Below are 124,488 nucleotides of genomic sequence, written 5' to 3'. Positions count from 1 at the left end.
TGCTATGATGTGTCAATATCTCTAGCATGTTCTCAGTGCTGAGGGCTGTGCACTATGTTAAAGGCAGATGTAATTGTCTACTCATCTGAAGTAGTATATATGATTTCTTCATATCATTTGTTCCAACTACAAAAATTTTATGGGTGCACTGTTCACTTCTAGAGTTAAAAAGACACCATGAGATATTACTCAACAGTATGCGTTACAATCTTTCGACATGAATTCAGGAGTATTATATGTTGTGCTGTGCATAGTTACTTTGTACGTACAAAGTATTTATATGAATACACAAAATCTGATTCCTCCATCGCCTGTTGTTTGTAAGTCATGAAGCAAATAAATAATTTCAGCCTGCACTGATTGCTTGCTGTATACTTCATATTCAAATGTTTTCTAAAAATCTGCGACCAGAATGATCTACCTTAGTTTTGCTCCTACTGCTGACATTGATATAGCAATTTCTGTAGAAAGATGTGCAGCATGAGCAAAATACGGATGCAAAATAAATAGCTGATTTTGAATCAATTTTTCGAAAGCTGCAATACCATTTATACTTTGCACAATAAGTGCAATGTAAAGGCAATGAAGGTAACTGTAGACTTGTATTTCGTCATTTGACGGGTAGAAACAATTTCTGGTACCCTATCTGAGCTGATGCAGCAACCTAACCCATACTTCACAGAAACATGGAAAGTTTCTTCACAAGTGACTGATTCACACAGGCTGGGGAATAGGACTAGCATATTTAATGAAATCATTCTGAAACATAATTAATCAGCATTCTAAAGATGAATGGATAGTGGTAACATGGCCAGTGGCTCACAAGTGGTTGTGTTATACTCCTGTCACACTGGAAATTTTATTGTCATTCGAATCGAATGGCATTAGCATTGAATGACATTATTCGGTTGTTACGCAGCGATATTTAATGCCATTAGAATCGAATTACTTCTGCAATCAAATGAATCTGAAAAAAATCAGTCAGCTTTGCACTCGTGGTGAATGACTAAAATGACATTGAGCATTCATAATTTCAGAAACAGTGATGTAAAGAGGTAATTAATTTTGTGTTATTTAAAGCATCTGCTATTTTACTAAAGGAAAGCTGCATGGCAGGCTTTCACAAAATGTTTTTTACTCTCCACCTCAGTGGCGTCTGGCGGCTGTCGCTTTACTAGTCAGTTATACTGCAAGCAGTCGGGCGCCTGTATGGATCTATTTGACAGTCTCGCTTCTTCCTCTGATTGCTTTGTTCGCAATGCAAAGCACACATCAACTAACTGCTTCGGCTACTGCAACCGAGCGTCGTCCAGCACTGCCATGTCAGTCGTATTGTTTGTCTTCAATTTATTGGCTATGGCTACTAAGCTGGTCAAGCCTTGTTTTTGCTTGTAGTGGCTAGAAATTCTGGAATTGGAAGTTTTATATGCGTGTTATTCTGGTGAAGTGACACGCCATATATATGTTAAAATAAATTGACTTTCTACATAGACATTCTACATATACCTTGCCCTTGTTCTCTCACCAATTTTTTTTGCAATGATTGCCATTGATATCATGACCGAATGACATCAATTTTTGTTGTGTACCACCACCACAGGTCGAATGGCATTTATTGCACTGAATGTAATTTGCATCCTATGACATTAAAATGTCCAGTGTGACAGGTATTAGATATGGTATAGCAGCTTACACTTTAAAGGAGTTTCGGTAGGTTAGCATGTTCCATAAGCTAGGGTGAATCGATAAGTACTGGCCTACCTGTCACACGTGTAAAGCTGATGTTATTAAAGCTTAGCCTTAATTTTCTATGTTTAGTTAGATTAGGGCAGTTTGTCTTGGCGTTAGCTTATAGAGATTTCATTCAGCATAGCACATATAACTTTGGTAACGTGAGACACTAGGTTACACTATTCATCATCTCTGGTTACAGTGACGTGATTATGCGTGTGCTGCTTAAATATGTTGGCAGTTTATTTATGTCATGGCCAGACAATGTCAGCTGACGGCAATTTTTCTTGGTTCATTGGTTCTGCAACTGTGCTTAAAGACCACCTCGACCTATATAAGTAGCCAGCTCCAAAGGGCCCGGCGTTATAAAAGTGGCCAGCCTGTCCCTGAGGCACGACGTTAATTAATTTAGTCACAACTCGAGATCCGCGATACAAGTTGACTCGTATATAGGCGGGCAGCACAGCGATCGTGAGTCGCGGTGGTTTGCGTGGCTTGCGTATGTGTTTGCTCATCGCTGCCAACCATGTCAAGACATTTAGTAAAGCAATGTCAAACCAAGACAGCCAGTGGCATTTTCATCAGACATGACAAAATTGTAGAGACGTTATTGACCTGACGAATATAGGTTCTAAGCCTAGTGGCTCCCAGCGATATCAGCGGCTGCAAGGGGAGCCTAAATAGACGGCACTCCGCTGCGGCGACACTCGCGTTGATAACATCGGGTCGACATAACATCGACACTCGCGTTTAGTAAGATCGTTTTGTGTAAAACGAAGGAGTGCTGAGCATAGACGTTTGTTTGCAGCTTCTTGGCTGCGAGTATTCTGGTCGTGTTTGCAGGGGCTTGTTCCTATATACCACACGAATCGCCGCGGAAACCACTCCGACGCGTTGCAAGGCGGATCGCGCGCAAAGCAGGTGTTTCCCGAACGCGAGGGAGAGCGCCGCCGCTCAAGCATAGAGGCTCAAGTCTGTTGCTTCCAGAGCCTTCCAGTGTGAAACCAGCACGTTTTTTGACACTGGATCGCACATGGGGACGCTGGCGCTCGCTAGGACTGACGGGACACCAGTGAGAACGCTGGGTCCCACTGCCATGACTCTCGGGCGCATTGGTTTGTGCTGTACAGGCGCTGGTTCTCGCTGCAGTTCGCTGGTTCGCACTGGAAACTGCGCTGGGTGTGTTTGTGCCGCGCTGGTTCCAGTGCGCGAGGACGATCGCTGCTGAATATTAAATGCTTTATACAATTTCATCGCTTGATACTAGTCTCTTGTCCTAAATAACGTTATATCTTGGGGTCATAACACTCTATTTCGTGTCGCAGCTTGGCGCAAAGGTGCGTAAGCTGCCCTGCTTATACATGCACATTTGACACTGAAGATCACTCTCGTTTATTGCATTTTCCCTTTTGACTGGGCGGATAGCTAGATTCTTGAACGAAATCACGCAGACGCAGAGGACGCCGCGTTTTTTAGTAGTTTGCGCGTAACATATGACTGGGATTTGTCGCCGTTGTCGCAGTGTTGTGGAGTGGACATGAAATCCAGAAGTTGTTCAGACGCGCTCGAACGGGCCCCGAGTTCGAAGCCTACCGCTGATTGATATTATCGCACCGATGACGAAGTTGAGGCGATTCGCGCGCTTCCACTTTCCCTATTGTACTATAAGAAGGTTCTGGGGCTCAAACACACGCATTTTAGCTTTCGCCAGCTACCCGCGCCGAGATCGGTCCCCACCGAAGCTCAGGCGTATCCGCCGAGTCCGTCTGCACGCTATCGGCGCGTCTGGGCTCAGGAACCAACAAGTCTAAACAAGGATACATCACTCCATATTTCAACTTTCGCATCGGTGTTCTTAAGTAAACAGTTTTTTTCTTTCGTGTCTCCGGTGCCAGTACAAGAAGTGATGCGCGCCGATGTGACGCGTCATAAACACAAGCATACGTGCTGTCGCCGAAGGCTGCCATCACTAGCCTGCGCTTCTCTGACGAAGATATATGACTAAACGGACGTGTCAATTGAATCGCATCACTGAACTTAGAAAAATTGGAGGACGCTTAAGCTTCGCCTTCAAGAGTGGGACGCGACAGCGTTCCCGTCGACCCGCCAAGGGGTATAAGACAATGCGCTACGGCACAGCAATCACTTACGATGCGCCCCGCATCGGACTTAGCGCCCACCTATCACGCGGTGAACGTCGAGCAACGCAGCGTTCGGCGCGACAACGAAACGTGCGCCTGAGCGAACGAAACGAACCAAAGAACTCGGTGTCTCGGAGGGAAAACGATCTACGCCAGCCAAACGTCGTGATCGGCACGGGCAGAGAGATAGATAGTAATCTAAACCGGAAGCACGGCGAAGCGTCGTCAAGGGAGAGGGAGTCCCGCGACGCGCCTGGCAGCAGTCCCAATGCGCGCGCGGCGCGCCTCCTGTCGGGGCAGCGCCGTACATTGAGAGGAGGGGGTCTTCTGTGTTTGCCGCAAGATGGCTCTGCGTGTGCGGAAAGCGCAAAAGAAATTCAGCGGAAACGCACTTCGCAACTCGTGTAATTGTGACTTCTGTACGTTACATGTTCATAATTACCGATATACACCGCAGTATAACTTTCCACGGCTGGTTTCGAAGGCAACACCGCATTCACTAGAGGCGCGTTTGCACCGCTTGGAAGCATCGAACTCGTGGCTGAGTGGTAGCGTCTCTGTCTCACACTCCGGAGACCCGGGTTCGATTCCCACCGGGCCAATCTTGGAAGTTGCTTTTTATTTATGAAGAGCCTGCCGTGATTTATCGCTCACGGTCAACGCCGCCGACGCCGACACCCGACGCCGACGACACCGGCTTTTCTGCGACACGAGCTCCTTAACGCTATCGCGTTAAAACGTTGCATATCCCATGCCTGAAGAACAAGAAACGGCTATCGAAATCAGTAGTAACAGCCCATACAACTTCCCGGGTCGGCGGTTAATTTAGGACTTTTTTCGTAGTTAAAGTACCTATCGCAAGTGAAAATCGATGGTGTGACACTTCCAAGCATACTACTGAATAAGAACCGCAACTTTATTTCTCTGGTACAGGCGTGAGTTTTAGTTGCTGGACGATAACGCATTTACTATCTGTACGAGATGTCCCTCAGTATAACTAAAATCTAGTAAATTAAGGGGGTGAGGTTACCTCAAGCCGCGTCTGTGCGGCTTTTTTCCCTCATCCACCTCCATTTACCACTCCTCTGTACATGTGTGTGTGTAAATGGAAATCAATAAATCAAATCCAAATCCAAATCCAAATTATTCATAACTTCGCACCTGCTGACATGGCGTAGTGGTAAATTACCGCGCTTGGGGATCTGAAGGTCAATGGATCGATTCCCGGTCCGCCTTTTTTTTTTTCACTAGTACGTTTTTTATTGCTCTTTATAGAATAAAAATATATACACGTTTCCGGGAACCGCGTATTTAACGCGCTAGAGCTCTTTTTCGCACCAGTACGCCGTGTCTGACTACCGCCCCAGCATGCAGCGCGCGACACGGGCCCATAATCTGGCGTTGTTTTGGGTACTGGGTTTTGCAATAAGATTGCCAGGGAAGCGGCAGCGACGGCTGCAGACGACGCAACGAGGAGGCAGCGTGATACATTTCGTCGTCTGTTTCGATTAGTAATCGTCGCTGTGACGGAGAAGTCGCACTTTCTGCTGCAATTTGCTCAGGTTTGTGAACTGCTACCGACAGTTGTATACCACGAATCGTTTTGCGTTCAATGTACAAACGGCGCGATCTCGTTGATTGAGCGGCTGTACACAGCCAAAACATGACTTGCACAGGCGCACGACATCTTGTCGCATTGGCGTTTTCTGGGACACCGAAAATATTATCGCGGATTTTCAAGCGTACAACCCAGGGAAGACGTCCAGCGCGTTTGAGCAGCGAGTGCAAATAACCTTGACACGTTCACACAAAACACTAATCGGTCGTTGCAGCTACTCGGTGCACTGATGATAAGTTCTCTCGGCAAATGATCACATGAAATAACCAGCGAAGGCACTGGAGCTTCACAAGCTTCAAACGCACGCGCGCTGACACACGCACGCACGTCGCTATTAACTCCGTGGGGAGTTTTCAACCACATGACCTGAAACTCCGTGCGGAGTATAATCGTGTCATGTCGTTTTTATACTCCGTTTCTAACCTATCGGAGTATAATGAAGACATATGCCGTCTTCACTCCGCAATGACGGAGTAAATGCTTGGGGCATGGGAGTTATTGGGGCTGATAAGCCGATAAAACTCCCATCTCGGCTAATTTTTGCTTACAGTGTAGACCCACGCGCGTTCGAGCGCATCATGCAGCGGCCCCGGTTGTCTGTATGCTGGACGGCGGTACGGGCGGTGGAGGATTTGCACGTGCCTACGTGCACGTTCTGCGCCTCCTACGGGCACGGTCGACGACGTGCCCGCACAAGGAGGACGCCTCGAAGGCAGTCTGTATGAAGTGTTGCGGCAACCACCTGGCCGTGACGTGCCGCGTGCAGATGGGGCAGCCGGAGGTCTGCTGTAACGAGTGTAAAAAGGCCGGCCGCGAGGCGTCCCACCCCGCGGGATTCCCCGAGTGCCCCATCCGCATGGAGCGGGTGGCTCGCCTCAGGGCCCGCACCAACTACGGCCCCCCGCGATAGAGCGGCGCGGGCGGCCGCGTGAGGGGGGGAGCCGCGGCCCTGGGGTAGCGGAGGGGGCCGCCGGCGCGATACACATATGTCAGCTGACGCTCGATCACGTCCGCCGCGCGACGGCGCTGCTGACGGACCACATGGCGCGCGAGGGCTGCGTGCTCGCGGCCGTCATGGATCCATACACGCAGCGGGGCCAGCTCCCGAAGCTTCCGCCGCACTACCAGTCGTACGCGGCGGCCGACGGCCCGCTGTGTGCGATCGTCGTGCGCCGGCCGCCTTTCGACGTGTTCCCGACGCACGTGTCGCGGCTGGTGGTTGCGGTGGAGTGCTCGTCGCGCGATTTCGCGATTACGGTCGTGGCCGCGTACGCTCCGCCCCACAGGACGATGGATGACGTATTCGAACATCTTGCGCACGCCCTTGACCGGTGTCGTACGCCCGACATTTTGGTCATGGGCGACTTCAACGCGCACAGCGTCCTGTGGGGCCCTCGCGAGGGAGACGACAGGGGCACTCGGCTCATCCAGTTCGCGGCGGCTGCGGGCCTCGTGGTCATCAACGACGCGTCCTCGCCCCCGACGTACGTTACAAAATACGTCGATAGCTGGATCGATGTGACCCTCGCGTCGCCGACGCTCGTGCGACGCGGCTGCACGTGGCGTGTCTCCGACCAGGAGACGCTATCGGAACACCGCCGCCTAGATATCGCCGTCCGCACAGGCGCGAGCGCGACTGGCAGGCGCCTCACCACCTACGGCAGGCGACTGTGGTTGGAGGCTGTCCGCAACTCGCGGTGGTTCGCGAGCGCGGCGGGCGCGGACATCGCCTCGCCGGCCGCCCTGGACGCGGTTCTCGCGACCTTTTATAATGTCATCGATCGCGAGCGCGTCAAGCAACTACGGCCGTCGCGCGAGAGGAGGGGGGCGGGCGGTAAGTCGTGGTGGACGCCCGAGCTGGACGGCCGACGCAAGGTGGTCAACGCGATGCGGCGCCGTTTTCAGCGGTGTCGCTGCGATCAGCTGCGGGCCCTCTTTCGCATGGACTACAGCCGGGCACTGGCGAGGTACCGCCGCGAGGTGGCGCGCGCGAAGGAGGAGGCGGACAGGGAGGTCTGCGACCGGTGCAGCCGGCGGTCGCTGTTTCAGGCCCCCTTCCGCCTGGCTTTCGGGGCCGCCCGGTCGCATGTCATGCTGCCTCCGCTGACGAGGCAGGATGGCGGCCGGACGGCGAGCGTCCTCGAGTCGGCGTCACTTTTGCTCAGCCATCTTTTCGAGCGCGACAGGCCCGAGACGGACGCGCCCGCGCACGCCGAGATTCGCGCGGCGGTTGGCCGGCCGTACGCCACGGTCGAGAGGGAGCGGCCGTTCTCGCTGGGCGAAATTCAGGCGGTACTCAGCAGAATGCCGCGCGGCTCCGCGCCGGGTCCGGATGGCCTCACGACCGAGGTCGTCTGCGATTTATTCGCCGCGCACCCGCGCTTCACGTGTATGATTATGAACGCGGCGCTGAGGTTGGGGTACTTCCCCAGGACATGGCGGAAAGGCAGATTGGTCTTCATCCAAAAGCCCGGCAAGCCGGTGGATTCGCCGAGCACGTACCGGCCAATCTGCATGACCTCCATCCTGGGGAAGGTGCTCGAGCGGCTCTTGCAGGGCAGGCTCTACTACTTCGCCTCGTCGCGCGGCCACGCGCATCCGCACCAGTACGGATTCACCCACGGACGATGCGCGGTAATGGCGCTGCACGCGTTGTGCGCGTACATCCGGCGCCACAAAGCCGAGGGCACGCCCGTGGTGCTGATATCGCTGGACTTCCGGGGCGCCTTCGACAGTGTGTGGCACCCCCTCGTCACCAAATACTTCAGGGACCGTGGCTGTCCGGCCAACCTGGTCGGTCTGCTCGGGTCGTTTCTGGAGGGCCGCACCGTCGAGTACACGTCGCACGCCGGTTCGGTCTGGGCCGAGACGTCGATCGGCAGTCCGCAGGGGTCGCCCATCTCCCCGCTCCTGTGGAACGTGGTCGTGGATGGGCTGCTTCGGTTGCCGATGCCGCCCGGGGTGCGGGTGCAGGCTTACGCCGATGACACCATCGTACTCGTACCGGGGAAGAACAGGGCGCGTGTCATGGAGGCCGCGGCGGAGGCGATGCGTCGCATCGAGCGGTGGACGGTCGACTGCAAGCTCGCGCTTAACGGCGATAAAACCTTCTGTGTCCTCTTCTCCTTCGGGAAGGGCGGCATGGAAAAGAGCCACCCGACCATCCGCTTGCAGGGCAGTACGAGGGGGCTGCCGTTTCGCACGTCCGTGAGGCTCCTGGGCGTGGTGGTGGACAGGCGCCTGTGCTTTTTCGAACACGCCGAGCACCTGCAGCGGAAGGCGGAGACACTCGCCATCAAGTCTCTGTCCTTCATGCGCATGCATACCGCCGTGGACTCCGCCCACGGTACTGTACAGCTTCGGTTCGGCCGCTCACCGCAGGCCGAACCCGAAGCGGCCAGCCAGGCAGGCACTTGCACGAGCGCTCGTGCAAGTGCCTGCCTGGCTGGCCGCTTCGGGCTCCGTTTTTTCGGCAATAACGTGAGTACTTTACGTCCTCCGGCTTATTCGCTTATCGTCGGCTGTTTCGGAACTCCCAGGGACCCCAGTAGACGCGCGGGAGGGGGATTAAACCGTCCATTTGCCTTTATTTTTCACCCGCATTTCCCGGCCGTAGGCGGGGAAGCCAATATGGCTGCCCCCAGGCGGGTATGAGCCCATGTCGCGGCTGAAGCAGACGCGCGGGGGATCGCCCCAGGGTAACAGGCCACCGAGTGTCGGTAGCTCGCCGGGCTCAGGTACGAGTATCTTCTCGCAAGACGGCGATGAGTTGATAAATATGGTCGGGCAGGGTGTTGCAGTACTAAGGGGCGCGCCGGCAGGCGTCGACTTAGGAAACGAACCCACTACCGGGGCTCCGATTCCAGCTAATTTAACAGCAAACCCGATCAACCCGGCTACAGATTTTCGGTTCACAGAGAAGTGGGACGAGATCGCCTCGCGTCAGCGGCGCGTTGAAGAAATGCTTTTCGACGACAAGACCAAAATTACTAATTTGGTTCGGGCTCAGATCATTACAGAGTTAAATGCAATTGTCAAGAACTGTGCAGATTTCCAGGCGGCGGCGGCACAAAGAGATGGCGAAATGCAGGAGCTTCGGCGGCAGCTCGCCCAGGCCAGGCAGGATGCCATGGAATCCCGGATTCAGGCGGCCGTTGCGTGTATGTCGGGGCCCGGCCGCTCGTACGCCGCAGCGGTGGCCAGCTAGCCGAGTCGATTGCCCGGCCACGTCGGCGTGGGCGCCTGGGCCTGGGCATGCCTCGGGGGCGTCTGATGGTCACGGGACTACGTCAAGCATGGCGACCTCACGGCAATGGGTGCAGGGACACGTGGCATTTTTGACTCCGGTAAGTCCCACCAATTCTCCAGCTAAGGATGTCATGCGACTGCTCAAGGCAAATATAGACCCTCGTGGTGCGGGACTAGGTGAATTACGGTCATCTAGGTGAGTTACGGTCATCGGTAAAGAGACTACTACTCTTGCCCGTTTACAAACGGCGGTTAATGGGAGCCCGATCACGCGTACGGCTATGACCATGCGTATCCCGGAGAAACGTAAGCCACATGTGAAGCTCACCGGTGTCGACCCTGAGGTTTCCCCCACGAACCTCATTGAAGCTATTAACGTCCGGAATCCCGGGTTTGATTTGGATACTGTCGCGAGCAAAGTTTTAGTCTCGTTTCAGGAACGTGGCGGTAATATGACACACATCATTGAGGTCAACCCGTCGGATTTTCGGAAAATCATGCAAAAAGACCGCATCTGTGTCGGGTGGACCGCAGCGCGTGCAATTGAAGATCTTTATGTCTCGTTGTGCACGTTCTGCGCGTCGTATGGGCACACGCGCCGCTTCTGCCCTGTCAAAGACGACACGTCTAGGGCGACATGTACAAAGTGTGCCTGTAATCACCTAGCAGAAACTTGTACTGTGCGCATGGGGGATGCGGCGGTGGCCTGTGCGGCGTGTAGGGCGACGGGAAGGGACTCGGCAGGGCACCCAACAGGTGATATTCGTTGCCCGACACGGGCTGAGCGGTTCCCCCGGTTGCAAGCCCGTACTGACTATGGTAATTAGGTCGAGTGGGGCCCGCAGCGTTCCCCTCTTGGGGTTGGGGCGCTGCGGGCCCTCGCAACAGGAATCGGGTCCAGTGGTGGGGTGTGCGCAGACGGCGCGGTCGCATGCGGCGGGGCGTCGCTTAGTGGGTGCGGAGGTGTGTGAGTGCACGTTATTGGTAGGGGCGTCTGAATTTACTACCCATAATGTCAACCTTCCCACTTCCGTACGACTTTTCAATGCTCACGAGCCATAACCTGAAATTCATTCAGGCTAATTTGGACCATGCAAAGGCGGCGACGTTGGTGCTGGTCCGCGCCATGCAGACGCAAGGCAACACATTTGTCGTCGTCTGCGATCCCTACATGAGAGCGGGTGCGATTCCGGGCATTCCGGAACAATACCATCGCTTTGCTTCGCCCGACAGTCCCCGTGTAGTTATTTTCGGGGACGGATCGGGTTTTGACTGTTTTCCCGTCCTGACCAGCAGCAACGTCGTTGCGGTGAAATTGTCAACGCCCCATATCACATTTCTCCTGCTCGGACTATACGCGCCGCCGCATGTGGACATAGCCCCATTCCTGGATACCGTGTCTGATTGTCTAACACGCACCCAGGAAGACAACGTCATAATAGCAGGTGACTTTAACGCTAAACATGTTGTTAACTGGGGTCGTGGCGGCTGTGATGGCCGGGGTGCAGCGGTGATACAGCTGATCTGCGCTCATGATCTGCATATCTTTAACGATCCCGAGTCGGCCGCTACGTACGAAAACCATTATACAGAGAGCTGGATAGACATCACCCTGGCCAGTGCAAATCTGGCCAACAGAGGGTACATGTGGCGGGTGTCGGAGGAGGAGACACTTTCAGAGCACCGCCACATCGTATTCTCGTTCGAGGGAACGCCGCTCCTGCTCAGAAAAAAGCTCACGTTCGCGGGCCGCTTACGCCTCACCCGCTGGCTAGTCAACGAGCCCTGGTTCGCGACAGTACAACAGCTACCGGTGCATACTGGCCAGGCCCTAGACCATATCATCCAGAAGTTCTACCTACTGTACAACCGCCATTACGAGCGTAACTTGCAGGTGCCGAAACGGGGGCCCCACAAAGCGAATGCTTGGTGGTCGCCGGAATTAACTGTCGAACGCAACCGTGTTCGCGCATTGCGCAGACGTTACCAAAAGACTCGCGACCCGTCCCTCCGCAATGCCTTCCGTTTGGTGTTCGTGCGTGCGCGCGTTTCATACAGGAAATTAATTGAGGTAGCCAAATCTCAGGCACTCAAAAACTTCTGTACAGAAAGTTCGCGGAAAAGCATGTTCGGCGTAGCGTTCAAGTCGGCATTCGAAAAACTCCGCCACCCCATCGTGTTGCCGCCCCTACGCTCGCCGGAGGGTACCTTGACCACAGACGGCCTGGATTCCGCGGCGTTACTGCTCCGAACGCAGGTTGCCCGTGATGATTCGGCACACGACACTGCTCTGCACAGGGTCTTACGCGCGCTTGCGGGTGCCCCGGCTGTCGCAAGAAGGGATGACAAACTGTTCACCCTGTCTGAGGTAGAATATGCAATGCACATTGGTCGGACCGGATCGGCCCCGGGCCTTGACGGCATTACCCTTCCCATTCTCAAATTACTTTTTAACTATCACCCGGGCTTCTTTCTCTTTATTTTCAATTCGGCATTAAACTTGGGGCACTTTCCAGAGCAGTGGAAGAAGGGCAGGGTGGTTTTCATCCCTAAACCCGGGCGCCCTCCGGATTCTCCGGGCTCCTACAGGCTTATTGTCATGAATTCCTTATTTGGCAAAATTCTTGAAAGATTATTAAATTCCCGCTTTTATTACTTTCTTCACTCCTCTCATCTTATCCACGCAAATCAATTCGGTTTTACTCATGGAAGGAGTGCCGTCATGGCCTTGTACGAACTGCGCCGCCGACTCCAAGTCTTGAAACAGTCAAAAACGCCGGCTATCCTGATCACCATTGATTTTAAATGTGCCTTTGACTCCGTCTGGCACCCGCAGGTACTTGCATACATGCAGCGCAACGGTTGCCCTCGTAATTTATTTAACTTACTCCGATCCTTCTTAACTGATCGCACGATTGTGTACCGTTCTCATTCGGGAGAAGTATCTGCAACACCTACGTTGGGGAGTCCCCAGGGGTCCCCCATCAGCCCGCTTTTGTGGAATGTCGTGGTCCGCGGGCTCCTGGAGTTGGATCTCCCCGGGGATGCGTTTGCTCAGGCGTACGCTGACGACACCGCCATCGTCGTACCTGGCGTGAACCGAGTAGAGATTGAGCGAAAGGCGGCCCGGATTTTGGACCGCGTGCACGCTTGGTCTCAAGAGGTCCGGGTCGCGATTAATGTGGACAAATCCTTTTTTGTGGCGTTCCCTCACGGCACAGCTTCGGTTGCGGGACAAGGGCTCAAGGTGTGTAGGAGTGGGGACCGCCTCCGAAAGAAAGACAGCTTGAAAATTCTTGGGGTAGTATTCGATTCCCGATTAGGTTTCCAACCGCACGCGGACTACGTCAGGCAAAAATTGGAGCGCACCACTCACAAAATTTTAGCTTATCTTCGCCTTCATTATTCCCTTCGACCGGGGACTCTCCAGAAGCTGTACCGTCAGGTCATTTTACCCATCATCACGTATGCTGCTCCGGTCTGGTGGTCGGACTGCCCCGATAGCCAGCTTCGGGACAAGGTGGAATCATTACACCGGGTTCCGCTGCTTGCTCTCACGTGAGCGTATCGTACTACGCGAACGGCGGCACTGCAGATCCTTGCCCGGGCGCCACCATTAACACTCGAATTGGACAGAACCCTGGCCGAGTTTCGATTATTTACTTTACGACAGCCGATGTGTTTCGGACCTTTGTATTTTCACCCGGAGAACATCCCATACGCCTATGATCGGTGGACCGATCACCCAGCCGATCATTTCAGGTTTCCGTTTAGCCGGCTCACTCCCCACCAAGCCTTCAGCAAGTCCCTCAGCCCTGCATTACACGTCTACACGGATGGCTCCTTTACACAGATCTCTGCAGGCGCCGCGTATGTAGTGATGCGCCCTCCCCACCGCGTTCTTCACATAGGCAAATTTAGCATACGGGGAGAGAGCAGTGCTTACTGCGCAGAGGCGGTTGCATTGCACGAGGCATTTCACTATTTACTGTTCGTGCCGACGTCGTTTACCGCAGTCAACGTATATTCGGATCGTCTCTCCCTTTTGTCGGCCATTTCTGCCTTCACTTCCACTGACATGCGGGTCGTGCAGCTTAAGCGTGCCCTCCGAAGTCTTTCAGCTCGCTTCTCCATTGCTCTGCATCATGTGCCTGGGCACCGCAACGTTTTGGGGAACGAGCTGGCAGATGACGCTGCCGCTAGTGCTGCACGTTACGGCCTCCCGCGCGTACTGCGCGCCTCCATCCGAGCCATTAAAACCCAATTCTACGCTCAGATGCACCATGAGTGGGGCCTCAGGTGGCGGTCCGCCCATGGCGATACAGCTCTCATGCAATGGGTGCCCTGCGTCGTGCAGATCCCTGCGTTCTTCCCGCCTTCCCGCTCTTTAGTTCACATTCTAACGGACCACGGCCGCTTCCCCTATTATTTGCACCGGTTTGGCCTTGCGCGCACCGCGCTCTGTCCGTGTGGCATGCTGGCCGAAACGTTTCAGCACTATCTAACTGATTGTACGTTGACGAGGGAGTTGGCGGGCCACCTGGACGTTGCCTCACGCGAGACCATTCGGGTTGCGGATTACCGGCTCCTGCTTCAAAGCGCCCGAAATCGCGCCATTCTTACCCGAATCGAACGCTTGGTGAATTCGACGGTGCCTGACAGCCCGCGGGACGTGCCTCCTGTCGATGCATGGTGACCGCGTTGCGCACAATGGCGTTGCCATAAGCTCTCTGTTACGGCAAACCTTGTTGCAGCGCTGGGCGTTCCAGCGACTGGGACAGCCGCTTGCTGCGGAGTGGCCGGTGTGGGGCGCTGTGGCTGGCCCCTTATATCCAGCGACTTGGACCCCGGCACTCTTTATTCTCCGGACCCTTTCTGATGGTATTACCTATGCAGCGTCGGTTGGGGGTTCGTGGCTGACCCCACGCCCATGCACTTAGCTCCTATACGGAGCTTCACCGAAAGGTCATCTCGCTCAATGTACGAGAACGACCGGCATTGGAGCCGTGGCTGGCTCATCATGTCCAGCTACTAGGACCCGGCGTTCTTGGTTTGGTTTGCGATTGACGCTTCTCGTCCATACTGTGGCTACCGGGTATTGCCCAGCAGGCGCATGCTCGCCCTTCTCATCCACTGCTTTCACTGACGTTCTTGCCTGCCCTGGTTTGTACGGCCGTTGGCGCCGCTTCCGCGGGCACTGGCTGCATACGGTGGATATTCACGCCTCCCGGATTTGACGCATCAGAGGCTCTGCCTCCGTGGGGTTGTCCGGGCACCATGCACTTTCCAGGCTCTCCTACTAACTTGTGTCCTGCTCTCCATGTTGCGGCCTGGACCCGGATGGTCTCCGTGATCTGGTGGTGTCCTTTGGTTCTTACGCCGTGCTCTGGGCTCTGTTTCCTCGCGTCCCGCTGTCGCGGTTTTCGCGGTTTTGGCGGTGGCCCCACTGCCAGCGCGGGCGGTGCGGACAAGGGTGCGCGCAGGGATTCCCAACCGGTTACCCCTTCCGTGTACGCCCTTTTCACACTCCGTTCCTTTATTTCTTTTTCTTTTCCTTTTCTGTTTTTTTTTGTCCTGCTCCCCCTATTCCTCACTTTAGCAGCGGCTGCACTTAGGCGCTGGCGCAGGCCTCTGCACGACGCCTTCGTGTTTGTTCCCTGCTACTTATCGTTCCCTTCTTTCTCATGTACCTCCCATGTCATCTCCTGGTACAGGTACGTTGATGTCTCGGATGGAGGCTTCAGTAGCCTTCAGCGCTTGCATATTGGGTTTTGGTGACGGTGGCTGCCCGGGGGCTTGTGCTGCCCGGGCAAGCCATGTCACCTCTTTTAATCACTCTTCCCTAAGCGACTGCTCATTGGGTTTTGGTGACGGTGGCTGCCCGGGGACTTCTGCCCGGGCAGTCCCTGTCACCATTTCTAATCAATGATTTTAAGTCTTTCAGGTTTTCACGTCCCGGCTCTGGTGCTCCCCGGCTGACCTTAGGAACTTGACCGGGGTCTTCATCATCCCTGCGATCTTCACTTTTATCTGGGCACACAGCATGCCGATCATCATCATTACCTCTCTCTGGCGACATCAATAAACACTCTACGCGAGGCCCTTGTGCTCTCGCTGACCTCGCCTTGGGATACTAGCAGTTACCGTGCCCTCCCTTTCTTTTTCCAATTGGCTTTTTATCCAAATTTCCGCTTTGGGCTTTTGCCCCTCTTCATTTATTTTTGATTGGTTTAAGCCTGTTATTGCGTTAGTTGGAACGGGCTTTTCCCTCTTTTCTTTTATTTTCTTTTATTTCATTTGAGGGAGCAGACTTCGAAACGGGGCGGTACACCCGCCACATGATAATTCGATAGCGCCAGGGCAAGCTCTGCCCAACAAAGAAGGCGGAAACTTCATTCCTGGATATTTTTCTTGTTTAAAGGGGCAGAGGTAACCGCGAGGACGGGTTCCAAAAAGGATTTTTGTCTGGCGTTTTATTAGAGTGCGTGACCGGACTGAGGTGTGGAAAGTGCTGCCGTGTCCTGTTCGCCGTATATGGCTAACTAGAGACCAACAGAGGTGAAGTTTACTGGGGCGGCACTTGCACGCGCGCTCGTGCAAGTGCCTGCCTGGCTGGCCGCTTCGGGCTCCGTTTTTTCGGCAATAACGTGAGTACTTTTCGTCCTCCGGCTTATTCGCTTATCGTCGGCTGTTTCGGAACTCCCAGGGACCCCAGTAGACGCGCGGGAGGGGGATTAAACCGTCCATTTGCCTTTATTTTCCGTCCGCATTTCCCGGCCGTAGGCGGGGAAGCCAATATGGCTGCGCCCAGGCGGGTATGAGCCCATGTCGCGGCTGAAGCAGACGCGCGGGGGATCGCCCCAGCGTAACAGGCCACAGAGTGTCGGTAGCTCACCGGGATCGGGTACGAGTATCTTTTCGCAAGATGGCGATGAGCTGATTAATATGGCCGGGCAGGGAGTCGCAGTACCGAGGGGCGCGCCGGCAGGCGTCGACTTAGGAAATGACCACACTACCGGGGCTCCACTTTCTGCTAATTTACCGGCAAACCCGATCAACCCGGCTGCGGATTTCAGGTTCACAGAGAAGTGGGATGAGATTGCCTCGCGTCAGCGGCGCGTTGAAGAAATGCTTTTCGACGACAAGACCAAAATTACTAATTTGGTTCGGGCTCAGATCATTACAGAGTTAAATGCAATTGTCAAGAACTGTGCAGATTTCCAGGCGGCGGCGGCACAAAGAGATGGCGAAATGCAGGAGCTTCGGCGGCAGCTCGCCCAGGCCAGGCAGGATGCCATGGAATCCCGGATTCAGGCGGCCGTTGCGTGTATGTCGGGGCCCGGCCGCTCGTACGCCGCAGCGGTGGCCAGCTAGCCGAGTCGATTGCCCGGCCACGTCGGCGTGGGCGCCTGGGCCTGGGCATGCCTCGGGGGCGTCTGATGGTCACGGGACTACGTCAAGCATGGCGACCTCACGGCAATGGGTGCAGGGACACGTGGCATTTTTGACTCCGGTAAGTCCCACCAATTCTCCAGCTAAGGATGTCATGCGACTGCTCAAGGCAAATATAGACCCTCGTGGTGCGGGACTAGGTGAAATACGGTCATCTAGGTGAGTTACGGTCATCGGTAAAGAGACTACTACTCTTGCCCGTTTACAAACGGCGGTTAATGGGAGCCCGATCACGCGTACGGCTATGACCATGCGTATCCCGGAGAAACGAAAACCACATGTTAAGCTCACTGGCGTCGACCCTGAGGTATCCGCCACGAACCTCATTGAAGCTATTAACGCCCGGAATCCCGCGTTCGCTTTGGACACCGCCGCAAGCAAAGTTTTAGTATCGTTTCAAGAGCGTGGCGGTAATATGCCACACATCGTTGAGGTAAACCCGGCAGATTTTCGGAAACTCATGCAAATAGACAGAATTTGTGTCGGGTGGACCGCAGCGCATGCAGTTGAAGATCTTTGTCTCGTTGTGTACGTTCTGTGCGTCGTATGGGCACACGCGCCGCTTTTGCCCCGTCAAAGACGTGACGTCTAGGGTGACGTGTACGAAATGTGCCTGTAAATGTACCTGGCAGAAAATTGTACTGTGCGCATGGGGGATGCGGCGGTGGCCTGTGCGGCGTGCACGGCGGCGGGAAGGGACTCTGCGGGACCCCCCTGGCGATATTCGTTGCCCGACACGGGCTGAGCGGGTCGCAAGATTGCAAGCCCGTACTGACTATGGCACTTAAGTGGAGTGGGGCCCGCAGCGTTCCCCTCTTGGGGTTGGGGCGCTGCGGACCCTCTGCACAGGAGTCGGGTCCAGTGGTGGGGTGCGCGCAGACGGCGCGGTCGCATGCGGCGGGGCGTCGATTAGTGAGTGCAGGGGCGCGTGGGAGCACGCCATTGGTAGGGGAATTGGAATTGTTACCCATACTGTCAACAATCACATTTCAGTACGACTTTTAAATGATCACAAGCAATAATGTCAAATTCATACAGGCTAATTTGGACCATGCAAAGGCGGTGACGATGGTGCTGGTCCGAGCCATGCAGACGCAAGGCATCCCATTTGCCGTCGTTTGTGATCCCAACATCAGGGCGGGTGCGATTCCGGGTATTCCGGAGCATTACCATCGCTTTGCCTCGCCCGACAGTCCCCGTGTAGTTATTTTCGGGGACGGGTCGGGTTTCGACTGTTTTCCCGTCTTCACCAGCACCAACGTCGTTGCGGTGAAATTGTCAACGCCCCATATCACATTTCTCCTGCTCGGACTGTACGCGCCACCGCATGTGGACATAGCCCCATTCCTGGATACCGTGTCTGATTGTCTAACACGCACCCAGGAAGACAACGTCATAATAGCAGGTGACTTTAACGCTAAACATGTTGTTAACTGGGGTCGTGGCGGCTGTGATGGCCGGGGTGCCGCGGTGATACAGCTGATCTGCGCTCATGATCTGCATATCTTTAACGATCCCGAGTCGGCCGCTACGTACGAAAACCATTATACAGAGAGCTGGATAGACATCACCCTGGCCAGTGCAAATCTGGCCAACAGAGGGTACATGTGGCGGGTGTCGGAGGAGGAGACACTTTCAGAGCACCGCCACATCGTATTCTCGTTCGAGGGAACGCCGCTCTTGCTCAGGAAAAAAGTTCACGTTCGCGGGCCGCTTACGTCTCACCCGTTGGCTTGTCAACGAGCCCTGGTTCGCGACGGTGCAGCAGCTGACGGTGCATACTGGCCAGGCCCTCGACCGTATCGATACATCCAGAAGTTCTACCTATTGTACGACCCCATTACGAGAGAAACTTGCAGGTGCCGAAACGGGGGCCACCCAAGGCGAACGATCGGTGGTCGCCGGAATTAACTGTCGAACGCAACCGTGTTCGCGCATTGCGCAGACGTTATCAAAAGACTCGAGACCCGTCCCTCCGCAATGCATTCCGATTAGCTTTCGTCCGTGCGCGAGTCTCCTACAGAAGATTAATTGAGGTAGCCAAATCTCAGGCACTCAAGAACTTCTGTACAGAAAGTTCGCGAAAAAACATGTTCGGCGTAGCGTTCAAGTCGGCATTTGAAAAACTCCGCCACCCCATCGTGTTGCCGCCCCTACGCTCGCCGGCGGGTACCATGACCGAAGACGGCCTGGATTCCGCAGCGTTACTGCTCCGAACGCAGGTTGCCCGTGATGATTCGGCGCACGACACTGCTCTGCACAGGGAATTACGCGCAATCGCAGGTGCCCCGGCTGTCGCAAGAAGGGATGACAAACTGTTCACCCTGTCTGAGGTAGAATATGCCCTGCACATTGGTCGGACCGGTTCGGCCCCGGGCCTTGGCGGCATTACCCTTCCCATTCTCAAATTTCTTTTTCACTATCACCCGGATTTCTTTCTATTTATTTTCAATTCGCCATTAAAGTTGGCGCATTTTCCGGAGCAGTGGAAGAAGGGCAGGGTGGTTTTTATCCCTAAACCCGGACGCCCTCCGGATTCTCCGGGCTCCTACAGGCTTATTGTAATGAATTCATTATTCGGCAAAATTCTTGAAAGATTATTAAATTCCCGCTTTTATTGCTTTCTTCACTCCTCTCACCTCATCCACGCAAATCAATTCGGTTTTACTCATGGAAGGAGTGCCGTCATGGCCCTGTACGAATTGCGCCGCCGACTCCAAGTCCTGAAACAGTCGAAAACGCCGGCTATTCTGATCGCCATTGATTTTAAATGTGACTTCGATTCCATCTGGCACCCGCACGTACTCTTACATGCAGCGCAACGGTTGCCCTCGTAACTTATTTAATTTACTCCGATCCTTTTTAACTGATCGCACCATTGTGTACCGTTCCCATTCGGGAGAAGTGTCTGCAACACCTACATTGGGGAGTCCCCAGGGTTCCCCCATCAGTCCGCTTTTGTGGAATGTGGTGGTCCGAGGGCTCCTGGAGTTGGATCTCCCAGGGGACGCGTTCGCTCAAGCGTACGCTGACGATACCGTCATCGTTAAACGAGCTGACATTGAAAGAAAGGGGGCCCGGATTTTGGACCGCGTGCACGCTTGGTCTCAAGAAGTCAGGGTCGCCATTAATGTGGACAAATCCTTTTTTGTGGCGTTCCCTCACGGCACAGCTTCGGTCGCGGGGCAGGGGCTCAAAGTGTGTATGTGTGGGGGACGCCTCGGTAAAACGGACAGCTTGAAAATTCTTGGGGTAGTATTTGATTCGAGATTAGGTTTTCAACCGCACGCGGATTACGTCAGGCAAAAATTGGAACGAACCACTCACAAAATTTTAGCTTATCTTCGCCTGCATTACTTCCTTCGACCGGGTACTCTCCAGAAGCTGTATCGCCAGGTAATTCTGCCAATCATCACGTATGCTGCACCGGTCTGGTGGTCGGATTGCCCGGGACAAGGTGGAATCATTACAACGGGTTCCGCTGCTTGCTATCACGTTAGCGTATCGCATAACGTGAACAGCGGCGCTGCAAATCCTTGCCCGGGCGCCGCCTTTAACACTAGTATTGGACAGAACACTTGCCGAGTTTAGATTATTTACATTACGACAGCCTATGTGTTTCGGACCTCTGTATTTTCATCCGGAGAACATCGCATACGGCTATGATCGGTGGACCGATCACCCGGCCGATCGATTCAGGTATCCGTTTAGCCGGCTCACACCCCGCGAAGCCTTCAGTAAGTCCCTTATCCCTGCATTGCACGTCTACACGGATGGCTCCTTTACGCAGTTCTATGCGGGAGCCGCGTATGTAGTGATGAGCCCTCACCAACGCGTTCTTCACATAGGGAAATTTAGCATACGCGGAGCGAGCAGTGCGTACTGCGCAGAAGCGGTTGCATTACAAGAGGCATTCGACTACTTAATGTTTATGCCGACATCATTTACCGCAGTCAATGTATACTCCGATTGCCTCTCTCTTTTGTCGGCCATTTCTGCCTTTACTTCTGCTGACATGCGGGTTGTGCAGCTTAAGCGTGCCCTCCGGAGTCTTTCAGCTCGCTTTTCCATTGCTCTGCATCATGTGCCAGGGCACCGTAACATTCTGGGAAACGAGCTGGCAGATGACGCTGCCGGTAGTGCTGCACGTTATGGCCTCCCACGCGTACTGCGCACCTCCATCCCAGCTATTAAAACCCAATTCTACGCTCAGATGCAACGTGAGTGGGGCCTCAGGTGGCGGTCTGCCCATGGCGATACAGCTCTAATTCACTGGGTGCCCAGCGTCGTGCAGATCCCTGCGTTCTTCCCGCCTTCCCGCTCTTTAGTTCATATTCTAACGGAACACGGCCGCTTCCCCTACTATATATTTGCACAGGTTTGGCCTTGCACGCACCGCGCTGTCCGTGTGGCGTGCTTGCCGAAACATTTCATCATTACCTCACTGATTGTACGTTGACGAGGGAGCTGGCGGGCCACCTGGACGTTGCCTCACGCGAGACCATTCGGGTTGCGGATTACCCGCTGCTGCTTCAAAGCGCCCGCAATCGCGCCATCCTTACCGGCATCGAACGCTTGGTGAGCGCGGCGGTGCCGGACTGCCCGCGGGATGTGCCTCCTGTGGATGCATGGTGAATGCATTTGGCACAGTTTCGTGGCTATGCCCTCTCTGTCCTTGCGACCACTGTTGCACCGCTGGGCGTTCCAGCGACTGGGACAGCCGATTGCTGCGGAGTGGCCGGTGTGGGCGCCGTGGCTGGCCCCCTTATATCCAGCAACTTGGACCCCGGCACTCCCTGATTCGGTGCTTATTCTCCTCCCCTTTCTGATGGTACTACCTATCCAGCGTCGGTTGGGGGTTCGTGGCTGACCCCGCGCCCATGCATTCAGCTCCTATACGGAGCCTAACCGAATGGTCACTTCGCTAAACGTACGAGAACGTCCAGCATTGGAGCCGTGGCTGGCTCAACATGTCTAGCTACTAGGACCCCGGCGTTCTCTGTTTGGCTTTTGCGATTGACGCTTATCGTACATACTGTGGCTGCCGGGTAGTGCTCAGCAAGCTAATGCTCGCACTTTCGCTCCACTGCATTCACAGACCTTCTTGCCTACCTTGGCTTGTGCGGCCATTTGGCGGCGCTTTCGCGGGCACCGGCTGCATGCTGTGCATACTCCCGCCTCTAGGATTCGGCGCATCGGAGGCTCTGCCTCGGTGCTGTCGTCCGGGCGCCGAGCACTTTCCAGACACTACTACTCACTTGTGTCCTGCGCTCAATGTCGCGGCCTGAACCCGCATGGTCTCGGTGACTGGGCAGTGTCCATTGGTTCCTTTATTACGCCGTGTTCCGAGTTCTGTTTCCTGGCGTCCCGCTGTCGCGGTTTTGGCGGTGGCACTCCTGCCAGCGCGGTGCAGACATGGGTGCGCGCAGGGAGTGCTTACAAACCTTGCTAACCCTTCTGTGCACGTCCTTTTCACACTTCGCTCCTTTTATTTCTTTTCCTCTTCTTTTATTTCTTTTGTCCTGCTCCCCCTATTCCTCACTTTAGCAGCGGCTGTACTTTGGAGCTGGCGCAAGCATCTGCACGCCGCTTTGGCGCTTGTTCCCTGCTACTTATACTTTTACTTCTTTCTAATGTACCATACATGTACATCTCCTTGTACAGGTACGTAAATGTCTCGGACGGAGGCTTAATGTTCTTTGGGTTTTGGTGACGATGGCAGCCCGGTGACTAGTGTTGACCGGGCAGTTACCGTCACCACTTCTAATCAGTGTTATCAAGTCTCTTTTCAGCTTTTCACGTACCGGCTCTCGTGCTCCCCGGCTGATCAAGGAACTTGGTCGGGGTTTTCATCATCCCTGTCATGTTCACTTTTTACCGTCAGGGGCACTCAGCTTGCCGATCATCATCATTATCTTTCTCAGGAGCAATCGAAAACGCTCTACGCGGCGCCCTTGTGCCCTCGCTGACCTCGCCTTGGGATATTAGCTGTTACCGTGCCCAACCTTTCTTTTTCCAATTGGCTTTTCTATTCAAATTTCCGCTTTGGGCTATTGGCCCCACTTCATTTATTTTTGATTGGTTTAAGCCTGTTATTGCATTAGTAGGAACGGGCTTTTCCCTCCTTTCATTTATTTTCTTTTATTTCATTTGAGGGAGCAGACTTCGAAAAGGGGCGGTACTACCGCCACATGATAATTGAATAGCGCCAGCGCAAGCTCAGGCCAACAAACACAGCAGAAACTTCAGTGCTGGATATTTTTCTTGTTTGCAGTGGCAGAGGTAAACGCGAGGACGTGTTTCAAAAAGAATTCTCGTATGGTGTTTTGTTACAGTGTGTGACCGGACTAAGGCTTCTAAAGCATTGCCACGTCTAGTTCACCGTATGTGGCTCACTAGAGGGCAACAGAAATAAAGTTTACTGGGGTTGTGAACTTTGCTTTGCACTTGTAAACACTTGCACGAGCGCTCGTGCAAGTGCTTGGTTGGCCGGCTGCATCGGGCTCCTGCAATTATTCTCAAAAACCATGTATTTCTGATTTGACTTCTATAAATTTTAGCTGGGGTTGCTTTTAAACGCGTAGGGAACACATTCGAAGGAAAAACCGGGCTTAAAGGGGTTTAATTGGCATTTTTACGCGATTTCTTTGCTGCCAGCCGTTGGGCCCAAGATGGCCTGGGCTCATACCCGCTGAACCCCGGCTATGCCCAATACGCGCAAGGGAAAGAACGCGTCGCCGTCCCGCTCCCCCCCGCTGCCTCCGGCCACCGCGGAGTCGCCCCGCTCGCGGGCATCCGACTGTTCGGAGGACGGCGACCCGGTGGTCGCGCGTTTTTGTGACCTCCTCGACCAGCTTCCGGTCGCGGAGGAGGTGAGCCGGCCCCCGGCTGGCGGTGGCGAGGAAGAGGAGGTTCTCTCCTGCGTTTCGGAGGGCACGGCCGTGGCGGCGGTGCTTCCCGGAGACCCCGAGAGCCGCGCGGAGCGCCGGTGGCGGGAGATCGAGGAAGAGGCCCTCGCCTTCTGCTCCGCCTGATGCTCGGCCTGAGTTCCTGATGGCCAGGGTCTTCGAGCTGGCCGCCCTTTGTTCCAGTCTGAGGGCGGAGGCGGCCACGGAACGCGGCGCGGTTTTGGCCCTGCAGGGCCAGCTCGTGGAGACGCGCCGGGAGGTGGCCGTGGTGCAGCGACGGGCGGGCGTCGCGGAGTGCAGGCTGGAGGGCCTTATCGGTGCTGCGACTGGTCCTGCGGGTGCCGGCCTGCCTGGCGCCGGGGGTGCTGCGGCGGTTGGCGCCGCGGCGTCTAGTGCCGGGCGCCTGTTGTCCGCTGGCGCTGGGGGCGCGTGCGCTTCGAGCGCTGCGCCGATGGCGCCCGGCGCAGCGAGTTACGCCGCCGCGCTGCGGTCGCGCGGCCTCCTCGATGCCGGCGCGGCGCCTGGTGCGCCCGGGGGCGCCGGGGCGGCGCCCGCGCAGCCCCTGCACGACCACGTCTGCTTTCTAACACGGACGGCCGAGACGACCACGCCTGCGGGGGATGTCGTCCGCCTTCTCAAGACGAACATCGACCCGGCGACCAAGGGGATCAGGGAGGTGTCGCTACGACACACCCGGTACGGCGTATTTTTGAGCCCCTCGTAAAACAAAAATAATCTAAATAAAAATGAGGGAAAGCCGCACCACCAAGGTATAGCAGCTTTAAGCCAATCAAAATTAAATGAAGAGGGGTAGAAACCCAAAATGTAATTTGAAGTAAAGCCAATTTTTAAGAAAAAAAAACGAGGTAAACCAACAGAGAATGTTGATGCATACTAGGAGGGGATAGGACGGCGGAGGACTTGTCTGCATCGGCGTGCGACGGGTGAGGTCTCGGTGCGTCCAATTTTTTATTGAGTAGGAGGAAAAAGGGGGAAAAGGAACTAGGACGTCTTAAGAGAGCATGGCCCAAGGAGGCCAGCAGGTCCATCAGGATTCCGAAAAGCGGTGCAGAGTTCCGGTAGACCAGACTGCACCGGCCTGGAGGAGTATTGGCATAACCGGATGGTTCCGGTAGGGGTGACTTGACATCAGGCAGCAGTGGGGTTACAGAATCCACTGGACTGCAGGTCAACAGAAGATCTGCAAGAAAGCTGAAAATGATGTCAGGCAGGTTGAGAAGGTGTATCTAGGGCACAGAGAAGGATGGGAAGAGAAGCTAAACTGCCAAAAGAAGAAAGCAGCCATTCCGTCCATAGTGTCCCCGGAGACAAGCTCCACCTTGGTTGGCATAACCAAGGACACTATAAGACGAAAGGCGAAGGGCAAGGTGGGAGGGATATAAAGTGGAGACAGGGAAAGAGGAGAGGGAAAGGAAACCGATTAAGGAAAAGGTATGATTGTAGAAAGAATTAGGAGGACTCCGGGAAAGTGAACGATGAAATGATTCGATATAGACGAATAAGAAGTGCGCGCTTTCTTTGATCTGTAAGAAAGGAGAGGTAACGATCAGGGGTAATGGTAGAGGGGAGATTCTCTTTAAGGGGATTAGCAATGTGAGATGTAAGGGGACAGTCATTGAAGTAGTGAAGCAAGTCTGCAAGGATTACCACAGGCACAGTTACTGTGGGATAAAAGGTGAAAGCGGAAATAATAGAAAGGGAAGCGGCCATGAGCGGAGGTGAGGTGGACAATGGGTCTTTTCGGTGGAAAGAAAGAGGGAATGCGATTGACGTTTTTTATCCATTGAAAGAGTGCGGTGTCGCTATTCTCTCGCGTCCAGTGAGCATTCCACTGGGCGAAGGAATAGGTACGCATCCTTGATTTGATAGAGGAGGGAGCGACAAGGAGGGTTCGAGAAACACCATGGGAAGCGGCGGAGTTGGCGAGGAAGTCTGCCATCTCGTTTCCCTCGATGCCCTGGTGTGCCGGTACATGGAAAAGAGATACCCGTCGCCGGTTAGAGATGAACTGAAGGAGCTGCTTGATTTGCCAGACAGAGGGATTTGTTGTCGTGAAAGTATTCAATGTAGTGAGCATGGACGAGCAATCGGTGTAGATGTGTAGAGGGATGAAATGGGGCAAAATCTGTATATAGGCTAATGCCTCCAGTAAAGCAGCTGTTTCGGTAGCATAAGATGAAGTGGCACCAAAAAGTTTAAATTTTCCAACTTTGGTGATGCGGCCTGTTGGACTATAAAGTACGAAAGCAGCGCCTGCGGACTGGGAAGTGTAGGAGCCGTCGGTATACAGATGATAGGCCGGCATAGTGGTTACAAAGGATACATCTTGAAGTCGAACGCGGTAATGGGTAAAACGAGATTTCATGCTTGGATGAAAATCCCAAGGGTTCATGGGGTAGTTAACAAGCGCCGGATGGTAGGAGTCAGGACCATAAAATGTGAGCGCTTTGAGTGCAAATAAAGAGAAGTAGGCGTTTAGACGGCCTAATTCAATATGGAGTGGTGGTGTGTTAGCCAGAACCTGAAGCGACGAGGTACGCGTCGTGCGGAAGGCACCGGTGATTGGAAGCAGAAGGGTACGTTGGATTGAGGATATTTTGATTTTAGACTGTGAAGTAGGAAACGTTGGCCACCAGACGGGAGAAGCATATGTGATGGACGGAAGTAAAACCTGATTATAGAGGAGACGGAGAGCGGAAGGGGCCATCGAATAATGCATGCGAACGAACAGGAGAAGACGGGAAGAGAGAAGGCCTGCTGTTGTACGGAGATTCGTTAAATGAGCGTTAAAGTTGAGGTGGGTGTCAAAGATGACCCCAAGAATTTTAATGTTCGACTGAAATTTGAGGGGAAAGCCATTAAGACGAACTATGGGAAGACGGGTGCGGGAAGAGGAAGCAGAGTGGCTATTGGGGAAGTATAAACAGGAAGATTTGTCGGTACTAATGGTGAGTTTCGTACGCTCTGCCCAGGTCGAGATAAGATTAAGAGTAAGAGCTACCTTGGATTCTAAAGCGCGACGACTGTCTGCAGAGAGCACTATGACAGTGTCATCTGCATAGGCCTGCGCAAGCACGTCCGGTGGAAAGGGGAGGTCAAGCAATCCGTAAATGACAATGTTCCACAGCAGTGGACTGAGTGGTGACCCTTGAGGGCTGCCCAAAGTAGGCGTAGCAGACACCTGACCAGTCTGCGAACGGAAAATGATCTGTCGGTTTTCTAAGAAAGATTGTAGAAGGTGGTACAGATTGGAAGGGCAGTTGTGCGAGCGTAAAAAATTAAGGACGACAGGGTGCCAAACGCTATCGAAAGCGCCTTTAAAGTCTAAGCAGATAAGAATTGCGTGTTGTTTCCGGTCTTTGTAGGTGTTTAGAGTTTGTCTGAGACGGTACAAAGCGGTGGTCGCACTCTTCCCATGTGTAAAACCGTATTGACGCGGATGAAGTAAATGATTGGAATGGAGAAAAAAGTAGGGCCGGGAATTTAGGAGACGTTCGAGAATTTTACTAAACAAAGAATTTATAACAATAGGGCGGTAGGATGAAGGAGAGTCGAGTGGGCGGTTGGGTTTAGCAATAAAGATAACACGTCCTTTGCGCCAATGAGTAGGGAAGTAGGAGTGATTGAGACAATGATTAAAAATGAAGAGGAAAAAGGACGGGTGATAGTAAAAAAAATTACCGACGATTACGTTACTTCCTAATGCGAAATTTGAGCGCAGCAAATAAGCTGTTTCACCTTTTCGATAGATTGAGGCAAAGAAATCGAGCAACACATGTATGCGCTATCACAGAATTTTTTTTTTATTTTTCACACGTATTCCTTTAACAAAGACTCCATTAACAGTTCTTGACAGTCATGAAGGAAGCTTTGTGGTCGGAGAAATAGACTGATATATGTTCGACTTGGTACACCAATGCTTGATTCTCAAAGACGAGATCTATACAAGTGCCTCGCGAGGTTGTCACAGCCGTGGGACGCGTTACGAGCGAGAGGAACGGGATGTTCTCCCGCATAAGTGTTAGGAAATTGCTGTTTGTCTTTATGTCAACATTAAAGTCCCCCACTACTAACATCGGTGTGGATTGATGGACGGTTAATGCGAGTTGCAGGAAGTGCACGACGTCTTTCGTGAGTGCGGTAGCGGACTCACGAAAGCGGTATCAGTCGGTCGCTGCTAGCGCTGGGGGGATGAAAGGGGGGCGGAGCTGGTTATGAGGCCGACGACAACGCGAAACCCAGGAACGGACGCCAAAGAGCCATTTGAGTAGCCAGCCCTCCTCCACAGTCTCTCCTCCTCCCTTCCATCATCCTCCCTCGCCCGGAGAGCCGACAGCGCGCATGCGCGGCGGCGGAGCAGCGGCGCATGCGCGGCGGCGGAGCGCGGCGGCGGAGGCGAGCTGGTTACGAGGCCGACGCCGACGACGACGACGCCGACGACGACGCGAAACCCAGGAACGGACGCCAAAGAGCTGCGCTCTAAAAATCGTCTTGAGCATGGGAAGAGTCAGTCCGTCTAGACCTGGGGCGGCATTGGTGTCGCCTGAATTGATAGCATGTTCTATTTCTGGAATAGTGAAAGGGAGATCAGTAGTTTTGGATGAATAAGGCGTTGCAGTTATTTGACGCAGGCGCACGTGGTCGTCATTATCTGTGGAGGGAGAGTCGTGGGTCACATGAGCATTAAGGAGAAAGCGAGCCGAATCAAGCACGCTGCATGTGGGACGACCATCGGGTAAAAGAAGGGAGGGGAGTTGGTTGGTACGGGAAAGTTTGTCGAAGCAGATGCGCAAAGGAAGGCCGAAGAGATTGCGTTTGGAAAGGTCGGAACAGATAGATTTGGAGGCTGCAGATTTGGCCTGGTCGATGTGCATTTTGTATTCGGCATGGGCATCGTAGTACTGAGCCTTAAACGACTGTCGAAGGAGTGGGTCAGTGGTGCGCTGGAAGCGCCGACGGAAGGCACGGATCCGTTTGCGTTCAATAGTGAGGTCGGGAGTCCACCACGAATTAGTCGGAGAGGGGCGCGGCTTTATCCAGCGAGAATGGAGATGACGAAGCTTGTCGAAGAGAATGTAAAACTTCGTCAAAACCATATCGACTGCGTTCGGTGATGGTAAAGTTGTCTGTTGGACCAACGAAAACCAAGGAGAGGTGACGAGTGACTGTAAAAGGTGAGAGGTAGTCGATTTAGTTAATCGTTTATGGCGGGGTCTGGTATAGCCAAAAAAGGAAAATGGATATATTTGTGGTCGGATAACGTTTCGGATTCGTCAACGAACCAGCTGTAGCCACATGCGGCGAGAGGAACTGATGCAAAGGAAAGATCGATCCAACTCCCAGCAAGGTGGGATTGAAAGGTAGGCGGCGAGCGAGGGTCATTTAATGCTTTTAAGTTGTTGGCAGCAGCAAATTGTGTGAGCTGCGCTCCCCTGATATCGCATTCCACAGGGCCCCACAGTAAATGCTTCGCATTAAAATCACCCGCCATCACCAGAAAAGGTTGAGTAAGAGAGGACAGGTGAGCTTGTAGGGCATCCAAAAGTGGTTCCAGGGGTTCGTGAGGGGGAGCGTAAACGGCGAAGATGACGAAAGAAACTGAAGGGGCAACGCAGGAGACTATGACATATAGAGGGTCGGAATGGACTAGGAAGAGATCATAGGTATGTTTAGGAGCTAAAAGAGCAAGACGGAGACTGATTGGTGAAGCGAAAGTGATGTGCGTGTGAGGTAGGTGCGGAAGAGAGTTGCCTCGTGTATAAGGTTCGGAAATGATGATAAAATCAATGTGGTGTTGCTGGATAAAGTCCGACAATGAATGAATGAATAGAATTTATTGATTGGAAAGACAGAGAGGTCGACCTGAGCTAGTGCGCTCTAGTCTGCTACTCTGCACTGGGGAAGAGGGAAGGGGAGTGAAAGTATTGGGATGGATGATGATGATAAGAGAAGTGGTGAGTGCTTATGTATACATGAGACAGTTGCCTCGCTAGAGCCGCTCGTCGAGCTTGGTGTCCTGCAGGAACTTCAACAATACTTTTGTTGCACGCACTGAAATTGCAGTGTCGGGCCATGGGCCGAGGATAGCTTCCTCCGACCGTAGTTGTCTGCCAACGCTGGCTAGGAAACTGTCTAACGTCCTTCTCCAGCATATATGCTGGGCAGTCGCACAGTACGTGTTGCAGAGTTTCGGGCATCTGGCAGTGTACACAATCGGGGTTGTTCGATTGGCCGATGAGGTGTGCGTAGCGACGGGTGAAAGCAACGCCGAGCCGAATCCTGTGTAGCAATGATGTTTTGCAGCCACAAGACGACTGCACTTCCAGTGATTAGGCACAGTTGCTGTGTCCCATGTAGAGTTGTAGAGCGCCAGGAGAATTTCTCGAGCTTCTACTCCAAGATGACAAATCGCGGAGTATGTAATTCCGTCTGGTCCTGGACAAGTTGACCGGCGGGAAGAAGATAACGCAGCGTCGAGCTCGTGCATAGTAAAAGGTGCGTCCAGACGGTGATCACTAGATGACGGGAAAGTCAGTCGTGAATGGGTTGGTATATCGTTCGAAGAGCTCACGAGTAATTTGCAGAAGTCATCGGCGACCTCAACTTTACGCCGGCCTTGCCGTATGGCCACAGCGCCGAACGGATGAAGCTGTTGTGGAGGCGAGCGAAGGCTTCGTACAATTTTCCAAATTCTAGAGAGAGGTTTTCTCGGATCCAGAGAGCCGCAGAATGATCTCCAGCGTTGTTTGTCAAGCTTGTCAAGGTGTCGCAGGACATGACGTTGAGCCCGGCGTGATGCAGTGACGTCTAATGGTGATTTGGTCCTTCTGTATTTCCGTTCTGCTCGACGCTGTATCGCGCGAAGTCACTCGTACTGGTCATCAATAGATGATCTCGGTGAGGGTGCGCTGAGGTGTTTTGTTGTGTCACGTAAAGTTGCCGTGATGACATCTTCAATATTGGATGGTGCTTGGATGGCTTGACATGCATTGGTCACTAATTGTCGAAATGTTGGCCAATCGATAGAACGCACAGTGTGAGGAGCTGGGGGACGTAACCATTTCAGCTGAACATATGTTGGTAGATGGTCACTTCCATGGGTGTCGAGATCAGTACACCATCGTGTAGCACACAGCAGGCTTTTTGAAACAAACGCAATTTCAAGACAACTGCTGTAGTTAGAGCCCCGAAGGTATGTTGGCGAGCCATCATTGATCACCATCAAGCCTTGACTAAGCATGAAGTCAGCCAAGTCTCTACCGCGGGCGTTCGTCGAAGCAGAGCCCCACATCGGATGGTGGGCATTAAAGTCACCGATGACTATGTGGGGACCCGGACAAGCTTTCAGTATGGACAGCAAATATGAACAGTCTATGCTCGATGTTGGGGGTATATACCCGCCAATTACTGAGAGTGTGCGCCGCTTGTACTTCAGCGTTATGCAAACGTACTCGTTGGAAGCATGTGCAGGAATGTCTTTACGAAGGCACGTTAAATTCCGACGAACAAAAGTGAGCACTTTGCTTGAATTGTGATCATTCTTTGACCACAGTGGCACATATCCAGATACACGTAGTGAAGACGTCATGTTTGGTTCACATATTACAGCCACGGGAAACTGGTATTTAAACATCCATTGGCGAAAGTCTGCGAGGCGGCCTCGTAGGCCTCTGGCATTCCACTGCATTATTGCAGATCTTCGTAATTGGTTTTCAAAAGATAGCGCCATGATGCCTTATTGTAGAGCCGCGAGGAGCGGTTCCAAAGCATCTAGAACATGTAGCGCGGTCTTAGCAACCGGCGTCTGTAGTCCGCAGAGAAGTGAACGCATCGTAGTTATCAGGTGTTTCAGCATACTTCGTACATTTTCATTTTCTGTCTTATCATTCTCAACCACCTTTGCAGACACATCACCCGACGCGTTTAAGCCTGTTTGTTTGGGTGGGAGCGACGGCCAGTCAATGTCAGAGTCGGTCGGCGGAGGCGTCGTTTTATGCAGCGCATGTGTTCCACGTGCTGCGGCCGAAGAAGGTACGTCAGGCCCGCATCTTGATCGCAGAAGCAAACTTGGCAAGCGAGGAGCTTGCCATGCGGCCGATGGTCCATCTGTACGGGAAGCACTCTTGTCTTGCTGTCGTCTGTGTCGCGATCGACGTCTGCGGCGGCGTATCGATGTAGCAGCCTGTCTGTGAGTGGAGTTGTCCCGCACCATCTTTCGAAGCACTGACATTTCGTCCTTGATTTTCTGGCAGGCTTTTGATGTCGCTTCATGTGGACCGGCGCAATTGGGACATTTTAGGGTAGTAGCATCGCAGCTATCATTTTGATGGGCCCCTCCACACCGTTGGCATGTTACGCCGCCCTTACAAGCTGCGCTTACGTGTCCTATTTTGAAACACTTCCGACACTGCACCAATTTTGGCACGTAAGGGCGCACACGGTGTCTTATGTATCCTACTTTTACGTAGTCAGGTAATGTTTCAGAGTCAAATACTATTTTAATACAATGGGATTGACCGAAGCGGTGAATCTGCACTATCGGTGCGGTGGAATTCAAAAGCTTCTGGAGGTCAGTGTCTGCGATTTCTTCGTCCACATAAGAGATAACGCCAGTCGAGGTTCCTTTTCCATACGCAAAGAAGGAGCGCACTGGGATGTTTCCTAGTAGTGTGGCAGCCTTTAACGTATCCAGGATTGACTTGTTCACGTCCACCGAAAGGATGTTCCTCCGAGCGTTAATTCTGATCTCGCTGACTTGGCCGGGCGCAATTCGCTCAAAGTACTCCGTTAAGCTTTGCCTGTTCAAAGTATTCAGATCGTCGGTAGCTGTGGTAGGGACGTAAGCAACAGTGAATGATTGCTTACCACTGTCCTGCTTGGGCAACGATTCACTGTCTGTTGATGTCCTCCTGAGTTTTCTCTTCAAACGGCGACCCACGGCAAGTGTGAAATCGTTGTCCGATTCCATTTCTTCAACCGTTGAGCTATCGGAAGATTCAAGGGCTACTGCGGAAGGGCCAGTGCGGTCCCTTGTCTTCGATGCAGCCAGTGGTGGACGACCAGGGTCAAACGCTTGGTTGGGATTCTTATCCCCCATCCTGGAGGATGACGTTGTGCCCTTTGCACAGTCTCTGATGTTGAAAAACGTCCGAGACACAGGAAAATGAAGAGACCACAGCTATAGGCGTTCTTCTTCCGAGGCACTTCTTCTTCCTCCCTGAAAGTCCGACAACAACAATGTGGGTTGTCGGGAATGTGCCAGATTAGCCTGTAAAAATTTAATGGGTATGGAATGGGCCATGGTTGAGTATAGAAAAGAAAGGGGAAGAGAACGTTAAGATGAGTATAGTATCGCGGGAGACAGAAATAAAGAAAGGCAGAATGCGCGAAGTTAAGGGGAGGCAGAAGGTAACAGAGAAGAGGAGAAGAGTGAGGAAAGAGAGATAGAAGATAGGAAGGAAGAAAAGAGAGAAGCAGACCACTAGAACGAAGCGAGGGACAAGGGGAGCAACCAGACGGGAACAAGGATTGAGGAGAATAGAGGGGCGCATGCACCCGCACTCTAGAGAAAGGGGCTGCACAGCGGCAAACTGACATAAGCGTCAAGTCCAGAAGCCTAGGTATAGAAAGGATACCAGTGTATCTGATGGCAGGGAGTATAAATGGCCAGAGCCATCGCGCAGCCCCCAGGGGACAGGAGTAGGTGGTGCATGCTATGTTATCCATAGTCTGTGCGCATGCGCATACGCGCTATGCGTTCTAGCATCACTGGGCAAGTCGCATCTCTCGTGGGATGCGACGACGGCCTAGCTACCCGCCGGCACTCGGCGCACGATACCGCAGCGTCCCCCATACGCACCGAGCACGTTTCTGCTAAATGCGCCTCAGCACATTTCCTGCACACCATCCGCGAAGGGTCCGACTTATGGGGACAGGCGCGTTTGGAGTGTCCGTACGTTGAGCAGTAAGTGCAGGTAGGGACATGTAGGTCTTCTCGCACCGTCACCGAAGTCCAGCCTATGATCAAACGGTCGAGGGCAGTAAGGGAGCGGAAGGACGCTGCATCGACGGCAAGGACATGGGTGAAGTTTCCGGAGCGTTCCCGGAAAGAGACTCGTATTTTACAGGTATCAGGATCGAGTTGGGTTGATGGGTTGCGTGCATTGATAGCAGCAAGGAGGGCATGAGCTGGTACGTCGGGATCAACACCTGATATCCGAATATGGGGTTGTCGTTTTTGGGCAACCTTTATGGAAACCGCGGTACGCGTTATCGGGTTCCTTTCAATTGCAGCCTTGAGATGGTCGAAAGAGTGACGCTCGTTAGTGAAGATTTTGATGCCGTGTCGTGTACGGCGCATCGAGACGTCACCGATTCCCTCCGTTATTGGCTCTATGTTGGCCTTGAGAAGGGCTACGACATCGCGCGCCGGCGAGGCTGAAGGAACGACAGGGGTGAGGAACAGGATAAATTCGTGCTCTCGTTTGATTGCATCGCGCCGTGGAGGAAGTATCGGCAGGTCCGGGACCGTTGGTTGAACATCTGCAGGGGTCCTGATTGGGAGCGGCCGGGTCGTGGAGGAGGAGGAGGAAGAACTTTATTAAAAACACCAGTCAATGAACGTCAGAAGAGAAATGCTTCTCCCCCTTCGCCCCTAGCCGTCGGCCGGAATGCCTTGAGACGCAGCAGCAGCAAGGGCTTGACCGATGATGTCCCGCTGGACGTTGGGGTCTGGGCTGCGGAGCAAAGCCTCCCAGGATTCTAGAGTTCGCGAGTTATCATGTTTAGCCGGACATGTCCACACCATGTGAACCAGATTTGCTGCCTCATCACAGAACCTGCACTTTGACCTGTACACTCCTGGATGCCACTTGCTGTAGAGTACGGGGTTTGGAAAAACCCCCGTCTGCAATTTCCTCCACATAACCTCATCTTTCTTACTGAGCGTTCTGTCCGCTCCCTGGTAGATTTAGCGATTTAGTCTGTAGTATGATATGATTTCATGGTATGCGCGCATATCCTCTCTTCTGATTATAGTTTCGGTGGTTTGGGGGCTTCCGGGGGTCGACCGGTAAGTGAGACCTCGGGCGACCGAATGAGCCTCCTCGTTCCCTCTAAGTCCCTGGTGAGCTGGTGCCCAAACGAGCGTGAAGCAGCCTGCATACCAAGGTGCGCCGCAGCCGCGTATGTCCTGGGCTGACAAGGAGGACGCGGTGGAGCCGCCATCGTATCGCCAGCAAGGCGCTGTTGCAGCTGGTCCCGCAACTCTTCAACGCGACCCGCCTGATGGGCAGTAATCGCTCGAACGTCAGCGCATTCCTGTAAAATCTCGGCAAGCCAGGATACGATTTGCGAGGGTTGAGCATTTGGCACTTTGGAGGAGGCGTGGAAGATCAAGTCTGTGATTAGTTTTTGCTTCTCTACTATGCGGTGAATGGAGGCGGTAATGCGTTGCTCGGGATCCAGGGGAACAGTGGGAACCGAGGTGCCACAAACGGAAGCCGGGGAGCTGGGAGCAGCAACAACAGATGGTAAATACCCGGTAGCGGGGCCGCCCCTTGCGGGCGGATCGCGTTCCCCCCCTGGCAACTCGGCCTCGCGAAGTACCGCGTCCCCTTCACCCGGTACGGCGTCACGGTTTTCTCAAACATCAAACAGTCCATCGTTAACTTACATAAGGCTATAAAGGACAACGCTGTTGTAGAGGGCGCTACGCGCCATGCGTTCTATATATGCGGTTGTGGAACAAAGGTGCATTCATTCGTTCGGTCAAGGGGCTCCGAGTCACTTGTGTAGACGCGGCTAGCGTCTGTCAGCACCCCACGTCGTACATGGTGTCAGAAGTGGTCGCCGTTCGCTCTCCTTAATGGCGAAACCGGACGCTGCTGTGTTTGCCGGGGTACCTGGACTCCAACAGCCATCGAACTTCGACTTCGCCGACCCAAGTGCATGGCCATCTGGATTGAGCAGTTCGAGGACTATGACTACGCTACAGGATTGCACCATGCTACCGACGAGGTTCGGGTACGAACGCTTCTTTATTGCATGGGTGTTCAAGGTCGACGCGTGATGGCGTCTTTCAACTTTTCGGCCGAAGAAGTTCAGTCAGTCGTACAGCGTTGTTAAAAGCAAGTTCACCTCGTATTTCGTGCATCCGCTAAACGAAGTTCACGAGAGTTATCGTTTTCACAAGCGGACGCAGCAAGACGAGAGGGTCGATGCCTTTTATTCCGCGTTGCGAAACATGGTAAAAAGATGCAACTACGGCTCAGCGTCCACTGAGGACAGGCTCGTTCGAGACCGATTTATTGTTGGTCTGCTGGACACACGGAGCAAGAAATATTTAGGAGTGGAAACTCCGCTGTTTGTGGCGACCAGAAAAAGTCACAAGCCCGCGCATATATTTTCATGCTGGCGGCACCTGGCGACATGGGAAGAAATTACCGCCGTTTCGGTTGCCAGGACAACCGGTCGAGCGTGTTGCTCCCGTTCGGCCGCGCGCGCCTGACTCACCGTGGCCTGACTTTTACTGAGGGCACTCTCGCGCGCTTCTTTACCGCTTGTAGCCCGAAGAGCAACTGCTGCTACGCTTCAGCCATTTGAGCACAGTAAAAAAATGTTAGTATTGCGGCGCTCGAACCGACACCGACAAAATCTGTTGTTGTTGGACTTAAGGGCGTACAAATACAACGTTACGGCGTGCCCGCTGAAGCAAACACCCGTGTCGTCTGCTTGTCGTCTGCTTTGAGCGGGCGCCGCCGGAGCGAGCGCCGGAGCTGCCGAGCCGCCTGCCTGGCGGTGCTTTTTTTTTTCCCCCCGCTGCGGCTTCTACGACGCGCCGCATGGTGCCGCCACTGCATAGGGTAGCGTCGGCGCATGCAACAATTTTTATCTGGTCGCCCGCGCTCGCTCGCGCTGACGGGAGTTTCACCTCCTATATGTCTTACTCCGTGGCTGGACAGCAGGTTATAGGAGCAACTCTGCCGTACTTCTGACTTGACGCTCGATAAAACGCTTCTGCATGCACGGCTCCAAGAAGATGCTGAATGAGAAAAACGCGAACGAGAAAGCCATTTATCTGGGCCAGTCGCCATTGATGTAGCGAAACACAGGCCAACGAGAAGGCCGTCGCGTAATCAAGCGTCGGCAGCAAGAGAAACGCTCCTCGCCGGCGCGCACAGATCGTGTCACTTCTGCGGACGAGATGAGCATCACCGGAAATTTTGTCCAGCCAACAAAGCTGTTTGCAAGTTTTGCAAAAAGAAAGGACACTTCGAAGCAGTTTGCTTAGCCAAACAGCGTACGCAAAGCCGACAGTCACATGCCATCGAGATGCATGCTGTCAAGAGCAGTCATGAGGCAAAGGCTAAGTTTGTTTGGGTCCACGTGAATGGAGTCCCACTCAAATTCAAGGTCGACTCAGGAGAAGAAGTTACCGTCGTTCCAAGCACTTTTTGAGGAGTACCGTCGCGACTCGAAAAACCGGAGGGTCTTCTCACCGGTCCAGGAAATTGCCCTTTGAAAGTAACAGGCCAATTCACAGCTACGTTGGATCGGAAGAGCCGCACCTGTGTGCAGTCAGTGTACGTCATGCCTTCACAGTCTACACCTCTACTATGCTACCCTGCTATCCTCGCATTGGGAGTCGTGAAGTTCATCGACGCCGCACAGCGACCTGAAAAGCAAGCTTGCTCTGCAAGCGACGCAACGCCTGGCCAAGACATCTTCGAAGGGCTTGGTACTGTAGGGGAGGAGTACACTATTCGACTCAAGCCAAATGCCAGGCCATTTGCTCTCAGAGCACCTCGCAGAATTCCCATTCCTCTGTGCAACCAGGTAAAGGAGGAGCTGGACCAGATGGAAAAACAAGGTCTCATCAGGCGCATTACGGAGCCGACGCCATGGTGTGCCGGTCTGGTCGCAGTACGGAAGGCATCAGGAGGGATCCGAATATGTGTGGACTTAACAAAGCTCAACAAAGAAGTTCTCCGTGAAAAGCATGTGCTTTCAACGGTCGAATGGGTACTCGGGCAACTGGGCGACGCCAAAGTGTTCTCGAAGCTCGACGCGACAGCAGGATTTCACCAAGTACGATGGTCCCGAGAATTTCAAGAGTATACCACATTCATCACACCATTTGGACGCTACTGCTACTGTCGTCTACCTTTTGGCTTGACTTCAGCACCGGAATATTTTCAGAGAGAAATGGCTCGAATTCTGGAGGGGCAACCGAACGTCGTCAACATGATAGATGCCATTCTGGTTTTTGGCAAAGATCGAGAAGAGCACGACAAGCGATTTGTGGAGGTGCTTGCACGTTTGAAGACAGTCGGAGTTAAACTCAACAAGTCAAAATGCTGCTTCGGTCAAGACAAAGTAGATTTTCTGGGTGTGGTGATCGACGCCAACGGTATCTCGCCAAGTCCCAGCAAACTCGAGGCACTGCGCAACTTGGAGCCACCTAAGGACGTCGCCGGGGTTAGGCGATTCCTCGGCATGGCTAATCATATTGGTCGCTTCCTGCCCAACCTTTCGCAAGCAACCGCCCCTATTCGCGCTTTGCTAGGTGAGAAAAATGCATGGCAATGGGGACCGCTTCAAGAGACCGCTTTTAATCAGGTAAAAGCGATGCTCACCTCGGACCTGTGCGTCGCTAAGTATCATCCCTGTCGTAATAACATTGTCTCATGCGACGCGAGCTCATTTGGATTGGGCACGGTTCTTCTGCAAGAACAACCATCAGGTGAACGACGCGCGGTAGCGTTCGCATCCAGGTCGCTTACTGAAGTGGAGAAGCGCTACAGCCAAACAGAGAAAGAAGCGCTGGCGGTAGCATGGGCAGTGTACCGCTTTGACCAATATGTGCGTGGCCCAAACTTCACGGTAGAAACCGATCACCAGCCGCTGGCAACACTACTTGGAAACGCTGACTTGGACACGATGCCCCCCCCCCCGTATTCAACGGTTCCGCATCCAACTTATGCGTTACCAGTTTAGCGTGGTCTACGTTCCAGGCAAACAGCTAGCCACTGCGGATACTCTTTCAAGAGCTCCGGATGAGAAGCCGTCGATCAGTGCGGTGGATGTGGTAGAGGAGTTTGTTGAATTTCAAGTTGCTACTGTCACAGACACGAAGCTGGTTACTGTAGATGAGGTTCGCAGGCACCAAGAACTGGACTGCACTCTAAGCCGAAAACGGGGAAAAGGGGACTAACGGCAGCCGTTGGAACTTTCGATCAACGGTTAATCCACCGTGCGTGCCGTGTGAAGAGGCGAAGTGTCGTGCGCAAATTTGAGGGACTAAATGTTCGTCCTTGCAAGGTAACGGTCGACGGTGGGGATCAACGGCACAATTTAGTCCTCTGACTCCCTCTCCTCCCTGCCTGGACGGGGTGGCAGCGGGTCATAAAACACTGTTGCTCTGCTGTCATCCCGCCCACACGAAGGTCAACAGGCTTTCGCCATTGGCTAACATTTTGGCGGGATTCGGGCCCTGCTTGCGGGCACTCCGGGTAAGCGCGCGCAAGTCGGGTCCCGGGGAGATCACATCGGGTCGTCTGAAGGTGCGTACGTGTTCCTTCTCTGCCGGCGGCGCCCCCTTTGTCCGCCGCCGGCCGATGGTTACTTCGGCTCGTCGGGCTCCCGACATCGGCGGGCGCGCCCGCACTCTTCCGTCGTCTCGATGTCCTGAGGCAGCGTCTGCCGATCGTGGCCCCGTCTGTTCGTCTCTCGTTTCTTTCTATTTCCCTTTTCTCTGCTGTGGGGTGCGCGATGGCAGGCGCTGACCGAAGGATAGGCAACTTCTTACTGCTGGGGTTCTTTTTTCTTTGTTCCTCGTTTCTTTTTTCTCTCTCTGTCGCGGTGCGCCGTTAGTGGCCACCGGCGACCATTCGGCCATGTTTTGTGTAACTAGCTTCAGATTCGGACGGGACGTTAAAATTGATGTTTGTATTGACTACCAGTTTAATAAATGTACTTTCTGGCTTCTCGAGAGCTTTCCCTACCCTTATGAAAATATGAGATGAGTTTCACATGAAAGTCTGACGAGTTTTGACATCACAGCCATTAGACTTTCTGATGAGTTTCTTTGGAATTTTCTGATGTATTCCTGTCATTCTATAACATATTGGCCACCGTCTTTCTGTAGAACTCTTGACGAGTGCTTTTCTTGTGAGCATGAAATGTCTTCCTAATGTGCGCTCCAAAGCAGTTTTCTTGCGACTTTCTCACGTCTTCCTTGCGAATCTCTAATGAGCTTATACATTAGACTGCCGGTGCTCGTATTACTCCTATAACAAAATTGGCCACCACGTGTGGTAACATTTTCTCATGTGTCCCAATGGCAGTCAGACCTTATTTAAATATGTTACCTTTGCGTGACTATCTTTGGTGCTATATATATGCAGCCTGTATGCATGTATGTCCAGTGAAGATGCAGCACTTCTGACATGTACATGGGCCCTACATATGCTGCATGTTAGACATTACTCAACGAAAGAAATTTAACAAAAACATTTATTGGGCATATCAACGCTTCCTTAAATGCAGAAGGAGGTTAAATGAAAGGAAAACACAGTATTAGCCTGGTTACGGATGTGATATCTCCCTTTCATTTAATCTCGCTACTTATCACTGAGGAGAGGCTGTTCTTGAGGTGGAGTGTTGTCATCTTGAAGTAAGTGCATGTGTACCCTGCATGGTAGAAAGGACAGATAATTAACAAAACTTGGCAATCAACCACAGAAATACACGCTGTATCACTTGCTGCAGAACGGTCTGGAGACGTTATAGCTAGTTCTGCGAAAAATTTATGTGCTGTCGGTTCACACAAAGTTGAGGAACCACTGTGTGGCCTTTGGGTGCAGCAGTAACTACAGTAAGCAGAAATTGCTCTTGGCTGAACAAATGTGCAACATGGATCAGCTGTGGCGTGTGTACATGTCGTGAACTACTTCAGCTATATCGGTTTCCACTTGACAAAGGACAGCAGTGTCTGTGGATTGCTAGCGTGAATGAGAAATTCTCACTAATTACTTGGCATGGAAATGAGCGTAGGAGTGTTTGTGTATGGGCAACCCAATGCATCCCAGAGACATCCAAGTGCCAGTCGTTATAGAATATTTGCATCAGCTACGGGCACAGTTCTCATACATTCCAAGCCTACTATGTCATGCATGTGTGGGCCTCCTGAATGATGGCATATATCCCATTCAAGAAATACACCACACCATGTCTGGGGTTTTTTATCATTTACACCCGAGCACTGCTTTCAGAGGGAGGGCACAAGTTGAAAAACAAATGCGTAGAAGCATGACAAACAAGCTTGCATAAAAATAATTTAATAAATAAGCATGGTGGTTGCTATGCCACGTCATTAGAGAGTATTCCTCTTTGTCATGCAATCATAATGAGCGTCGACTGACACACGTCCCATTTTTGGCTGTGGTATTCTTCACTGATTTTGTTGTATCAGTCGGTTGCCATAGGCGAACGAAACAGATAAACAAGCTAAATCCAGTGCACAGCTTGTCGGGTCAATGCATGGTCAAATAAGACGAGCACACTGGTCCTTTGAGTGAATTATGGTGCTCTCCTAGGCGCATGCTGAGGCACCGGCTAGTCAGCGTGCCCGATGTACATTGGACCAAATATGCACGTGATCAAAAGAGTAGCCTACATTAACCCTGAAAGATACGAGACAAATTTTGGGTATTTTTAACTAAGCAAGCCTCCAATGCCTGGGTGCCTTTGTCAATTCACTTGTGGACTGCAATGCACGTATATTTTCAGCAAAAATAAATTAGGCAGCATATGCACAACAGTCATGTTGTATGGTCTCCCTTCCCTTGCTGCGCAAATTTTGTCCTGAAAAGTTACAAGTTCAAGTTCAAGTTTATTCATCAATGATGTCAGATTTACAAGAATTGTATGCAAAATGAGCATTACACAGGGAGTCCCAAAGTTACAAACTGTCAGGGGGACTCCCATACATGAAAAAATAAAAAAGACAATACAGATCAAACATTGGTTACGGTGGCATTACAGACTAAATAAGAAACAGCGCGAAAAAAGAAGAACTCAAAACTGTAAGGCAAAAAATTGCGAAGAAGACTTCTGTAGTGAACAAGCAATGCAAATGTAAAATACAATAAAAATATGAGTAATAAACGTGTAGTACAATAGCTAAGTCAATTATGATTACACTCACAAAGGCAGTGGTTAGGATGAAGAGAGTTGCTGCATAAAGTATTTCTTAACCTGATTCTTGAATATGTGCTCTGTGGGGGATGATTTTATGGTATGTGGAATAGAATTCCATAGTTTTATTCCCGAAAATGTGGTAGTGAACTTACCATAGTTTGTGCGCACTTTAGGCAAAAGACGATTATCGAGTTCAGAGAACCGAGTAGTGTTAGTATTTACAAAAGTTTCAGTAACAAAGCCATCTATGTGTGCAATATTACGAAATAACTTATAGATCACGATTGTTAACTTTAACTGAAAGAGCTGATGAAGAGGATGAATGTTTAAACTGCAATAAAGTGGCGTTGCATTCGATAGGAAATGGCTGAAAGTCATGAGGCGAATCGCCTGATTCTGCATGCGTTGAAGTTGGCTGAGGTGAGCGAGGTATGTGTTTCCCCAGGCTGATATGCAGTAAGATAAATGGCTGTGAATGTGTGCATGATAAAGGGAATGGATAATGTGTGGCTGAAAGTACGAGCGGGTTTTGATTATGGCGCGTATTCCAAACGATATCTTACGGACAAGTGACTGCGCATGAAGATTGAATTTCAGATGCCTGTCTAAAACTACGCCAAGAAACTTAGTGCTAACAGATATTGGTATTAAGTTGTTTTCAAGACGCACCGATATAGAGTTCGAAATTAGTGTCGGGGAGGAATGAAAAACCATAAAAACCGTTTTTAGAGGATTGATGCACAACATGTTCTTTTGACACCAGGAAGTTATGTTATGCAGATCAACGTTAACATTTTGCTGTAGCTCCTCGACATCGTTAGCACAAGTAAAAATAGTGGTGTCGTCTGCATATAATATACAGTCTGTAGTGGTTAGAACATTAGGTAGGTCGTTGATAAATAGCAGAAACAGCAGCGGGCCAAGGATCGAGCCCTGAGGAACGCCTTGATATATGTTCTTAGCAGATGAGAGTTTGCCGTCAATCTGAACAACTTGAGTACGATTAGTTAGGTAGCTAGAAATAAGCTGAAGTGCTGGGCCAGTTATGCCGTAAGATTCAAGTTTATGTATTAGAATTTTGTGATTAATGGTGTCAAAGGCTTTTGTTAAATCTATGAATACACTTCCAACCAGCAGGCCTTGGTCGATTGCCTTCTTGACTTTGTCGGCAAAGGTTAGAAGCGCAAGCTCAGTTGAGCAACCCTGCCGAAAGCCATACTGTTTAGGTGATAGTAGATTAAATTTTGCTAGGTAGGATGATAAACGTGTATGAACTAGTCGTTCAATGATTTTACTGAAAAATGAAAGAATACAAATAGGCCTGTAGTTATTCAGAAGTTCACGATTGCCTTTTTTGTGAACAGGTGTTATTTTACCAACTTTCAGAGAACTGGGAAATATGCCTGCTTTAAACATTTTGTTAACAATATCGGCTATGATAGGAGACAGTTCATTAGAAACTAACTTGATACGTGATGGGTCAACAGAGTCTAGGCCAGGTCCAGTAGACCTAAGCGAAGATATAACATGAAGAACTTCCTTTGCATTCGTAGGTCGCAAGTAAAAAGAATGAAGATGACGAGGCAATGTTGGTAATGGGGGATCTGTTTGAGAATCGCAAGTACTGCTAAAATACTCGCTGAAGGCATTCGCGATATCAGCTGGGTGGCAGTATGTATGTGTCTCAGTTTTTATTTTTGTTACATGCTCACGGCATTTATTATTTAAGAATTCGTTAATGACCTGCCAGTTGCGCCTCGTATTATTGGCATTATTCAAAATCTTGTTCTGAAAGTAATCTCGTTTAGCACATTTAAGTGCTGCTGCAAGCGTGTTAGAATATTTTTTGAAACGAGATTTAAGTTCACAGTTAAATGGTTGACAAATTACGTTTTTGTGGAGCCGATTTTTCTTCAATATACATCGAAGTAGCGCTTTCGTGACCCAAGGTTTTCGAGGGGAACTGAAGAAACGAGTTAGGATAGATATAGTAGTGCATTCATGAATGCAGCGTGTAACTTCAGCCAAGAACAACTGATAAGCCTCTTCCGCGGAAGATTCACAGAGTACTGCGGTCCAGTCATTTGACTGTATCATAGAAATAAATTTTTGAGAGTCGAAATGTACTTTCTCTTTCTTTTCAGTCGCTTTAGAATTTTCTCCAGCTAAACTCAAAAATACAGGGTAGTGGTCGGTTATGCTGTGCTCGATGACTACTGCCGTATGATCTGTAGTAAAGTTGGTTAGTATGTGATCAATTAACGTATTAGATCCTGTCATGTCACATCTAGTTGGAGAAGTGATTAGAGAAGCAAGGCCATAGCTAAGAAAAGACGCAAGATAATCAGAACATGATGGACTATTAGGGTCGATAATGTTTATGTTGATGTCTCCGCAGATAATGACATTTTTGTTTTCGTTCGCAACAGTGTGCAACAATTTTTCAAACTGCAGACAAAACTCAGAGTATGACGATGATGGTGAACGATAAATGCACGCTAACACTGTGTTCCGGCCATCAATTGAAAAAACACTCTGATCAAATTCTAACCATATAGATTCGCAGATCAGATTACAAAAGGCAAGATCATTGCGGCGTTTGTATGGCAATGATGATTTAATAAATATGGCAGATCCGCCGCCACGTGGCGTAGCACGATAGCAGTAATCTGCATTGTACTCTGGTAGCGCATATAAATTTCTATCGTCCGGTGACAACCATGTCTCAGATAGACAGATAAAAGAGAAGTTGTGATTAATTATGGAAAGAAATGCTATGAGGCTATCATAGTTTTTTCGTAGACTACGAATATTGAAATGTATTAGCGATAACTTGGAAGTTTCATCACTGAAATGTTTTTTAAGATCCTGACAAGAAAACATTCTTGAGAAGGTTTAAGATATGCAGCCGCAAACACTAGTAAGCTAGGTGAAAACAGTAAGATCACCCGCACTAGAGATCCGGTACACACGGCTGTCATCTGTCTTTCGCGCCTTGATTACGCAGTGGTCTGTCCAGAGGTGTTTCCAGCCTCTTGCCTTTTTCAACTCAAGAGCTTGTGCAAACAGCCGCTTTCTTTCTTGCGTAAGATGTTCATTTACGTATAAAGGCTTCTGATCCTTTTGTGGAAACCCAAGGTTCACAGTGGTCAAGCGAGCCTTGCGTGCCTTTTTCACGAACTCAGTTTTTTTTCTCGGGAGCAAAAGCGTGCAATAATATTTGTTTCCTTTTTAGCTGGTACACGATGTGCAGTATCGACATCCTCAGGAGCGATTTTGCATCCTATAGCATCACCCATAGACTGAACAACCGCAAGACAGCTTTCACCTTTAGTTGCAGGGACACCTTTTATTTCTACGTTATTTAGTTGGGAGTACTGTTCCAGTTCAGAAACCCTGCGCGCCAAGTCGACATTTTCATCTTTCAAAGCCCTGTTTTCAACAGCAAGATCTATATTCTGCTTCTTAACCGTCTCGAAAAGTTCATTAAACATGTTCAGGCTATCACGCATCACAGCAACCTCAGCCCGTAAAGCGTCCATTTCTTTTGACAACTCAGCATTGGTCGGCATTGTGTAAACAGCACGAAATTTGGCAGCAGCGGCAGCAGTATGCACAGAAAAAAATATGGTTGGAAAGCAAAGGAAAAAAAAGACCAACCTGTGGCAAAAGTAGAAGTAGATTAGGGACTTGCTCGCGACCGCAACCGCCGCTGCCAAAAGTGAGCGACAGCGTCAGCGATGCCTGCTTATATGTGGGAGCTTGGCCGGTAGAGGGCAGACGCAGCAGACCAGTCACTATCGTGACGAGGTGGTCAGCTGGGCACCGCACGTGTAGAGGTGATAGCCTTTCCTTGCTTCGGCTCGTGGATTGTTCCGCATATGCTGTGGCAAAAGTAGAAGTAGATTAGCAACTTGCTCGCGACCGCAACCGCCGCTGCCAAAAGTGTGAGTGTGTTTACTGTTTACATGAACTGATTGAATTGAAAATTGAATCGAGAAATGCAAGGAGGCAAGCGAGGCTTGCTTGGTTAAAGATAGCACCAAATTTGTCCAGTGCGTATCAGAGGCACTGTGCTGTATTCCTTTCACATGTGGTCAAATGTACATAGCGCAGACTGGCTGGTGCCTAAATATGTACCTGTGAGATCACCATATTTCATTCAAAAGACCAGTATGCTCGTCGGACTTGGCCACACATATCTGCAATGGGGCTTCAGGCCAGATTAGGATTGTTTATCTCTTTTCACCCATGGCTGAAAATTGGCAAGAGAAATCAGTCAGGCGCACCACATAAATAACAATAAGTGTGAGCCAGCCCCCACTATCAATGCATGAAGAAAGGCATCCTTTGTAGATTACAAGGGATAGAAATTAGTCTGTGCCTATTTACTTCTTTTTATGCAGACACCGTTTACCATGATTTTATGCCTTTGAATTATACCTTCTGCCATCCCTCTCAAATTAACTGGTGCACAACATAAGTGCACATCCAGTGCTATTTTTGTTAGTCCTTCCAACAACTTAAACCGTCAGTTGTTAGCCAAGGTCATGTTGCATAGTCTCCCTTCTCTCACTGCGTAAATTTTGTCCTGAAATGTTACATGAACTGATTGGTAAATTCAAATGGACACTACAAGTTTCGCCGAGTGGACACAGCTGGTTCTCAGAAATGCACAAAAACAGTGATGGGTATCTGTTGGCATCCTGTAGTGTGTGCAAACTAGCTGTGACATTGCTGCAGTAAACACACTCACAACTGCTACAATGCCTACCAGCATGAATAAGGGCAGCTTGCAAAGAAAAGAATACGAAGAAAGTGAGAGAAAAAATAGAAAGCTTACCAGAAAACACCTCACTACTTAAGTAACTGCAGCACAATGAATACTGGCCTTCCTATTTCATTTCAAGAAATTCTAGTTCATCAAATGTGTATTTGCCAGTGATTGTTATTCTGAGAACAAGACAGACATGATTGTAAATATCAATGTTAAACAATGGTAGGCACACTGCGTGCTTAGACCTGTGACATATATGGCACACTACACTTCGAATTCTTACATGGACAAAAACAGCACATGTGTGTATCATAAGCAGAAAGGAAAACAGGGAAATATGGGCTACAGCATAAGAAACAGTTCCAAACAAATAAAACCAAGATAAAAAGAAACATACTGTGTAATAGGCAAAAATAAAATGGACTTGCAGCCAAGCAATTGATGCGAGAAAAATACTAAACGTCAGGACATGCGACGTGTAGTTTTAACAGAACAAGATAATCTGTGCATAATATCTACAAACACAAATAAGCAGCAAGTGGAATGATGTTGCAGAAATATTTAGCCTATTTAGCAAGATGAATTAAGTAATATGTCGATACACTTATCCACTAATGACACCGAGATCCTACTTTTGTGAACACATACACTTAAAGCATACCTGACATATCCATCCAGATTACACGCCGTGTTGCTGCAGCCATGGCCACGGGTTATGTGGACACTGTTGTGGGTCACGGCTTCACCACTACAAAGAGAATTCTGTGTTAACTTATAGCTGTGGCACAGTAAGACTATCACATAGTGAACACATGCAAGGAGCATGTAAAAACAGTCATGAAAACAATGCCTGCACTGGTGCAGGGTGGCAACAGAGCACAAAGTCAAAGTTACTGATGAATGTCACGATAACAGGGACCCCTTCAACAAGGCAAAATTTCACACGCAGGAGCAGCAGCGCATTACATGAATGTTTGTTTACATAACGATTCTAGAGTTTCTTTCATAACTTTAAGTAACTATCCCTTGTAATGTTTACTTACGTCGAAGTTATGGCAACACTCCTTCAAAACAAACTTGTACTAGTAGCACGCTGTGATTGCTTACATTTTTTTCCCCAATACTGCTCGTAAATCGAAAACCTTGTAAGCAGAGAGTCTCTACAACGTCGAATCATTTATAAGCGAGGAAACGTCATAGCAGTAAGAATCGGTCAAGAGGTAGATGAGTCGTTATCATGCGACTTCAGCAGAAAAACGGGAGCTCACGCACAAGCGCGCATGATGAACACGATTATTTCTGAACGTAATCTTTCTCATCAGAAGAAAACGCTTATCAAGATTTTCAATTCTGCATTATGGCAATTAATTCGCGCAACTAAACTCTGACACCCAGCAAGCATCGGCATAGGTTTCACTGTTGTCGTGGGAGTTCTCTTTCCTACGTTCGCAAGGCACCCTATGCCCACACGAGAAGCACGCACAACACGTGTGTAGTTAGCAAGCACGGTTACTCACCTTTTGAACGGCCCGACGCGGTCGAAAAGCGCCCTCCAAGTTGCCAGTGCTTCGATGCTACTCCCAGCAGACATACCGCTGCATAGTGGACGAGCAGTGGCACGCTAACAACACGCATTATTTCTTCGCGACGTCCACCCAACTTTCCACGACAACCAGAGACAAAGGGAACGCACTCCACAGCATGAACATCATTGGTCCACATTTCGCTGGCGCGCCACGCACACGGCGAGTTTGCAGCGAGACACAAGCTGTCTGTGGCGCTTATGCGCACGCGAACTAAGTCACATTTGGTTACAGCAAACACAAAAACACACGATCTAACAAGCACATCGTTGCAGCTCGCACACCCGACCGACTCGAAAACAGAGCGACAGACTGATTGGATTGGATTGGATAGGAAACGGGACGGTAGGTGGCGCCACGAACAGGTCGGTTGGGGCCAGCCAATGTCTCGGCTAGCGTCATCTGAGGATTTGTGCGGCTGCCTAATTGCGCATAGCTGTTGCAAGACAAAGAGAACCAAAGATAAGTCTATATTGTAAGCTATAGCTTGGCATAGAAAGAAATTCTATAACGCATTTTCAATTTGAATCGCTTCGGCTATCTGCAGCCAGCAAAAGCATGGCCTTCGAGATCTGAAAATGTTAACCCTATAGAAAGCCGTTGCGGTGACGTTATTCGAACGATTTTCGCTTCGGTTACCTCTCATAAAACCCGTGAATTACGCATTTCGCTGCTCCCGGTGCTACCTGCGCCGTCACTTCAATTTAAATAACTTCCTGCTGTCGTTAACATCTACTATATGGCCTCAGACATCGTTGACGTGATCTCCGAGGGACACATGTGTGCAGTGTGCGATGTTTTAGTGCCAGTTGCAACAGTGTCAGTCGGAAAGCGTCAAATCTGCTCGTGTGGCGCAGCTTACGCCCCTGTCGTCCGTATCTTGCTTTCGTGTTGGCGTGTTTAACGTGCGCGGGTTGCACTCCTGTCGCTCGTGCCTTCTGTGTTGATCGTGCTACCCACGAAGATTCCTCGAAAAACCCACATGTCTCGGCAGCGTGCATTTGTCCTATGTGGTATATGCCAGAAGTGTGCGCTGGCGTACGGTGTGCGTGCAACCAAGTACTACAGTGCGTTCCAGCAAATAGACGCTGCCGCTTACGCGCAGTTTCTTTTTCTTTTCTTTTTTTCCCCGTCGTGGTTGCTCAGTGGCTATGGTGGTGTTGGGCTGCTGAGCTCGAGGTCGCGGGATCGAATCCCGTCTTCGGCGGCCGCATTTCAATGGGGGCGAAATGCGAAAACACCCGTGTACTTAGATTTAGGTGCACGTTAAGAACCCCAGGTGGTCGAAATTTCCGGAGTCCTCCACTACGGCGTGCCTCATAATCAGAAAGTGGTTTTGGCACGTAAAACCCCATAATTTTTTACGCGCAGTTTTCCATGTCATGATCATGTCAATCTGCAGAATTGTCGGTTTGCCACTTAAAGACTAGTAACACATCCGAGTAATCAAACTGCCCAGAACAAGGCATACGCTATAGTTTGGCACTGTTTACCAAATGTGATAACAGGGTAACACAATCTTACAGTGCTCTTTAAAAAGGAAAGAAAATGACGTCGTTGTTTTGTGCCTAGCCCTGATATATTGGAAGCGTTTCCAGAGTACTCGGCGCTCACGCTGTGTTATATCGTTTTCTTCATTTTTGTCTCTTAGACTGCCCCCAACGATGAATCAAAACCACTCCCAGCAAAGGCCAAGGGTCCGAGTGTCTTAATTAACTGTATCCTAATTAACGGTACCTTACTTAACATCGTCTTCATTAACACCAATGGTCATGAGTTCGACTCCCACCAATAGTCATGGGTTCGAGTGCTTTCATCAACTATATCTTAATTAGCTGTACATTAATTAGCATCGCCTTCATTAACGACAACGTTCGTGGGCACAACTCCTACACAAGATCATGGGTACGAGTGTTTTCATTAACAATATATTAATTAAATATGCCTTAATTAACATAAACTTTACCAACTAAGGCCGTGGGATCGAGTGCTTTAAGTGACTATATTAATTAACAGTACCTTAATTAACATCGCCTTCATTAACAACAAAGGTCGTGGGTTCGATTCCCACCCAAGGTACTGGGTGCGAGTGACTTGACTGTTAGATCTTAATTAACAGTGCATTAATTAGCACCATCATCATTAACAAAAGTCGTGGGTTCGAGTGCCTCAAATAACTGTATCTTAACTGTGCTCAATTAACACCGCCTTCATTAACACCGAAGATCGTGGGTTCGAGTGTCTTAATTGACTATATATTAATTAACACTACCTCAATTAATATCGCCTTCATTAACAACAATGTTCGTGGGTTCGATTCCCGCACAAGGTAATGAGTTCGAGTGACTTGATTCCTAGGTCGTAATTAACTGCGCCTTAATTGGCATCGTCATCATTAACAAAGGTCGTGGGTTCGAGTGCCTCAAATAACTGTATCTTAACTACGCCTTAATTAACAGCGCCTTCATTAACACCAAAGGTCGTGGGTACGAGTGTCTTAATTAACGACATAATAATCAGGTGCACATTAATTAACATATTAATTAACATGCTTCGACTTCCACTAAGGGTGGTACGTGCGTTCGAGTGCATTAATTAACTATATCTTCAATAACTGTCTTAACGGTATCTTAATGAACACCAAAGGTCGTGGGTTCGTAGCCTTAATTACCGCCAAAGGTAGTGGGTTTAACTCCCATGAAAGGTTGAGAGTTTGTAACCTCTTTGTACATCGAGTGCTCAGGCCGACAATGCCGGATTTTCCGGCTCATGAGCCATTTAATGCTATCGCATTACAAAGAATTTTTAACGACTTGGCATCGTACACATTCATACGTGATGTACTTTGACATTAGCAATAACACAAAAAAGCTGTATACTCCTCTCATCAGAAATCTTAAGGTGCATTGTCATTTGAGTCTCTGATGTACTTGTGATGCCAAAAAACATTAGACGATGCATTTCTTATGCATGTCTGATGTCACCTTAGGAACACATCACGTCCTCTACAGAAAGTCATGGTTCATTTTCATAAGGGTAGGGTCTCCCTTGCTGCGCGCGCGGTCTCGCCTTCCCCCTTAAGCTGGGGCCGGCGGGGCGCGTACGCGCACAGCTCCGTGGGCCGCGCCTGCTCCGGCCCACGGAGCGGGCCGGAGCAGGCGCGGACGCGGTGCCCTGCACGCATGGCGCCTCGGAGTGCTCGAACCCGCGGTGGTCGTCCGGCGTGCGCGGAATCGGAGCGTGCGCGCCGTGAGCGTAGCGAGGAGACCACAAATTCTTCTTTTGTTCTTTCTGGAGGTGACGACATAATAGGTTTTGTGACCGCATGCGGCAATGAAAGTGACAAAAAAGAAAAGAAGAAAAAAGAACATTGTGCTTTGAAGGCGTCTGGGAGCTTGTCTGTGGTTTTGTCGACAGCGTCTCTTTCATGTGCGCCGCGGTGCTTTGGTGGTATATGGTGGCCGAGTCAATGGTAAATAGCAACAGAATAGGCAGAGGGCCAACTCTAAAGTTTTTGTGGATGGCCCACACGGTCAAAACTTACACACTTATGGCTTGATGCACGGAATTGCTAATTCTGGGGCTTTTGCTACAATGACCTTTCATATTAACGAACAATTTATTGTAGTCCCCTGAAGTTTACTATATTAAGATTTCACTGTAGGATCATTTTCAGTATACCTGAATGGCACTTTGGTTTGCCACCTAGCACCCTGCTGCTGAAGTGACACTCAACGAAGTAAATTAAATTCACTCAATGTGCCCTAAGTTTGCGCGTCTGACCAGGATATTAAAGAGACACTAATCCCCGAATGCAGAGATCTAACTGGGATCGGGCTTGGACTTGACGAAGTCGGCCCGAAGCAAGAGGCGGACTTCAAAACGCCCAAGTCGGCTTTCGCGTTTCATAGACGTTCATGCTGACTTGCTTCGTCAAGTCAAGACTGTGCTTCAATACAAAATCAGGTTGCTCGTCTGTGTTCGAGGTTAACAATCAATTTATTAGCGTAAGGCACGTTGTACAGCAAAAAAGTATGTATCTTTCCAAATTTCCACCAGGGCATAAGTGCTGAAGTATAGTTTGCGTAAACTTATTCCATCTGGCTACGTCCGCCGCTGCGATGGGCAGTGCTGCTTCCGGAACGCGCGCGTTCCCGGCGGATTTAGGTGGTCTTCAAGTTTCGGTATTTTGGCGCGCTTTTTGAGTTGCAGGTTTCACCATCTTTTCAAGTCGCCGCTACACTTTTAGGCGACAGTGTATTTGAGTGCAAATCAATTTTATCGTCACATTTATTTTGGTTTTAGTTTATCTTTAACTCAGAGGTCTTGTTGCATGTTTGTTGCCGTAGAGAAGCGAACGAAATGGTTGGTTCGTATGGTGGTCTTTAAACGGCTTTTGTTCTCGATTTCCGCAAGGCGTTCATGCGCCGTCTGGGCCGGCAGACGAGGCATACGGTCGGTTTCTGAGGGAGCTCGCGCGTCCCTTTTCGCCTACAGGCATTCGAGGAGGAAGGCGACGGCCCGTGTTCTGCTCGGGCTACGTGACCCTTTGAAGAAAAAGCCAACCTATTCGAACGCACTAGGCCGGAGTCACAAACAAGAAAAAGACTGCAACATGTGCTGCGAACGAAGAGTACCGAGCGCCGTTGAGTCCCCTGCCCGGACCAATATGGGTGACAACACCCGATAAAAAACATAATAAATAAATAAAATGACACGTGCAAACGATTTGTCTGCTTCGCATAGAGGGTTTGTCGAGAACAACGAGGGGGAGAGTTTGGCACAGTCGTAGACATCGCAAATTGGCAGTGCGTGTCGTCTGCTAGGAAAGTGTGTCTGTTAAGCGCGGGATACATGGAGCGTTCTTTCACGGCGAACATCGCGCGGCGGAAATAGACGCGGCGGGACGACGCCGGCGGTTCGCTGGCTCCGCTTACATGCAGCGACAAACGGGCGGACGCCGCCGCGCGCCCGCCGCATTGTTGACAGACTTTACGAATGTGTTTCTGGATAACAAAAAAGAATAAGCAGAATTTCTATTGTATTATTTATTGTTACTGGCTAAACTTCGAAAAAAAGTTTCATAGAGGCGCTTACGAACGATTTCTACACATTTCATTTAGCTGCAAGCATTTTAGCGGGCTGGCTTTGCGCCGTCTGGCGGGTCTGGCTACGTTGAGTGAGCGGGCACCTGCGATCACCGCGGAGTGCAGGCGTTGCAGAAGCTTTTGTGGATCTCCAACAGCGACGTTTACTTTGCGTAAAAATAAATTGTGGTTATTGATGTTTACTTCAGTGTCAGCTCCTGTTTTAAAGCCTCCTCCAAGAACTAGCGTTTTGTGCTACATTTGGCGTGAAATGGGCGGCTCTCGTTCCGAGCGTGATCCGAGCGTGATCCTAAAGTAACTTGGTAAAAAAAAAATTAGAATAGTTACTAATCTAAACGCGCGGTGTAAGCAGCGCCTGAAGCTGCTGCACCCAAACACGCGTCCTGGCGCCCAAAACATTCTGTGTGTGCACGCACACATCGATCACGCACTGGTTTTGAAAACTATATACTGAGATAAAGGGGAATGAAAAAGAAATAAAACAACAACAGGAAAGCAGGAGGAATGAGTTTGATGGGGCATCAAGGGCGCAAGAATTATATAACTATCCTACAATTAGGGCGACAATAAGTTGGCGCGACGAATATATAAATCAACGCGGTCGTGTACCGAAAGCACAACGGGTGGTATCATCGGGTGATCACTTGCGCATATAAATTTGTTTTCATCAGTACCAACCTTATGAACTTACCTCCCGGATCGGTTCCGATATCGGCGATGATCTCTGCCCATGCCACAGCTTTCTTTCGCTGATCCTTGTAGTCCTGGCGACCACAATCCCAAATTATGCCACGCATTTGCACTGCTGTAATGAGCTTATCATTGTATTCTAGTCTCGCTGCTTTCGATGACTTTGCCATGGTTACAGTGCTGTCCCTAGATCACTTGGATATTGTGCAGCCTCCGCGCACCTCTTGTATCCGCGACAACCGTATACCGAGTGGGCGCTTTCTCTTCGTACCGACGCTTGGCTTGTCTGGAACACCCACTTTCTCTGTAAACTATTCTCACGCCTTTCGGCATTTCACGTGGAAACAGAATCCTTCGGTATCTTCCCATGTGCGCTCCTTGGACGCTCCCCGGTGCCGTGCGTCACCATATGTCTCTCATTAGTTTCGTCTGCCGCTCACCTCAGGGCATACAGTTTGCCATGTACCCTTCTGGATTTCATTAGGCTTTTAGCGTAGCATGCTGCAGTTTCAGTTGTCCCTTTGTATGCTATCTTTGCTAGCGTCGCCTTTTATATACGTACGCCGACAACAGCATGTGCAGGCTGTGACGCGGAAGTCAGCAATTTATAAACGTTACTTTATTTAGTGTACGCATTTTTTTTTTAAATTTGCTTTCGTACGTTTAATTTCTTTTCTCGTTCTTGCTACCGGCCATTTCTGGCGATGTACGTGCCTCAGTCGAAAAACGATGCGGTGCCATCAACAATCTTCCCCGATGTTCCAGAGTATGAGTGGAAGCCTACTACTTGGAAAAGAAAAGAGCGCAATCTGTGTGATCAAGCACCACCAAGAGTTGCGAAAAGACGAAATATTGTTCAGATTAGCCAGTGATAGCTCATAGCACCCACGCGGCGGTTATAGTGACGCTGGGGTCACCAGTAAATTCAAAGAGTTTAATACCCCATCACCCCCGACGAAAGTTAACTTCTTAAAACGAGGAAATGTTATTGAGTACATCGGCACCAATTCTTTTTTTTAGACTTCCATGGTGTACTTATTGGAGTCCGCCGAGATTACTGCAATTTGACGTTGTAAATATGGGCAAGGTTTACCTTTGCTGTCACTTATTTTCCTGCATTTCGAGTAATAATCAACACTTACGCAGAATAAAGGTTTTAAGCAGGATATTTCACAGTAATTGCAATTTTTGAAAGAGTTGGGAAGAAAACTGTACCGCATATATAATTATCTCTTTCGTGAGCACGTCACTTAAGTTCCTAGACGAAAAATATGTATACACAAATTTGTACTCTTCATTTAATGCTCTGAATCATTCAATATTCGGCTGTAACGATCGATGGTGTCCTTCTCACGCGCAGAGAGACCAAAAGTGCGCGTCCAAACAAGCGCAAACGCCCACATTCCGTCGCTCCAGCGCGGCCGCGCGACGGACGGTCCCACGGAGGCACCAGCTAAAAAGGAAAAACAGACAAAAACGTTCGGCGGCTACCGGAAGTCGGTGGGAGATCGATCGTCGCGACGCCTGGCGAACATGAGAGGCACCCCGCCACTTCCGCCGGCGTCGATCGCCGGGCGTCGGTTTTTCCGATCGGTCCGGATAGCCGGCGTGCGTCAAATTTTAACGCGATAGCGTTAAGGAGCTCGTGTCGCAGAAAAGCCGGTGTCGTCGGCGTCGGGTGTCGGCGGCGTTGACCGTGAGCGATAAATCACGGCAGGCGCTTTTTGGACGCCGAGGGGCGAGCGTTCGACGCCGGGCGTTTTTCGCCGCCTGGACGCCGGTTTTTCGCTCCATGTATCCCAGGCTTTAGGAAAACAAGTTGTGGGGCTCGCGCGACGGCCGCGCGCCGCATTTGGTACGAAATTGCTGTTCTGTCAACACGCTTTGACGCTGAAATGTCGCACTCACGTACGGTCTCCTCCCAAGAGAATGCACCGCAACGCGAGACGGCAGCTCGTTTTAAAGAAGACAAAAAGAGCCTGCCGACGACACTCCTGAATCCTGAACGACTACAAGCATATTGTGGAATGCAAGAAAACTGATGTCGCGTCGTTGACCAAGAAGAATCAGAAATGGAAAGAAACAGCAAAACATTAGAATGTCAACCACGGGATTACGCGGCGCGATCACCAGCAACTGAAAGAATGCTGGACCAACCTGAAGCAAAAGCGGAAAGAGGAAGCTGCGGAAGAAAAGGGAAAGCGCCACAAAACTGGTAAGCGAACATGTTCTGCATGGCTGACTTATTTGGGCTACTTTTTATTATGTGTAGTCACAGAAGATGAGAAAATACGCTCGCAATCAATCTTTCCGCGACTGCGGGAAGCGCACCAGCATCGGGCGCGGGTGCTTCGCGATGAGCAGAGTCACCTTTCCAACTGCGCGGCACACTGTTGACTGAGGAATGCGGACCGGACCTCCGGTGACTGTTTGAAACGTGCCAGCGCCGTAAAAAATCACAGCCATCAGCAACTGCAGCATGGGAGGCACACAGTCGGTCCTCTGTTGTCCCCGCTTACCCGGATAGGCAACATAGCGAGAAGTCGCACGGCGTTCTTCGTGAATCTGTAGCGACCGAGGAATTGTTCGTTGTCGTACAGCTCCATCGGATTCCCTCGGTCATGTAGGGTGGGTCGCGGAATTTTCGGCAAGGCCTGCGCCTCTTAAAATGCCGTATCCGTGGCGTAGCAAGCAAACTCGAAAGCAGCTAACCTCCGCGCGACGTCCATTCGGGAAGCTGCCACGTTGGAATAGCACACGAAGTCAGCTTCAAGCTTGCCGGGAGCAGACTTGAGCGGACTTCGACGCAGCCAAGTCATTCGCAAGTCGTCCGCAAGATCACGCACGATTTACGACGCACGGCGAAGCTGTCTTGAGACTGCCAGAAGTCAAGTTCGAGCCAAGTTAGATCTCTTCATTCGGGGGTTATTGTAGAGTGCTTCTAACTTATATTTGACTGTGACTGCTCCTGACTTAATTTTATTTTCATGATTTTACTCTGGCTATGACACGTTTCATCTGCTGTATACTTTGGAGTTGTTTTATTTTGTTTGAACTGCTGCATATCTTCAGTCAAATTTTTTTTATCTTCTGTATACATACGTCATTTGGCATTTGTATGCTAGTATTCCTTTTTTTGTTTTGTTAATTGCGGCTCAAGATGATGGTGGCAATATGTAATTAAAAATAAACATGGGTTACTTGAGTTCGATCATTGTTTTTGCTTGAAAAGCTATGGCAACCTGGAATCATTGGAAAAGTGATTTCGGTCCATGACTGAAAAGTATGATTTATTCCAAACACTATATTCAATCCGAAACACATTGTTTCGGATTGAATGTTAATCGTTCCTGTTGGAACCGTTAGCCTCTAGAAGAACACTAAGGTGGTATAACCATTACCTTTATGGTGGGCAGCATTTAATCTTGGGGGAACAACTGTTGGTTTAGTGGAAGTACTTAACATGAAGAACATTTCTCCAGAGAAGGGCGAACAAATAGTCTCTGGGCTAACTTAACCAGCCCAACCATTGGTCCTCCCTGGCTTAAAAGTTGCTCGTAAAGTTAGTCCCTGTGGACTAACCGAAACAGACTAATCGTTGAACCTCTAGGGACTAATTGGGAGGGACTAAAAGTTGTTCCTGCAGTTACTCTCTGTGGACTAACCTAAAGGGACTAACCGTTTATCCTCTAGGGACTAACTGGGATGGACTAAAAGTTGCTCCTGCAGTTACTCCCTGTGGACTAACCTGAACAGACTAACCGTTGGTCCTCTAGGGACTAACTGGGAAGGACTAAAAGTTGCTCCTGCAGTTACTCCTGTAGACTAACTTTAACAGACTAACCGTTGAACCTCTAGGGACTAACTGGGAGGGACAAAAAGTTGCCCTCACTTTTAGTCTGCAGTAGTTGCTCCCCCAGTTAGGCCACCGCATTTGCTCCCGCAGTTAGTCCAAAATTGGTTCAAAATCTGTGGCAGGTCATTTAGTCCCCCAAGAGACTTACAGCCATACCCGTTTTAGTCCTTTTTGGCTTAGAGTGTGGGAATGCAACCAGCTCATCAAATACTGCACTCAAGGCTGGCCTCGTCGGGACAGGCTTCCGGAGCACCTCAAGAAGTACTGGAGCCATCGAGGTGATCTCTCCTTGTGCAACGGCATCCTGCTAAAAGGTAATCGGTTTGTCATCCCAGGTTTGCTGCAAAAGGATACACTCGAACTTATCTATGAAGGCCACCAGGGAATTGACCGATGCCCACTAAGGGCGAAGGATTCTGTGTGATGGTATGGACTTTCGCAGCAAATACGTGATAGAGTCACTCGCTGCAGACAGTGTGCAGTCACAAGAGCGCAAAGAAGAGAGCCTTTGGTCGTAACGAAGACTCCAGAGCAACCGTGGCAAGAAGTAGGAAAGGACTTGTTTAGTTACAAGGGACACAACTATCTACTAGTAGTTGATTATCGTTCCCGATACCCTGAAGTCATCTACATGCGAAGCATGAACTCTGAGGCGGTCATCAATGCAGTCAAAAGCATTTTTGCTCGTTTTGGCATTCCCGCCGTAGTATGAAGTGATAATGGACCGCAATTCGCTTCACGAGCCTTTGCAGCTTTTGCGACGTACTACGGCTTCGAACACATCACCTCAAGTCCAAACTACCCGCAGTCAAATGGGGAAGTGGAAAGGATGGTGCGTACGATCAAAGAGTTGTTTGCGAAAGCCGACAATCCCTTTTTGGCTCTTCTGTCGTACAGAGACACTGCGGGCGTCACAGGGTTCAGCCCAGCGCAGCTACTGTTGGGTCGCAGATTGCGAACCAGGCTTCCCAAGACAGTAGACCGCCTGGAACCGAAGTGGCCTGCGCCAGACGATGTGAAGTGCCAAGACCAAGAGGTGAGAGGGCGGCAGAAGAAAGACTTCGATCGCCGTCATGCTGCGACCGTACTTCCTCCGCTGCAACTGGGTGATACAGTGTGGGTTCGAGATATCAAGGATACGGCGTCTGTTCTCAGCCCAGCCTCCAAGCCCCGCTCGTACGTCGTCGAAACACCCAACGCGGTGCTTGTGCGTAATAGGATACATCTAGTGCCCTATTCAGACACAACGATGAGCCAGCTCAACGAGCCAACTCGGAGCGAAAACCGTGAGGAGCACGAAGAGCAGACCACGGCAACAGACGCCACGGCAACAGCAATACCGCAAGTTTCCAAAGATTGTGGAGTGAGAGTCACCAGGTTTGGTCGTCGTGTGAAGACGCCGAGAAGACTTGACTTGTGAAATGTTTGGTGTTTGTGAGGATATCTCGGGGTAGACATGTAAAGGGCGCTACGCGCCATGCGTTCTATATATGTGGTTGTGGAATAAAGGTGCATTCATTCGTTCGGTCAAGGGGCTCCGAGTCACTTGTGTAGACGCGGCTAGCGTCTGTCAGCTCCCCACGTCGTACAGCTATCACTAGGGCCGCCTTAATTGTCAGTGTCGCGGAAAAATATAATCCGCATGTTCGTTTCTCGGGAGTCGACCCTGACGTCGCGCCGCAGGATTTCATCGCGCGGCTAAATGACCGCAACCCGGGCCTCAATCTCGACCCCGACAAATGTAGGGTGCGGGTGACTTTTAAGGAGAGGTCCGGGACCAACGCTTACATTGCGGAGGTCGACCCGCCGGCTTTCCGCGACATCATAAACCATCAGCGCCTTTCCGTGGTATGGACCATGGTGCGGGCCCACGAGGACCTCCACGTCCCCACGTGTACCTTCTGCGCTACGTATGGACACGGCCGCACCACGTGCCCGGTTCGCGCCGACGCTGCGAAAGCGGTGTGTATGCGATGCGCGGGGAATCACCTGGGCAGCGTATGCCAGGTGCGCATGGGAGAGGAGGCGGTACGCTGCGCAGAATTCGATCGCGCTGGCATGCCATCTGCCCACCCTGCGGGATTCCCGCAATGCCCCATCCTGATGGAACGGGTGGCGCGGCTGCGAGTGCGCACGAACTATGGCGTGCAGTAGCGCTGCGGCAGCGAGGGATGGGGGGCGGCGCGCGAATGTGTGCGCGGGGTGGCGCGGCGGCGGCGAGCGGGCGACCCGATGGGGGGACCGTCCGTCGGGACGCGGCGCGCGCGGAGACAGGAGTGCGCATCGGGTTCCTACAAGTAAACCTCGACCATGCCAGGCTGGCCTCGCAACACTTGGGCGACCGCATGTCGGAGACGGGCGTCCCACTGGCGGCCGTATCCGATCCATACAGGCCCGGAGGCAAGCTGCCACGTATGCCACCGGAGTTTAACCTGCATGCCATCGACCGGGACCCGGCGGTAGTGGTCGTTACGCGAGGGCCGCCGTACGACGTCTCTCCGCTGTTGATATCTAAACTGGTGGTCGCCGTGTTTTGTGAGGCACGCGACTTTCAGTTCACGTTCGTTTCCGCGTACGCGCCGCCCCACCGGTCGATGGACGACACCTTTCGCGGCGTTAAGGAGGACATCGCGAAGTCCCGCACGCCTAACATCGTCGTTGCGGGTGACTTTACGCGGAGCACCCGGCATGGGGTCCCTGTGCGGGGGATGAGCGCGGCGCCCGCCTTATAGAGTTCGCCGCTGCGAACCGCCTCGTCGTTCTAAATGACCCCCAATCGCCACCAACGTATGAGACGCGGTACGCGGCCAGCTGGATCGACGTCACACTGGTGGCGCCGGCCCTGGTCGCGGCCGGGTTCGATTGGAATTTTCGTGAAGACCTCACGTTCTCCGAACACAAGAACATCGCGGTCCACATCGGCGCGTTTCGCGAGCGACGTTCCCGCCGCCTGACCCGCTACGCGCGGGAGGACCTGTTGGACGCCCTCGCACGCGAGTAGTGGTTCGCGCGAGTTCTGGGCGCCAACCTACAATCGCCGGACGCCCTTGAGGAGGTTCTAGCTGGTTTCCTGCGGCTCTTTGACCGGCACTACCGGGCAAACCTCCGCCCCGTCAAGGGCCCGGGGAAGCCTTGGTGGACCCTGGCGCTGGCGCAGGAAAGACGCGGCGTGAATGCGTTGCGGCACCGGTACCAGCGCTGCACGGCAGAGGAGCTGCGGGCGCAATTCCGCGCGAACTGCAGTAGGACCCTCGCGGGTTTTCGCTGTCGCATTCGCGTGGCCAAGGCCTCGCACGTCCGCACGTGGTACGCCAGTTGCACGAGGCGGTCCATCTTTCCCACCGCGTACCGAGAGGCGTTCGGCAGGGTGCGACCACGGCTGTGTTTGCCGCCTCTCGAACTGCCCGACGGTACCCGCACGACCACACATCTGGAGTCGGCGGCCCTCCTGCTGAAGACGCAGATAGCGATCGACGACCCCTCCTCCGACGGGCCCCGCCACGCAGAGATCAGGGTGCTGGCGGCGTCGCCCTATCGTACGCGTGCCAGCGACGCGCCTTTTACGGCCGCGGAAATGCGGAGCGTCCTTCGGAAAACGATGGACGCATTAGCACCCGGGCCGGACAGGATCACGCCCTATGTTTTCAAGGGGCTCGCACGTTCGCATGGCGCATTCCTTCTGAAGGTCTTCAATGCGGCGCTCGCGCTGGGTTACTTCCCCTGTTGCTGGCGTACGGGGCGGATAACTTTTATCCCGAAACCGCAGCGTGCGCCCGAGTTGCCCACCTCGTACAGGCCAATCTGCGTTGCATCGGCGCTGGGCAAGGTGCTCGAACGCCTCTTGAACGGCCGGCTTTACTATTTCTTGAAGAGCGGCGGACACTTGCACGAGCGCCAATATACGGTTTTACTCACGGCAGGAGCACCGTGATGGCCCTATACGCTTTGAAGACTCGTCTGCTGGAACTCAAGGCGGCCAAGGCACCGGCCATCCTCATGTCGCTTGACTTCCGCGGCGCTTTTGACAGCGTGTGGCACCCCCTGGTCCTTAAATTCTTTAGGGACCGGGGGCTACCGAGCAACCTGTACCATCTGCTTCGCTCGTTTCTTGAGGACCGGCGAGTGGTGTTCGCCTCCCACGCCGGCACGGTCGAGGCCAGCCCGTCGCTGGGCAATCCTCAAGGTTCGCCGCTGTCTCCGCTGTTGTGGAACATTATCGTTCATGAGCTCCTTGAGCTTCCTATGCCCGCCGGGGTGACCGCGCAGGCGTACGCCGATGCATCGTCATCTCGGCTAAGTCGCGCGACGAGCTCGGCGCGGCGGGCTCTGAGGCTCTTCGGCGGGTGGTGGCATAGGCTGAAGGCCCGAAGCTTATTTTAAACATGGGCAAGTCCTACTGCGTCCTGTTTTCCCACGGGCACGGCCGTATGGAGCGCGTCCACCCAACCATCCGCCTGGGCACTTCCGGCAGGGGCTTGAAATTCGTGGAGGCCCTCAAGGTCCTGGGCGTGATCTTTGACAGGCGCCTCTACTTCTTTCAACACGCCGACAGCCTTAAGGAGAAGGCCGAACATCTGGCCTGCCATGCGCTGACGTTCGTGCAGATACAGGTACCCTTGCGGCCGGCGGTGTTAACACACCTCCACCATCAGGTGATGCTGCCGGCCCTCACGTACGCGTCCGCGGCGGTGTGGTGGTCGGCCAAGCCCGACTGCAGACTCAGCGCCAGCGTGACAACCATGCAGCGCACGGTCCTGCTGTCGCTGCCGGGCGCGTATCGGACGACGCGCACGGCGTCCCTTCAGGTTTTAATTCGGGTGCCGCCACTGTCGCTCGAGCTGGACAGGACCGCGACGGAGTTTGGGCTCTTCGCCCTACGCGAGGCGGTCGAGTTCGGCGACCTCGCGTTCTCCCCGCATGACGTCCTCTACCCCGCCGACCCTTGGGCGGTACACCCAGCCGAGATGCGCGCGTTTTCGTTTGCGCAACTGTCGGCGGCGGCGGCGCGCAGCAGATCGCGTGCCGCGGGCCTTCATGTTTACACCGACGGTTCCTATACACTCTAAGCCGAAAACGGGGAAAAGGGGACTAACGGCAGCCGTTGGAACTTTCGATCAACGGTTAATCCACCGTGCGTGCCGTGTGAAGAGGCGAAGTGTCGTGCGCAAATTTGAGGGACTAAATGTTCGTCCTTGCAAGGTAACGGTCGACGGTGGGGATCAACGGCACAATTTAGTCCTCTGACTCCCTCTCCTCCCTGCCTGGACGGGGTGGCAGCGGGTCATAAAACACTGTTGCTCTGCTGTCATCCCGCCCACACGAAGGTCAACAGGCTTTCGCCATTGGCTAACATTTTGGCGGGATTCGGGCCCTGCTTGCGGGCACTCCGGGTAAGCGCGCGCAAGTCGGGTCCCGGGGAGATCACATCGGGTCGTCTGAAGGTGCGTACGTGTTCCTTCTCTGCCGGCGGCGCCCCCTTTGTCCGCCGCCGGCCGATGGTTACTTCGGCTCGTCGGGCTCCCGACATCGGCGGGCGCGCCCGCACTCTTCCGTCGTCTCGATGTCCTGAGGCAGCGTCTGCCGATCGTGGCCCCGTCTGTTCGTCTCTCGTTTCTTTCTATTTCCCTTTTCTCTGCTGTGGGGTGCGCGATGGCAGGCGCTGACCGAAGGATAGGCAACTTCTTACTGCTGGGGTTCTTTTTTCTTTGTTCCTCGTTTCTTTTTTCTCTCTCTGTCGCGGTGCGCCGTTAGTGGCCACCGGCGACCATTCGGCCATGTTTTGTGTAACTAGCTTCAGATTCGGACGGGACGTTAAAATTGATGTTTGTATTGACTACCAGTTTAATAAATGTACTTTCTGGCTTCTCGAGAGCTTTGCCTAGGGTCTCCCTTGCAGCGCGCGCGGTCTCGCCTTTCCCCTAAGCTGTGGCTGGCGGGGCGCGTACGCGCGCAGCTGCGCGTCGGCACACGGAGCGGGCCGGATCAGGCGCGGACGCGGTGCCCTGCACGCATGGCGCCTCGGAGTGCTCGAACCCGCGGTGGTCGTCCGGCGCGCGCGGAATCGGAGCGTGCGCGCCGTGAGCGTAGCCAGGAGACCACAAATTTTTCTTTTGTTCTTTCTGGAGGTGACCACATAATAGATTTTGTGACCGCATGCGGCATTGAAAGTGACGAAAAAGAAAAGAAGAAAAAAGAACATTGTGCTTTGGAGGCGTCTGGGAGCTTGTCTGTGGTTTTGTCGACAGCGTCTCTTTCATGTGCGCCGCGGTGCTTTGGTGGTACATGGTGGCCGAGTCAATGGAAAATAGCTACAGAATAGGCAGAGGGCCAACTCTAAAGTTTTTGTGGATGGCCCACACAGTCAAAACTTACACACAGTGAAGACAAACAGAAGCAGCGAGTGTCGTCTTTTTCTGTTTGTCTTCACTGTGTCCGTGTCAGTGCGCTGCTTCACCAGCAAGGTATGATGATCACTCACCAACTAGCCCAACTTTCCACTTTACTGAACTTTATTTCCATTAAAACGGCCCCTTTTATGTTCGAACAACGCAGCGAGTGTCGTCTTTTTCTGTTTGTCTTCACTGTGTCCGTGTCAGTGCGCTGCTTCACCAGCAAGGTATGATGTGCTGAACTATAGTTTGCGTAAACTTATTCTATCTGGCTACGTCCGCCGCTGCGATGGGCAGTGTTGCTTGCGGAAAGCGCGCGTTCCCGACGGATTTAAGTGGTCTTCAAGTTTCGGTGTTTTGGCACGCTTTTTGAGTTGCAGGTTTCAGCATCTTTTCAAGTCCCCGCTACACTTTTAGGCGACAGTGTATTTGAGTGCAAATCAATTTCATCGTCACATTTATTTTGGTTTTAGTTTATCTTTAACTCAGAGGTCTTCTTGCATGTTTGTTGCCGTAGAGAAGCAAACGAAATGGTTGGTTCGTATGGTGGTCTTTAAACGGCTTTTGTTCTCGATTGCCGCAAGGCGTTCATGCGCCGTCTGGGCCGGCAACCGGATACAAGAGGCCGAGACGAGGCATACGGTCGGTTTCTGAGGGAGCTCGCGGGTCCCTTTCCGCCTATAGACATTCGAGGAGGAAGGCGACGGCCCGTGTTCTGCTCGGGCTACGTGACCCTTTGAAGAAAAAGCCAACCTATTCGAACGCACTAGGCCGGAGTCACAAACACGAAAAAAACTGCAACATGTGCTGCGGATGAAGAGTACCGAGCGCCGTTGAGCCCCTGCTCGGACCCATATGGGTGACAACACCCGATAAAAACAAAATACATAAATAAAATGACACGTGCAAACGATTTGTCTGCTTCGCATGGAGGGTTTGTCGAGAACAACGAGAGGGAGAGTGCGGCACAGTCGTAGACATCGCAAATTGGCAGTGCGTGTCGTCTGCTAGGAAAGTGTCGTCTGTTAGGGAAACAAGTTGTGGGGCTCGCGCGACGGCCGCGCGCCGCATTTGGTACGAGATTGCTGTTCTGTCAACAGGCTTTGACGCTGAAATGTCGCACTCACGTACGGTCTCCTCCCAAGAGAATGCACCGCAACGCAAGACGGCAGCCCGTTTTAAAGAAGACGAAAAGAGCCTGCCGACGACACTACTGAGCGACTACAAGCATTTTGTGGAATGCAAGAAAACTGATGTCGCGTCGTTGACCAAGAAGAATCAGACATGGAAAGAAATAGCAAAACATTAGGATGCCAACCACGGGATTACGCGGCGCGATCACCTGCAACTGAAAAAATGCTGGACCAACCTGAAGCAAAAGCGGAAAGAGGAAGCTGCGGAAGAAAAGGGAAAGCGCCACAAAACTGGTAAGCGCACATGTTCTGCATGACTGACTTATTTGGGCTACTTTTTGTTATGTGTAGTCACAGGAGATGAGAAAATACGCTCACAATCAATCTTTCCGCGACTGCGGGATGCGCACCAGCATCGGGCGCGGGTGCTTCGCGATGAGCAGAGTCACCTTTCCAACTGCGCGGCACACTGTTGACTGAGGAATGCGGACCGCACCTCCGGTGACTGTTTGAAACGTGCCAGTGCCGTAAAACATCACAGCCATCAGCAACTGCAGCATGGGAAGCACACAGTCGGTCCTCTGCTGTCCCCGCTTACCCGGATAGGCAACATAGCGAGAAGTCGCACGGCGTTCTTTGTGAATCTGTAGCGACCGAGGAATTGTTCGTCGTCGTACAGCTCCATCGGATTCCCTCGGTCACGTAGGGTAGGTCGCGGAATTTTCGGCAAGGGCTGCGCCTCTGAAAATGCTGTATCCATGGCGTGGCAAGCAAACTCGAAAGCAGCTAACCTCCGCGCGACGTCCGTTCGGGAGGCTGCCATGTTGGAATAACACACGAAGTCAGTTTCAAGCTAGCCCGGGAGCAGACTTCAAACTTGAGCGGACTTCGACGCAGCTATGTCGTTCGCAAGTCATCCGCAAGATCAAGCACGATTTACGACGCGCGGCGAAGCTGTCTTGAGAGTGCCAGAAGTCAAGTTCGAGCCAAGTTAGCTCTGTGCAGTCGGGGGTTATTGTAGAGTGCTTCTAACTTATATTTGACTCTGACTGCTCCTGACTTAATTTTATTTTCATATTTTTACTCTGGCTATGACACGTTTCATCTGCTGTATACTTTGGAGTTGTTTTATTTTGTTTGAACTGCTGCATATTTTCAGTCATTGTTTTTATCCTCTGTATTTATATGTCATTACTGTATACCAAGGACTTGGCATTTGTATGCTAGTATTCCTTTTTTTTGTTAATTGTGGCTCAAGATGATGGTGGCAATATGTAATTAAAAATAAACACGGGTTACTTGAGTTATATCATTGCTTTTGCTTGAAAAGCTATAGCAACCTGGAATCACTGGAAAAGTGATTTCGGTGCTTGACTTAAAAGTATGATTTATTCCAAACACTACATTCAATCCGAAACTCATTGTTTCGGATTGAATGTTAATCATTCCCGTTAGAACCGTTAGCCTCTAGAAGAACATTAAGGTGGTATAACCATTACCGTTATGGTGGGCAACATTTAATCTTGAGGGAACAACTGTTGGTTTAGTGGAAGTACTTGAAAGGAAGAACATTTCTCCAGAGAAGGGTGAACAGATAGTCTCTGGGCTTACTTAACCAGCCCAACTGATGGTCCTCCCGTGCTAAAATGTTGCTCGTAAAGTTAGTCCCTGTGGACTAACCTAAACTGACTAATCGTTGAACCTCTAGGGACTAATTGGGAGGGACTAAAAGTTGTTCCTGCAGTTACTCTCTGTGGACTAACCTAAGGGGACTAACCGTTTATCCTCTAGGGACTAACTGGGATGGACTAAAAGTTGCTTCTGCAGTTATCCCCTGTGGACTAACCTGAACAGACTAACCGTTGTTCCTCTAGGGACTAACTGGGAAGGACTAAAAGTTGCTCCTGCAATTGCTCCCTGTAGACTAACTTTAACAGACTAACCGTTGATCCTCTAGCGACTAACTGGGAGGGACTAAATGTTGCCCTCACTTTTAGTCTGCAGTAGTTGCTCCCCCAGTTAGGCCGCCGCATTTGCTCCCGCAGTTAGTCCAAAATTGGTTCAAAATCTGTGGCAGGTCATTTAGTCCCCCAAGAGACTAACAGTCATACCCGTTTTAGTCCTTTTTGGCTTAGAGTACGCCGCATTCATCGGGCGCCGCTTTCGTCGTCCTCGGCCCGAGGGAGAGGATCGGAGCGGTGGGCCGTTTTCGTGTGCGCGCCGCTACGAGCGCGTACTGAGCGGAGGTCATCGCCTTCGCGGAGGCCGTGTCTTACTTAGGCGGCCGCGGGCAGGCGGGCGTGGTGTCTCTGTATACCGACTACCTCTCGCTGCTGCAAGTGCTCGCGACGCCTGGCTCTGCCGACTCCCGGATTGTTCGCATTCAGACGGCGCTCGGGGGGGTTGCCCACTTGTCCGAGGTGCGTCTATATCACGTACCTGGGCATTGCGGCGTTTTCGGCAACGAGCTCGCCGACTTCCTCGCGTCGCGGGCCGCTAGGTATACGGGCTCGACCGCAAAGCGCCCCTACCTTTACGGTCGGTTCGCGCTGCGTTCCGGGCGGTCCAGCGAGAGTGGTGGGCGCGCTCGTGGCGCGAGGACCACGCGGACACGGCCCTGTTTCGGTCGGTGCCGCGCCTCGAGGAGGCGCCGTACTTTTTTCCCCCTCCGCGGGCTTTGGTCACCATGCTCACGGGGCACGGCCACTTCCCTTTCTACTTCCACCGCTTCGGCCTCGCTCGGAACTCTGTGCCCTTGTGGCACAGCGTACACATCGTTCGAACACTTCTTGGGCGACTGCAGCCTTACGAGACCGTTAGCCGCCTCTCTCGAGCCGCAGGGCGCATTGACCAGACGAGACCTGCCCGCGGTTTTGCGCCCCAATCGCAATAGGGCTATATTCATTAAAATTGTACGGGTCATCAGTGACAACCTGCCCGATTACGTTCGGTGACGTTTTCGCATCGACACGTTCGCTTATGACCCGAGTTTGCGCGCCGGCCGTGGCCGGGCGGGCCCGTGCGTGGGCACGCACGGAGCCCGCTAGGCGCGAATGGTCCGCGGGGCCATCGGGATCCGCGACGGGACTCCCGCTGCGACTGCCATCCAGCAGCAACATCATGCGACCCTTGCGGAAGGGTGCTGGCGGCCCTGACACCGGCGAATACCCGCCGCGCCCACCCTACGGTTGGGGGTTCGATCCCCCTGACGGCACTGTCCTTAATTTGAACACATCTTATATATATATATATATATATATATATATATATATATATATATATATATATATATATATATATGTACAAGTACACAAACACACGTCGGATTGCGGAGGCTGTTGTCCTGTCGACCGGAGACGGCGGGGCTTCGCGCCCCTGGCGACACGGCCTCACGCAACCGACCGGCTGTGCGACCTTTGGTCCAGTGTCCGAGAAAGCTGTGCCGCTTTCGTCATTGAACCCTGGCCCGATGCCGCAATCTTCCAGGACGGGCGCGCCCCGCAGTCGACGGTTTCATCACGGCACACCCGCTGGGAAGCCGCCGTCCACAGCAGCCACGCCTTCTTAAGCGCCGAGCGTCGCCCTTCGACCTCTCCCCGACCGAGGCGGGCGCGCCCTCACCGGCCCCACCATCTTTCCGGAGGACGCAGCTACGAATGCTTTCACCAACCGGACGTCATGCCACGCATGTGTGAGGGTCGACCCTCGCCCGACACGCCGTGTACTCCGCGGCTGCACCGCCCTGCACTCGCCGCCACAACACCTGTGTAGTGCTCGGCCCGGTTCTGCACTACCGCCGGGTTCGGCCCCGCCATTCCATTCCGGAGGATGCCGCCAAGACCGCTGCCAACGGCCGTCATTCGAGCGCTCACGAGACACGCACTGCCGTACGCGCGCGTGCAAGTGTCTGGCTGGCCGGCAAAATCGGGCTCCTGAGATTTTCTCCAAAACCAAGGTATTTCGCATTTGGTTTTTCCAAATTTTAGCTGGACTTGTTTTTAAACACGTAGGGAACGCATTCGACGCAAAAGCGGGGCAAAAAGGGGCTTATTTCGCGATTATTCGTCATCTCCTTGCTACCGGCTGTCAGGTTCAAAATGGCCTGGGCTCATACCCTCTGAGCCCCGGCCATGCCCCACATGCGCAAGGGCAAGAACGCGTCGCCGTCCCGCTCGCCCCCGCGGCCCTCGGCCGCCGGGGAGTCGCCCCGCTCGCGGTGCTCCGAGTTTTCCGAGGACGGCGACGCGCTTGTCGCGCGATTCTGTGCCCTCGTGGATCAGCTCCCCGTCACCGAGGAGGAGAACCGGCCCCCAGCCGGCGATGGCGGCGAGGACGACGCCCAATCCTCCGTTTCGGAGGGCACGGCCGTGGCCGCGGCGCTACCGGCGGGCCTTGCGGGCGGTGCCGAGCGGCGCTGCCAGGAGATCCAGGCTCAGGTGCTCGCCTTCTGCTCGGCGCCTGCGAATAAGGTGTCTGTGGACGCTCGAGTCTTCGTAATGAACAAGATATTCGAGCTGGTCGCCCTATGCTCCAGCCTAATGACGGAGGCGGCCGCGGAGCGCGGCGCGGTTGCGGCCCTGCAGGGCCAGCTCGCTGAGGTGCGCCGGGAGGTGGCCGCGGTGCAGCGGCTGGCGGGCGTCGCGGAGTGCAGGCTGAAGGGCCTTGTCGGGGCCGTGACTGAACCTGCGAGTACCGGCCTTCCTGGCGCCGGGGGTGCTGCGGGTTGGCGCCGCGGCGTCGGGAGCCGGGCGCTTGTCGTCTGTTGGCGCCGCGGGCGCGTGCGCTTCGGGCGCTGCGCCGATGGCGCCCGGCGCGGCGAGTTACGCCGCCGCCCTGCGGTCGGGTGGCCTCCTCGATGCCAAAGCGGCGCCGGGTGCGCCCGGAGGCGCCGCCCGGGGCCCGCGCAACCCCTGCAGGACCACGTCTGTTTCCTTACACCGACGGCCCAGACGACCGCGCCAGCGAGGGATGTCGTCCGTCTACTCAAGGCAAACATCGATCCTGCGGCCAAGGGAATCAAGGACGTGTCACTACGACACACCCGGTACGGCGTTACGGTTTTTTCAAACATTAAACAGTCTATCGACAATCTACACAAGGCCATACAGGACAATGCCGTCAATAGAACCGCGCTAATCGTCAGGGTTGCGGAAAAACGTAATCCGCACGTGCGTTTTTCGGGAGTAGACCCTGACGTCGCGCCTCAGGATTTTATTACGAGGCTCAACGACCGCAACCCGGGCCTTAACCTCGACCCCGACAAATGTAGGGTGCGCGTGACTTTCAAGGAAAGGTCGGGCACCAACGCCTACATTGCGGAGGTTGACCCGCCGGCTTTCCGCGCTCTCATAAGTCGTCAACGCCTTTCCGTGGGCTGGACTATGGTGCGTGCCCACGAGGAACTGCACGTCCCCACGTGCACCTTTTGTGCCACGTATGGTCACGGCCGCACCACGTGTCCGGTTCGCGCCGACGCTGCGAAAGCAGTATGCATGCGTTGCGCGGTAAATCACCTGGGCGGCACATGCAAGGTGCGCATGGGAGACGAGGCGGTGCGCTGCGCAGAGTGCGACCGGGCCGGTTTATCGTCTGCCCACCCTGCAGGATTCCCGCAGTGCCCCATCCTGATGGAGAGGGTGGCGCGGCTGCGAGCGCGCACAAACTATGGCGGGCAGTAGCGCGACGAGCGCTGCGGGAAGGGGGGGCGGAGCGCGAATGGGGGAGCGGGGTGGCGCGGCGGCAGCGGGCGAGCGACCCGGCGGGGCGAACGCCCGTCGGGACGCGGCGCGCGCGGACGCGGCGGTCAGCATCGCGTTCATCCAATTAAATCTCGATCATGCCAGACTGGCCTCGCAACACTTGGGCGACCGCATGTCGGAGACGGGCGTCTCGCTGGCGGCCGTATCCGACCCGTACAGGCCCGGAGGCAAGCTACCACGTATGCCGCCGGAGTTCAACGTGTACGCCATCGACCGGGATCCGGCAGCAGTGGTGGTTACGCGTGGGCCACCATACGACGTCTCCCCCCTGTTACTCTCCAAACTGGTCGTCGCCGTGTACTGTGAGGCACGCAATTTTCAGTTCGTGTTTGTCTCTGCGTACGCGCCGCCCCACCGACCGATGGACGAAACCTTTCGCGGCATCGAAGAGTCTATCGCGAAGGCCCGCACGCCTAACATCGTCGTCGCGGGAGACTTCAACGCGAAGCACCCGGCGTGGGGTCCCTGTGCGGGGGATGCACGCGGCGCCCGCCTTATAGAGTTTGCCGGGGCAAACCGCCTCGTCGTCCTTAACGATCCCCAGTCGCCACCAACGTACGAGACGCGCTACGCGGCCAGCTGGCTCGATGTCACGCTGGCGGCGCCGGCCCTCGTCGCGGCTGGGTTCGATTGGTCCGTTCGCGAGGACATCACGTTCTCAGAACATAATAACGTTGCGGTTCGCACCGGCGCTCTTCGCGACAACCGTCCTCGCCGTCTCACCCGCTATGCCCTTATGAAAATGGATTTAGAGTTCCTTTAGAACTCCTAATGAGTTCCTATGGAGTCAAAAGGGACTCTATAGGAACTCGCGATCTATAGAGTCGTCTGCATAGAATCTCTATAAGAAGTCTATAGAAACCTTTCTATAGAAACAAGTCATTTCACACACAATAGATGTTCTATAGAGAGTGTATTGACGTCCTATGTACTGAATTCTATAAAGTAATTTTTATAGAATGTCTTTAAAACTTCTAACGCGACCTGTCTATAGAATGGCTCTCCATGCGTTCTCTATAAATGTTCTATAGAGATTGTATTGATATCATATGTACTAAATTCTATATAATAATGTCTATAGAAAGTGTTTAACACTTCTAATGTGGCTTGTCTATAGACTGACTCTCCATTCACGCTCTATAAGCAGTCTATAGAGGGTTTATTGTCATCATATGTACAATATTCTATAAAATAATGTCTATAGAAAGTTTTTAACACTTCTAATGCGACTTGTCTATAGACTGACTCTCCATTCACCCTCCATAAATGTTCTATAGAGGTCGTGTTGACATTTTATGTACCAAATTCTATAGAAAAATTTTATAGAACGTTCTCGGAAACGTTCTATAGAGGTCGTATTAACATCTTATGTGCCAAATCCTACAGAAAAATGTTAATAGAACCTTTTCAGAACTTCTAATGCGGCCTGTCTATAGAATGGCTCTACATCCTCCATAAAAGTTCTATAGAGGTCGTATTGACATCTTATGTACCAAATTCTATAGAAAAATTTATAGAACGTTTTCAGAACTTCTAATGGGGCCTGTCTCTAGACTGGCTCTCCATTCCCGTTCTAAAAGTGTGCCATCATATGGCATACGTACCGAGTTCTGTAAAGGAACGTTTATAGGAAATTAAACAAGCTAAAGTGCGGCCTGCCTAAGGACGGCTCTATATTTTCACTCTATAAACAGTACCCGGTGCATCGCCGGATTATGGGTCCAGTGCCGCGCGCTGGATGCATGGGGCGCTGGGCAAGCGCGGCGTACTGGGAGGCGCTGGTTACTGGTGCGAAAAACAGCTCTAGCGCGTTAAATACGTGATGCCTGGACACCGTATGTATTTTTTTTAATACAGAAAGCAACAGATAGCGTTTTAGTACGATATAAATCGAAAAAATGAACATGTAAAAACAGAAGTGCTCTGACCAGGATTCGATCGTCGTACCTGCAGATCCCCAGCCCGGATCATTACCGCTACGCCACGCCAGCATAGGGACATGGGCGGATAATTTAGCTTATCAAAATCGAGAAGCAGTTTTAGTTTTACAGAGAGAAGTCTTGCACAGACGTGGTAGATGCGCTATCGGCCAGCCACTAAAACTCACGCCTGTACCACAAAGAAAAATTTGCTCTCCATATTCAATAGTGTGCTCGGAAGTGCCATAACATTGACTACGATTGGTATTTTAGCTTCGAAAAAAAGTGCTAAATGAACCACCGACCCGGGACGCTGCATGAATGGGCTGTTACTGCCGATTTCGCTAGCCGTTTCTTGTTCTTCACGCGAGGGGTATGCAATGTTTTCTTAGTTCAGTGATGCCTTTCAGTCTACACGTCTGTCTAGCCATATATATTCGTCAGAGAAACGCAGGCTAGTGCTGGGAGCCTTCGGCGACAGCACATATACCTGCGTTTATGATGCGTCACATCGGCGCTCCTCACTTCTTGTGCTGGCACTGTAGACATGAAAAAATTGTTTATTTAAAAGCACCGATGCGAAATCTGAAATATAAAGTAATTTATCCTTTTTAGACTTCTTGATTCTTGAGGTTAGACGCGCCGATAGCGTGCAGACGGACTCGGCGGATACGCTATGCCTAAGCTTCGATGGGGACTGATCTCGGCGCGGGTAGCTGGCGAAAGCTAAAATGTGTATATTTGAGCCTCAGAACTCTTTTTAGTACAATAGGGAAAGTGGAAGCGCACGAATCGCCTCAGCCTTGTTATCGGTGCGATAATATCAAGCAGCGGTAGGCTTCGAACTCGGGGTCCGTTCGAGCGCGTCTGAACGACTTCTGGATTTCATGTCCACTCCACAACACTGCGACAATGGCGATAACTCCCAGTCATACGTTACGTGCGAACTACTAAAAAAGCGGCGTCCTCCGTCTTTGCGTGGTTTCGTTAAAGAATTTAGCTGTCCGCCCTGTCACAAGGCAAAATGCAAAAAACGAAAGTGATTTTCAGTGTCACATGTGCAGGAATAAACAAGGCAGCTCACGCACCTTTATTCCATGCTGCGACGCGAAATAGTTCTATGACCCTAAGATATAGCGTTATTTAGGACAAGAGACTAGTATCAAGCCATGAAATTGTATAAAGCATTTAATATTCAGCAGCGCTCGTCCTTGCGTGCTGGAGCCAGCGCGGCACAAACACAACCAGCGCCGTTTCCAATGCGAGCGTCTCTTCCAGTGTGACCCAGCTCTTATCCAGCGTTCTCACTGGTCTCGAGTGAGTCCCAGCGAGCGCCAGCGTACCCAGGGCGATCCAGTGCTTAAAAAAAAGAAAGAAAAAGAAAAAAGAAAAACGCGCTGGTTTCACACTGGAAGGCACTGGAAGACGCTGGTTCTTGCAATCGGCATTTCAGAGGTTTTTTACTATCAAGTAAGAGCATCGTTAAAAAGACACTCATTGACCAAGGCAAACATCACACTAATCGAAATTAGGAAAACCAAAGAAATATAACGGAAGCGCGCATTGTGGTTTATATCGCATATGCAGGTAAATCACAAAGATGTATACCAAGAAACACTAAGCAAAACTGCGCCTTAGCAATCGCGTCATATCTATTTGCTGGCATGCAGTGACTGCAGCACTTGGGGCGGAAACAGATCAAACGCCGCCGCACATTTCTGGCACATACCACTCAAATGCGACAAATGCACGCTGCAGAAACTGTTTTTTTTTTCAAGGAATCTTGAACAGTCACAGACCACATGAGCGCGATCCGCGCATGATAAGCGCATCGCCACGAAAGCAAGATAGGGAACACATAAGCGTAACCTGTACCTCACGGGTAAAATTAAACATCATCGTATATACGTTGCTGTGCGACGGACACAAGCGCACGGAAACATCACACACTGCACACGTGTACCTACGAGGTTGTGTCGACAATTTCTGGGCTACATTTAAACGACAGCAGGAAGTTACTTCAATGAGAAACGAAGTGAGGGCGCAGGTAGTGCAGGTAACGGCTGCGCATAAAGTCAGTTAGGGCTTTAAGGCCAGTGACCGAGGTTGAAATCGTTAAAATCACACCGCAGCGATAGCTTACACAGGGTAAATTGTCGAAATCTTGAAGGCCATGCTTTTTGCTGACTACATGTGGCATAAGCGATTCAAAAGCAAGAATACTGCATGTAATTTATTTCTGCCCTAAACTATAGCACACAATATGAGCATGTCAATGTTTCTTCTTATCTAGCAACATATGTATGTAGTTCGGCTCAAAGGCCGGCTCAAAACGGCACAAAACCTGCTGAAGTGCGTATTATTGTAGGAATCACGGAGGCCACAGCAGCCGCACTATTATACAGACGGCGCTGGGGGCGCCGGTATTTTCGTATTCAACGCGACAGGTAGAATACGAAGCTACGGCGTGTTGTTGTCGCTCCGTCTTCAACGGTTGTCGTGCGAGCTGCGTCGATGTGTTTGTTTGATCGTGTGTTATTAGGTTTGCTGTAATGAAATGAGACGTAGTTCGCGAGCACGAAAGTGCCAGAAGATGGCTTGAGTCTCGCTGTAAGCACGCCGTATGCGTGGCGCGCCAGCTAAATGTGGACCAACGATGGTAGTTCTGAACTTAGTGTCACACATTACTTCCCCCCTCTTCTTTGGCTTCTGGATTGGATTGGCGCGGCTCGCTACGTGCTTGCGCGCGCTTTTCCGAGCGCAGATTGGTGTGCGCCTGGTTTCTGCACTAGGCCGTTATGCGATCGCTTTTTCGAGCGCAGATTGATGTGAGCCTGGTTTCTGCACTAGGCTTTTGCACGATCGCCTGCTTTTTGCACTGGGCTTTCAAAAGGCGAAGTGAGCGTCGCAATTACTGCAGGCGGCAAGTGATTTGGCTCACGTACTGCGTGAGCAAAAACATAGGCACGTGGCTCATGAAGGAGATGACCGGCGACTTGCTTAATCTGTCGGAACATGTCATCGCCGACTGGAGGAACTACGCTCGTGAGGTCGTGCGGGACGAGCTGCTGGCGCGACCCCCACTCGGTGGCCCCGGGAGGATTGTGCAAATTGATGAATGCCTCCTTCGCGGCAAGCGAAAATACAATCGAGGCCGCCTGATGACGGGCGACAAGGTTCCGCCGAGCCGCCAAAATTACGGCGGCATTGCAGATCGTGGACCATGGGTATTCGGCATGATCTGCGTGACCACCGGGGAGCTCCGACTATTCAAGGTCGACCGACGAGACGCGGCGACGCTAGGCCCCATTATTGCAGCCAACGTTGAACCGGGAACCACCATCCACAGTGATGAATCGGCCGCATACAACTGCATCCCGAACTTGGTGGGGGCTAACGGAGCAAGACTGAATTTGCAATGGGAGGCTGTTAACCACAGCATGAACTTTGTAGACCCAATCACGGGCGCTCACACCCAGAAAATCGAAAGCTACTGGCAGAAGGTGAAGCGCTACCTCGACTCCGCCGGCTACAGGGTGACTCTACAGCTTCTCGAGTCGCACCTGATATGGCTATGGTGGGCATCGATTAATGGGCACATGCGCTGCAAGGACTCGTTTCTGCGTTTATTAGAAGCGATCGCACGGCGCTACCCAGTGTGACATAGTAATGGAAAATAAAGCGCACTTTTCTGACCCTTTGCTTTTGTATGAATGTTTCCCGGCATTGCTGCGCGCTTCCATACACGGTAGGCCCGCGGCGCTGCACTTCCGCAGTAAGCGTCGCTCACTTCGCCTTTTGTAAGCCCAGTGCAAAAAGCAGGCGATCGTGCAAAAGCCTAGTGCAGAAACAAGGCTCACATCAATCTGCGCTCAAAAAAGCGATCGCATAACAGCCTAGTGCAGAAACCAGGCGCACACCAATCTGCGCTCGGAAAAGCTTGCGCAAGTACGTAGCGAGCCGCGCCAATCCAATCCAGAAGCCAAAGAAAAGGGGGGAAGTAATGTGTGACACTAAGTTCAGAACTACCCCAACGATTTTCAAGCCGTGGAGTGTGTTCCCTTTGTCTCCGCTTGTGTTCGTGGAAAGTTTGGTGGACGGCGCAGAGAAGTAATGCGTATTATTAGCGCGCCTCAGCTCGCCCACTACCCAGTGGCTTGTTTGCTGCAAGTAACATCGCAGACGCATCACTGGAAACTTGGAGAGTGCCTTTCGACCTCGTCGTACTGTTGAAAAGGTAAGCAATCGTGCTCGCCAACTACACGTGCGTTCATCCGTGTTGTGTGTGCTTCCCGTGTGTGTATAGAGTGCCTTGCGAACGCAGTAAGTGGAACACCCACGACAACAGTGAACCCTGTGCTGATACGTGCTACGCGCTGGTTGTAAGAATTGTGTACGCAACTCTATTGCCACAGTGCGGAATTGATAATCCTGATAAGCGTTTGCTTCCCCTGAGAAAAGTTTCGGAAATCGTGTTCGCCTTGTGCAGTTGTGCGTGAGCTCCCGCTTGTCTGCTAAAGTTGCATAGTAACGACCCGTCTACCTCTTCATCGATTCTTTCTTCAATGATGTTTCCTCACTTATAAATGCTTCGACGTTGTGCACAATCTCTGCTTACGAGGTTTTTGGCTAACGAACAGTTCTAAGAAAAAAATGTAAGCCAATCACAGCTTGCTACTAGTACAGCTTTATTTCCAAGGCAAGATGTGTTGACATAACTGACTTAACTAAGCATGGCAGGGGAACGTTGCCTATACTAAGTAATGGAAAAAAAAACATTAAGTTTAGATTGTAATCTGCTGCTGCGGTGCGTCCAAAACTTTATTTGATGTAGAGGTCCGCATTGTCATGACATTCGATGATTTCGAGCATTTGCTCTCTTTCCACATTAGTGCAGACATTGTTTTCGTGACTCTTTTAGGTGCTGATTGCATGTTTTCACGATATCACAGCTTTATTGTGCCACTGCTATAAGCTAACATAGAATTGATTTTGTAGTGGGGAGGCCGTGACCCACAACATAAACTACAAGATCGAGGAGCCCCAAGAAATGCAGACCCTGTGGATATATGGCTGCAGCAGCATGGCGTGTGATCTGGATCGTCATGACAGGTGTGTATGAAATGTACGTGTTCCAAAAAGGGGGCTCGGTGTCATTCATGGTGAAGTTTGTCGACACATTACTTAATGCAGCATACTAAAGAGACTAAATATTTATGCAACCTTATTGAACTTGCTACTTATTAGTGTGCATAGCCATTATGCCCACATGATTGTGTTCTGTATAAAACTATACCCAACCATTCCTGATGTTTAGTATTTCTTTTGCGTAAGTTGCTTACCTGCAAGTTACATATACTTTTTGCTTTGTACATAGTGTATTTATGACTTTTTATTGGGGTTTTATTCTTTGAAAACTATTTCCTATGCTGTACCCCTATTTGCATATTTTTTTTCTGTTTGTGCTAGAATCTCGTGCAGTTTTCTGTGCATGTAGGAATTCGAAGGGTAGTGGACTAAATATGTCACAGGTCTAAGCACGTAGCGTGCACATCTTTGTTTATCATTGATATCTTTATAGTTACTTCTCTGTTCCCATAGTAACAGCCACTGCAAAATACACATTTGGTGAGCTTTAATTTCTTGAAAATTAATATGAAGGTCAGTAATTACTAAGCTGCATTTACTTCTGTAGTACATAGGCACAGATTGATATGGATACCTTGTGACCTACACAGGATGCCTTTTTTGTTTGTTGCATTAAATATGGGGGCTCACCCACATCTCTTACTATATATGTGGTATGCCTCATCGATTTCACTTGTCAGTTTTTACGGTGGATGAAAACAGATGAACGATTGTAATCCAACATGAAGCCCCGTTGTGGAAATGTACGGCCAAGTTGAATGACCATACTGGACTTTTAAATGAAATATGGTGATCTCTTATACACATGAGAAGATACCGGCCAGTTTGCCGTATGTACGCTTGACCACATGTGAAAGGGATACAGTGCACTCACTGCCTGTGACACACGACAAATTTGGTGGTATCTTTCACCGAGCAAGCCTCCCTTGCCTGCTTGCCTTTCTCAATTCTCTTGCACACTGCTGTGCATATGGCACCCTGACAAGAAAGGCTTGCTTAGATACCACTAAATTTGTCTTGTCTGTCAGGGGTAGTGTAGTCTATTCTTGTGATAATGTATATATTTGGTCAAATGTACATGCAACAGATTGGCCGGTGCCTCAACACGTACCTAAGACAGCACCATAATTCACTCCCCGGATCAGTATGTTCGTCCCACTTGACCATGCACCGACGGAACTGGGGCTGCGCACCAGATTTAGACTGTTCATCTATTTTGTTCAGCTGCGGCAACCAATTGACCAACAACATCGCTGAGGAATGCCACATAAAAAGACTGGGTCACAATCTGTTTAGTGAATTGTCCGCAACCTTCGTAGTAACAAATTTGTTTGTTGCAAGTAGGTTTAGGCACGTTATTTCTTGTTAAATTTTCTGCTTGACCTATAGAGCAGTTATGCAATCAGTTTTCAAAGTTACTTGATTAGTATAATTTTTGTTTTCTGTTTTTCACATGCCAGGTTGCAAGGACCCTTTTTAATTAAAACTGAATTAACATTTCAATTGCAATTGGGCAGTCTTATCATTGCGTTTAGGATACATATCAGTGTACATACCCGTACTAGATTAGAAACTAATTGTTTCAATAACTCAAAAAGCACGAATATACTGTGTCCATTGTATCTGACAGTGACACCGCGACTGTGTTCCAAATACCACAAATTGGCAGTTATCCATCATAGTTTGCGAAAACAACTTAAAACATTATTGTTCCCCATACAATGCATACTTAGATGCCCAAGCTCCATGTGAGAAATTTATTATTCGCATATTAAGCATAGTACATACCAACTATGGCTAATAGCGGATGGAATATTAATTTTGTCTACCGCTCAGCAATAGAAGCCAGTAGGTCATTCCCTTCTCAAAAAAAAATTTTTCTATGCATAGTGTGACATCTGTATAGGACTCTTAGCTCATGGGTGTTCCTGCTTGCTTATGTTATAAATGGGAATGTGTTGTCATTGCAAGATGAGATTAATGTGTGACTAGGCTGTTGTCGTTCGGAGATGCTTTTTGTCATCAGCAATGATATTCTACTGCCAGGCACATTGGCCCAGTGCTGATGTCACCGAATCTTGGGAAAGTAAAAATATTCTCAAAAGTGATTCTCAAAAGAACTGCCACTGTTTGGCAGAGTGGTGGGGAGGTGGGGCGTTCTGCCACCTTTCTGTTATAATTTTTTTCTGAAATACTGAAATGAAACTTAGCATAATGCTACAACTATGCAGATATTTGTGGCATGTTTGTGCCTGCTAATACATTATGACTGAATGTTCATTACACCTTTTGAAAATTAATTTCAATTTTATTTTCCAGGCTCCACCGTCGCTGTTACTAGACGGACCAAATGAGGCCAAAAACTAGCCTTTCCTCGCTCCATTCCTGGGAAGTGAAATAGCAGGTGGTCATGTAAGAATGAACTTGCAACCATGTGGGCAGTAGCCAAAGCTCCCTACAGTTCATGCTGGTGGTGGAATGATAAGACAAACCGCAATATTTATTTGTTTACTTATTCACTTAATATTTATTTATTCATATCTCATGAATACTGTGCAGTTTTTTTAGCAAGGAGTTAGGTAAAATAAAGAAATATTGTTGCATCAAAGTAAACGTTATTTGAAAAAGAATAATTCACGTAGCACTAATTCATGGAAACTGTAAATTTTGAAGAAACAGAGCAGTAAGGTTAACAAATCTTATATAACAAAAAATGAGATCACATTTCTGTTGGACCTAATACCATAATTTAATCTGTCAAATTAGAGATACCATATGCTGCTCTAATATACAATCACTAATTTATGAGTAGATGCGCGAAACTCTCAAACGTTGCAACAATTTCATGCAAGCTGTAAATTCATATATACAGTTTGTTGACTTTAGACATAGCAGATGGAGTCTGCAGAACTATGATATCTCTTTCTGGCACAGAGACGGGGATTAGTAAGCTTCGTGGTGTTATTTTTCTTAAACCTGCCAAATAGTTCTTCCTGCAACAGGTAGAATTCTCAAATGCCGCAAACTTAATTCAAATTAGGGCTGTGGTTGTCTCAAAAGTATTTCTGTATTTTGGATGTATTTGAGTAGGAAAATTTACAGAATTAACGAACTTGTGCTAGCTCTTTTTTTTATTTACAGTTGCAAACTAAGTCCTTTTCCTTCAAGTTTTGCTATTTTCAGCAAATTTTAATAAAAATTGATGGTGTTAATGTAACAACTATAATTTAAACATTTTTAAATGTATCAAACCTCATCAAATTTGGTTGCATAGTTGCCGAGAAAAACGATTTTACTGTTCATGTGCATTACATAGGAGCTCCTGAGCTAGATCTCTTTTTTAGTCATTGCGTGTGTCGGTCTGGTTTGTATTTCTCACCCTAATTAGAATATTGGCTCTGATCTCAAAATTGTTTCCCTTACAACGAAATACAAGCTTTTAAACTTTTTACGATATATGCTGTACTGCTCTATGATAACCCCTGTTTGCCACATTTTTGCAGGGCCTACCAGTGCTAATTTTACACGTAAACATAGACTAAAATGCTGTGTGGTTTCGGTATATGGTGTACTTATCTGTGAAAGCCATTATTTGCCACATTTTTGCAGCGACTGCCAGTGTTATTTTTGCTCAGACTAAAATGCTGTGTCGTTTCGTCAGGCTGACACAACATTGCAGTGCACATTCATATCGGTCTATTTTCAGGCTTTAGTATCCAAACATTTAATGTGCACTGCTGGAACAGGCACTCCTTTTGCAGTTTTAATGGTATGGTTTCTTGTCCTAGTCAAGCCTGTTATTGCGAGGTGTCAACTGTAATCAAGTCTGCCACTGATTCTTTTACCTCATGTTTCGTGTGTTTGCACCACCAGCTTGACCTGAGAAGCATGTTGGCAGCTACAGTTTGTGTGTTGCAAGTTCTAGTCTGAAGTGTGTATGTCACATATATGAAGCATGTATCTAGTCTGAAGTGCAATAAACATTTCAAACTGAATACTTTGTGGTTGTAGCACCAATTATTTTGCCACTGCATTTACTGTAGTCCTTATTGCCTACAGTAGAACTTTGGTAAATTGCAAGTACTTTACACACATCGGCCTAGCTTTTATAGGCATTTGCTTGTAGGGACTCGAAAGCAACTGCATAGAAATATTCTATAGAATTTTTGTCTTTAGCATCTCTAAAGCAACGCGATAGAAATATTCTATAGAAATTTGCCTTTAGCATCTCTAAAGCAACTCGATAGAAATATTCTATAGAAATTTGCCTTTAGCATCTCTAAAGAAACTCGATAGAAATATTCTATAGAAATTTGTCTTTAGCATCTCTAAAGAAACTCGATAGAAATATTCTATAGAAATTTGTCTTTAGCATCTCTAAAGGAACTCGATAGAAATATTCTATAGAAATCTGTCTTTAGCATCTCTAAAGGAACTCGATAGAAATATTCTATAGAAATTTGTCTTTAGCATCTCTAAAGCAACTCGATAGAAATGTTCTATAGAAATGTGTCTTTAGAGTTCCTATAAGAATGCGGTGGCCAAATAACTTTTGAAACTCTATAGGAAAATTCTATAGGCAATCAAAATAAACACAATAGAGTTTTATAGAGAAAGTTCAAAAGACTTTCTAAAAAAACACATTAAAAATTTTTGTAAGGGTGCGCGGGAGGAATTGTTGACCGCCCTCGCAAGCGAGCCGTGGTTCGCACGGGTTTCGGGGGCTACGCTACAATCACCGGGCGCCCTCGACGAGATACTTGCGGGGTTCCAACGGCTCTTTGACCGGTATTACCGGGCAAACCTCCGCCCTGTCAAGGGCCCGGGGAGGCCTTGGTGGACCCCGGCGCTGGCGCGGGAAAGACGCGCCGTGAAGGCGTTGCGGCGCAGATACCAGCGCTGCGCGGCGGACGACTTGCGGGCGCAATTCCGCACGGCGTACAACAAGGCCCTCGCAGTTTTTCGCTGCCACGTTCGCGCGGCCAAGACCTCGCACCTCCGCGGGTGGTATACTAGTTGTACGCGGCGCTCCATCTTTTCCGCCGCGTATCGGGAAGCGTTCGGCAGGGTGCGCCCGCGACAGTGTTTGCCGCCGCTCGAGCTGCCCGACGGTACCCGCACGACTACGCACCTCGAGTCGGCGGCCCTCCTACTGAGGACGCACGTGGCGGTCGATGATCCCTCCTCCGACGGGCCCCGCCACGCAGAAATCAGGGCGCTAGCGGCATCGCCCTTTTGTACGCGGGTAAGCGACACGCCTTTTACGGCAGCCGAATTGCAGTGTGTCCTTCGCAAAACGATGGACGCATCAGCACCCGGGCCGCATAGAATCACGCCCTATATCATCAAGGGGCTCGCGCGGTCGCATGGCGCTTTTCTGCTCGGGCTCTGCAACGCGACGTTTGCGTTGGGATACTTCCCCCGTTGCTGGCGTACGGGGAGAATCATCTTCCTCCCGAAACCGCAGCGCGCGCCCGAATTACCCACCTCATACAGGCCGATCTGTGTTACGTCGGCACTGGGCAAGGTGCTTGAGCGCCTCTTGAACGGCCGGTTATACTATTTTTTGAAGAGCGGCGGACACCTGCACGAACAACAATACGGGTTTACCCACGGCAGGAGCGCTGTCATGGCCTTATATGCATTAAAGACCCGCCTGCTTGCACTCAAGGAGGCCAAGACACCGGCCATCCTAATGTCGCTGGATTTTCGCGGCGCTTTCGACAGTGTGTGGCACCCCCTCTTCCTTAAATTCTTTAGGTACCGGGGGCTACCGACGAACTTATACCATCTCCTTCGCTCTTTCCTCGAGGACCGCCGTGTGGAGTTCACCTCCCACGCGGGCGCGGTCCAGGCCAGGCCGTCGCTGGGCAGCCCTCAGGGTTCACCACTGTCTCCACTTTTGTGGAACGTCATCGTCCATGGGCTCCTCGAGCTTCCCATGCCCGCCGGAGTGACCGCACAGGCGTACGCCGACGACACAATTCTCGTCATTTCGGCTAAGAGGCGTGACGGGCTCGGCGCGGCGGGCTCGGAGGCTCTTCGGCGAGTGGTGGCATGGGCTGAGAGCGTCAAGGTCTCCCTAAACATGGATAAGTGTTACTGTGTCCTGTTTTCTCATGGGCATGGCGCTATGGAACGCGTCCACCCTACCATCCGCCTGGGCACCTCGGGCAGGGGCCTGAAATTCGCGGAGGCCCTCAAGGTCTTAGGCGTGACTTTTGACAGGCGCCTCCACTTTTTTCAACACGCTGACAGCCTCAAGGAGAAGGCCCAACATCTGGCCTGACGGGCGCTGACGTTCCTGCAGATGCAGGGTACCCTGCAGCCGGTGGCGTTAACCCGCCTTTACCATCAGGTGATGCTGCCGGCCCTCACGTACGCGTCTGTAGTGTGGTGGTCCGCCAAGCCTGACTGCAGACTCAGCGCCCGCGTTACTACCTGCAGCGCACGATCCTACTGGCATTGTCGGGCGCGTATCGGACGACGCGCACGGCCTCCCTTCAGGTTTTAATGAAGGTGCCGCCTCTGGCGCTGGAACTGGACAGGACCGCGGCGGAATTTAAGCTCTTCGCCCTGCGCGAGGCGGTCGAGTTCGGTGACCTCGCTTTCTCCCCGCGCGACATTCTCTACCCCGCCGACCCTTGGGGCATACACCCGGCCGCGATGCGCCCGTTTTTCTTTGCACAACTGTCGGCGCCAGAGGCGCGCAGGAGGTCGCGTGCAGCGGGCCTTCATGTTTTCACGGACGGCTCCTACACGCCGCGCTCTTCGGGCGCCGCCTTCGTCGTCCTCGGCCCGCAGGAGCGGCTCGGGGCGGTGGGCCGTTTTCGGGTGTGCGCCGCCACAAGCGCCTATTGCGCCGAGGTGATCGCCTTCGGTGAGGCTTTGCATTACTTGTGCTGCCACCGGCCGACGGGCGTGGTATCTCTCTATACCGACTGCCTTTCTCTGCTGGAAGCGGTTGCGACGCCCGGCTCTGCCGACCCCCGGATTGTCCGCATTCAGACTGCGCTCGGGGAGGTTGCCGGCCTGTCAGAGGTGCGCCTGTATCACGTGCCCGGGCATTGCGGGGTTTTCGGGAACGAACTCGCTGGCTTCCTAGCGTCGCGCGCCGCTAGGTACGGGCTAGATCGAAGAGCGCCCATACCTTTTCGATCGGTTCGCAATGCGTTCAGGGCGGTCCAGCGGGAGCGATGGTCACGGTTGTGGCGCGAAAACCACGCGGACACGGCGCTCTTTCGCTGGGTGCCGCGCCTCGAGGACACGCCGTCCTTTTTTCCCTCTCCGCGGGCTTTGGTTACCCTATTAACAGGGCACGGCCGTTTCCCGTTTTATTTCTACCGTTTTGGCCTCGCACAAGACTCTCTGTGCCCATGCGGCACAGAGTGTTCGTCCGTCGACCATTACTTGGGGGAATGCAGCCTTACCAGACCGTTGGCCGCCTCTCTCGAACCGCAGAGCTCTTTGACGCGCCTACACCTGCCTGTGCTCTTGCGCTCCAGCCGTAACAGAGCGCTCTTGATTCAAATCGTCCGGATTGTTAGCGAACACCTGCCCGACGACGTCCGATGACTTCCTCACACTGCCATGATCATTTATGAGCGCCGTTGACCGCTTACCGTTTGCGCGCCGGCCGTGGCCGGGTGAGCTCGAGCGGTGCCCCCAGGGAAGCATCCGGCGCCCGGCTGGTGACCTCTGTGTCGGCGTGCGTGGGACCCGTCGGGGTCAAATGGTCCGCAGGGCCATGGGGATCTGTGTCGAGGTCACGCCCGCGACCCCCATCTGTCCATCACGCCCCCCACCGTCGCGCGGCCCCGCGGCGAGCCCCGCCACCCGCTCATACCCGTTGTATCCACCTCAGGGCTGGGGGTTCGATTCCCGCTCGCGGCATTGTCCTGATCATATGGTTTATTTTTCGTTTTCTTTATTTATTTAATTTTTAATCTTTTTTGTATACACGTACACAGACACATCTCGGTTTGCGGCGGCCGCTGTCGTCCTGTCGACCGGAGACGGCGGGGCTTCGCGCCCCTGGCGACACGACCTCGCGCAACCGACCAGCAGTGCGACCTTTCGGTCGGTGTCTGAAAGAACCGTAACGCTGTGCCTTTTCGTCCTTCACCTTTGGCCTATACCGCTTTCTTCGAGGACGGACGCGCCCCGTCACCGCAGGTTACGAGTCCCCGCTGGAGTCCGCCGTTACAGGGCAACTCGCCTTATTATGCGGCGCTCAACACCCTCCGTCCTCTTCACGACCGCGGCACGGGCGCCCTCATCGGCCACACCATCATCCCGGCGGCCTGCCTCCTTGCATGCTTGGAGCCTGGCGTCGTGACCCGCATGTCGGACGTTCGCCTTCCGCTTGGCGCGCCGTGCGTCGCGCGGCGGCTTCACCATACCCTCGCCTGACAGAGTGACGGCCCGGTTTTCCACCACCTCCGGGATCGGCCCCGCCTCTCCGTTTCGGAGGACGTCCCGTGGATTACTTCTCGCTCGTCTTCCGTGGCATCCGGGAGAGCCGCTTGGTCATCGGATGCCGTGCCGAGTACACCGTGGCAACCGCGATGCGGACTGGCCACGGCACAGCAACACCGTGTCCGCTTTGTGTTTTATATACTTTCCTGTACAGTTTTCACTCGCTTTTCTTTTCCTATTTCTTTTCCTTTTCCTTTTATCTCTTGTCCCTCGTCTACACCATGACTCTGTTACTTGTGTTCACGATGGACAGTTGCTCCATTTCTTGCCACTCCTTTTTCTTTCTTCTTGCCCTTTTGCTTTGCTTTCCTGTTGCTTGTTTTTTCTTTGTTTTCTGCTTTCCTGTTTTTTTTTCATCCTTTTCATGGCCACCACCATGCCCTCACGTCTCCGCCTCATTCCTTCATTAAACCATAGCCCTGTACGAGGGTTCCTGCCCTCTCTGAGACACCTTGGGACACATGTGCGTTACCCGCGGCCACACTTTTATTTTTTCCAATCGGCTTTTCTTCACCAAAACATGCGCTTTGGGTATTACTTAAAAACCCCTTTTCATTTATTTTTGATTGGCTTTAAACCTGGTATACTCTTCTACAGGTACAGGTTTTCCCCACCCTTTATTTTTGCTTTGCTTTTAGGAATGACGGGGAATGAAGTCGGCCGGGGCGGTATACCCTTTATTTGCACCACTTGCACGAGCGCGCGTGCAAGTGGTTGGCTGGCCGGCGGAATCGGGCTCCTGGTTTTTTTCTCCAAAAATAAGGTATTTCCGATTGGTCATGGCTATATTTTAGCAGGGGTTGCTTTTTAACAACTAGGGACCTCATTCGCTACGAAAACCGGGCGGTCAAAGGTTTCTTTCTCGAATTCTAAGCGTTTTCTTGTTCGGCCAGCCATCGGGCACAAGATGGCCATGGCTCATACCTTTTGAGCCTGGCCATGCCCACGACGCGCAGAGGCAAGAACGCGTCGCCGTCCCACTCCCCCCCGCGGGCCTCAGCTGCCGGGGAGTCGCCCCGCTCGCGGGATCCGGTTCTTTCGGAGGACGGCGACGCGGCTCTCGCGCGTTTCTGTGCGCTCGTCGATCAGTTGCCGCCCGAGGACGAAGACCAACCCCGGGCCGCCGGTACAGACAAGGACGAGGCGATGTCCACGGCTTCCGAGAAGTCCGCTGTCACGGCAGTGGCGGCGGCGCTTCCAGAGGACGACGACGCGACCAAGGCGATGGACCGGATGTATGTGATCGAGCGAGAGGCCCTCGAGTGGATCAACCGGCCGTCCAACCGGGTCTCGGTGGAGTCAAGGTGCTTCTTAACAACCAAGATCTTGCAGGCGACCGCAGCCTGTGCGGGGGCGCGGAACGAGGCGGCCAAGGAGGGAGGTAGGGCCCGCGAATTGCGGGAACAACTCGCCGAGGCGCGGCGGGAGGCGGCCGAGCTGCATGGGCGACTGGCGGCCATCGAGGCCCGGCTGGCGATGGCGATTTCGATGGCCGGCCCGGGGCCTGCTGGTTGCGGCCCTGCCGCGTCTGCGGGTGCAGTTCCCGCGCCCTCGGGCGCCGGCGGCTCGGTGGGGGCGCCCGCCGGACGAATGGACTACGCGTCCGCTCTGCGGGCGGGCCTCGCGCCCTCGGACGGCGCGGCCCGCGGCGGACCCGCTGGCGCTGCGACGACGGGCGCCGGGACCCTCGGCGTGCGGCACAAGTGCGTCGCTTTCTTGACACCGATGTCGCAGACCGAGACGCCGGCGCGGGACGTGCTCCGCCTGTTAAAGAACAACATAGACCCCAAAGCCAAGAACATCAGAGACGTGACGTTCCGTCAAACCATGTACGGTTTGACCGCATTCACTAACAACGGCCAGTCTTTAACTAATCTAGGGGTAGCGATAAACAGCAATCCGGTCACGCAAAGATCAATCATAATGCGATTTGGTGAACCACGTAATCCTTGCATTAAATTTACCGGAGTGGATCCCGACATCGGCCCGGACGACTTCATGCGCGAGCTGAACGAGCGCAACGAGGGCCTTGACCTCGAGCTCGATAGTTGTAAGGTCCGAGTCACGTTTCGAGAGAGGGCGGGTACGCGGACTTACGTGGCGGAAATGGACCCGGACTGGTTCACGAAAGTCATGACGCGACCGCGGTTGACAGTAGGATGGACGGCGGTGCGCGCCCGCGAAGACCTGCACGTGCCCATGTGTACGTATTGCGCGACGTATGGGCACGGGCGCACGACGTGCCCTCACAAAGCGGACGCGACCAAAGCGCGATGCACGAAGTGCGGCTGCAACCACCTAGCCGCCACTTGCAAAGTAAAAATGGGCGATGCCGAGGTGCGATGCTCAGAATGTGACAGGGCGGGCCTCAGCGGCGAGCCCCATCCGACAGGATTTCCAGATTGCCCCGTGCTTGTGGGACGGGTGGCGCGCCTAAGAGCGCGCACCAATTACGGCGAATCGGCGTAGTCGGAGCGCCGCGCGGCGGGGGTTCCGGGATGGGGGACGCGTCGGGGTTATGGCGAGCGTTGCAGGGGCGCCGGCTCGCTCGCTGACGCTGCCGAGCGAGAGAAGTCAGGACGCGCCAAACGCGCTGACGGATAGACATTCGCTAGTTTGAACTGCTCGCGCCAAGGAACACGCCCCCCCCCCCCCCCCCGCGAATCGTCGCGCGGCTGATTGGCCCTGCCACAATGTAAATGATATCGAGGCGAGCCGCTCGCGCTGGCGGGCACACATCCGCCAATCTGAACTAATCGAGCACTGGGGAATGCCCCCAACGTCTGATCGGGAGGCCGACTGGCTCCACCGTTCAGGGGATGACGTCGGGACGTGCCACACGCATTGGAGGGCGCGCATTCGTCGGTGTCCACTAGTCGAGCTCGGGTAAACACCCCCTGCCTCTCGTCGCGCGGCCGATTCGCTCCGCCGCTGAGGGTCCAACATCGGGGCGCATCACGAACATCGGCGGGCGCCCGTTCGTTGGTCAGAACCACTTGAGCTGTGAGAACGCCCCCCGCGTCTTGCCGCGCGGCCGTTTGGCTCCGCCACAGCGTGCCCGAGGTGGGGGCATGTGGCGCGCCGTAATTGGCCTCACCCGCAATGGGAGTGATGTAGAGGTGCGCCGGGCGCAATGCCGGCTTCCTGATTGCTCGTCCGCATCGTGCGGCCAGTCAACAGCAATGACAGAGAGGACACATTTGCGCTTGTCGGGTTATTCCATTGGGCGCCCGACGCAAGGAGGGGCGCGATGCTCGTAGGTTTCGGCAGAGCAACACAACCGAGCCGCGAACGAGTGCGACGGAGCGCGTCGGACGCGGATGCGTGTTGGTGAATGCGGTTAACCCGTTCAGAAGACGCCGATAGCCAGGTGTGCGCGTGTACAAGAGAGCCGCCACAACGTGGCGAAGAACGGCGACAGACTTTCGAAGAAACAGACGCCCCAATGGTGTGACTCGCCGCACTTTGTGCCTGGACGACAAGACACCGCGAGGACGCTATATAAGTGCAGTGTAAATAGTGTTCATATCTATATCGCTATATTCCATCGCATTTAACTTCCTTTAATTTCACGTGTTTGATTTTTCGATTTTTCTATCTTTAATAACCTTTTGTTTTTCCTTCTATCAAATTGCACAGTGATTTCATTTACCATGCCTTCCGGATGAGGTATTATGAGAAGCTCCGTAGCAGAGGACAGCGGCCCTTTTCCTTCATTGATGTAAGCAACCCACTGCCTGTTGTACCATCCGGAGGATTTAGGGTGCAATGATATGATGGACGCCTGAGCGAGCGACCCGATGGCCGTGACAGACACACACATTCCGTGTGATATTCATTTTTAACAGGTTTTCCCTGCACTCTATCAGTAGTACTTTTCTCGTTGAACTGCGATAACCATGTATGCGTGTCTTGATGAGTGCGGTGCCTTCGGGAAGGGTGGCAAAAACGTTTTGCTTCACAGCAGATCCGCGCGCCCGAGCCGGACAGTAGATCAAGTCCCACCAGTGCACAGACTCAAGGCACCGTCCACGAACTCGGGAGACGCGATCTGTTTAAGTGTTCCTTCCTTCGGGAGACGCGATCTGTTTAAGTGTTCCTCTTGCGCCGGGAGGCGCCGCCGAAGCCCTCGGAGCTGAGACAGGACGTGACGTCATCAGTGGATACGCATCGGAAGATCAACTCCAGTGAGCAAAGACGCCGGGGGCGTCCCTGACGCCAGACGCCAGGTCCTCTTACATGCGCGACGCCGGGACGCGTCCCCTGGAGTGTGTGGCGCCCCGGCCGAGCGGCGGACCAGATTCGTCGATTCGGCAGGGCGGACGTGACGTCCGGAAGGCCCCGGTCTGCGCGAGGACGTACCTGGCGATTCCAGTCCACACCTCGCGTCGGGTGAAACGCCGGGAAACGCCCCCGAAGTCCATGGCGGCCCCCGCCGAACGCCGTACCGGACACTCCTGTAGGTGCGAGGAACCGCCGCACGGACGAAAAAACAGCGACGCCGGGGGTGTACCCGGCACCCAGCATCGAAAGTGCCGCTTGACGCGCGCCCTCTTGGGGGCGCGTGGGCGTGCCCGACAGAGACCGGAGGCAATCACCAGCCTAGACGAACATTTGTACCATCGTCACTTTCACTCGTCCACATTTCTTTCTCTTTTAATTTCGTTTGTTTTCTATCACTTTACTTTTTCTCCCCTTTCACATCATTTATGGCAAGCCCATGCCACCTCGTCTCGGCCTCATTACTCACGATCATTAAATGCCCGGCGCGGGGGCTTCTGCCCTCGCTGAGCCACCTCGGGACACACACGCGTTACCGTTAGCCCACAATTTTATTTTTCCAATTGGCTTTTCTCCACAAAAACATGCGCTTTGGGTATTAATTCAAAACCCATTTTCATTTATTTTTAATTGGCTTTAAACCTGGTATGCATTTCTGCAGGGACAGGTTCTCCCCAACCTTTATTTTTGCCTTTGATTTCAGGAATGATGGGGAAGTAGTCGGCCGGGGCGGTACACCCGCCACATGATAACTCGATAGCGCCAGGGCAAGCGCTGCCCAACAAATAAGGCGAAACTTCAGTCCTGGATATTTTTCTTTTTTGAAGGGGCAGAGGTAAACGCGAGGATGGGTTCCAAAAAGAATTCTTGTATGGCGTTTTATTACAGTGTGTGACCGGACTAAGGCATCAAAAGCATTGCCACGTCTAATTCACTGTATGTGGCTCACTAGAGCCCAACAGAAATAAAGTTTACTGGGGTGGTACACCCGCCACATGATAATTCGATTTTAGCTGGACTTGTTTTTAAACACGTAGGGAACGCATTCGGCGTCGCCCGGGGGCCCGCGCAACCCCTGCACGACCACGTCTGTTTCCTTACACCGACGGCCCAGACGACCACGCCAGCGAGGGATGTCGTCCGTCTACTCAAGGCAAACATCGATCCTGCGGCCAAGGGAATCAAGGACGTGTCACTACGACACACCCGGTACGGCGTTACGGTTTTTTCAGACATAAAACAGTCTATCGACAATCTACACAAGGCCATACAGGACAATGCCGTCACTAGAGCCGCGCTAATCGTCAGGGTTGCGGAAAAACGTAATCCGCACGTGCGTTTTTCGGGAGTAGACCCTGACGTCGCGCCTCAGGGTTTTATTGCGAGGCTCAACGACCGCCACCCGGGCCTTAACCTCGACCCCGACAAATGTAGGGTGCGCTTGACTTTCAAGGAAAGGTCGGGCACCAACGCCTACATTGCGGAGGTTGACCCGCCGGTTTTCCGCGCTCTGATAAGTCGACAACGCCTTTCCGTGGGCTGGACTATGGTGCGTGCCCACGAGGACCTTCACGTCACCACGTGCACCTTTTGTGCCACGTATGGTCACGGCCGCACCACGTGTCCAGTTCGCGCCGACGCTGCGAAAGCAGTATGCATGCGTTGCGCAGGAAATCACCTGGGCGACACATGCACGGTGCGCATGAGAGACGAGGCGGTGCGCTGCGCCGAGTGCGACCGGGCCGGTTTATCGTCTGCCCGCCCTGCAGGATTCCCGCAGTGCCCCATCCTGATGGAGAGGGTGGCGCGGCTGCGCGCGCGCACTAACTATGGCGACCCGTAGCGCGACGAGCGCTGCGGGAAGGGGGGGCGGAGCGCGCGTGGGGGAGAGCGGTAGCGCGGCGGCAGTGGGCGGGCGGCCCGGCGGGGCTAGCGCCCGTCGGGCCGCGACGAGTGCGGACACGGCGGTGAGCGTCGCGTTCCTTCAGTTAAACCTCGATCATGCCAGACTGGCCTCACACCACTTGGTCGATTGCATGTCGGAGACGGGCGTCTCGCTGGTGGCCGTATCCGACCCGTACAGGCCCGGAGGCAAGCTACAACGTATGCCGCCGGAGTTCAACGTGTACGCCATCGACCGGGATCCGGCGGCAGTGGCGGTTACGCGAGGGCCGCCATACGACGTCTCCCCCCTTTTCCTTTCCAAACTGGTCGTCGCCGTGTACTGTGAGGCACGCGATTTTCAATTCGTGTTTATCTCTGCATACGCGCCGCCACACCGACCGATGGACGAAACCTTTCGCGGCATCAAAGACGCTATCGCGAAGGCCCGCACGCCTCACATCGTCGTCGCGGAAGACTTCAACGCGAAGCACCCGGCGTGGGGCCCCTGTGCGGGGGATGAACGCGGCGCCCGCCTTATAGAGTTTGCCGGGGCGAACCGCCTCGTCGTCCTTAACGATCCCCAGTCGCCGCCAACCTACGAGACGCGCTACGCGGCCAGCTGGCTCGATGTCACGCTGGCGGCGCCGGCCCTCGTCGCGGCTGGGTTCGATTGGACCGTTCGCGAGGACATCACGTTCTCAGAACACAAAAACGTCGCGGTTCGTATCGGCGCTTTTCGCGACGGCCGTCCTCGCCGTCTCACCCGCTATGCGCGGAAGGAATTGTTGACCGCCCTCGGAAGCGAGCCGTGGTTCGCGCGGGTTTCGGGGGCTACCCTGCATTCACCGGGCGCCCTCGACGAGATACTTGCGGGGTTCCAACGGCTCGTTGACCGGTATTACCGGGCAAACCTCCGCCCTCTCAAGGGCCCGGGGAGGCCTTGGTGGACCCCGGCGCTGGCGCGGGAGAGACGCGCCGTGTACGCGTTGCGGCGCAGATACCAGCGCTGCGCGGCGGACGAAGTGCGGGCGCAATTCCGCACGGCGTACAACAAGGCCCTCGCAGTTTTTCGCTGCCACGTTCGCGCGGCCAAGACCTCGCACCTCCGCGGGTGGTATACTAGTTGTACGCGGCGCTCCATCTTTTCCGCCGCGTATCGGGAAGCGTTCGGCAGGGTGCGCCCGCGACAGTGTTTGCCGCCGCTCGAGCTGCCCGACGGTACCCGCACGACTACGCACCTAGAGTCGGCGGCCCTCCTACTGAGGACGCACGTGGCGGTCGATGATCCCTCCTCCGACGGGCCCCGCCACGCAGAAATCAGGGCGCTAGCGGCATCGCCCTTTTGTACGCGGGTAAGCGACGCGCCTTTTACGGCAGCCGAATTGCAGTGTGTCCTTCGCAAAACGATGGACGCATCAGCACCCGGGCCGCATAGAATCACGCCCTATATCATCAAGGGGCTCGCGCGGTCGCATGGCGCTTTTCTGCTCGGGCTCTGCAACGCGACGTTTGCGTTGGGATACTTCCCCCGTTGCTGGCGTACGGGGAGAATCATCTTCCTCCCGAAACCGCAGCGCGCGCCCGAATTGCCCACCTCATACAGGCCGATCTGTGTTACGTCGGCACTGGGCAAGGTGCTTGAGCACCTCTTCAATGGCCGGTTATACTATTTCTTGAAGAGCGGAGGACATCTGCACGAACAACAATGCGGGTTTACCCACGGTACACTGTAAAAAAAATTTCTTCAGTTTACGGTCAAAGTTTCAGGTAAAACGTTGCCGGACACTTTTCCGTTAAATGAAAAACGGTGTTTCCGTAGAACGGACAGGCCGTAAAAATTATTTCCGTTAAATGGAAAATGGTGTTTCCGTAGAACGGACAGGCCGTAAAAATGTTTCCGTTAAATGGAAAACGGTGTTTCCGTAGAACGGACAGGCCGTAAAAATTATTTCCGTTAAATGGAAAACGGTGAGCTCCGTAGTTGTGATCACAGAATTGACCGTATTTTGCAAATAAGAAAAACGGTGAGTTCCGTAAAACGGAAATGCTGTAAATTGAGCCCCGTACTTGTGATTATAGTATATGACCGTACTTTGGTAATGAAGAAACGGGGACTTGAACGCTCGTGTTCTCGAGCCAAATTGTTTCGTTCATTGAAATAAGTTATTTTCGGCAATGAACCTCCCAAGTCGTACATTACAACGTGGATAACTTGCAACATCATTTAAGATATAGCTGGAAATGGGGCAGAAATCATAGCACACAGGAAATACACCACACAGAATGTGCTGTGTTTGCATGTTTCCTCCTAGTGTCACTGTTTTCTACACCGCTTATTCTTCGTGTCAGTGTTGTCATGTTGCACTTGGGTTCTACACCCAACATGTACACAGCATACATACAGATTTGTGTTCGAGAAACAACAAGCCACTTGAATCTGAAAAAACCTGTGTTTATTCTGCTTTACTGAAAAAAGCAGGGTGTGAGACCAGACTAGTTGGTATTCTATGCTGAAGTGACCAGCGCAAGAGTGAACGCGGGACACTAAAAAGGTGACAAGAACAGGTGCGAACTTCCAATTGGTGTTTATTACGAAAAGGCATGTATATATACTCTTGTGCACTTGATCATAATCAGTTACAAGAGCGCACTAAGGCCGCCCCACGGCCTAAGGCGGCCTCCCACATACAGACCCCAGGTATGCAAATTCTTTAATGTCAACGCTAGGGATAATTTGCTAACACAGTTGCCTTATGCGTTATCTGCCCCCTCAATGATGGGCCTAGTGCTTTCTTGTGCGTTGCTTGCTATTATTTCTGTTTTTTCAGAGGGCATGACATTTGCATTGGGAGTTGTGGATTCCAAGGAAACCCTCTCTCCCTTTTGTACTTTTGTATTATGTTCCTGCAGTCTCATATTCAGGCACCTTCCCGTTTGTCCCACGTAACGCTGCCCACAGAAAAGAGGTGTGCTATTCACTGCTCCCCCTGAGCATTTCGACGAAACCTTTTCTGTGAGCAATGTTGCATGAAATTGATTGTCTGCTGACAGGGCTGGTTTTGGCACATAACTGAGATAACTTGTTCGGTGCGATAAAAACGACCGAAACTCCCGCCCTTTCGCCTATTTTCTTTAGTTAATGCAAGATAACGTGAATGTATGGGATGACTGCTAGATTCCTGCGAACAGTATCACATAGGTGTAACTAAAGAAAATAGGCCAAAGGACTGCAGTCTTGGTCATTTCTTCCACGCCCCGCAAGCTATCTAAGTTATGTGCCAAAACCAGCCCTGTCAGCAGACAATCAAAATCATGCAACATTGTGCAGAGAAAGGGTTTCATCAAATGCTCAAGAGGAATAGTGTATACCATACCTCTTTCCTGTGGGCAGCGTTATGTGGTACAAATGGGAAGTTCCCTAAACTTGAGACTACAGGAACGTAATCAGAAAGTACAAAAAGGGAAAGAAGGTTTCCTTGGAATCCATTGCTCCCAATGCAAATGTCATCGACTGTTTAAAAAAAACAGAAATAATAGCAAGCAGTGTGAAAGAAAACACTAGACTCATCATTGAGGCAGCGGCTATTGCAGAATGCAACTGCGTTAGCAAGCCATCCCTATAGCACTGAGTGGTAAAGAATTCGAATATCTGGGGTCTGTATGCAGGAAGCCGCCTTAGGCCTTGGTGCGCTCGTTTATTTGTGATGGCCATGTTGACTTGCACGATTGTAACAGATTATGATCAAATGTGCAAGAGTACATATACATACCTTTTTGTAATGAACACCGGTTGGAAGTTTACGTCTGCGCTTGTCGCCTTTTTAGTGTCCCGTGTCCACTCTTGTGCAAGTCCTCTCCGCATAGACACTAGAAATTGGCTGACTAGAGGAAGGATTGGTTAAGACTTCGAATGACTGGCTGCTTGCAGAGGCTTTCGGCTTTGCCTGAAAAGAAAGAAACACCAATCAATTAAGGCTGTTCAATTATTTACTGTCATCATCACTATTGTTTTTCAGATAAACAATGATTTCGTATTCACAACTGTCACTACAAGTGCTCTTGTCAAAAGAAATGGTTCAGACTCAGCCATGTTGGTATATATTCATTCGTAGCCTTATAGCATAAAAAGCTTCAGATAGAAAGGACCCAAGTCAATTTATGGTTTGCTTGGATGTCACGTGCACATTATGACATTCGGAGATTACATCTCCCATATTTAGGTAGAGCTGCCATGGCCACATACTGCAGACCATAGCTTTCAACTTTCACTGCTCCATTAAACAACCTTGCAGATTTTACTGTTTCCCAAAACAATGAAGTACTCTTGAAACAAGCGCAAACCCTGCATGTTGCTTACTTCCGACCCAGAACAAGCAAGCCAAAGATATTGTCCAGCTGACAGGCTAGTAGAATAGCAACAATAGCAACAATACAAAAAACCATGCTTGCACCACAACTGTGTCACAACAGCTGTCAGCCCCTTTCGGATATGGTTTGTGTCACGGAAGAAGTATCAATGTGTAATATTCTTTTTACTCAAGCAGTGAAAATCGAAAGTGACGGTCGTGAATGCATCAACATACCCTTCCCATCTTCATAAAAAGTTATGATATTGCACTGTGTTCACCGAAAAATTTGCCTTTTTTTAAAGAAGCCTGCAATTATGCCTGGACCCCATACATGGCTCTGGCAGGTAGTACTGTTTGTTCTGTCTGTTTCTTGACTTGCAATCCCATAACGAAACAAATAATGCAACATATTTTTCCAGATTGCATTGCTTCATGTGAATGTGCTTAATTTTGGAAATTTCCTAAATGAATCAAGCCTCTCCTAAAAAATTTTGAAGTAGAGTAATTCATTAACATGCCTAAACATGAGCACTTCCCGTGGATTTTGAGAGCCAATGAGGACAGAGCTATTTGCTCAAATTTCTACGACTTATGGCAACAGGATGGCCAAATTCCGTGCTGTTAGTAAATGCAAAGAAAAGAACTTTGGTCAATTTATGCAATGTTTCTCTCCAAAATTTTTCTTCTTTATACCGTAGTGGGGATACTCTGTGGTAATTAGTTGGAATTAATGCTATTGGCTTGCAGTCTGGTACAAAATATTTTTAAAGCCGCAGCGACAACACTATTTTTTTCGGATCTATCCAAAATGCAGATTCAGTAAAATCCAGGGAAAATGCTTCTAACTTAACTAAACTGGTAATTCTATATTGTTTTTTTGCAGAGACACCTTTTTTTTTCTTGGAAAACTAAGGTTAATTTCATTGTCGCCAGGCTTGGGCAGCAAAATAAATTTTTATAGTACCTTGCTGGTGAAGCAGCGCACAGACACGGACACAGTGAAGACAAACAGGAATAGACGACACTCGCTGCACTCGCAACTATTTTGTGTCGTCTATTCCTGTTTGTCTTCACTGTGTCCGTGTCTGTGCGCTGCTTCACCAGCAAGGTACTATGATCACTCACCAACTAGCCCAACTTTCCACGTTACTGAAAATAAATTTTTAAATCAAAATTAAAAGTGATCGCCAGGCATGTCCAGTTGAATTTATCTGAACATGCACTACTGTCTGCAGTACACATGTTGCCACTTTAAAGGCCTGCAAGAAGGCACCAGTTATATTTTCTAGGGCAAGAAGGCAATGAAGTATGTTACTTAAGGCAATTAGTCACAGGAGTCCTGGATCAGTAGAAGAAAATTTAAAGACTATAAATTGTTTAGAAGACTTAAGTCACATAAAGGTACCATCATTGCATTGTCCTAAAACTAACCTAAGAGACTGAAACCTGACATGATAAAAATGGAGCTTGAGAATGAAGGCTTGCTCAACAAGCAACAGAACGACAAAAAATGATATGCATGATAAATTTTTAAAAACGCGCTGATGAGGACGGTAAAGAACTAAGCACCATGACGAAATTTGTAAATATGCAAGCATAGGATGGAGTCAGTTGGCGCAAGCCATATATATTTACAGATTACTAGGAAAGGCCTTCGTCCCGCAGTGGACATAATGTATGTGAGAGCACTGTGCCCCTTCAATTATGCAGTCCCAGACTCTCCGCAAACCACCTGCGGCTTCTGGTCTGGCTTGCATTGACAGAAGGACACATCACAGTCATGTGATCCCACTGCCTGGGACTGTCCAAGGTTTTGTTTGAAATCACCGTGATTGGAAGTCGCTCTCCTGGCTGCTGTTGTCTGCTATTAGCTACTTAAATTAGGGGGTTTTACGTGCCAAATCCACTTTCTGATTACGAGGCAAGCTGTAGTAGAGGACTCCGGAAATTTCGACCACCTGGGGTTCGTTAACATGCACCTAGATCCAAGTACATGGGTGTTTTCATATTTTGCCCCCATTGATATGCGGCCACCGTGGACGGGATTCAATCCCGTGACCTCGTGCTTTTAGCTTCTTGTAGATAGCGCCCTACCCAGCAAATTCAGTAGCGTGGTCATCAAAATGGTGCAGTCTCAGAGGCCATGCCGCCGACACAACCATAAAGCTTGCATAATGGAATCGCAGCCTGAGCACATTGAACATGTTAACAAAGCTCAGTTTACATCGTGCTCTCGCTCTTCGGGCCCCTTAACCGCTGTATTTAAGCCAGCTCATTCATTTCCTGTAAAATTTAAGCGTCATTGCCACACAAAAATAAGCAAAAACACGGTTGTGCCACATCACTGTTCACCCACAAAGCACAGGCCGATATCCTCAAAGCTCGTGAAACCGTCTACTAAAGGCCTGACGTGTGTCTAGGACAGAGCGCATCTACACTGTCTACTAATCCTGCACATCCAAAAGCAAAATTTCGAATTTGGGTAACAGAAGGAATCAGCACACATGTCAACAGCAATCGGTGAATCTCTGATTATACAGGTTGTCCCATGTAACTTGAGCCAAACAATAAAAATATGCAAATGTGACGTAGCTCGACAGAACCAAGGTAACAGTTTGCTGTCACTTGGAGATACTTAGATATTTTTCATTCCACCACAATAAATATTTTATCTTCGTTAATTAATCAACTTTTCAAATATTATAATTAGATTAGAAGTGTCCATGAGAAAATTGTAGAGCAACATGAAAAGCTCCCCATACAGCTTTCTGTTGTTCGAGACATGCTGCGTAGAAGTGTTTTTTCGAGAAAGAAGCTTGCGAATACACGCAAAGTGCTGCGAATGGACAGTCACGCAACAATTTAGTGTGTATTTGCAGGCTTCTTTCACACTAGGAAAAACACTTTTATGTAGCATGTATTAATCATAATATTTGAGAAGTTGATTAATTACAGAATACTAATGATTTAATCTGGCAAAATAAGAAAAGATGAGTATCTCGAAGCGAGGGCAAACAACATTACCTTGGTTCTGTCCATTTACGTGGCATTTGCATATTTTCAATGTTTGGCTCAAGTTACGTGAAACACCATGTATGCCACGCCAGCTACCAGCATTAAATATGTACATGCAATATGATACGTTTCCTCGTCCACCAGTTTCACTCATCTGAACAGCGAAATCTACCTGTTTACTATGCATATAGCAATCAGCATGACAGATTTCACGAAACACATCAAGAAAAGCAAGCATTTGCACCTGATCACTGTGCTTTGCCTTAAAAAAACACAAGGTCTAAGGTTGCAGCAATTAGACCACTCATGAAAACCTCGCATTATGGCACACAAAGCATCGATTTAACGGAAGCGATAGCTGAGTGCATGATATTTTCTGTATGGAACGCGCAAAGTACACATAAACACACAGCCTCTTTTAAAACATGGCGTCAAGCCCGCATGCATCTTTATAAGACAGCCGCCGTCTGGTAGCTACTTGCATATGTCTGAACAAATATCTGCTGACAGCTCTGAGAGTCCGCAGAGTCTGTGACTTCTGGTAAAACGAATGCGATACTGGCTGCCCTCGGACTGGTGGATGGGGCTTCCTAAGCTGATTGAGAAAATCGAATGCGGGACAGCAGTGCTAAGCAGTCCAGGACTGTCAAGGACTGATAATCGAAGAGGCCCACTAATGCTTTGTGTTCCTATCCTATGTAATCTCTTCATACTGATCAGCTCAAGCTGCATGGCAAAGAAGTCTCTTGTTAGTGCTCTGAACACAAGCCTCTTGCCCAAACATTGGCTATAGAGAGGACCATCGTTCGACAACTGTTGATCTGTTCATAGAAGTGAGAATTCCGCGACAAACTTTTCAATGAAGTAAGCAATATGATGATGAACTTGTTTCACAAAACTTCATAAGTACACCTGACCTTTGACTCACTTTTGCATGTAAGTAAATATTATGAAATTGTCGCTGTGAACAGTTGTCCCCGACTGCTGTACACTTGTGATAAAAAATTAACCGTATTTGAAAGTTTGTACAATTAGCCAGGAGAGCCGCACTTGCTGGATGGCTCATCATTTAATTTGGAAAAAAATTCAGCAGTGAGCAGCAACTGGATAACTAATGACCTTGCACATCTTTTATAATTATTAATTTGTAAACACCTGTTGTCGAACCGCCCACCTACTGAAGTTTTGAACACATTGTACACAATTATAGCACATACTACACGAAATAAGAACTGTAATAGACATTACCAAATACAATATTAGTGTGGCGGCAGGTCAAATGGCTCCTTGCAATGCTTGCGCCCTTCCTGGGAGAACAAAAAACGACATTAGGCTTACACTGACAGCACCAAACCACATAATTTAAGTTGAAAACAAGTGCCCCAGAACATAGGAAGTTCTAATTAGATATGGTCAACCTGCTTAACCATGTCACAGACATTGAATGACAGAATGTACTTTTATGGAGCCTCAACTCCATGAAATACATGCTAATACAAACATGCTAGTACACAGAATCAAATTGGATGCATGAAAATTCTCAGTAAACTTTTATTTCCTAGCAACCACAAGTTGCTCTTTGTGAAGTGCAACAAGTGAGTGTCTAACCTACACTAAGAAGGTGGAAAATTCGTGATCCTTTCTGGTGAATAACTAACCATATCTCTACCGGTACCCAGCAATACAAAGGTGAATTGTAAGTATTATATTGATTAAAGAAACAGTTCAGTGCTACCAAGCAAGTACAATAAATAAATTATTTCAAATTCATCTTCATGTCAGGCTAATCAAGTTAGTTTTCTTTAGATCACATGAGAGAATGGTTCGAAAAAAATATTGGAATCTGTCTACAATGTTGAAGCAATTTTATGACGGCCTGCAGATAGCAGTTGTTGAAATAAGACCTGGGGCAGGGGGAGAAAAGACAAAGAAGTGTGATAAAACAAAATGGGGCCTGTGCTGTGCAGCTACTAAATGCAGTTTTATTAAATTAGGATGTGCAAAACAGCAGATGTAAGAGATGCGAGACCCTCAGGTGGTATTTTGCAATGTTATGGGAAATTGTTTCAAGGAGCATGACTCCTTAACCCTTCGAGGATCAATGACGTAAATATACCGCATTGCGAAGTACAAAAATGGTCGATGCCGCATATTTACGGCGCTGTCTGTAGGTTTAAAAAGCGCGACAATTTCCTAACCTTGTCTTTTCTGTCATGTGCTGCCATTATGTGGAAATACAGGGAATTTATTTTGCACGCCTCGCTCTCTCAGTTTTCGTTGCATGGTTTGTTTTAGCGCTAGTTTGCTCCTGCGCATCTAGGTACGACCGCTAGCGCATTGGCGTGCGCGCGGGCGGGTGGCGGTTTGGGTTTTGTTTTCGCAGGCCGTTTCGGCTTCTTGCGCTTGCAAAACTGATGGCTATCTTGTTACTAATCGCTCAAAAGGCTACTGATTGTTTCTCGCTCATTTAGTGCTCGCAGGGGTGCGCATAGGAAGGATGCTGCCGTGCATGCGCTTCTGTTGCTCCTTTTTTTTTGAGACTCGCGAAAACTAATCGCATCTGGTTGGCGATAAGATGAAGATTAGTGGAAGTTTGTCACACGTTTTGCTTTTTTGATGGGCACACAACCGCACAGTTTTCTTGAGTGCGTGCACCTACACAGTTCGATTATGCTATGGATGAACTATCATAAGCAATATGAAAGGGAACACAGGAACGCATGGCAAACAGCCTTGAAACAGACTCGGAGCGATACACAGATGGCGCTGTGAAAAATGAAGGGGGAAAGGAGAGCGCTCTTCCACTAACTGTTGGCACTCCCACCACGCTGGCATTTCTACAAAGGAGCAGCTTACGTCATGGATCGACCGACAGCCGATAAGACGGTGATCATCGCCAGTGACTTCGATTCACTTTCTTTTCTTTCATTCTCTTTTTTTTGTTCGTGCAACCGCTTGATAGTACCCCGAGAAAAAGTTTGCCCTGTATTTTAAATCAATTCTTTATTTGAATTGACGCACTCCGTTGTCAGGGGCACCTCGAATAGCGGCGACGCTCGAACCAATGACGACAGAGGAATAGAATAAAGAAAAATTTTAAGAAAAAAAACATTGACAAACTGTCTCTCGTGCGACTGTTGCACGAAGTTTGTTCAGAAAAAATTCATGTCGCACACTGCAGTGGCCCATGCAGAGCAGTCAACTCTGAATTTGTAGCCTCAAGTGCCTCTTAAAGACAGGAAGATATAATAGAAATGTCTAAAAGAGGTTATACGCAGTGCAATATTGCTCTCGTGACAAGCCGCCCATTGAAAATGGTCAACCGGATTATCCAGGCTTACCGAGACGAAGGACGCATAAACGATGCACCGCACCGCACACGACCTCGATCAACAACGAACGACCAAGACCTTTGCATCGTGGCTGCCGTCAGCGACAAGCCATTTCAAAGTGCAAAAGACGTTCGAGGTGCTCTTGGCTTGAACAACTTGAGCGACAGCACGGTACGACGAAGGCTTAGAGAAGCAGGACTGCAAAGTCGCATCGCTGCGCAGAAACCTCTGCTCACCGCAGCCAACAAAGCGGCTCACCTGAGGTTCGCTACTGAACACCGCAGCTGGAGTGAGAGTAGGTAGAAGTATGTAGTTTTCTCTGATGAGTTCACGTTCTCGAGCCGCTGGGACCAACGAAAGAGAGTGTGGTGGACCGCAAACACACACTTTAGTCCACAGAATATACAGGAGGTGGCCGCCAGTGGACACGTGTCTGTGAACGTCTGGGGGGCGATTTCCCACGCAGGCCTACTTCCGGAAGGAAGTATTCTCGCGTGCACATTTTCAAAGCCTTGAACTATAACAATGTAACAAATTTTTTACTCTTATAGGTTTATTTCCTTTTTTATTATTGTTACTCATGAATAAAGAGTACATATAGTATACCAACGCAAAATAATTTTTTTCTGGCTTTACGGACACCCTAGAAAAATTACGGTAAAGTTTTTTCGAAATAAGTCCCTAAGAATTGGAATCTGCAATAAAAAAAATCGACCCTGGCGGTCGAATATGGCGAAAAAGATCGACCCTCAAAGGGTTAATTATATTCATGTAATCTTTAGAAACGGATGGCATAAAGGACATACTTGTTGACGGTTTCATAGTGAGTCATGAACACGATGCACGCGGGAGTTAAGCATCTTTAAAGAATGCTCTAGAAACTTGCAAAAAGCAAGTTTCTATAACCTCTCACAACACCTGGCTTCACCTACAAGTGTTGTAACATTTCCTTGCACCGTGCAGCACTGTTTTCCCAGACAGTTTGAATCACTGCGTCACAAGCTCTGGAAACAAAAGTGCATACATAAGTGCTAAACAAGCACATATGATGCTCTACCCCTACTGCACAGACACATTTATCTACACCAACACATGTAGATGGGTTATGTCATCCATCTGGTAGCTTCTGATCATGTTCCAAAGCATGAATCTCATAACTGCAAATTCTATAAAAATGTGACACCGAGTGATTACTTGGGGACAACATGAAAAGACAGAAGGCCAAACAACACGAGTGCAGGCTAATACTTTTGGTTAATTGTGAGCGCACGCACACACACACACACACACACACACACACACACACACACACAAAAAACAAATATTAGGCCTATTTGTCCTGCCTAGTTGCAGCTGCAGGACAGCGGGATGTTGTAAACAACCACACAGTTGAACTGCTGCATGTGCCTCTTGCTACACTTTGCATCAAGGCCTGGTCTGATTCACCTTTTTGAACCCAGATTTTGAGACTATGGCTGACCTCTTGAATGTGATCTAACAGTGGTCACACCACTGTAGGCCAATGTTAGACCTAGGTATAGAAGTTCTCCTCGACTTGTTGAGGATGATATTTCGTGCTTCTGTAACAGAGCTTCACAGCCGAACAGTGCGCTGATGCGAAAGGCAGAATTCCCTCCTTAAATGACGGGGCATAGATGCAGTGCACATGACACTCACCAAAGAAAACAATGAGGTCAAGAAATGGAAGATCACTGTCTAGTGGTAGTTTTCCAGTAGAACACGTTGTGGGGCCACTTGGTGAAGGGCTTTCAGAAGATGAAGCGCCAACAGAGACAACACAGTAAGAAAGAACAAAGACAGGACAAGGTGCTACTTGCAACTGTTTATTGAGGTCAAACGCAGCTGAATATATAGCCATGGGGAGAAGGGGAAGAAAAAAACAGAAGCATTGCTTGTGTGAAGGTGCACGCGCGAGAACACTGAAGATGAAGGGAATCATAAGATTAGCCAAAATCTAAAACTTATCTAAAAACATGCATTCATTTGTGTAAATATTCAGACAAAGGCATGCTGACACAGGCATCCCCTCTATTCTTAATCTGGTTGGCCTCCAACAGTTCACGTGCCACAGTGTATTTGCTTTTAAGCACGATCGTTGTATCCTGAAGCCTTGCTTCACATACTTGCTTATTCTCATTCCTGCAGGCCTTGCAATGAAGTGGCAAGTTTGAGCAATAACTATTTTTCAGCGAAAGCTTGTGCTCCCACAGGTGTTCGCTGATACATCAGCCAGTTTGTCTGATATACTCTTTCCCACACTTCCACGGTATACGACCGCTTCTTCACACTTCACAAAAGGATTTGTATGTTAAACAGAACACTCTACTTTTAGAGTCATGAGATCCAATCAGGCGGCACGAAGTAGCAAGCTTTCGGGGCACAGCAAAAACTACAGGAATTTCATATTTAGCGGCGACGTGTTTAAGATTACGCGCCACTTCGTGAGAATACGGTATCACCACTGGATACGGCAGAAATTCCTTGCGGGCACGAGGTCGGTATACCTGCCCTGCAATTAATTGTTGCAGTATAAGTCTATGCACTCCAAGACTGTTAAACGTGCGATTGCCACTATGTGCCTTGAATTTACCCTTAAAGAATTGTGCTGTCATAAGGCACACAAAACCTTTGATGAACAGATTTTGAAGTTGAAGAAAGCTGCCTTTCCTTGTTTAATTTTGAGCAAAGTTTCAGAGGCGTTGTTGAAAAAGGTGCAAAAAGAAAGAAACTGAAGCAGTGAAGAAGGTCAAACATTGGAAAAGAAAGCGAAACCCGTGGTGATACCGTATGCTCACAAAGCAGCGCATAATATTAAACATGTCATCGTGAAATACAAAATTCCTGTGGTTTCTTCCGAGCCCCAAAAACTTGCTACTTTGTGCCCTCTGATTGGATATGATGACTACGAAAGTAGAGTGTTCTAGTAAACACACAAACCCTTTTGTGAAGTACAGAGAAGGGGTCGTATACTGCATACCGCTGAAGTGTGGGAAGGAGTAAACTGGCCAAACTGGCCAATGTATTAATGAACGCCTGCAGGAGCACAAGCTTTCACTCAAAAATGGTTATGGCTCAAACTTGCTGCTTCATTGCAAGGCATGTGAGAATGAGAATAAGCAAGTACGTGAAGCAAGGCTTCCTGATACAACAAACATTTTTAAAAGCAATGACACTTTGGCACGTGAACTTTTGGAGACCAAACAGACTAAAAAAAGAGGGGATGCCTGTGTCGACACCCCATCTCCGACTATTTACAGAAATGAACGCATGTTTTTAGATAAATTTTTGATTTTGGTTAATCTTATGATTCTCTTCATATACATCTTCCATATTTTTGCACATGCGCACTCACATAATCAGTGCTTCTTTTTTTTTCTTCCCCCTCTCCCCATGGCTACATATTCAGTGCTTTTGACCTCAATAAACAGTTGCAAGTAGCACCTTGTCCTGTCTTTGTTCTTTCTGACTGTGCTGTCTCTGTTGGCACTTCATCTATTGAAATGTAGTTTTCCCCCTTCCATGAGCTCATCTAGCACTGTAGAGAAGACAGAAAACAAATCACTCAACCCATTTAGTAGCCTTACTTCACGTCATATAGGGTAGAAAGTTTCCAATGAAGCAGAATACCTCTACTACGCTGGTTCTTACAGCAGCTAGTGTTTACGACTAGCTGACAGTGTTCTCGGCAGTGAAAAGTCGCAATTAAAGTGGTTGAGAAACTTTTTAATGTCTCCTACAAAGTGCCACACATGTTCAAGTAAGTAAGACTACTACTGAAAGGCAAGCTCCACTATCTGGGCCTGAAGATTTTTTGTGGTGAGCATCGAGCTGGAGCTATTCCCTGCACTCAAAGGTGTTTTTAACTTTTCTGTTGGTGCACCTGAACACTGAAGCATGTTGTTGATACAGGAACACCAGAGAGCACATTTAACACTTGGTACCACCCCGACGTGGAGGGGAGCTTCTATAACCAAGTACAATGTTTGCTTTTAACCGTGCGTTCGCACTGCCTTTTAGCAAGCATTGCCAAGAAGCATTTAATGGAGTTGAACGTAGCTGTCTCAGGTCAGACAACTTCGAGAAAGCCAAGGCCTAAGACTGTTATGCAATCTGTACACAAAGGCAACCATCAATTCAAGCAAATTGCTCAGAGAGTTGAAACTACCTTTTTATTTTCAGTGCCAAGCAATCTGGGCACGTACAAAATGTTAACCGGACCAGGGCAACACGTAAAGTTTACATAAAAAAGTATGTGCTGGAGTTCATAGGTACTACGGTTGGTGCTATTTACAATATCCCACTGTCCTGCAGCTGCAATTATGTAGGACAAACCGGCCGACGACTCAAGGATTATCTTACAAAACATGCACAGACCCTTGACACAACATGGGGGAGCAACATAGCTATTGATGCTGCTTTGTGCAGTTGTACACCAAATTTTTAGCAGTGAAGTATTTTCATAACACATTTTCATAGCAGACATAACTTTCAGAATAGCTCCCACTATGCTAGCGTGCCATCATTTAACCTGCTTGGCATATTGAAGTATTCAGATCAACCTGCCGAACGTTCTGAATTGGGCTGCTTGGTGCATGTTTAGAAGGGAACCGAACAGGGCTACAGACAGGACAAAGGGAATATATTGCTGTGTACAACGCTGTCACTTCATACTGGCAGTAGCACTGTTTGTTCCCTTTTAAATATTCATATCTTTTGGTCGCCTGACCACACAACGCAGCTGCGAGCTCAGGCTATAATTTTACATTGTTACATTGCCTTCCAATGTTACACTTAATTACATCATCGCATACTCACCTGTTATAGTTAGCTCGACACTAGCTCACAGTGAGCTTATTCGTGGCTAATCTTAGTTACCATGGAGCCCATGCATGACAGTGCTAACGATCAGTGTGCAGTGTTGTTGCATACTCATTAAGCCAACACTAGACAAACAGTTATTTTATTGGTGCATGTTTTATCTGTTGCCTCAAATCTTTAACTCTGGCGCTATAAGTGTTTTTTAAACACCACTCATATGTGCAACCAAGTCAGGTACGAAACAATATCCCTTTCAAGTCGACGTGCTCATACTGAACCAATTTGTTGCCACAGGAAAACAAATCATCAATTATTCTTGAATGCATCTGCAAAAATTACTCTACTTGCATAGGCCTCGTCATTCCACCAACATTTGCAGTCACTGTCTATTAAGACTGCATATGCAAGACAGATATACAATAAAATGGCACAGCCTACCAGAACAAAGAGCACCACTAGACAGACTGCTGTGGCACACTTTCTCAGGCCCGCTGGCTGAGAAACTGAGCACAAACCGGCACACAGACATCCTTCACTGGTGCAATAGCTGCAATTGAAGCAAATATTATCAGGTATTTTCAGACCGGTCGTCCACAGTAAAGCAAAAACATTTTCATATACAAATACTCTTGCACATAAGCTTGTCACCGAATTACCGATTGCTGTGGTATTGTTTGGTGTCTTCAATTGTATCGTTCAACTCATTTAAAAAAAGACTTCATGAAGCACCTTCTATTCGGCAAAACAGCAGACATTTTGCTCTACATAACTCACAACATGTATTTTAGAATAATTATTGTACTGATGCCTATACGCTGAAAATTAGTCTACGCAACTAGAGACAGTCAGTATTAGAACCAGCCTTTAACATCAGTGTTGACACATCTTTTAACGCGATAGCGTTAAGGAGCTCGTGTCGCAGAAAAGCCGGTGTCGTCGGCGTCGGCGGCGTTGACCGTGAGCGATAAATCACGGCAGGCGCTTCATAAATAAAAAGCAACTTCCAAGACTGGCCCGGTGGGAATCGAACCCAGGTCTCCGGAGTGTGAGACGGAGACGCTACCACTCAGCCACGAGTTCGATGCTTTCAAGCGGTGCAAACGCGCCTCTAGTGAATGCGGTGTTGCCTTCGAAACGAGCCGTGGAAAGTTATACTGCGGTGTATATCGGTAATTATGAACATGTAACGTACAGAAGTCACAATTACACGAGTTGCGAAGTGCGTTTCCGCTGCATTTCTTCTGCGCTTTCCGCACGCGCAGAGCCATCTTGCGGCAAACACAGAAGACCCCCTCCTCTCAATGTACGGCGCTGCCCCGACAGGAGGCGCGCCGCGCGCGCATTGGGACCGCTGCCAGGCGCGTCGCGGGACTCCCTCTCCCCTGACGACGCTTCGCCGTGCTTCCGGTTTAGATTACTATCTATCTCTCTGCCCGTGCCGATGACGACGTTTGGCTGGCGTAGATCGTTTCCCCTCCGAGACACCGAGTTCTTTGGTTCGTTTCGTTCGCTCAGGCGCACGTTTCGTTGCCGCGCCGAACGCTGAGTTGCTCGACGCTCACCGCGTGATAGGTGGGCGCTAAGTCCGATGCGGGGCGCATCGTAAGTGATTGCTGTGTCGTAGCGCATTGTCTTATACCCCTTGGCGGGTCGACGGGAACGCTGTCGCGTCCCACTCTTGAAGGCGAAGCTTAAGCGTCCTCCAATTTTTGATTTTTTTATACCAGTTTGGAACATTTGTAATTTTGGATGTCCATTACACACTTTTGGGCACCGCTATTCTGTGTCAAGGTTACCTTAAAAATTACTTATCACATGCACTTGCTTTACAATCACGGCCGCAGATGGGCAAAATTTACGTGGCAATCCACTCCCAGATTACGTTAAATGCTGACGTATTGCGTCAGAACGTTGATAGTCAGCCTGGTAGCTGTCTGAAGTAAAAACAAAACAAAAACAAAAATTCGCGAATAATCTGATGCCGATTACCAGCTAGCAAAATAATCAATTTCTTCTCCAGCGACCCTTAATGGGTATCACGCGGACACTTTCAAGTGCGATCGCGCACGATTGCTCGGGCTCGATCCCAAAGTGTTCCAAGGCACCGTGTTACACCAGTGTTATGTAACACAGCAGATCGCACGAGGTTACGGCAGCGAACACGCTACACCGTCCATTCATTGTGATGTAGGGGCATCGCATGCAAGATGCTCTATGAGGTCTTCATACACAAGCAGACTTTCAATTCCAGAAGCAGTCTTATGAACACAGCGATTATGCACGCCAAGCACACTGCGTCCTAAGCTTAAGGAAAAATAGAATTTCGCTGTGATGCAATGCGTTGCCGAATACGGCTGACATAGTGTTACACCGCGCCATGAGAGATTGCTAAGTGGAACAGTAACTTCACTTTATTTTGGAATGCCAAGAACACATCACAACACATTGCAAAACTGGAATGCCAACGTCAGTAAACCAGCTGCCACATACAGCCGATAACGAACTGCTACAGACGACATCGTCGCTGATGTTGCCTACGCGCCTCAATGTACTCTATATGCAATCAGCACAACAAACGCTACACCATTTATCACAGTCTCGCAATGCCGCGGCTTTATCAATCCTCATGGCCAGGCGGGAATGTCGTTACAGGGCATTGACAGGGCATGCTCACACAACACTGTTGAGCCCGTCACCGGCCATCGCGGTGCATTTCGCACGCGCGACGTGCACCAACAACAAAAAAGGACACTTAAATCACTTACTTGCGTAGCACTCCATCGTCGATTCCTTCTTATTCTCTCAGTGAAATCCCAAATGCAACAGGTATACCACCACCGCACACCGCCATTTCCAGCCGCTGTCCACTCTGTACAGTTGAGGCGGAGAAATGCAACCCGTCGTGTAGAAGCGATGAAGGGTGGTAAGCAGCGCCACCGCTGAAACCTCTCCCGTTTGTGCGTGCGTACTACGATTCGCCTATGAATAATGTTCAAGCAGCGTTACCTATAGTGATAGTATGTAACTGCTGGTAAACGTGGGCGGTGTCTTTTCTTTATATTCGTTGCGTGTTGATTTTTCGCTCTTAACATGCTCAGTTGCCCTCCTCATGAAATTACGGACGGTTCTCCGTATTTCAAAAAACAGAGCTCACGTCCGTTTTTTTACGTAGAATTCCGCCGTTTTTCATGAAACTGAACGGTCTACGTAATTTTTACGGCAGGTTTGACCGTAAAATTACGGAAATTTTTTACAGTGTAGGAGCGCTGTCATGGCCTTATATGCATTAAAGACCCGCCTGCTTGCACTCAAGGAGGCCAAGACACCGGCCATCCTAATGTCGCTGGATTTTCGCGGCGCTTTCGACATTGTGTGGCACCCCCTCTTCCTTAAATTCTTTAGGTACCGGGGGCTACCGACGAACTTATACCATCTCCTTCGCTCTTTCCTCGAGGACCGCCGTGTGGAGTTCACCTCCCACGCGGGCGCGGTCGAGGCCAGGCCGTCGCTGGGCAGCCCTCAGGGTTCACCACTGTCTCCACTTTTGTGGAACGTCATCGTACATGGGCTCCTCGAGCTTCCCATGCCAGCCGGAGTGACCGCACAGGCGTACGCCGACGACACAATTCTCGTCATTTCGGCTAAGAGGCGTGACGGGCTCGGCGCGGCGGGCTCGGAGGCTCTTCGGCGAGTGGTGGCATGGGCTGAGAGCGTCAAGGTCTCCCTAAACATGGATAAGTCTTACTGTGTCCTGTTTTCTCATGGGCATGGCGCTATGGAACGCGTCCACCCTACCATCCACCTGGGCACCTCGGGCAGGGGCCTGAAATTCGTGGAGGCCCTCAAGGTCTTAGGTGTGACTTTTGACAGCCGCCTCCACTTTTTTCAACACGCTGACAGCCTCAAGGAGAAGGCCGAACATCTGGCCTGCCGGGCGCTGACGTTCCTGCAGATGCAGGGTACCCTGCAGCCGGCGGCATTAACACACCTTTACCATCAGGTGATGCTGCCGGCCCTCACGTACGCGTCGGCAGTGTGGTGGTCTGCCAATCCTGACTGCAGGCTCAGCGCCCGCGTCACAACCATGCAGCGCACGATCCTGATGGCGTTGTCGGGCGCGTATCGGACGACGCGCACGGCCTCACTTCAGGTTTTAATGAAGGTGCCGCCACTGTCGCTTGAGCTGGACAGGGCCGCGGCGGAATTTAAGCTCTTTGCCCTGCGCGAGGCGGTCGAGTTCGGCGACCTCGCGTTCTCCCCGCGCGACATCCTCTACCCCGCCGACCCTTGGGGAGTACACCCGGCCGCGATGCGCGCGTTTTTGTTTGCGCAACTGTCGGCGCCGGAGGCGCGCAGCAGGTCGCGTGCCAGGGGCCTTCATGTTTTCACCGACGGCTCCTACACGCCGCACTCATCGGGCGCCGCCTTCGTCGTCCTCGGCCCGCGGGAGCGGATCGGAGCGGTGGGCCGATTTCGTGTGTCGCCGCCACGAGCGCCTATTGCGCCGAGGTGATCGCCTTCGCGGAGGCCTTGAATTACTTGTGCGGCCACCGGCAGACGGGCTCGGTATCTCTATATACCGACTGCCTTTCTCTGCTGCAAGCGGTTGCGACGCCCGGCTCGGCCGACCCCCGCATTGTCCGTATTCAGACCGCGCTCGGGGAGGTTGCCAGCTTGTCCGAGGTGCGACTATATCACGTGCCCGGGCACTGCGGGGTTTTTGGCAACGAACTCGCCGACTTCCTAGCGTCGCGGGCCGCTCGGTACGGGCTGGATCGCAGAGCGCCCATACCTTTCAGATTGATCCGAAATGCGTTCAGGGCGGTCCAGCGAGAGCGGTGGGCACGGTTATGGCGCGAGAACCACGCGGACACGGCGCTATTTCGCTGGGTGCCGCGCCTAGAGGAGACGCCGTCCTTTTTTCCCCCTCCGCGGGTTTTGGTTACCATGCTAACGGGGCACGGCCGCTTCCCTTTTTATGTCCACCGTTTTGGCCTCGCTCACGACTCTGTGCCCATGTGGCACAGAGTGCTCGTCCTTCGATCATTACTTGGGGGATTGCAGCCTTACTATACCGTTGGCCGCCTCTCTCGAACCGCAGAGCTCTTTGACGAGACTACAGCTGCCTGTGCTTTTGCGCTCCAGTCGTAATAGAGCGATTTTGATTCAAATCGTACGGGTTATTAGTGAACACCTGCCCGACTACGTCCGATGACGTCTTCACACAGACACGCTCATTTATGATCGATGTTGACCGCCTACCGTTTGCGTGCCGGCCATGGCCGGGTGGGCTTGAGCGATGCCTCCGGGGAAGCGTCCGGCGCCTCGCTGGCGACCTCCGTGTGGGCGCGCGTGGAGCCCGCCGGGCGCGAATGGTCCGCGGGGCCATTGAGATCTGTGACGAGGCCCCGCCCGCGACCCCCATCTGCCAGGAATGCCAGAAACGTCACGCGAACCCCGCGGCGAGCCCTGACACCGGCTCATACCCACCGTACCCACCTCACGGCTGGGGGTTCGATTCCCGCTCGCGGAATTGTCCTTATATACAAGTACACAGAGACAAGTCGGATTGCGGCGGCCGCTGTCGACCGCAGACGGCGGGGCTTCGCGCCCCTGGCGACACGACCTCGCGCAACCGACCGGCTGTGCGACCTTTCGGTCGGTGTCCGAAAGAACCGTGACGCTGTGCCACTTTCGTCGTTCACCCTTGGCCAATACCGCAATCTTCGAGGACGGACGCGGCCCGTAATCGCAGGTTTCGAGCACCCGCTGGAATCCGCCGTCACGAGGCAACTCGCCTTATTATGCGGCGATCATCACCCTCCGTCCTCTTCACGAACTAGGCGGGAGCGCCCTCATCGGCCACACCATTATTCTGCAGGGCTGCCTCAATGGACGCTAACAACCGGGCGTCGTGACGAACATATCGGCAGTTCGACTTCCGCTTGGCGCGCCGTGCGTTGCGCGGCGGCCTCACCCTACACTCGCCTGACACAGTGACGGACCGGTTCTGCACCACCTCCGGGATCGGCCCCGCCATTCCACTTCGGACGACGTCCCTTGGACTAATTAACGGCCGTCTTCCGTGGAATCCGTGAGAGCCTCTCGGCCATCGGCGACCATGCCGAGTACACCGTGGCGCAAGCGAAGAGGACAAGTCATGGCACAGCAACACAGTGTCAGCTGTGTGTTTTGTGTACTTCAGTGTACAGTCTTTTTCTTTTTTATCTATTTTCCTTTTTATTTTTATTTTATTTCTTGTCCCTCTCGTCCCTCTCAGGCCAACAAACACAATTTTGTTTCAAGTGGCAGAGGTAAACGCGAGGACGGGTTCCAAAAAGAATTCTTGTATGGCGTTTTATAAGAGTGCGTGACCGGACAAATGCGTCAAAAGCGTTGCCACGTCATGTTTACCGTATGTGGCTCATTAAAGGCCAACACAAATAAAGTTGACTGGGGCGGTACACCCGCCACATGATAATTCGATAGCGCCAGGGCAAGCTCGGCCCAACAAATAAGGCGAAAACTTCAGTCCTGGATATTTTTCTTCCTTGAAGGGGCAGAGGTAAACGCGAGGACGGGTTCCAAAAAGGATTTTTGTCTGGCGTTTTATTAAAGTGCGTGACCGGACTGAGGTGTGGAAAGTGCTGCCGCGTCCTGTTCGCCGTATATGGCTAACTAGAGACCAACAGAAGAGAAGTTTACTGGGGCGGCACTTGCACGCGCGCTCGTGCAAGTGCCTGCCTGGCTGGCCGCTTCGGGGTCCGTTTTTTCGGCAATAACGTGAGTACTTTTCGTCCTCCGGCTTATTCGCTTATCGTGGGCTGTTTTGGAACTCCCAGGGACCCTAGTAGACGCGCGGGAGGGGGATTAAACCGTCCATTTGCCTTTATTTTCCGTGAGCATTTCCCGGCCGTAGGCGGGGAAGCCAATATGGCTGCCCCCAGGCGGGTATGAGCCCATGTCGCGGCTGAAGCAGACGCGCGGGGCATCGCCCCGGGGTAACAGGCTACAGAGTGCCAGCAGCTCGCCGGGGTCAGGTACAAGCATCTTGTCGCAAGACGGCGATGAGCTGATAAATATGGTCGGGCAGGGTGTCGCAGTACCGAGGGGCGTGCCGGCAGGCGTCGACTTAGGAAATGAACAGACTACCGGGGCTCCAATTCCTACTAATTTAACCGCAAACCCGATCAACCCGGCTGCGGATTTCAGGTTCACAGAGAAGTGGGATGAGATTGCCTCGCGTCAGCGGGGTGTTGAAGAAATCCTTTTCGACGGCAAGACCAAAATTACTAATTTGGTTCGGGCTCAGATCATTACAGAGTTAAATGCAATTGTCAAGAACTGTGCAGATTCCAGGCGGCGGCGGCACAAAGAGATGGCGAGATGCAGGAACTTCGCCGGCAGCTCGCCCAGGCCAGGCAGGAGGCCATGGAATCCCGGATTCAGGCGGCCGTTGCGTGTATGTCGGGGCCCGGCCGCTCGTACGCCGCAGCGGTGGCCAGCCGAGTCGATTGCCCGGCCACGTCGGCGGGCGCGCCGGGGCCTGGGCATGCCTCGGGGGCGCCTGATGGTCACGGGACTACGTCAAGCATGGCGACCTCACGGCAATGGGTGCAGGGACACGTGGCATTTTTGACTCCGGTAAGTGCCACCAATTCTCCAGCTAAGAATGACTGATCAAGGCAAATATAGACCCTCGTAGTGCGGGACTAGGTGAATTACGGTCATCTTGGTGAGTTACGGTCATCGCTAAAGAGACTACTACTCTTGCCCGTTTACAAACGGCGGTTAATGGGAGCCCGATCACGCGTACGGCTATGACCATGCGTATCCCGGAGAAACGAAAACCACATGTTAAGCTCACTGGCGTCGACCCTGAGGTATCCGCCACGAACCTCATTGAAGCTATTAACGCCCGGAATCCCGGGTTCGAATTGGACACCGCCGCAAGCAAACTTTTAGTATCGTTTCATGAGCGTGGCGGTAATATGACACACATCGTTGAGGTAAACCCGGCAGATTTTCGGAAACTCATGCAAAACGACAGAATTTGTGTCGGGTGGACCGCAGCGCGTGCAGTTGAAGATCTTTGTCTCGTTGTGTACGTTCTGTGCGTCGTATGGGCACACGCGCCGCTTTTGCCCCGTCAAAGACGTCACGTCTAGGGTGACGTGTACGAAATGTGCCTGTAAATGTACCTGGCAGAAAATTGTACTGTGCGCATGGGGGATGCGGCGGTGGCCTGTGCGGCGTGCAAGGCGGCGGGAAGGGACTCTGCAGGACACCCGACGGGCGATATTCGTTGCCCGACACGGGCTGAGCGGGTCGCAAGATTGAAAGCCCGTACTGACTATGGCACTTAAGTGGAGTGGGGCCCGCAGCGTTCCCCTCTTGGGGTTGGGGTGCTGCGGACCCTCTGCACAGGAGCTGGGTCCAGTGGTGGGGTGCGAGCATACGGCGCGGTCGCATGCGGCGGGGCGTCGATTAGTGGGTGCGGGGGCGCGTGGGAGCACGCCATTGGTAGGGGAATTGGAATTATTACCCATATACTGTCAACAATCAGACTTCAGTACGACTTTTAAATGATCACAAGCAACAATCTGAAATTCATACAGGCTAATTTGGACCATGCAAAGGCGGCGACGATGGTGCTGGTCCGAGCCATGCAGACGCAAGGCATCACATTTGCCGTCGTTTGTCATCCCTACATCAGGGCGGGTGCGATTCCGGGTATTCCGGAGCATTACCACCGCTTTGCCTCGCCCGACAGTCCCCGCGTAGTTATTTTCGGGGACGGGTCGGGTTTCGACTGTTTTCCCGTCTTGACCAGCACCAACGTCGTTGCGGTGAAATTGTCAACGCCCCATATCACATTTCTCCTGCTCGGACTGTACGCGCCGCCGCATGTGGACATAGCCCCATTCCTGGATACCGTGTCTGATTGTCTAACACGCACCCAGGAAGACAACGTCATAATAGCAGGTGACTTTAACGCTAAACATGTTAACTGGGGTCGTGGCGGCTGTGATGGCCGGGGTGCCGCGGTGATGCAGCTGATCTGCGCTCATGATCTGCATATCTTAAACGATCCCGAGTCGGCCACTACGTACGAAAACCATTATACAGAGAGCTGGATAGACATCACCCTGGCCAGTGCAAATCTGGCCAACAGAGGGTACATGTGGCGGGTGTCGGAGGAGGAGACACTTTCAGAGCACCGCCACATCGTATTCTCGTTCGAGGGAACGCCGCTCCTGCTCAGGAAAAAAGCTCACGTTCGCGGGCCGCTTACGTCTAACACGTTGGCTCATAAACGAGCCTTGGTTCGCAACGGTACAACGGGTGACGGTGCACACTGGCCAGGCCCTCGACCGTATCATCCAGAAGTTCTACCTATTGTACGACCGCCATTACGAGAGAAACTTGCAGGTGCCGAAACGGGTCCACACAAGGCGAACGATTGGTGGTCGCCGGAATTAACTGTCGAACGCAACCGTGTTCGCGCTTTGCGCAGACGTTATCAAAAGACTCGAGACCCGTCCCTCCGCAATGCATTCCGTTTAGCGTTCGTCAGTGCGCGAGTCTCCTACAGAAGATTAATTGAGGTAGCCAAGTCTCAGGCACTCAAGAACTTCTGTACAGAAAGTTCGCGAAAGAACATGTTCGGCGTAGCGTTCAAGTCGGCATTTGAAAAACTCCGCCACCCCATCGTGTTGCCGCCCCTACGCTCGCCGGCGGGTACCATGACCAAAGACGGCCTGAATTCCGCAGCGTTACTGCTCCGAACGCAGGTTGCCCGTGATGATTCGGCGCACGACACTGCTCTGCACAGGGAATTACGCGCAATCGCAGGTGCCCCGGCTGTCGCAAGAAGTGATGACAAACTGTTCACCCTGTCTGAGGTAGAATATGCCCTGCACATTGGTCGGACCGGTTCGGCCCCGGGCCTTGACGGCATTACCCTTCCCATTCTCAAATTACTTTTTCACTATCACCCGGGTTTCTTTCTATTTATTTTCAATTGGCCATTAAAGTTGGGGCATTTTCCGGAGGAGTGGAAGAAGGGCAGGGTGGTTTTTATCCCTAAACCCGGACGCCCTCCGGATTCTCCGGGCTCCTACAGGCTTATTGTAATCAATTCATTATTCGGCAAAATTCTTGAAAGATTATTAAATTCCCGCTTTTATTACTTCCTTCACTCCTCTCACCTCATCCACGCAAATCAATACGGTTTTACTCATGGAAGGAGTGCCGTCATGGCCGTGTACGAATTGCGCCGCCGACTCCAAGTCCTGAAACAGTCGAAAACGCCGGCTATTCTGATCGCCATTGATTTTAAATGTGCCTTCGATTCCGTCTGGCACCCGCAAGTACTCTCATACATGCAGCGCAACGGTTGCCCTCGTAACTTATTTAATTTACTCCGATCCTTTTTAACTGATCGCACTATTGTGTACCATTCCCATTCGGGAGAAGTGTCTGCAACACCTACATTGGGGAGTCCCCAGGGGTCACCCATCAGTCCGCTTTTGTGGAATGTGGTGGTCCGAGGGCTCCTGGAGTTGGATCTCCCAGGGGACGCGTTCGCTCAAGCGTACGCTGACGATGCCGTCATCGTTGTACCTGGCGTGAACTGAGCTGACATTGAAAGAAAGGCGGCCCGGATTTTGGACCGCGTGCACGCTTGGTCTCAAGAAGTGAGGGTCGCCATTAATGTGGACAAATCCTTTTTTGTGGCGTTCCCTCACGGCACAGCTTCGGTCGCGGGGCAGGGGCTCAAAGTGTGTATGGGTGGGGGACGCCTCCGTAAAAAGGACAGCTTGAAAATTCTTGGGGTAGTATTTGATTCGAGATTAGGTTTTCAACCGCACGCGGATTACGTTAGGCAAAAATTGCAACGAACCACTCACAAAATTTTAGCTTATCTTCGCCTTCATTACTCCCTTCGACCGGGTACTCTCCAGAAGCTGTATCGCCAGGTAATTCTGCCAATCATCACGTATGCTGCACCGGTCTGGTGGTCGGATTGCCCCGATAGCCAGCTTCGGGACAAGGTGGAATCATTACAACGGGTTCCGAGGCTTGCTCTCACGGGAGCGTATCGCACCACGCGAACAGCGGCGCTGCAAATCCTTGCCTGGGCGCCGCCTTTAACACTAGAATTGGACAGAACACTTGCCGAGTTTAGATTATTTACATTACGACAGCCTACGTGTTTCGGACCTCTGTATTTCCATCCGGAGAACATCGCATACGGCTATGATCGGTGGACCGATCACCCGGCCGATTGATTCAGGTATCCGTTTAGCCGGCTCACACCCCGCGAAGCCTTCAGTAAGTCGCTTAGCCCTGCATTGCACGTCTACACGGATGGCTCCTTTACGCAGTTCTATGCGGGAGCCGCGTATGTAGTGATGAGCCCTCACCAACGCGTTCTTCACATAGGGAAATTTAGCATACGCGGAGCGAGCAGTGCGTACTGCGCAGAAGCGGTTGCATTACAAGAGGCATTCGACTACTTAATGTTCATGTCGACATCGTTTACCGCAGTAAATGTATACTCCGATTGCCTCTCTCTTTTGTCGGCCATTTCTGCCTTTACTTCTACTTACATGCGGGTTGTGCAGCTTAGGCGTGCCATCCGGAGTCTTTCAGCTCGCTTTTCCATTGCTCTGCATCATTTGCCAGGGCACCGTAACATTCTGGGAAACGAGCTGGCAGATGACGCTGCCGCTACACTGTAAACGGAAATATCTCCGCGGTGGGAGTATACTGCTTGTCCTCTAGCGACTCCCCGGTTCGGAGTTTATTATGCTCCGTATGATCGGAGTAGAATTTTTACTCCGTACGAGCGGAAATTTTGCATGGAATTCTGGGAGTTTTTTTTCTGTCTTGTGTTTATTTTTTGCTTTGCAATTGACGGAGTTTTTTCGAGGTGCGACGGGAGTGTAAAAAGAGGCATCGCGCGCGTTTGCGCGAACATGTTTACATGCAGAGGCTGCTGGTCAAATTTAGACATACGCACAGGAGACCGCGTCAAATTCGACTGAACAAATCAATGAAAGCACATGTATCATGACATACATAAACATTCCAGAAACGCCCAATGCAGAAATTTGAAATACATCCCACGTACACGCGATACCCAAGTAGCAACGGTGCCAGTATATATAGCCACGATACTGTGTGCCTCGAAACCGCCTAGGGAGCAGCTGCGCTGTTTTCAGAATTAAGACTCACATGCTCGTTCATACGAGATCTGCCTCTTTGAAATTAACAGAATATCTTAATCAACACAAAACTTTTAATTCAAAATAGTGAGAGAAAAAAACTTAATGGCGTTATTTTTCGAAATTATCATGCCATTCTGTGAGTGCTGAAGCGACTTCGCACACTGCCGGCGTTCGCGGCCAAAAAGTAGTGCGTTAGTTACAGTAAGCAAGAAAAATGTAAGTGCATGTCCTACATAGCAAAATTAAATTTTTGCGATGTAGTGGTAGCGTAGCAAGAAATTATTACGTGTGAACATGACCCGCAGCAGCCGACGTGAAACCGAAAAATGCGCAGACATACATTTTATACACCGCACTGCTTGCTCTGCGTCCAAGCAATCTGTCTCGGTTGCGAAAAGGAGCTACATCGCTGATCTCGCGAGTGAATCCCTAAACTCGGAGCCAGCAGGCATGCGTCTAAATCAGTGTTTCGGATAGAGCGTAATGTTAATGCAATATCGGAAGCAACGACGTGACCAAAACCTATATGCGCGATAACAACTCGATTCCCATCGCTCAATAAGAAGCTTTATTTTCAGCACGCATACTTATGTCCTACCGTTTTTCTTCGGGCGAGGATATCCGTTCACAGATACATAAAAACAGTTGCTTGCACTCCGGTCTTTCTCACTGGCAACACAGCACCGCAACGAACTTGGGTTACGCCATTCATGCGCGACTAGCACGGATGTCGTCGCTCGAACAGTGGCTGCTGTTGCCATTGCTACGCGGTCCTTTCAAATACTACACTGGACGTTGTCAGCATTTACTCAAAAGGACATAGAAGTCGCATTTCACGTACTGAAGAACACAAGACAGGGTGACGCAGCACGAAAACACAGCCAGAACGTGAGCCGACATCACGAGCCAGTGAGCAGCTTCGAGGTATACCTAAGCCTTTTTACGCACTTGAAAACGTGGCTCTTGCAATCATCGTTGTCAGCAAAGTGATCACAGCTAATGTACTTGAAGCTGAGATACAGTGAGCTTCAGGCATGCCTATAACACTTTCTGGAAGGAGATACGGGAAACAAATTGACGAAACGCTGTCACGGAACGACACTTCACAGACGTAAACAAACCATCAGCCATGAGCACTGCCCGCACCGCCGAACGCGCCCGGTCGCTGGCGAGGCGCACAGCCTCATGGGAAGCGCCACGTGACCAACCTGTATTGGCGGAGGGGAGTTTTTTAAACCTCCCTGTCGGAGTTTCACGGGAGAACAAGATTTCTAAGCGGAGTAAAATCGCGTCATGTCGCCTTAATACTCCCGCAGCTAGCCAGCGGAGTGAAACGAGGGAATGGCGCTGTTTTGCTCCCATACATCGAAGTAAATATTTGAGAAGGGGAGGTTTTAGGGCACATCACCTCTTAAAAACTCGCAGCTCGGTTTATTTTCGTTTACAGTGTAGTGCTGCACGTTATGGCCTCCCACGCGTACTGCGCACCTCCATCCGAGCTATTAAAACCCAATTCTACGCTCAGATGCAACGTGATTGGGGCCTCAGGTGGCGGTCTGCCCATGGCAATACAGCTCTAATTCATTGGGTGCCCAGCGTCGTGCAGATCCCTGCGTTCTTCCCGCCTTCCCGCTCTTTAGTTCATATTCTAAAGGAACACGGCCGCTTCCCCTACTATTTGCACAGGTTTGGCTTTGCACGCACCGCGCTCTGTCCGTGTGGCGTGCTTGCCGGAACATCTCATCATTACCTCACTGATTGTACGTTGACGAGGGAGCTGGCGGGCCACCTGGACGTTGCCTCAAGCGAGACCATTCGGGTTGCGGATTACCCGCGGCTGCTTCAAAGCGCCCGCAATCGCGCCATCCTTACCCGCATCGAACGCTTGGTGAGCTTGGCGGTGCCGGACTGCCCGCGGGATGTGCCTCCTGTGGATGCATAGTGAATGCATTTGGCACAGTTTCGTGGCTATGCCCTCTCTGTCACTGCGACCACTGTTGCACCGCTGGGCGTTCCAGCTACTGGGACAGCCGATTGCTGCGGAGTGGCCGGTGTGGGCGCCGTGGCTGGCCCCCTTATATCCAGCGACTTGGACCCCGGCACTCCCTGATTCGGTGCTTATTCTCCTCCCCTTTCTGGCGGTACTAACTATGCAGCGTCGGTTGGGGGTTCGTGGCTGACCCCACGCCCATGCATTCAGCTCCTATGCGGAGCCTAACCGAATGGTCACTTCGCTAAACGTACGAGAACCTCCGGCATTGGAGCCGTGGCTGGCTCAACATGTCCAGCTACTAGGACCCCGGCGTTCTCTTTTGGCTTTTGCGATTGACGCTTATCGTACATACTGCGGCTGCCGGGTAGTGCTCAGCAAGCTAATGCTCGCACTTTTGCTCCACTGCATTCACAGACCTTGCCTACCTTGGCTTGTGCGGCCATTTGGCGGCGCTTTCGCGGGCACCGGCTGCATGCTGTGCATACTCCCGCCTCTAGGATTCGGCGCATCGGAGGCTCTGCCTCGGTGCTGTCGTCCGGGCGCCCAGCACTTTCCAGACACTACTACTCACTTGTGTCCTGCGCTCAATGTCGCGGCCTGAACCCGGATGGTCTCGGTGACCTAGCATTGTCCATTGGTTCCTTTCTTACGCCGTGCTCTGAGTTCAGTTTCCTGGCGTCCCGCTGTCGCGGTTTTGGCGGTGGCACTCCTGCCAGCGTGGTGCGCACATGGGTGCGCGCAGGGAGTGCTTACAAACCTGCTAACCCTTCTGTGCACGTCCTTTTCACACTTCGCTCCTTTTATTTCTTTTCCTCTTCTTTTATTTCTTTTGCCCTGCTCCCCCTATTCCTCACTTTAGCAGCGGCTGTACTTTGCAGCTGGCGCAAGCATCTGCACGCCGCTTTGGCGCTTGTTCCCTGCTACTTATACTTTTACTTCTTTCTAATGTACCATACATGTACATCTCCTTGTACAGGTACGTAAATGTCTCGGACGGAGGCTTAATGCTCTTTGGGTTTTGGTGACGATGGCTGCCCGGTGACTAGTGTTGACCGGGCAGTCAGCGTCACCACTTCTAATCAGTGTTATCAAGTCTCTTTTCAGGTTTTCACGTACCGGCTCTCGTGCTCCCCGGCTGATCAAGGAACTTGGCCGGGGTTTTCATCATCCCTGTCATCTTCACTTTTTACCTTCAGGGGCACTCAGCATGCCGATCATCATCATTATTTTTCTCTGGAGAACCCAATAAACGCTCTACGCGAGGCCCTTGTGCCCTCGCTGACCTCGCCTTGGGATATTAGCTGTTACCGTGCCCACCCTTTCTTTTTCCAATTGGTTTTTCTATAAAAAATTTCCGCATTGGGCTATTGGCCCCACCTCATTTATTTTTGATTGGTTT

At 51.1% G+C, this 124,488-nt stretch overlaps 1 protein-coding gene and 2 long non-coding RNA genes across 3 annotated transcripts; 1 reads left to right on the top strand and 2 right to left on the bottom strand.

Moving 5' to 3' along the window:
* The first annotated feature begins 16,346 nt into the window (after nt 1-16,346).
* On the top strand, nt 16,347-93,284 carry LOC139051840 (uncharacterized). The gene is made up of 4 exons (XM_070528857.1): nt 16,347-17,251; nt 23,848-24,794; nt 92,479-92,594; nt 93,112-93,284. Exons 2-4 carry the CDS (start codon nt 24,244-24,246, stop codon nt 93,282-93,284), a joined length of 840 nt encoding a protein of 279 aa, XP_070384958.1. The 5' UTR covers nt 16,347-17,251; nt 23,848-24,243.
* On the bottom strand, nt 40,617-49,005 carry LOC139051829 (uncharacterized). Its single transcript, XR_011509575.1, has 3 exons — nt 48,615-49,005; nt 47,759-47,845; nt 40,617-40,811 (listed from the first exon to the last, which is right to left on the bottom strand). It is a non-coding gene; the product is annotated as an uncharacterized lncRNA (long non-coding RNA).
* A 3,867-nt stretch (nt 93,285-97,151) lies between the features above and the next one.
* LOC139051860 (uncharacterized) lies at nt 97,152-111,721 on the bottom strand. The gene is made up of 4 exons (XR_011509587.1): nt 111,626-111,721; nt 109,299-109,407; nt 101,938-101,996; nt 97,152-97,269 (listed from the first exon to the last, which is right to left on the bottom strand). It is a non-coding gene; the product is annotated as an uncharacterized lncRNA (long non-coding RNA).
* Nucleotides 111,722-124,488: the final 12,767 nt, after the last annotated feature.

Source organism: Dermacentor albipictus, unplaced genomic scaffold (genome assembly GCF_038994185.2).
Source record: "Dermacentor albipictus isolate Rhodes 1998 colony unplaced genomic scaffold, USDA_Dalb.pri_finalv2 scaffold_15, whole genome shotgun sequence".
Taxonomy (NCBI): domain Eukaryota; kingdom Metazoa; phylum Arthropoda; class Arachnida; order Ixodida; family Ixodidae; genus Dermacentor; species Dermacentor albipictus.
This window is presented reverse-complemented; position numbering and strand designations above follow the sequence as displayed.

What these genes read in the sequence shown, in the direction of transcription:
- LOC139051840 (XM_070528857.1), top strand. Translation starts at nt 24,244, where the DNA reads ATGGCCAGGGTCTTCGAGCTGGCCGCCCTTTGTTCCAGTCTGAGGGCG. An exon ending in GTGTCGCTACGACACACCCG is followed by an intron (nt 24,795 to 92,478) that starts GTACGGCGTATT and finishes TTAAACACGTAG; the next exon opens with GGAACGCATTCGGCGTCGCC. An exon ending in ATGTCGTCCGTCTACTCAAG is followed by an intron (nt 92,595 to 93,111) that starts GCAAACATCGAT and finishes TGCGTTGCGCAG; the next exon opens with GAAATCACCTGGGCGACACA.